Genomic DNA, 134,498 nt, shown 5'->3' on the forward strand with positions numbered 1-134,498 from the left:
ACTGATCTGGCTCCAGACTGTGGAAAAAGAGCATGTTCCAAGCTACAAGGAGCATGCTGAAGCTGCAAAAACCCAAAGACCTGCTGTGCTAGTTACATCTGCAGCCTAATTGGAAAAGCCTGAGAAAAGAAGCACACTTGAACACCTATTTCAACGTTTCGGCAATTATTTTGCTATGTGGATGCTCGTAAAGTTTAAAAGGTTTCATTTTCCACTGGTCAACTCGCCAGCCGTGTGGGGGTTTTTATTTATGTCTTTTCAGAGCCAAAATTACCTCCCAACCCCCACACTGGCTCTCTCTCTCTCTCACACACACACACACACACACACACACACACACACACACACACACACACACACACACACAGGACTGTCTGCATTATGTCAGAGTAAAGGTGATAAGAGACATAACACACACCTACCAGGAGTGTCTGCATGTTGTCTGGAGCACTGAAAGATGGAGGAGAGAGATCTCTTCCCTCCACACAGTACATGCAGAAGGCCGCCCACACACACAGGAAGCTTCACGATTACCACTATTTAAACAACATGGCTGCTAACGTGTGCCTGCAGAGGTCCAGACACCTCCCATCGTCACAACTTTATGCAACTCTGATCACTAAAGCAGATAAAGCAACAGTGTCAATGTCAGTTCATTTAACTATTTAGGAGGTCACACTGCATATGATGCACAACATAAACAGAACAGACAAAACAGCTCTATGGTGCTACTAAAGGTCAAAAGCTGAAGATAATCAATATCTTTACTCTAAGAATGGATCAAATCACAATATTCAATGTGAGAGATGCCACTCACAGAAACAAACCCATCAGTTCCCTTATGGAGCATTTTCAGTGTCTTTCAGCGAGTTATTTTTTGTTTTCAGAACATAACTTTTTGGGGGATTTTGGATGATTAAAAGCTGAAAGAAACCTCTGATGAAGCCCACTGTACCTGCACAGCACCACATGGCAGCCATGGCAACGAGCTGGTGAACATAGTGGAGCGTTTAGCCAGATACTTCTCTCAGGAGGAGGTGCAGACCAAAAACAGAGCTAAAAGTGGCAGCAGTTAACATTTACAGAGATAATACAGTTTGTCGCTGTTGTCTGTACAGATTGTTGCACTGACTCAATGAGTGCAGGTTTAAAGATCATCAACTAATGTTTCTACGAAGACATTTTTTCAAAATGGGGGAGAAAATACAGAACAGCTGTGTGTAAGCTGACAGGATTTCTCTCACCGACTTCATCACAGTGTTTTGAGATATTCTGTCTAGAAAGGTTGAGTGTGTAGGATTTAGGGGGATATGTTTTCAATAATGTATAATCACTTTAAACCAAGACTTGTGCTTTCATTAGCTTAGAATGAGCCCTTTATACCTACACAGGGAGCTAATCCTCTTCCAACATGTTTCTACAGTAAACCAGAATAGACAAACAGGACCTTTTTTGTTTTCACATTAAAGTAGCTTGAATTTGGTGGCATGAATTCACAGGTTGGAAAGCAAAGAAGACGGAAGAGGAAGACCTTTTTGTGTTGTGAGAAGTTTGAGAACCCAAAACATATGGAAGATCAGACATACTGTATTATTCAGCACAACAAAAATCAAGGGAGTCCTTGTGGGCCACCGTAGCTCCTCCGACACGCTCGGAGGGGGAGGGATTAGCTTAAGGGCATTCAGATCGGCAGCCTCACCACCAGACTGGGGATGGGCATGAATAACACATTATTGATATCAATGCCACCATCATTTCGCTAATCAGTCCGATTCTTTATCAGTTCCTCCAATGATTCGCAATTGATTTTCTGTGTGAGTCGGCCCACACAGGTTTCTAACAGTATGGCAACTGTTTATCTCTTGAGTCTGAACACAGTCTGTCTGGCATCATCTACAACGGATGAAAGGAGAGAATATTGGTACAGCATTCACTTCATTTAGATTTTCTCAGTCATAAAAGCCTCTGCGTGGCTCTAATGTTATTATAACACAAGATATTTCCCCACAGACGTGCTGCTCAGTTGGGAAGCTGCTGATGTTTCCTCTGCTAGCCTGTTCACCCACCATGCACACCTCACACATGGCCCTATCCACACTGTCCACATCCTCACTCGAAATCATCATCTTACAGACACGATAATCACCACTGGTGTCATCTGTCTTCATAAAATGAAATCACACTTTGGACGGCCAATTGTTAGCATCAATAAAAGGAACTGATAACCTTGGGAGCACACGGTTGAGGTGTATCGGACAATTCGGAGCCGGTTCTCAACTGGAATCGTTCTTGATTCCCATCCCTATGCTATTGGCCACTAAATCCTAGTGTAGGTTGGAATCCTGAAGGACCAAAGGATCAAACTCCCGTGCCAGCAAACATCCATCCTACTGAAGTGTTGTCAGCGTTGCAACCAGCTCCAAGGATGTTTTTGCGTAGGTAAGCATGACCTCTGACCTCTCCCTGACCTCTAATTCCTGAGTACTGGGGAAAAGGAAAAAGCATATCATTACAGGAAGAAATAGAGATTAAAGATTTCCTCTCCTCTTCTCCACAGAGGGTAACTCAATCACGGTTTTCCACAATTCAAACCTGTGACTCCGCAATCTTTTTGATATCTTAGTGCAAGTGTTTGATCTATGGAGTCCGTCAAAGTTTGAGTGAACTTTTCATTTTACTAAGAATATTCACACATGCACAGCAGCATGAAGCTGAACTGTCGAACTGGAAACAGTGAGCGCCCTGAGGGCGAGGGAAGTGACCGAGCAGCGGTTGAAATTCCATATCTCTCCCAGAGACCTTATCCAAGTTTATCTATCATCCCCCTTGTCAACACAACACTACTTGTTAATGGGCCCAAGCTAATACAGCAGTTAGCCCTGTGTAACCTACACGCCTATCCCCCAGAGGAGCCACGAGGAAAACTCACACCACAAACAAGCAGAGCAGCACGAGGCCGCTGAGACGTTCTCGCCCAGATAAAAGCCCCTCATTGAGAAAAACACAAGTAACAATGCATTATAGTCACACTGGAGCAGAGCCCAGAGTCTTCCGCTGTGAATATCACCTTTAATATTACCCTCTCTGTGATGGAGAAACTCTATAAATAACAGAGTCTCAGTTGGCTTCACTGTTGGGTTTCTACCAGAAGGGGAGACTTATGTGTGGCTGCTCTGGTCCTGATCTTTTGCCTGACAAATATTCCACTGAGAAGTGGCTACAGCAATGTGCAGCAACACGCTGGCATACGTTCACCTCCACAGAAAGAGTGAAAGCTAAAGCATAATGTTATATGAAGGAAGTTGTAGATGGAGTATGCTCAGAAAGGAAACGCAGCATAAATACTTCATTATTCTGCTTTTGATAACAGGGTACCAAGGAAATTTAAAAGTCTAAACTGCTGTTATCAGCCGGCAGCCATGCCTACTTCTACCTGAAAAGGCTTCCTGTAATTATCTTTCTATCGGGCTGTGGAAAATCCGTTCCTTCACTTTACTGGCAAAAACAACACAGGCCATGTGAGATTTAGACCATTTCATATCCGGATGTTATTTTGTAAGAGAGTCACAAAAAAAGAAACTTTGCTACTTCAACTGACATCATGGTCTTCCTCTAGGAATCTGGAGCGAAGAGCAGTCTAATCCAAGTCAGGCCAAGATTACACAAAGTCCCTGTGACACTGTGCTGACTTCATTTAGGAGGAATGGTGCAGAATGAGGTTTACTCCAATAGTGGAGACTTTGACAGCAGTATATTCTCATCATGAACAGGACAACACGCCAGGCGGGCTTTCACTCTAAGCCGTATTCCTGAATAGTGACATCAGCTCCAGCTATTGCATTGAAGTTACTGATTCCTTTGAAATATCCATTTTAAGGACTATGTGTCACTGATCAGCTCAGGTGAATGAGAGACCAGATGATTGGTACGAAGTTTCCTTCACCTTGCTTCCTCCAGGTGTTTGATGCAGTTACATCCATCTGAAATGAAGAGAGTATCACACCTTTTCATGGCTCAATGCCCACAGACATCAACCCAGTCAGTCAACCCCTCCATTAAATGGACCAGAGGAGAATTCTTCAGTGTCTCCACTGACCAATCTTTAGTTGTGTAAGAGCACCTTTTCATATATACACACTTCCTTCAGGTCAGACTTTGTTGTCCTGTAATTTGTCCTGCACTTCGGTTCATGACTAAATGCTTGGTTAACTAATGACATTTCCATCAGCTTTAGCTGTACTTCAGTGCTAAGTAACAAATGTCACACAATAACACAAACTAATCGATCAAGGCAGTAGACCATCGACTCCTCTAAGGTAAAATCCCTGTTTTAGTGAATGTAGTCTGGTGTGTGTGCTGTTTGTGGTTAAACCAAAAGGATCTTCCAGGTCTCTCTCTGTAGGGATCCTTTCCATGATGCTATCACACACTTAGAATAACACTCTGAGCCTGTCAGTGGATCAAACAAGCTCTTTTAGTGGCTTGTTTGGTGGCTGCTGGCTGAGGTGATCTACTGGACCACTTCCAGTCATTTAGACACCAGAATATGGACAAATATTACCCACGTTTAAAAATACTACCTGCAATGTAATGAATGAAAATGCTCCCTCAGCTGAACTGTCTCCAATGAGCACCAGGGTTCAAACACTCTGTCTGACATGCTGTCTGAAATGAGCGTTCAGTCAAAAGGAATGGACGTCCTCTCTTGTGAGCTGGGTTTCAGACTAAATGTGTGATGCTGCCTTGTGTTGGTCCTTTGGATCCATACAATCCATCTAAATGTTGAAGGTTACCTGTACCTTGGCCTTGAACTCGTCCTGCTGGTGTTCACTCATTAATCTACTGGTTATTTCTGCGTACAGCCTGGTAACATGCTAAAATGTCAGATTTCCATAACCGAGGTGAGCGCCAGCTCAGTACGGCCTTAAACACAAGAGACCTTTCTTCCATAAACCCCTCACAGTCAATCAGTCAGTGCGTCTCAGTTTCCAGGACTTGACAATATTTTCACATTCCTCTCTGGTGAATCATTGTATTCCCCTCCAGGTCTCAGACGGTTTATCTGCAGTCTTGCTGCAACAATTTCCTTTATTTACAAACTGCAAATCAAACTTATTGCCTGTTATCAGCTTCTCTTAGGCTGAAAATTCCCAGATCAGCAGAATAAATGGAAGTCAAATCTGCAGAATTTCATACCACAACATCCGTTTTTCTGTTATTTACAACTTTATTCGGACATTTTATACAAGATCATATCATTATAAAGATTCACAGTTTCACAGAAAGTTAAAATTTAAAAATACAAAAAGAGGAAAAATACTGTAACATTTAACAATCCAAAGGTCTCTTACAAAACGCTCTGAAGCTCAGTCACTTTTGTTCCACAAGTTGCAAAATCGATGCATGTGAGCAACCACGTGTTTGTTTGTCACGTCATCTGTTTGTACAGCCTCAGCACCCAAAGCATATGGGTTCACTCCCTGTGTGTGTGTGTGTGTGTGTGTGTGTGTGTGAGAGTGTGTGAGAGTGTGTGTGAGTGTGTGTGTGTGTGTGTGTGTGTGTGTGTGTGTGAGTGTGTGTGAGTGTGTGTGAGTGTGTGTGTGTGTGTGGGGGAGTGAGTCACCAATGCTCGGTGGAAGAAGAGACTGTTGCCTCACTCTGCCTGAACAGGCCGGATGAGTTTTTCCGAGAAGATCCCAGAGTGGTTTTGTAGATCCCTGTGCTGGTGCCAGCTCTCCTCCCTGATCCCCTTCACCAGGCCTTCCTGCTGCGCGAGAGACACACACACACACACACACAAAAATCTTGAGTTGAATTCACAAAGTGTCCCCTGTCACCAGGTCCTGAATGAGTTGAGCTGATTTCATGAACTAACTTATGTGTCCGCAGGTCACTGACAGGTGATTGGTCCGTGTCAGGGAATGTGAAATAAAGGAGGGACTAGACTGAATTAGATTAGAAAATATTCAATAAGTCAAATTAAACTCAAGTTAAATGTAAAAATTTAAATTAAAATAAAAAAGTAAGCAATTCAAATACATTTTATTAAATTGACATAATTTAGATTAAATTCAAAATTGTAATTAAATTTAAAAAAATGAAATATTCAATCAAAAAAATAAATAAAATTATATTAAACCTTTAAATAACATTAAATTAGAAAATAATAAATAACACTAATTAAGAATAAAATCATATTAAAGTGTCATAGATGAAACAGAGTTCATTACTTTTGTGACATATATTCAAAAGCATTTCATTTGGTGACTGTGCACTCATAGATCTGTCAAAAGAAAAGCACCTGCAGAGCACATTTGAGGTTTGAGGACTAATTCTCACAGACAGCAGAGATATTCCCCGTTCAGCAGCGCTGAAGTGCTACCAGACTGTTCAGACCTGCTGATTGGATCCTTATTAAACTCACCGACAGTCAAAATGTGCTTTTACAAACTCATGGTATCATGTTTCCTAAACAGGAGGAGGCCTGCAGGACACCACAGGACTGACTGAGAGCAGCTCTGACTGACCCAAAGCCTTTGGATGCTCTGTGAAAGCAGCCCCCTAATGCTAGCAGAGAGTTTTTAATTTAGACATTTGAAACATTTCCTGCTGTCAGACTCCATTTTGTCTGAAGTGGAAATATGTCAGTGTGCCGTTTGTTTGGCCAGAAAAATTAGAACTCCTCACTCAACGAGGAAAAGAGCACGGACATGTGATGAAAAGATCATCAGCAGCAGGACGCACACATGGAAAACTCAAATCCACCCCACACTGTGGTCTAAAGAACACATCCAGGTTCAGACAGCAAAGACTTGAGAGGACATGCGTCACGTTGGATCTCTGAGGGGCCACAGGAAGTGAGCTCACACACTCACCTCCTGAGGGTCGGCGAGGACCAGGATCAGGTCTCCCTGGTCGAACTGGAGCAGGCCTTCTTCAGACGCTGCATGGCTCTCTAACGCCACCCCCTGGTGTAAAACACAGGTCACAACTATGAGGGGATATATATACATATATATATATATATATATATATATATATATATATATATATATATATATATATATATATATTTTTTGTTTGTGCTGCTCACAGATCTGAAAAATGACACTTAAATGTCCAACAGTAGTTTTTAAAAATGCAACCATAAAGGACATTTTATTCACCTCCTAGGTGTTGGAGTGAGAGTGGAAATCTCAGACAGATATTTTATAAGCTCGACATACTAAACTATGACTGAACCTTTAAATTTACTTGAAAAACTCAGATGGCACTATGGGTGGGAGAGCATAAATACAGCTTCTTCACTAAAGCAGAGGTGAAATGAGTGATCAGTAGCAGTACATCAAAAGACTAGCGTACTTGTATTTATCATGAGTTATAGTTTGTTTGCTTTTGTGTTTTATTGTTCGAATGGTCGATAAACTGCTTTTAACAGCATATGAGTAAACTGAAATCACACACACACACAGTATGTAGGTATGTGAACTAGTTTTAGTCAGTCTGTTAAAGTGAGACTAGCTAACTTCTAAAATACACGTCTGACAAATGAAAAGTTAAACATTAGCAGTAAAAACACATTTTACACTAACAAACAAACTAATTTCCAGCCTCACTGAGTCAATCTTGTCATCTGAAAGAGTAAACGAACCAACATCCTCCTTTAATCCCAGCTGTGTACCTTGTACAGGAAGCCTGGTGGGTTGGATGAAGTGGACTCAGCTCCTGAGTCGCCGTCTTGTGTCTCCTCCTGCTCCTCCTCTGCGTGTGAGTGGGGGGGTCCGTCTACGGAGCGGCGGAAGGAGCGGCGAGGGGCCGGAACGGGTGCAGGCTTGTTCTCTGCCTCCTCTGACGGTGGATCACTCACCTTCTCCTGCTCTGGACTCTGTGGGGCATCACTGTCTGCAGAGTCAGAGGGATTGGACACTTCCTGACCCGCAGCCTCTGACTTTGCTACTCCCACCCCGGAGTCGTCCGAATGGCTTGCAGCAAGTTCTGCCTCTTCCTCCGCCTCCGCTGCCTCCTCCACCTCCTCCACCTCCTCCACCTCCTCCACACTCCCTGAGCTCCTGTCGCTGCTCTCATTGCCGCACACCGACTGCCTCTTGGGTGTGTTGGTGCCGCTGGAGCTGAGGTCAGAGTCTGACGAGTTGACGTCTTTGGATGAGACGCTGCTTTCTTCTGGTAGGCTGGTGTCCTCAGAGATACTCTGAGTCTGTAGGGCGGGGGGAGAGGGAGTGCCGTTTTTTTCATTTTCGGCAGGAGAATGGATGGAGACGTGGTCGGCGGGGAAAGCTGTATTGCAGGGGATGGGATTGGAGATGACCAGGGACTTTCTCTTCTTGGACTTGGCTGATGTGCTATTTGAGGACGAAGTACATTTGTTATTTTTGAACTTGGATTCAGCGTTTTGTACAGTCTGCCTTTATTAGGACTCCAGCTTTTGGCAATGCTGAGCGCCTCATGTTTTTCTGATGCATGTGCCTTGTGTTTTGCAGGATGCCATGAATGCCTGAAGAAGACTGTAAACTAGAGACTGAGAGCAGAAACTCATGAGGAAAAGGTTCACAGAGCTGATAAATCAGGAGAGAAGTCGCCTCATTTTCTCATTGACTTCTATCCAATCAGACTTCTGTTTGGAGCCAGAAGCTATGTCCACTTCTTTTCTTCTATATTATATTCTTTTTTCTTTTATACAGTTTGAGGAATTTACCTCAGAATCAGTGCGGCAAGTTACCAAGCTAACAACATCACTAATCAGGTGACAGGTCGTCATAACTACACTAACAAAAGTATGTCACTATGAACATAAGGTGCGTATATAGCTAGCTAATCGCTTGTGTGTGTAGGTGTGTGTTATTTGTAAACCAGGTAAGACCTCCTTGTTGGGAGCACTAACCACAGATGAGGAAGCACAGTGCCTCACCTGTTCAGACCCTTGATGATGAAAGCTTTTCCCGAGTGTTGAGTCTCCAGCTTCTTCATCACATTGTACAGCTCACGGTTCAGCTGTAACACAAACACCATGCCTTTAAATAACGCCTCACAGTAATGATGCAGGGAGTGAGTAAATAAAGAGATCTGTGTCATATCTTACCACGCTCATTTCCTTGTAGAAGACGTCTCTCAGGTTGGATATGTTTTGGAACACCGTCACATAACAGCCTATCCGGCTACAGAGACAGAGACGACTCACAGTTTGTCTTTCACTTCATCCACATCACCATCTTCTTCAGTTCAGCTGATATGTTACAGTCCACACTCTGCCTGGACTAAATCTGTCTGAGCCAAAGGTTTGTTTTTCTCCCCAAAGTGCTAACGCTAATAATTTGCAACCTTTTGCTCAGATTAATGACACACAGACGACTAACCTGCTGATTCACACACAGATATTCTATTTGTACTTATCGTGATCCAAAAGTCCACAGTGAAGGACGGCCAGCCATACCTCTGATGGAGAACAGGCAGCTCTTCCCTCAGCTCGTTATTTATTTCTTCAAAGACATTCTGGGCTTTGTTGAACTCCTCCTCAGCCTGTTCAAGAGGATTTGAAAGCAGATCTTTAAGAACTTACAGTCCAAACCGGCTCTTACTGTACGTGCTGTAACACTCATTCTACCTTTGATATTTTGGCTTCATCCTTTTTCTTGGCGCTCTGCAGCGCTTCCAGGTGGTGTCGCGCTGAGTCGTAGTCCACCAGCTTGCGACCGCGTTTTGCCACTCGTTCCTGAAACACAGAGCAGAGTTCACCAGTGAGCGGATGGACGATCCCTGGTGATATCTAAGAGACCCGAAAGCCATTCGAGTGCAGCTCAGCAGGAAGTGATCCAAGTGGAGAAGCATCAGGTTACCTTGACCTCAGGGAACTGGCTCGTATAGTTCTCCATGGTGCGAACAATCTGGTCACTTAGTTTCTCCTCGTAATCGTTCCACAACAAGTCTTCACTCTAAGAGAAACAGTTGTAACACATCAATGCAGCTGCCAAGATACTAGACGAGAAGGATACGAGCACTGTTGCACAATATGAAAAGCTTGACTCACTTAAACGAACAATGTGGAGCAACTTCATTAAAGCTAGTGTTGTTAGCAGTCCTTTATCATTAAATAGTAAGAAAGAAAATCTTTGGGGAAATATCAGAAATGCTCCTTTTTGTCTCAGTCGGCTGGAGGGGAGTGTCCCAATCTGTTTCCAGCAGGGGAACAAGACACAGTAAACAAACTTGCTCTGTAGTCAACATCTGATGTGACGCAGTGTGCTGGTAGTGGTGCTGAAAGGTTAAAGGACCACTCCAGCATCTATCCAGACCCCAAGGGACATCTGCAGGTATGTTCATTTGGCCTGCAGACTGACGTTAGCAGAACACTTTTTAACTGTTTGTTTAGTTTCTTGTTAGGGTTAGGGTCATCTAGCTGAGGTGCAGGATGAGATGTGGTCATGTTTGTCAGCTAGGTAACGAGGGGACTTTAGCAGGAGTCTGGGTCTTGTGTTGTGCAGCAGACTGTTGTCTGGTTCAGCTGTAATAGAACATGGGCATGGTAACGTGGGCATGATAACGTGGACATGGTAACGTGGGCATGATAACGTGGGCATGATAACGTGGGCATGATAACGTGGGCATGATAACATGGGCATGATAACATGGGCATGATTTGCCAGGCAGAAGTGTGTTTAGCTTGTTGTGGAGTTTTGCCCCCAAACAGTAAAACAACACAGATGCTGACAGCTTGACACTGGTTTAAAGTTATAATCTCAAAGATTTTCATTTAAATAAATGTAAATTTGAGTAAAAGTCACGATGCATCGTCGAATGATTTAACACGATGGTGACTGAGCCTATGAACCACTGACGAAAGCTTTGCATTTGTAGAACTATGAATTCCATCTGTGGCAAAATTACCAGGAAAAATTACAAGCCACAAACAGTGAGACGTTTTCCGTCACCCAGTGGTTGGTCTGGCAGGTCTCTGCACGCATTGTGAGCAAACGGTTACGATGGCCCAACAAACAAAAGAAGACTGATGAGTACAGATGATGAAATCTAAGAAACAAATCTGATGTTCAGATGAAGGCAAACAGTGAAGACCATCGCTGAGGTCACTCTTTGGATCTCTGGATCAGTGAGCTCCACAAACACATCTACAAACACCACTTATCGCCGTAGGAGCCGTCAAACAGAACAAAACAGAGCTCTTTGAGACTCTTCCTTTAACTTCAGCTGCACATACTGTATATGCCTGTTGGTGAAATTAAACATTTATTTTCCTGCTTAAATGGAAGTGATTTTATCCACTGATCTGGTTTCCAGACTGCAGTCTGAGCAAACGTTCATATAAACACATCATTGACATACATCCGTAATGACAGCGAGGTCCTCCACTCCATTCCAGTCCGGTTCGTAGATGTCTCGCAGCGTCTGGGACAGCCGCTTGGACGTCTCGTGCACGGCTGTGGAAAGGAGAAAGGAAAAAACAAATCTTAGAATGTAATCATGACTCCATGAGGATCGACTTATCATCCAGCATCAGCAGGGCAGCACATTGTGCCGACATTGTTTTTAGGGTTTGTGGCACTGCTGCTACACCCACACCAAGAAGGTCAGAACAACAGTGGTTTCCTGACCGGAGCTCACAGTGCAGCAGCAATAGCTGACAACACAAGAACCCAACGGCTTCACACACATGAATCATACATGCGATGCTGCGTTTGCTCTTTTCACTGCAGGCTTTTATTTATTCTTGTACAACATGGCAACGCAGACTGAATTGCAAAAGTCCACACAGAATCCAAGAATAGAAAAAATTCACTTCCCTAAAACTCTCCGGAGCAAAGAGAGTAATTCTGTTAACACTGTTGTGTTCCTACACATGCTTCAAAACCTACCTTTCACTGCTGTGTAGTAGGCTTTGACGTCCTTAAACAGCCTGTTCCCATCGCTCTGTGTGCAGAAGTACAAGGTAGAGGTTACATTCAGTGGCACCGTATCTCTGTGGCCGATCTGAGCCTCTTATGCTTCATCATTATGAAGGCAGCGTTTCTGTTGGACTGCCTTCTTTTGCAGAATAACTTTTTCTGCAAGTCCAAACTGCATGTAATCCACAAAACCTGACCGTCTGAACGCAAGGTCGGGTTTAAAGTAAGCAGCAATCACAACACTTGATGTGGTGATGGTGAAGTGAAAGCGTCCACTTCCTTCCTGTTTGCTCCTCATCAGTTTCCCTCCAATATGTACTGTTGTTTTTGTGTTTAACACCGAATGAGCTTTGAGCAGCTTAGAAATTAACCTTTAACTTTTGTTCGACAGCAGTTTGTGGCCACGAGTGAGTGTAGAGAAGAGGCATGTAGTGAGTGTACTGATCCAGAAACGTCTTCCCAATAAAAAGAATATCTATTTGTTCTTTGCTAACATTTTTGTGTTAGTTTTACACAGAGTAAAGGGGGGGGGGGGTTACTGCTTTTAGATTAGATTATCTGCTTTTAAATCTTTTCAAAGACTTAATCTTGGTCCTAATACATATTATGAGTTCATTAGCATGTGAGTAACCCCCAAAAACTGATACCTCATTTCTTCCAGTATCATGTTCAATGCTTGCATATGGAGATCTGGAGGAGACGAAACAAGCTGTACTTTTGCAGAATGGATAAGAAAATGAGAGGGAGCTGCATCTAGTTTCAAGTATTTCCTGTTTTCAAGGCCGAGCTGATTGTCTGAACTTGTGGGTTGGCATCGCAACTCTGTTCTGTTTTGTTTTTAGAGCAGCAGATTTATGGTGGAGCCGTTTTAACGTCCATGCCCTTTAAAGGACTACCATGTAGAGACGTTCTCAGGACCAACAGGTTATATGTCCATCTACCTGTTGTTTGTTGAGGCTCTGGAAACATTGCTCAAACTGCTCGTCCTTGGTCTCCACGGTTTTTCCCAGTTTTTGAAGGACCTGTAACGACAGTCAGAGTTTCAGCATTAGATTAGATGAAGGTTCTGGTATTAATGAGTAGTGGAGGTAGATCAGTTAAAGGGGAACTCCGTCAATTTTCAATCAATCAAAGTGTGTTTCCAAGTGTATGGGAGTACTGCTGCAGGTGTGGAAAAGTTGTAGAACACATTTAGTGTCCAGAGGGAGCTGATGAATGAAAGTGTGTCCTAATGTGGAGGACAGATGACAGGTTATAAATCATGTGTATTATTTATGTCTGTTAACGGTGTTTACTTGTGTTTAATGTTTTATCTTCAGACTATCCACAGGCCATAATCTTTGTAGCTGCAACCTCCTTGCTAGCTCAGGCTTTGTGCAGCGCATTGTCCATCCATCTGGAGGGAAATGTGCTGTATATCTAAGTTTATCTTGCTCGCTGTTGTTGTAAATGTCAGCCAATAAGAAAGAAGAAACTGAGGTGCAGAAACGCCAAACAAGATTTCAGGTCGTTTCTGCGCTGCGACGTCTCGTTACTTATTGGTCGACATAGACTCCATTAAAGCTCATGTTGGGATGCATGAGCCCAGCTGACTTAGTAGTCTAGCACAATTCATTACAATGGACTAACTCTCCATCTCCACGTACAGCAGCACACACTCCAGAGCCTCCCCCTAAAGACAGACATGTCACGGTGTCCTTCACACTCCACTGCTGGATGAAAGCCTCAAATGACCTTTAACTTCAGATCTGTAACAAAGTCTCTCATTATCATGACTATCCTACCGCTTCCATGATAAAAATAAAAATAAATCCCAGAATAGGTTTAGAGTACATGCACATTTGTGTAACTGCTGTTTTGAGACGGAGCAGCGAAATCAAACAAGTCAACCACAAACGAGCGAGAGAGGCTCAGTGAGTGAGAGGAAGTGCAGTCAGGAAGTGGCAGCTTTTGTGTCTGCACACAGCTGTAGAGCACCGAACAACGCTGGTGCTCAGCCTGGGAAAGTCCAACCTACTGTTTTATTAATGCACGCAGGGGCAATCATTCAAATGGAGACAGTCACAACGTGCAGGAGACAGGGCAGGGAGCATGTGCTTTATAGCCCTGTACACCGAACGCTCCCCCTTCTCTTGTGGTCAGCACCACAGCTTCTTACACCGTCATGATGAGCTCCAGCACACAGGCCTGCTTCTACCCTCTAACCTGGGAGCGTCTCTCTGAGTCACAGCTTGGCACAGAGCTAGGTAACGGGACTGTGGGCTGGGAGAGCAGCAGCAGAAATAAGCAATTATTCTTACACACTGTCTCGTTTGACGGTTTCTACTGAGGAGAACAAAAGCAGCACCAAAGCAGCCCTCTGAGGGAGCTGCTGGTCCCTGTTTGGGAGCCTTGTTGTGAATCTCAGCAGTTACTTGAGGCTGCACCCCCTCAGATGAGCCTCATATCAGTTTTACACAGAACCCCCCATAGAGTCATTCTAAAGAAAAGTCTAAAAAAAGAAGCTTCAATAAGTCTGTCTGTGGCTCACCAAGCTGCTAACAGTGCGCACCTCTGAGGTTACATCGGCCCACAGTTACTTCAGTCACTTGGTTTCCCTGGCTCACCTTCTCCTGAGCTCGATTCAGAGATTTCTGGACCCGTTTGGCGAGGAATCCGGCTCCGGCCTGGAGGTTTGGGCCCATCTTATTCTCTGCCATTGTCACTGTGTCTCTCGGTGTGTCCTCTCTGAGCGCAGTCCGCCTCCTGTCTGCTTCCTCTTCACCGAATTACTGCTTCACCGCGGCTCAGCTGCCTCCTCTATTCAAGGCGGCGGAGGTGGAGCAAGACACACACACACACACACACCCACACCCACACACACACACACACACACACACACACACACACACACACACACAAACACACACCCACACCCACACACACACACATACACACACAGGCGCGGCCTTAAACCCAGAAGTCCTTCACATCACCATCAGTCTGCTCTTGTTCAAACTTGTCAGGAGACTTTCTGCGTCCTGAGCTGTTGCGCAAACGTGGCGCACACTGCAGCCAAAGTGCGCTCCGCTCGGCCTGAGGGTGGAAAGCACCCAGACACACTCACCTGGAAACGATGGGCACAGATTGCGTTTCTATGATGATGCATACCTGATTCAGCACCGTGACGTCAACAGGTGAGCCGCCTTGTGTCATGTTGCCTCCTCAGCTGGTCGGTGATCAGTGTGCTGAGGCGGCCCCTGCTGACACGTCTGAGCAGCATGAGTGGACAGGCCACTCCTTATTCTGATGTAAAAAAAAAAAAAAAAAGATTCATTGATGGATTACTGAATGGGCCTACAGGGTCCAGGCCTCCAGGGGCCACAAAACTAACCACACAGACAAAAGAGCACAATTATGACAAAGATGCAAAACAGCCATAAAGACACAAAACAACTACAAAGACAGTAGAAATGGACTACAAACAGTGTAGCCGTGGTCTGGGTGCCCCACGGAGGCCTGGGCCTTATGTTCCTGTCCTAAAGGCCAGTAAACACAGGTGTGTGTGTGTGTGTGTGTGAACTTAGATTATTTGAATAACAAAGAGAATCCAGAGGTAAAGAGTAGTTCATGTTTCTTCCTCCCCTCATCTGCCTGATATATATACACTACTCACAAAAAGTTAGGGATATTCGGCTTTCAGGTGAAATTTCAGGATGAACCACCACCAGTACATTTCCTGCTTCAGTTAGAATTGGTATTTAAACAGTCCTCCTCATCCTGCTGTTCACATTCTGACATCATGAGACCAAGACGACACCTAACAGTTGATCAGCAGCACCTCAACACTGGAGGCTTCAAACAGGAAGTCCTCAGACGGAGGTGTTCACTGAGCTTAGAGGGTCACAGAGTGTCATCAGGAGGTTGGAACAGTGATACAGAGACTGGAAGAGTCACAGAAAGGAGAGGAGTGGACGTCCTTTGGCCACGTCCCAATTTTACGTTTACCCTCATTTACCCTCCACTGTTGTTAGATTTTCTTTCAATAAATTGTTTAAGATGAAGAAACTACCATTGCATGCTTCTACTTAAATGTCCTACTTTCATGATATAATATCACTGTAGCATTCACTTTTTACATTTTCCATGAATTTCACCTGAAAGTTGAATATCCCTAACTTTTTGTGAACCCTGTATATATATTGGACAGACATATTTCTGATACATATGTCAGCTCACCTGTTAGCCCACTATATACTATATGTACTATACCACCACACACTGTGCAGCATATCCACGTCATTGGTTCTCTCCTATCATTACTGGGGGGGCTGTTGCCATCATTCTCACTTGTTACTCCAGTTATTCCTCCCACAGTCGCTGCCTGTGGCCGGGATGCTATTTGTGTCTCCAGTTCGCTTCTGTCCTGGACTGCTCCCTGGACTCCATAGAGGAGGTGTGTGAGAGGAGGACACTAACAAAACTCAAGTCCATCATGGACAACCCCTCTCACCCTCTGCATGAGACTGTGGGGGCCCTCAGCAGCTCCCTCAGCAGCAGGCTGAGGCCCCCACCCTGCAAGAAGGAACGCTACCGCAGGTCATTTCTCCCATCAGCCAACACCAGCATCACTGGCTGATGTTAATATACTGTTTTTCCATCCATATCATTCCACTCCTTTCATACTCCTGTCCATACATAGTGTAAATATTTATTTATCATCACAACATATTTATTTACTATTGCTTATTTTTCTACTGTTGCTTCTTCACTCTTTCTGTTCTATTGTTGCTGCTGTAACATGGGAATCACTAAAGAAGTCTAAGTCTCAGTTTATTCATTATCATCCTTTGTTAATTTAACATGATGTCACTATGTCACAGAGGACTACTGGTCAGGGTGCTGCTGGGTGAGCTTGGGGGAGGACAGGGGAGGCAGACCACCTGTCCCTGTGTCCTGCAGGTGGCGCTACATGACTGACTGTGTGCTCATGGACCAACTCCGGGACCAGTGAAGGCACCGCAGGGACTACAGGGACTACAGGGACTACAGGACCGATTACACCTTTAAACCCTCCTGGTATCAATAATAAACTTTATCCGTGCTCGTCTTCGCTTCACCTCTGTCTTACTTTGGGATTAGCTGTCCTCCAGAAGCGCCTGTAGGCCCCCTTATTTCTGTTCCCCACGCCCCAGCTGCTACGAAGTCTTTATTTCTTTATTTCTTGTACCTGTGGTGAAATAGTTTGATTTGATGGGGATATTTAGCGGAAATAACAGTTTTGTGCCCGTCGGCATGTAAACAGGCAGCCCTGTGACGTGCTCTCTGTGGGTGGGTTCGTTTTGAAGCACTGCATTGACCGTGAGGGCGGAGTTCTTCCTGTTGTCAGTGGTGAGCGAGGCAATATCCGGTGAAGGCGGTGTCTCATATCGGGTGCACCCAAAGTAGAGCGAGCAGAGCTGGTGAAGACGTTTGGCGGGTCGGTAGACTATCCGCTGACTGCAGAGGGAGCGACCCCGCGGGACAGCTGCTTTCTACGGCTTCCCCTTAGAGAACGGACCGAGGGACCCAGAGACGTCCGCACACATCTGTTAACAGACAGTCGGCGCCGTCTAATTAGTGGGTTTCTCCTCACTTCGTAGCCAGCCGTCTGTCGAGGCTTGCCCTGCGCAGGCAGACGGAAATACCTCAAAATGCCCCCCATCGAAAACGACACCGGGAAGAATGAGCTGAAATCTCGCATACAGCTGCTCATCGACTCCAACCAAGTGCTTGTGTTCAGCAAAAGCTACTGTCCGTTCTGCGTCAAGGTAAGGGGTTTACCTCCGGCTCGGCGGGAGGACTCTCCTCCGCCGGCCGGAAAACTTCCATCTTCTCCCGCGAACTACACCGGCTCCGTCTAATTGCTGGCGCGACCATGACCGCAGACGGCGGCTTCGGTTCGTTAGAGGCTCAAAATACAAAGTTTAGCCACCACAAGTGAGCAGAGGGTCACCAGACATCACCCGAGGCTTGGTGGAGATAAGACCGTCTGCTGTTATCAAGTGCAGTCACAGTCGTGTTAGCCGCCGGTGTTGTTCCATAAGTTAGACCGCCTCTAGTTGATGGCTAATGAAGAGCTAACCAGACCCCGGGCTGCTCTGGTGTCTGTGCCTGTGCTCTCATCTGGTGTTCTAGTGGCTAAATAAACAGGATTACAGGTTTTAATGAACCTCTAGATGATGGATGTGGACTGTTTCAGCTGTTTTGTAGTTTAAAGTGAACCAGTGTTCCTGTGGTTTAGACCTAGACTTTTCCTTATTCATTCAAATTCAATAACACAATAGAAAAAAAAGAATAAAGAAAACAACAGTATACAATAAGCAATGGTAAATAAATATATGTTGTAATGATAAATGAATATTTACACTATGGACAGTGTAACTGAGGTACTTTTCCTGTGTGTGTTTGCAGGTGAAAGACTTGTTCAAAGAGCTGAAAGTGGACTGTAATGTGGTGGAGTTGGATCTCATCGGTAAGGAGGCTTTACACCACGAGGACACTTAAGAAAACCCCTGCAGCCTGGTACATTGGTGCCACTTTACTTCAGCCCAACATTAAGCAGTGCGTGCACATTATCTAAAAAGATCAGATCAGATCAGACGTAAGCCGTGAGAGGAGGCTGCTGGATAACCACAGAGTAAATGGCCATGTTGTGAAACACAGCCGTGATGGTATAAGACATGTCTTCATGGGAGAAGTTGTAGTTGTTGACAAATACTAGATTATGTAGTCATGTACAGATGTCCTCACATCTGCTGCCTGGTCGGTATAAACGTATACAGCAGTGATATAGCGTGCTGCCCCAGAGGGTGCTGTGGTCTCCCTCTGCAGCAGCACTGAACCTGCTGAGTCACTGGCTGAAGATATCTTGGCCTCGTGCCATATCTCAGTCCCAGTAAACCCATCCTCTCTGCTCTGTTTCACCCAGTCTCAGCTGTATGATAAAGATGGTATGAAAGGACGTTGATGTTTAATTAACGGCTGATGAGCTTAATCACCGTCAAGAATATCAGGATAGAAAACTGTGCTCCAGCTAAGGACGGTGCTCCTCTTACATGTTGGGCCCCTCACTTCACTTCAGACTGGCGAGCCGCTGAAGCGAAGAGAAACCCAGACCGCACATGACGTGAAGGTTTAAGTTCACAACAGTCAGATGCTGTGAGGTAAAGAGCTGTCTTTTCCGCCGAGGCAGAAAGGAGAAGTAAATGCTAATGTAGTGCAGGGTTGGGTAGTCACAGATAACATTCAACCAGGACTAGGTATTCAGATTACAAAAACAAGTCCGCCCAGATGCCATTTGATTACTGATGCATTGTCAAGGATTACAGTTTTGATGTTGACCATCCTGTGGGCACCACCATCCTTCCTGACACAGCTGATGAAACTTTACGCTCAGGTCATTACAACAGGTGCTAATCTAGACTGTTGCTCGGCTGGTGTCTGCTTAAGTCACATGACAGGACGCCCCATGCAAACATCCACCCGACGTCCGCTCTAAATCGATGAGAATATCAAACTGCAGGTAACCGTAGCAACAGTGTTGCTTTGTGTTAGCGGTGAGCTGTGACTGGGGAAACGGACTGAGCCGAGGGTTAAACTGACAGCAGACAAAGCTTTGAAAAACGGGCCACTATTTGAGCACAGCCGCTGTCTGAACCACGAGTTACAGAGTAAGAGGCTAGATAAAGATACCAGGCACACGCATAACAACGGTAATATTCAGAGGTGGTGCAGATATTACCATGTGAGAGACATGTATTCCATGTAAACAACATGACTCCTTGTGTCCAGAGGATGGAACCAACTACCAGGAGATGCTGCTGGAGATGACGGGACAGAAAACCGTTCCTAACGTCTTCATCAACAAGACGCATCTCGGCGGATGTGACAAGACCATGCAGGTGAGGACGGCGTGTGTGTTTCTGTCCGACCGTTGTGACGGGATCTTGTTCTGCAGCACCATCATCAGAAAGTGTGTACAAACATGCCTGTTTGGCTCAAGTGACATTTGATGCTCAACCCACTTGTTTTCTATTTGCATAAAAAGCTCTTGAAGCGTGCAGCGTGTTCTTCCCTCAGTAGGCCTTTGTCACAGCAGACAGAACAGGGAAGGAAGGGCTGTAATCAAAGACGTGCAGGTGTACCGAGGTCATGCCAGTCAGCCATGTTTTGTTTCTGAATTCAGCCGTAAAGGCTGTGAACTCTTTTCCATGACGGCAAGTTTACAACCTGGAACGTGGGACTTCACATAACCTGAACCTGTAAGAAGAACCATTAAGGTCCAGGTTCAGGTGTCTTTCCACTGGGTTTACAACTAGAAGGATTCACATGTACGCCTGTTAAGAGGCGTCAGTGAGACAAATATTGTGGTTTTGATGTAAAGCGTGCTGAGTTCAGTTTAGCTGTGGGAAAGACGAAAATGGAAAGTTAACTGGAATTTCTTTTCCATTTTCACATGGTCCCTTGTAAAGAAAGAAACCAGGACAGAAAATGTGTCATTCGCCGCTTTTCCACCAAATAAGCTCTGGTTCTTGATCCGGTTCAGGATTCTCGGTTCAATCTAACAGACCGGCTCGAGTTATCACCAGTTTTGAGCAGAGCCGTTGTAATCTAGGATGTGTCGTTAATGGAGCGCGCCGCACAGCAGTCGTACACAGTAGTAGAGAGATGGCAGATCGCATTAATCACCTGCACGCTTTTGTTCTGTTATTACAGTCATTCGTATTAATAAAACAGGTGTGAGCCAACTGTTCATGATGAGGAGGCTTCACCTCCACAGTTACTGTCATGGTTCATACTTCAGGGCAAGGAAAACTTTTTTACTTCAAGCTAAAAACCAACTTATTTCTGGCCGAAATGCTTGAAGGGTTCAGAACTGGAATGGAACCTGTTCCATACTGGTGTAAAATATGTAGCTTTTAGTGGTGGTGTCCCACTACTAAGTAGGAAAAATAGGAATCTACTGCAAATAATTTTGAAAAGTCTACCGTTACCTCAAAGCCACTGAGAAATGTAAACTTAGAGTTTGAACATACTGGGTTATGAGTCGTGTCTTCACTTTAGAGGATTATAGAATAACAGGAAGCTCGATAGTGTGAACCAGGAGGGCAAACTTAAATCATCCACTCAACCTTGACAAAGGCAAGGCAAGACAAAGGCAGCAAAACAGCAGGTATATGTTGATTTTTCACCACCGTCAGAGCAAGTCATGGACTCGTATTGACATGGTCAACACCTGTTAATAATAACAGCTGCTGCAGCTGAGAAAACATTTCAGTCTATGTTTGACATAGGTCATGAATATTGTCACCACCTGACAGAGAAGTGCTGTATTGATGACTCTTGACTCTTCTGTCAGGCTCATAAGGACGGCAGCCTGCAGCAGCTCCTGAGCGGAGAAAACGAAGCTTACGACTACGACCTGATTGTCATCGGAGGAGGGTCTGGAGGCCTGGCCTGCTCAAAGGTGACAGAATGAACTGCAGTGCACTCACAGTGTAGCCTGTCAAGGTTTTATTGTAATAGATGTCGTGCTGTTGACTGAGAATGAGAGTGAAACTAAAGCTGATGTTGTCATGCTGTAATCGGTAACCGCACATCATGGGTTATTGTGATGTTGCAGTAACATTGGCTCTGTTGACAACAGGAGGCTGCTATATTGGGGAAGAAGACCATGGTACTGGACTATGTTGTGCCGACGCCAAAGGGAACCACCTGGGGTAAGATGCTTCCACTTCAGGAGACATATGATGCAATATTTATTTGAATGTAACCTGGATGGTTACTGACCATTTCCACGTGATCAGGTCTCGGCGGGACCTGTGTGAACGTGGGCTGTATCCCCAAGAAGCTGATGCACCAGACAGCCATGTTGGGCACGGCCATGCAGGACGCTCGCAAGTTCGGCTGGGAGTTTGACGAGACAGGTGAGGGCTCAGAGCACCGGCCCCGGAGGTCGCGGAGGGGGGACATCGCACCGGCTTGCCGTGGTAAATCGGGGGCAAGCCTCGTCAATAGTCACTTGTCGTCACTAGTAGACTCCGCTGACGGGTGTCTGTCTGTCTGTCTGTCTGTCTGTCTGTCTGTCTGCACACAGTCAAACACAACTGGGAGACGATGAAGACGGCGGTGAACAACTACATCGGCTCGTTGAACTGGGGCTACAGGGTGGCACTGAGAGACAAGAGCGTCAACTACGTCAACGCCTACGCAGAGTTCATCGAGCCTCACAAAGTCAAGGTAAGTGACGGCGCTTGATATGAAGGAACCACCTGTGTGATCGGACACGCTCGGTTGGCTATTTTGGTTTCTGGTGTAGGAGACTTGACAGACAGCATTTCTTAATACTGCACTGTGCAGCTTTTTATTTTGACATAGAATGAAGTCTGTCCTCCTCACGCGATCAAGCAGCCACCCCAGATCTCGCCACTAATCTTGATAAGCTGTCTGAAATGGTGTCCAGCCTGTTGTGGCAGCCTGTTTTTTCATTTTTGTTTTGTTTGTCTTGAGCAGGCTTAGCTAATCATTTAGCCTTCCTTGTTGGCTGCATGTCAGCATTGTAGTTGTTGGCTTTCCTTGCTGTGATAACATCACTAGCTGCACGCAAACGGAAGAGGTTTGATAACATCCTGTACATCACTGCCTAAAACACTCTGCAAGATGAGTCTGTCACAACTGAGTGTCGTGGGTCTTTAGCAACACCTCACCGCTCATGTTTGTTTTCTCTGACAGGCAACAAACAAACGCGGGAAGGAGACATTTTACACAGCGGCTAAGTTTGTCTTAGCTACAGGCGAGAGGCCGCGCTACCTGGGCATCCCCGGGGACAAGGAGTACTGCATCACCAGGTGAGAGCTCAGTGCCATTTACACAATGGCTCCAACGCCACGCCCCATCCAGAGCTCTTTCTTAGAGCAGAGGGAGGTTCAGCAGCTGCCTGTGTGATCTCTGTAAACACAAACACAGCCTTTAATGATCTGGACACTTGTATCCTCTGCAGGTGGTCTTTCCCTCAGGGCATCCATTAGTCTCCCAGCTGTCTAATTGTTATGCAAGATTATCTTTAGGCGTTTGTGGTGATTATGCTGCTGTTTTGGAAACCCACAAGTGGTCTCAGGCTGCTCACATAGTCCCACAACGCCTCACGTCTCACAACCACAGCTCTGGGACGGTGGTGTGGACAGTATTTTGTGTCCTTTGGTGTTTCGTCTATCTGGGTGTGTTTGTTGTTTGCAGGATATGAGTGTGGAGAGAGGAGAGCCGCTGTGGCAGGAGGGTGTTCAGATTTAGTTTTCAAACAGCAGCAGCAGCAGCATGTGTTATACTTTGCAAATGCACCTGAAATAAACAGTCGTAGTATTATTTTTAAACTCCAAGCAGACGGACATCTGCTCTTTTTGACCTCCTGTGTCTGTCTGTGTTTGTCACCAGTGATGACCTCTTCTCATTGCCTTACTGCCCGGGAAAGACCCTGGTGATCGGGGCGTCGTACGTGGCTCTGGAGTGTGGTGGTTTCCTGGCCGGCCTGGGTCTCGACGTCACCGTCATGGTCCGGTCCATCCTGCTGAGGGGCTTCGATCAGGAAATGGCAAACCGTGCTGGAGAGCACATGGAGGAGCACGGTGTCAAGTTCCTCCGCAAGTATGTCCCCCTGAAGGTGAGTGTGAAGACTGGATTTATTGTGGCGTTTTCTCTCTCAGCCAGACATTTGACAGAAACCCAAAGTTTGCTCTTGTCCTCTGACCTTCCTGCGTCTGTGTGTGTCAGGTAGAGGAGCTGGAAGCAGGCACTCCTGGCAAGCTGAAGGTGACCGCCAAGTCCACAGAGAGCGACGAGATCATCGAGGGAGAGTACAACACTGTATGTCCTGATCGACCATTTACTGTTGTTATCGGCCGCGTCAGGGGGTCCCAAAGTGTTTGATATTACACAAATGAAACAGACACTGGCCAACCAACAGTCATTTACAAAAATATTAAAGCTCAACTCTTTATTTTGAAATTATGGTTAATTTATAATGTAAAAAAAAGAACCAACCCCTATTCAGAAGTGTGTCCCCAATAACGTCTGAATTGAATCTCATGTCAAATTTTATTTCAAAATGTCCCATCTCATGATCACACATTTTATTTAATGATCTATTTTTTCAGTTCCATGTCCTTTTCCCAGATAGCGTTGTGACCACGCTCTCAGCCTTCAGCCTGAGAAGAGATTATTCTGAAATAAAAACAGACTTTTTAAGTTAAAATTCCTAATATGAAACAAAGATGAACTCTCAGAAAACTTATTTTAATTAATTATTATGAAGACAACATTTAGAAGAATTAGTGAAATTTAATGAGTTCTCAAAGTATTGTTCATTTATTGACTTTATTAACGGGTAATTCTGTAAAATATATGCTTCTATTCATTTATTGACTCTTTGGGTGTCCATAGATTTGTTGGTTCGGTGTCACCTGGCCGAGTGTAGACGCATCTACAATATCAGTACATTTCAGATTCACATGTAATTCAATCTTTTGAGATGTTTACATGAAAAACATAATCATCAGGTTTTGGTGCCTTCGTGTTGTTGTGCCGTTAAGCCGCCACACAGGGTTGATACCAAACACTGTAAAAGTAGAAATAATCAGTTTAGATTAGCTAAGACATTTATGTGTTGCAGTCTGCAGTTGTTTTGTCTGTAGATAAAATGCCTGCAGCTTCCCTGCAGGAATAATGAGCTGATCGAAACTAAACGATTCTCTGTTCGTCAGGTGTTGATAGCAGTGGGCCGAGACGCGTGCACAGACAAGATTGGCCTGGACAAGACGGGGGTCAAAGTCAACCCCAAGTAAGTTTATTGTCTCTTGGTGTTTGTTCTCTACAGATGTCCATCCCATGACGTGGGGCGGCCTGTGCCTTTAAGACTTGTGGTACAGTCATGGTGATTCAGCAGATATCGCCGTCCCATGGCTCTCTGCAGGGGAGTGTGTGTGTGTGTGTGCTGGTGGAGGGGGGGGCGTTGTCTTGTTAGCAAGATGAGAAAGATAGAAGCAGCTTTTTGAAGTAGTAAAGTAAATTATGTAAATGTGAGAGCTTTTCACGTTGGTGTTGTTATTTTGCTTGTTGGATTAGACTCGACGTGGGCTGGTGCCTCTCACCAGTACGCTTCCTGTTGTCCCTTTCATTTCCCAGTCATAGTGTCAGAGCTGAAGTTGGATAACTACAGTCAAAGTTAAAACTGGCTAGAAAGTCATGTTTGTTTGGTATCATTTATTTATTCCAGTAGAACACGTTTAAAAAATGGGGCCTTTTCTTGCGACGTGTCCTTGAATTGTATTGTGAATGACTGAATGAATGTTTGAGGCCAGCAGGGATTAAGACGGTATGAGGCCAGCTTAAAAGAGCGCTCTGTGAGTCATGTGCCCCGGTCTTATGACCTTCGTAGTATTCAGATGAAGCAGGCACACAGTCGGGGCCACCGGGTTCGGGGGGCCATCAGCAGGTTTGCTTTGCTCTGCTGCTGTACAGTGTAGAATATAACATGGCTTATATAAATACTAGTGCACTCGTCTGGGTGTCCGTTCTGTTTCCCAACATGACCTTTGACCCACTTCTTTGGATTTCTACCTTGTTGTAAGGCCTGTTGCTTTTGTTTCGTTGGCCACATATCTGATCCAGCAGTATGCTGAACATGGAGTAAAGATGATTAGATGATCAGGATCAGCCTTTCCCCCTCCAGGAGGGCTAAGATGAATGTAATTTTACTGTTCTTCCTCACTGACCTCTGTGTTCCACCCCCCAGGAATGGAAAAATCCCAGTGAACGATGAAGAGCAGACCAACGTTCCTCACATCTACGCCATCGGAGACATTCTGGAGGGCAAGTGGGAGCTGACGCCTGTAGCCATCCAGGCTGGCAAGCTGCTGGCTCGACGCCTCTTTGGAGGCTCAAAAGTCAAGGTACACCTGCTTTTAGAGACACTTCCACCACAAGACGGCAAATTCTCAGATGTAGTCGTTGACATGTTAGACTTTAACATGTTAACAGGAAGGATGACTCTACTGCTTACTGTAAAGTAAAGATCTGATAGCTGTGAGATATATCCCAAAGGAAATAATAACACATTTCTGGGATAATATCTGAGCGAGGTAGACAGAACAGCAGTATAACTGTAGAGCTCACAATATAATTTGTTGGCAGAGTAACATTCTTGTAAGGGAAAAACTCAGCGGTGCCACTGCAGCATCAGACACACTACCACTTTTCAATCCACCTGAGGAACGAACAAACAGCCTTAATGGTGTCTGAGAATGAAAATGAAAACACCTTTGTTCTCTAACATTAGATAGCTAAGCACACAGTAGTCAGCGTTACTAACAACGCTGACTACTGTGATGAGCTGGCAATGATGCACAACAATGGTTGAATAACTCTATTAATGTTAAGTGGCTTAGCTAGTTGTGTCAGTTACTAGCTAACCTTAGTGATCGTCTTGTTGATTTAGTTTAATCCAGCCCAACATCTCTGCTCTTGTGTTTTTGGCTTCAGACATACATTCTGTAACTGAGTATATCTGCTGTAGGCTCCATCTGCACACTGTTTCAGCATGTTCCTGCCTTCTGGAAGCGTTAAGCTCTAAAATACTAAAATAAAGTGTGGCCTCAGTGAGACTACTGAAAGCACGGCAGGCACCCCCCCCACACACCTCGTTACGGTTGCTAACGTGGGATTGGACGGTGGCCGCTCTGCAGGGGCTTAGCGAAGGGTCAGTTGGCTGATTTAGTGATGATGTAGGCATGCCTCAGTAAAATAGTGTGCCTCTGCTGTGCCTTTTTATTTTAACTTTAGTTAGATTGTAGAATTAGTCTTTCTGTTGCATGAGGTGAAAATCCAAATGTAGTTGTACATCAGTAAAACAGGAAAATACAAGCAGGGTGGATACTTTAGTGTTTCTTTCTGCTGAGGTATTCAGTTTATTGGCCATATTGTTATGAAAAGGTGGAAAGAGTGTATTGTGTGACATGAGAATTTACATATTGAATGAACTGTGTGTTTGTGCAGTGTGACTACATCAACGTTCCCACCACTGTGTTCACCCCGCTGGAGTACGGCGCCTGTGGTCTGTCAGAGGAGAGAGCCACCGAGCTGTATGGACAGGACAACATCGAGGTAACACACACAAACACACACACTCTGTCATCTGAATAATTGATTAGCTATCTGGCTCACCAGACTATGAACCCTGTGACCTGCTAGAGTAAAGTGGGTCTTATAAAATGTACTCGATTAGTGAGATTATGTAATGCTGTGATACACGAGGAGAGCTGGCTAACAACATATTTGTAGTTAAAGCGGTCTCATAGTTGTCATGAAGGAGAGAGTACTGTACTTAGGTGGTAGCCCCCAGGGCTCCGACTGCACATTTGCCTTAAAGGGACCTTCTTTTATCTCTACCAGCTTCATGTTTAGCATCAGAGGAAGGTGCAGACATGGTATATTTATGTTGGCGGATGTGTCATTAGAAATCTGCTTTAAAATGCAATGAATGGGAGGAGAGCTGGTGTATGGTTTGTGTGTGACGCTGCGGCTGGTGGCTGTTCACATTGCCTTATCGTGTGTGTGTGTGTGTTTTCAGGTGTTCCACAGTCTGTTCTGGCCTCTGGAGTTCACTGTGCCCGGCAGAGACAACAACAGATGCTACGCCAAGATCATCTGCAACAAGCTGGACAATGTAGGATTATTATTTATATTATATATTAGGATTATTACCTCTCACGTCTGAGCTCGTAGCAGCCAACTCATTCCTGTGACTGTGACATGAACGTCTGTGTTGTTCCTGTACGCTGCAGGAACGAGTCATCGGCTTCCACTATCTGGGCCCAAATGCTGGCGAGGTGACGCAGGGCTTTGGCGCAGCCATAAAATGTGGCGCCACCAAGGAGCAGCTGGACGGCACCATCGGCATCCACCCCACCTGCGCTGAGGTAAGAAGTCAGCCCCCCTTTGTGTGCCAGAAGTGAACACGGTTTAGCTCTGTTAGACCCTCGGGCCCCGAGTGGACTGGTCCGGTCCACCGTCTGCACTTCTGTCAGTGAAGAGGTGACACAGATGGACTGAGTGGGCCTCAGGTCAAACTAACAGTCAGTCACCTCAGGTGGATTAATGAAAAACATGGATGAAGGAGCGACCTGCTCCACTGCAGCGGAAGAACATTTCTCTCTCGTTTGTAAAATCCAAAATGTTATTTGCAGTGACCGTAACTGTAAAAAAGGTGCGGCTCCCATATATGTAGTGAAGCATAAAGCGTTGCCTCTGACAGAGTCCTTTGCTTCCTGTTGAAATATTTCCTGCTCCCTCACTTTCTCCGTGTCTCACACACACATTTGATGAGAAAACAGAAAAAGCCCAGAGGCCACATGCAGCAGCTTTAGGTATTAACATGTCGTAGAAGAACTTTTTAATCATGGTGGTTTGAGCTTAAGCTCAAGGAATATTTAAATTTCCCTGTTTTCTGGAATAAATGCTGTGCATTCATTAGCTTAATGAATGACCTCAGCATCACACATTATGTTAATGTGTTGTGAGGATAATTGCAGCACATTAAGCCGCTCAATTGCTTCCTGTTTGATGTTTCATCTACTTGCTTTTCCATTTTGTGTGGCCTGCACGTCTTCATTTTAAAGGAGTGCCGCATGCTAATTCTTCATTTAAACAAATGGGTTTTAGTCATTTTCTGGACCTGGTTTTAACGTTCACTCACACACCATCTCATTTCGCCCAGGCAGGTTTGTTTTAATACCAGGTGGCCTTGAAGAACGTTAGGTGTGTGTGTTTCCTGTAAAAGCTGCATAACACAACCTGTGTCTGCTCCTCCTTTCAGATCTTTACCACTCTGGAGGTGACCAAGAGCTCCGGCGGAGACATCACCCAGGCTGGCTGCTGAGGTTAAACCCTGCTCGTTTAGCAGGCTGCTCTCACCTTAGCTTCTCCCGCCGACTCCCCTCCACTCAGCCCCCAGTTCACCCGTTTGCTCAGCCTCACCTCCAGACGCTCACTTTACAGGGCGGCCGTTTCTCAGGACAAACCTAACGCGGCAGCCAGCGTCTGAGTGAGTGAGAGCAGCGGTGTGGGCTGGCTGGGAGCTGGGAGGGGGGCTAAGTGTGGGAAGAGGGCAGCCTGCTGAACAGCGGGGTTACTCTGCTGGTATCTCTACCGGGCTCCACCAGCGTGTCCTTCTCAGAGGAGCACCAGCTCACACACACACTCTGCTGCTCAGCGTGTGTGTGTTTGTGTCTGGGCTGTTTGTGACGTCCTGGCCCGTAACCTGAAACATTAAGGTGGGCGAGGATCGATGTCCCTCTGCAGAAGCGCCTGATGGAGACCCAAACCCTTCGTCCAACCCCCAACGTCAAACACTTGTCATTCAGCCCGAGTGTGTGGGCCACAGACAGACAGACTGAAATCGACTTCAATACGACAGATTTAAATTGGCTCTCTGGTCCAGCTCGTGATGGAAACTTATTATTTAATCTTGTGTGTGTGTGTGTGTGTGTGTGTGTGTGTGTGTGCGCACGCACGCGTGTGTGTCTCCTCTGTTGAGCCTTCATCATTCCACACATTCCTCTCAGCAGGTCTCAGAGAAAACTGAGGTGTGTACATGTCACTGTCAGTGATTATCTTTGCTGTGTGGAAGCATCAGGGTTTTCAGCCTTAAAGAGAACTTTCTTTATCTCTACCAAAGTGTTCAGACATATCTGCAGAAAGATGGAGAGCCGGCACATGTACACGGGTCAAACCAGGCCGTGCTGCACCGCGACACTATCACATAGAGCTGAATGGAAAATACAGCCTGAATTGTACTGAATGTTGTGTTTCACAAGTTTATACTCAGTTAATTTAAAGCTTGTTTGTTGCATCTTGCTGTCGCTCTGCATTATGTGTTTGTAAAAACAGGTATATTCGACCTTCTAGAGGACAGTATTCTGGCTGCTGTCAGTGAGTGACAGTGCTCATCTGTATAAATGACCTGTTCGTTGGTGTCCAACCACTGTAGCTTACTTCTTAAGACTTAATAAAGAATGACTTCACCTTCACTTCTGTCAGATTCTTAACTTGGTGGGAACACTTGAAGCCATGAACTCAACACACTTGCAGATTAATCCTACTTTATCACTTTTCCTCAATGAGAACTTGACCCATGAGGTCATTTTCTAGTATTATTTTGTTATTGATTTTAAAAGCAGTCCTAAACTGGACAAGAGGACCAGTGCCACACCACACACCACATGTAAGACCCAACCAACAGTAAATAAATGGGCATCATGAAATAAATGATCTCAAAAGAAAATGTATGAAACGTGTAGAATAACCAATAAATAATGAAAAATTTATACAAAATATTAATTCTTCAGTCTTATTTTCATAATGTAGTTTCAAAAGGGCATTTTCCCAACAACACTACTTTTATGCCACATTTTATTTAACAATGATTTCTGTTTGCTAACCTCTAATTTGTTTCACATGCGACACTTCGGGGGGGTCACAGCGAACAGATGAGGACGTTGGTTATTTTGGGTGCTGCTCAAACGGGTTGGATCAAAATGTGGGCAGCCTATTCACATGGTCCACATCAGAGAGCCGCGGGGGGATAATAGCACCATTTCCTCTGTCTGCCTGTGTTTCTGTGGGACTATTCAGCCTCCACAAGTGCCGGTGTCGATCAATAGCGTCTGGGCTGGCGTGAAGCCTTTGTTGGGTTCACCGGCTCATGTCTGAAAACACTGTCACCTGCGCGGGCTGCCATGACAACTCAGGCTTTGATGGGTTTTATTTGGCTGATACCTGTTTAATTCAGCACGGCCTGTCAGTCACCCGGGCTCATTGATTCGCTGGTGTCTGTTGTTCCAGTGGCGCACAAAAACAGGCCTGTTCAAGTGTTTGTGAGGCGGAGCTGAGGGCTTCAAAGCCCAAAGGCACCTGAGCTCCTGCTCCCTCTACCTACACTCTGTTTACATGCTCACATCCAAAGGAATGAGCAGGAGGGCAGTGATGGAGCACCGGGACCTCCCTGAGCCAGCGGGTCAGGACCACGCTGCTCTGAGGAGTGTATTTCATTTCTGTAAAACTGTGGAGGTCAGCGGTGACCTCTGAGTCCATGTGACTTAAATTAATAAAGCACAAACAACTGAGTGGAGCAGTATTTCTTTTCCCTGCCTGTAAGCAAAGCGAACAAAGGGCATGGAATCTCACATCGGAGCTGACTTTGTGGTTCTTTTGTGCCTCGTTAAATGATGTTAAATGACTGTCCTCGTGTCTCTTCATAGACATGTGGTGTCTCTCTGAACATTCAAATATAACCAAATAATTGAGAGAGTTTGTAGTTGTGTTGGTCAAAATCTGAACCAGGGAGTAGAAACATTTTCAGTTTCTTTGCTTTCACAACCTCCTAACTGTATTTCTGAGAATATCTCGCAACAACCAACCTGCAACAGCTACAAAAATGTCGAATAAGGAAGTGACATTTGAAACGGTTCATTTTTGGAACCAACGCAGGACAAAGCAGAGAAGACTTCAGTCTGCCCTCTTCCTCTGCCGTGTCATTTGAACCTCGCTGCTTCCCTGTATTGTAGCTGATCCCATCTGTAGAAAACTACATTGGCACCAGTAAGTCCCTCACGTGAGGGACCAGGCAGTTTGCTCTGACTCCTGCTGCAGAGAGCAGCTCTGTGGACGCTGTGGTTCAGAATAAAGTCCCCTGGAAACGCTGCCAGAAGGAAACCGAAGCCTTTGCTGACACGTGTAATCACTGAGGAGTCAAAAGTCATCCCTGTCTCACTATGACTTGCTACTTTGAACAGATTCCTTATCACCAGCTGGTATGAGCCACGGGTGAACAAGCCCCACATATATTACAACTGTCTCCTTCGGCTCCTTTGCATTGTGCTTGCTGGAAATGATTAACCTACGTGAGCTGAAGTCACATGGATGCGACCCTGTAAGTCACTATAATGAGAAACTGCCTCAGAGCAATGACTTTGTATTTTGAGACATGAAGTTATTATTCTGAGAAAGTCTCTCATCATGTGGAAAGGGGCTTCCACAGAGGTCAGTTCAGATGTAAGGACCATCTGCCTCACATGGTTATTGATTGATACTGTAATCAATGTGTGTATCTGTGTGTGAGTCATGCAGCCGGCGGTGGTTTTAACTGGAAACCTCTTTGTCATCTCCTGTTAGGATCAGACTGGGAGGACAAACGTAAAACAATCAGCGACGAGCACAGTTCTTGAAGGTCACTGATCAATTCTGGGATTCATTAAGCGTTTAGACCAATAATTACATAAACCTTAGTGAATAATTAGATTAATAATTAGAATGTTTCCTGTGACTTTTCATCCTAAAGCTGACTGGCTGTCTCCATCAAACATCTGTTAGCCTCCACCGGTGGATCCATCCTCGGCTGTGTTTCATTCAACACGAAACCACATTATTCAAAATATATCCACATTTTCTATTCCACTTGTGGCAGATGGAGCAGATCTCCAGATCTGATCTGATGCCCTGATAAACCCCTGTGGTCTGTGAGCGCTGCGTTGTTGCTTGCAGTCGTTGGCCTTTAGAGGGCAGCTCCGTCTCACAAGTGTGTGATCCTGTTCAGGACCCACGGGCGCTGAGAGGACTTTACTCTCCAGGCTGGTCGGTAGTTTCTACCACTACATGACAGTTTGTGCTCCCCCCTCACCGTCCACCCTCAGAGCAGGAGGCACCGGGCCACACGTTTGTTAGGAACCTCTGCTGTGATGAGTTGGTCTGGATTCATAATCACTTTGAGTGACTCAAGAACTCTTTATTGTGTTCATCCACACAGAGACTGCATGTGAATGAGGCTTCGTTATGTCTTTTAGGATCTCTTTCTTTGTCTTTTGCATGGACAAGCTTTGCTGCAGCCTGCTCCCTTTGTACATGATGTTCCCCATAAAGCTATGAGTCCCCCCCCCTCCTGCTGTAGGAAATGTGTTTGTGATGAATCTCCAGGTTTAACAGAGAGAGAGGAGGGACTGCAGCACATGTGGAGTGTCTCTGCAGCTGGGAGTTGGTCCTTGGACTGCTTTCAGATAGTCAGAGCCCCCTGCTCTTACTGCATTATGTCACTGTGTCCTCATTCCACACACACTGTACACAGCTACACACTGCTGGACTGAGGAGACACACACACACACCAACACACTGCTGGACAGAGGAGACACACACACACCAACACACTGCTGGACTGAGGAGACACACACACACCAACACACTGCTGGACTGAGGAGACACACACACACACCAACACACTGCTGGACTGAGGAGACACACACACACACCAACACACTGCTGGACTGAGGAGACACACACACACACCAACACACTGCTGGACTGAGGAGACACACACACACACACCAACACACTGCTGGACTGAGGAGACACACACACCAACACACTGCTGGACTGAGGAGACACACACACACCAACACACTGCTGGACTGAGGAGACACACACACACCAACACACTGCTGGACAGAGGAGACACACACACACCAACACACTGCTGGACAGAGGAGACACACACACACCAACACACTGCTGGACAGAGGAGACACACACACACCAACACACTGCTGGACTGAGGAGACACACACACACACACCAACACACTGCTGGACTGAGGAGACACACACACACACACACACTGCTGGACAGAGGAGACACACACACACACCAACACACATCAGGAACATCATTACATTGAAGTTCAGACACATCAGTGTGTTTCTGGGTGTTGGGGAGAACTTCAGCGTACGTGAGAAAAGTTGTTAAAAGCGTTTAGCGTCTGCAGAGGGAGCAGTGTAAACGACGATGATTCCCATCCTTTCCATTCTGCTGACATTTAGACCTTTTGATCCGATGATGGCACTAGAAGAAAACCTCCGACATCTTTAATTAAGGCCGATCTGTGAGTAGCAGAGCAGAATACTAGACATCACTGACACAGACTGCAGCAGTCATCGATGGACAGAGCAGGATGAGGATGTTACCTTGTTGTTTCTGTAGTAGCACAATGTTCAGCCCTCGAGCACAAACACCGTGGGTCCACAGTCCGTTCCTGACGAGCTCACTGTGGAGGAAGAGGCTGATTATCAACAGCTCTACATTTGTCTTTTTCTCCACAAATCCAAACAAAACCTTTAATGGTTTTCTTGTGTACGCCGACTTGTCCAGGCTAGTAGATCATACTTGACTAAATGTCACACATCTCCTCAACAGACTTGAGGGTGGTTTTACAACTTGTCAAACAAATCTGAATCATTTCAGCAGCTTTCTTTTTGTTTTCTTTTTTTAAGCAAAGTTGTGAACCATGTTGATGAACTCATGCACCACCTGAAGTTTCCCCCCAGTACAAATCCCTCAGACTCGACCAGACACTGTCCCGTTTGGGTTGTATCTCATCACAGGTTGTCATTTGGCCTGCTGGGTCGTCTGCCTCCCTTTAAAACAGCACTAAGCTGGAATGTAGACGTTGCTTCATCTTGCTGCCTTATCAAGGATCATGGGGGGAAACTGCAGGAGTCAGTGTGGTTGTAAATTTAACTTTAGAGCACTCCCTAAAATAAGTGAAAAAAGAAAAACACACTGCACTGACTCAGTTTTTAGGTCTGTTGCTCTTTTTCCTCATTTAAAGCTACAGTCTTCATCAAAAGGCTGTTTTTGTCATAATGATCTGCTTTACTTTAATGACAGATAATTAAACTACTAACTATCTGATAATTAGAGTGATTGTATTCATTCAACTTGTTTGTTATAGAGCTTTCAGGCAATTTCCCAACTACATGACAGTTTATTCTCATGATTTCATTCATTGGTTTGTTTATGTCTGATTGTTTCTCCTGCCCAAATATGAGAATCATGTCACAGCTTGGTCAAATGGAAGAATCTGTTTTGCCCTTGAGGTGAAACGACTACACCAGCCCTCCACTGATAAGCTGCTGGGAGCGTCGTGCCTTTCTGAGAGCCTTTCTTTCATTGTGAGCAGCCTAGGAGATCATTTCTTTTGATTTATCAAGTTATTTGTAGCAGAGCTTTCATGGAATTTCCCAACTAAACTCACATACATCACATCTTGTATTTCTTTGTGTCATTTTCCATCTCTTTGCAGTCATTTTGTATGTATATGTGTATTTATATGTGTGTTTGCATGCATGTATATGAGAATATGATATGTGTGTCAGCAGTTACGTTGTTGTGTTATTAATAAATGATTGTGTGCTGAAATGTCTTCAGTGTGGACTCTCAGAAGATTAGCCAGTGGGCTAATGAACTCATTTTGTGTCTCTCTCAGTCACATTTTGCAGCCTTTGACCAGGTATTGATTCTGCTTGACACCTCTTGTGTGATTGGTCAGCAGCTAGGGAGTGTGTGCTGACTCACGGACGCTTACCCATCATTCCACTCTCAGACGGTAAACACTGACAGGCTTCACACCATCTCGCCATCGGGCCCGGGGTTTGATCAGTCGTGTGGATCCTAACCCACTCTGACTTCTCCCAGGGATCTGATCCATGAAGCCTGGGAGGTTGGACAGGAGGAATGTGGACGAGGTCACAGGTCAAAAGCTGCTCCACAGGAAGTCCTCCTCTGATGGACTAAGACCAGAGATCCTGCTCTGTGAGGGATGGATGGAAGGACGGATGGATGGATGGATGGATGGAAGGACGGATGGACAGATGGATGGATAGATGGATGGATGGATAGATAAATAGATGGACGGACAGAGCTACATGATGCCTGCTGGTTCACCCCTCTGAGTGGGATCAGTCAAATCCCAGTCAGATTAGAAGCTGTGAGGCCACAGTCCTGTTTCTCCTGAGGAGGTCAAACTGCTCTGGATGCCTCCATCACAGAGGAACTGTTAAGAAGAAGAATAACTTCCTTTAAACACCTTTCAGATCTACTGCTGCTACAAAGTGCTTCACAAACAAAACAAAAGAGCAGCCAAATATCACATGAGCCACAGTCGGCACAGAGCTAGAACAAATGAGATGCTAAACGTGAGGAGAAATGAAAGGCAAAGCCAGGATGATACATATCAGATCAAGAATTAAGTAAAAAGGCCACACAGTGAAAGTGTGTTTGGAGAGGGCACTCTCCAAAAAGGGTTTAATGGGTTTTCCAGTCTAAGATCCTCAAGTAGGCTGATCCAAAGGGGCCCTGACAGAAAAAGCTGTGTCACCTGTGGTCTTGAGCCTCGAGCTAACGAGGCCTCATCAGAGGACCTCGGGCTACGGACTGGTGAGTCAGGATTTAAAAGCTCAGCCAGGTAACTCTGTGCCAAGCCATGCAGGGCTTTAAACGTCAAGATTAAGACTTTAAAATCAAATTCAATTTATGTTGGTCTGGTATTCCCTGATGCTTGACATGCTGAGCCACAGCCAAAATACCAAAGGGAAAAAAGGGATCAGGATTTGGTTGAAATATGTTCCATTAGATCCCATAAAGAGATCTTCTCTCCTCTCTCTCTCTCCATCGCCAAGACTGAAAGACTAGACAGTCCTGAATAACCCTGAGCTCCATATTCAATGTCACCAACAACACAGGAATCAAGGACACAGAAGAAATATGAAGCAGATAGCTCAGATACTGGACTGCACCAGGAGGGTGTCACCTTTGGATTTATCACTGGATTTGTTGGGGGAATCAAAACGTCTACGTGTACCATGAGCATAATGAAAATATTAATGATTCTAATGTTCCTGAGGGATTTCTGTTTGGATTCAGCTCTGCTCTGGTGCTCAGTAACGGGTTTATACTGACCTAACCTGGGGAGAGAGAGGGGGGGCAGCAAATAAATGATTTCACACACAAGATAAACACTTAAAGTCATTAATCTGAGACACTGACTGAAGTCCAGTGGAGGAGACAGAGGAGAGAGATGAGTCACTACAGCCCAATCCATCAGTTTTGGATGTTTGCAACACTGAAGGTGTGTAGAGACAGTAATGCCGCCTTCAAAATAAAAGCACGCCATTTCTCTTCACACTGTCTACTGCATTCAGGATCTCTCCACTGTATTCATTCATTCAGTTGTATTTTCTGTCATCTTTATCTCTTGAGCACGAAAACCCTGCAGCTGAAACTTGTGTGTATTGTATAATAAAATACCCACATCACCTCGGTGGGGGCCCCAGGGCAAGAGTGAGCTGTGGATGCTGACACTACAGCTTTCTAGGTCCACCCTCTTTTCAATACACGACCTATATGATGTCAAACCATAGAAATACCATCATGTCATCATGATCATATATATATATAGATATATATATGCATGTGTTTGTTATTTAGATTCGTTTAAGACCTTTTTTAACTCACAAAACCTGCCACACATTTACTTTTTGACCTGAATCCTTTGTTTCTTGGACTCTCCTCTGAACTCATGTTGGGTTCTTTCAAACTAATGTTTTACTATAATCTGTCCCCTGGAGAGGAGTTTTGCTTTGAAAGGTCCTCCCGGAAGTTACGGTGCAGGCTGCAGCCCTGCAGAGCCGTGTTGGTGTTTGGGGAGGGAGGGGTTAACCAGCGAAGCACACGTCTGGAGAGACGCTGCCCGGGTACATAAGCCCCCTCCCCTGCCCGGGCCGGTGGCCTCTGCCCGGACTCACCGACAGCAGCGCGGCCTGTCCCGGTCCCTGTGCGCCGGCTCCCGGTCCTCAGCCCGGCTCGTCCCCTCTGTCGTCTCCCTCCTCGGCGCGGAGACTCGCACGCTGGACCTCCGAGGATGTTGAGGGAGATCCGGAGCAGCCAGGGTCAGAGAGCCGGATCGATGCTCCTGTCGGTCATTAAGTAGCCGCGACAAAAACAGCGTGATCCTCGCATGAACCCCGGCGGGACTGGGCTCGGCTGCACACACTCAGGATGAGGAAGCCCAAAGTGACTCGGATGGTGTTTGCCCTGTGCCTGGGATGCTTCATCATGGTCATCCTCTACTTTAACAGCAGCCTGAAGCCAGGTGAGCAGGAACTCCTCTTCATCAGACCTTTTCCTTTGAATACTCTTTAAACAGCTCATCCAAATGAATGGTAATAAAACCAGTTCAGACTGAAGGTCTGTGGAGTGGCTCTCCACCAAATCACATTCAAATATGCCAAATATTAAAGGTGATTCCGTAAGTTTATCACCCCCCCTCTGCCAATAAGTTTAAGCCTTTACTGCTAAATGTTTCTCATCTATCGGCAGCAAAACACATTTAACACACTGAGCACTTACTGCAGTAGGTACCAGACACCTCCCAGCAAAACTAATGTTTTAAATACTGCACAGAAGCCCCATACAGTCCTATGTATTCTTCAACAGTGAACATTGATTGGATTTAATTCGAACACATGTTGGACTTGGCTCGAAGTCTCGTGTGGTAACAAGTATATCTGGTGTCTGTGCTGACTGCTGGGTGGATGTCAGTAGTTCCCACTGGGCTGCTCCCAGTCTGAATCCAGTTCACTCATGTTCCAGCCACATGTCTTGCTGATGAAGCCCAGTGACGCTGTGCTCTCAGTGTCGTATGGCAGAGATCTGGTGTTAATCAATACAGTTCTCACCATCACATGGGAAGAGTGACTGACTCTTCTCATAGTGACTCCTCACAGTATACTAATGATGTAATCCTGCCCATCACCTTCCCACACCCCCGCCCTGGGCCTGGACTTCCCAGAGAGCCGCAGATCTTGGTCGGGGAACAGTTTCATTACCGGACTGATTAGTGGTTTGTTTCCTCTGCTACGTGGAGGACGGCCGGGAGAAGTTGCAGCTGGCTGGTAGAGGGGTCGGCCCCCGCTGAGGTCTGTTTCCACCTCTTCCGGGTCCCTCTCTGCCACATACAATGGCCTCATTCAGACACGCCCGGCTATATCGTGGCCCAGAGCAGCTTACATAGCCCATACTCTGAGGAGCGTTTGGGTTTTTAAGAGAGAGGTCAGTCAGTTCTGGATGTGTGACTTGGGGCAAGGAGTTATTAGGACTCCATGAAGGACCGGCCTTGTGGAGAGCAGAGGGACTCCTCGCTGTCATACTGATGAGAAGTATCTGTTTGAAATGTGCTGAGCCACCACCAAAGTAAAGTTTGGGCGTATTTAAAGCAGTGAGGTTTTAGAAAACCTGGAATCCTGTGGATGGTTTTGCCATCTTTTCACCAGTCTGACATCCAGTCTGAGTCATGTCCCATGTCGCTGTCTTGATGATGGCCGCAGGTTTAACATCTTTCAGCTCATCGTTTTGGTTTTATGGGTCATTTTTGGTTCATTCTCACAGCTCTCATACTCTCCTTTTCCTCCAAATTGGCTCTGGTTCTTGACGTGGTTCACTTCAGGAGTCTTGGATCCTTGGTCCTGTCTAACAGACCGGCCTGTGTTTCCACTACTTTGGGCTGAGCCGGTGTAATCAAGGATGTGTTGATCTGTCTAACAGCAGAGCTGCCAGCGGCTGAGCTCAGTGGTGTATTTGGAGGCTAAAGAGCCAAACAGTTCCCTCAGGAGGAGGTGGAGACCAAAACTGAGCTAAAAGGAGAGTGACTAGTGGACAGGAGGAGCAGCTTCAGGCCTCCGTCTGCACGGGATCCAAACCAGGGCTGAAACAGTCGCTGGTCAGTCACTCCGGACAGTATCACTCTTTTCCCTTTATCAGTAAAACCGTGTTTGATTACCACGCTTCGAAAAACTCCTGGTGAATAATGCCCAACATCAATCTACGTTGGCAACAGTCTCCCAGGCGCAGCGGGCAGCGTGGGTTTGTTCTGCATCAGTTAAAAGATGGCGAACGGCGGGGACAGTGCTGCAGAGAGGTCTGAGTGTGTTGTGGTCAGACGCCAGTGATTAGATGTCATCACTTGTTTTTTAGCTGCTGCACAGTTACGTCTGCACGTGGTCGCACGGTGCCACCATCCAGTTTGTTGTTTTAATGTGCAAAGTGCTGCTAATTTTATTTGTGGTTTTTATTGTAAAACCTGGTGAAATGATTTCAGTGTGTGCAGACAGCTGTGTATCTGTTCTGTCAGACGTGTGAGGTGCTGAAACACCCACCAGCTGAGCAGACGGGGCTCCACATCATCCCTGGCAGACACCAGACTTTCTTCCTGGAGAAGCTCTGATTTTGCACAAATCAAACTGAACAAGGCGACACATGAGGGGCTTCTTGCTCATTTAGATCAGCAGAAGCGACAGTGGCTACAACCTCCGTCAGTTTCTCTACAAAACTTTAAGCTTAGTCTTCTGCTGCCATTCCCTCGAATGTCAGTGCACCGTGTGCTGTTGCTTACATTTGTTGTATTGCAGTTAAGAAAAAGCTGTGCGCTGAAAGTGAATGTTAAGATGAGATGTAAAAGAGGACACTGAGTTTGCAGCAGAGGCCCCGTCACCTCGGTGGGGCTCAGCTGGAGGATCTGACGCACAAATGCATTGATCAAAGAAAGCCTATGGGCACTACGTCAGTGAAGAGTGACACATGTGGAGCTGATTTCTCTGCATCTGAGAGGTTGCCTCTGGTGTGAAGGTGTCGAGTAGCTTGAATGTACCTGGAATGCATCTCATGTATCAGGCATCAAAGCTGCCCGTCAGCTTTAAATCAATTTAAATTAGTTTCACATATGGAGCCAACGTGTCCTATTTGCATTTAGAACACGTCCACCCTCCCTCTGTTGCTCCATCTGGGGTAAAGGTCATATTGTTTGTCTAAGACTATATAAAGCTGCAGGAGAGCAGCCGCTAAACAAAGGCATGCAGTGCAAAGTCCGAGGTACACGGGAGAATCAAAGTGTCTTCTTTCTGAATTGTACCCTTTTTTTTGCACACAGGACTCTCCAGTCTAAATGAAGGATAATTACACAGATGGGTTTACTGTACATGCTGCACCGTTGGAGGACATGAGATGCCTCCCACACTACTGTTTAAACCAGTCGTGACAGCTGTTTTTTTAACCCTTATCCCAGTTTCTCTCTAAAAGTTCAGAATCTGCTCGCTGGGCCGACATAAGGTCACATGTTTCCAAAACACATCAGTGGGTTTCATACATTATCACTTTGGACCACTCTCAGTGCAGTCTTAGTGTTTACAGATTTGTTTATGAGCCAGTGTACTATGAAAAGTCTCACTGTTTAGGCTCTGGCAGATTTTTGTCTCTACTAAGAGAATTATAGGAATTCTTTTTAATATGTTCAAGAGAAAAGTACTTGTTTAAATGACTGGTAGGTAGTAAAAGTGTTGGAACTGGTCCAGTAGATCACCTCAGCCAGCAGCAATGGCTGCAACGTGATCCTCTGGGACAATCCTGTGTTTGTGTTTCTGTGTGTTGCACTGATATTGTTGGATTTGAATTTACCCTTTAAACATCAAAGCCACACAGTAACACAGACACACTGACTGACTGAGGCAGCAGCTCCTGTGTCCTGTTCTCTAAAATCCCTGTTTTAGTGAATGTAGTCTGGTGTGTGTGCTGTTTGTGGTTAAACCAAAAGGATCTTCCAGGTCTCTCTCTGTAGGGATCCTTTCCATGATGCTGTCACACACTTAGAATAACACTCTGAGCCTGTCAGTGGATCAAACAAGCTCTTTTAGTGGACCTACTGTGATCTACTGGACCAGTTCCAACACTTATAGCACCTACCTGTCATTTAGACACCAGGATATGAACAATGAAAAACGGGCCCAGGTTTTAAAACCCCAGTTGTCCTTTAGGATGGTCCTTTCTTCCAGCGTGTGGTGTCTGCACCACAAGGGCAGCTGTGGTTTCTCTATAAACTTTACAGGGACACAAAGACTGAGGAGGAGGAGGGCAGTGTGGTGCAGCGTGGTCTGGAATGTGGTGTGTTGTGTTTTACAGTCTGGATCTCCTCCTGTGCGCCCCCCTGGAAGTAAAACCCAGGAACACCGATTTATGAGTTGCCAGGAACATTAACAGATACAGATGTGAGCTGATGGTTATCAGGTAGCTCGTTCTACCTGTCTGAATACAAACAGAGCCTGAGACTACGCTTTAGGTCCTGGGGCTTCTGTCGTTATCCCTGAGGTCCACACCGTCCCTGTCTGGGCTTGACTTGAGGCCATGGGAGTCATAAAGATTAACAGCCAGCACACCAGCTTCATTGGAACACCTGCAGCACACTAAACAAATTTGCTGCAGGGCTTCTTTGGGACACAAGATCAGCCTTCGTCCCATTTCTGAGGAAGACTGGAGGATTTTCCCATTTTAAAAATGGAGCAAAGGAACAGACCTAATCCTCTTCATATGATATGCTGCAGTTGTCAGTTTGAATCAGTGCTGTGTCCTTGCCGCTGTCAGATCCTCGACCATCCGGGGTTATCTCATGACAGGTCGGGGTGGCCCTGCTGCTCCAAACAGCTGCACATGACAGAGCGCTGCAGGAGCTGATGAGTCAGCAGCTACTCAGGGGCTTGTTTCTTTGTTTTATTCCATTAAGACCATCTGCTTTCAGAGCTCAAATCCTCAGGTGGTTCTGATTTGCAAAGTGGTCCTTTCTGTACTAAAGTCTACGGGCTGCTGTGGGCTTCCACGATAGTTCACGCCACGTCAGTTGGTTGCTGCACCACCTTCATCCACACTGAAATATCAGCCAAACATCAGAGGGACTGCCGTGAACCTCAGTACAGACAGTCGTGGTCCTCAGAGGATGAATTCAGATTAAACTATCCAGACAAATATCTGCATGTATTTGATGCATTCGTACAGATCGTCATTGTCGGGTGACGTGTGAACATTTTCCAGCCAGCCCCCGTCAGTCCCACAGCGGGTGACTGTTTATAACTGTGCTCTTGTTGTGTTGCTGTTGCTGTAGTTGTCACTACTGCATTGACTTGTGGGATATTTGTACTGCTATGACAGGCCAACGGACCCAAATGAAGCAATTTGCCATCTTTGCAAACATGTAGTGCTGCCAAAAGATTTCACTTTACAGGTTAATTATCTCCTGAGTGGAATTCTTCAGGAGCCAGACTCTTAAATTTGCAAAATGAAATGACGAAAAAACACCCAAAACAAAACGGTGGACGATGGACTCAGATGGCGAATATATTCGTCCAGTTGCCTGATCGTATTCCCAGAGGGTGTATCCTAATAATATTGAAGTTTACTATGTTGACCAGCTTAGTTTATGTCTGCAGAGTCAACAGGTTGACTTCCTTACGTTTGGTGAACCTCTGAAAAAGCTACAAAGCTAAAGACACTTCCATCCGCCTCAGCGGTACTCCGCTGATGTTGCCATGGTAACTGTAGCGTGCTGTTGCTGCATTTGTATCACAGTTTACGTCATCTCGTAGTTTTTAAGGAGATGGTGGCAACAATGTCTCCCACCTGGACAGAAGCGTCATCTGCCCTCAGGCAAACTTCAGTATTAACAATAATCAATAATCAGTTTGTTTTATCTAAAATGAGCTATACAGTGTTCTTTATTCAGTTTATGCAAAAGGTTCAGAATACGTGACATCACCGTCTTGTCAGTGCACAACATTTGATATTCTTCAGGTTTGTGTCGATGACTGTGTGGAGTGGCAGTCGGACCCTTGCAGGATCAGAAGGACTCATCTCTCACATCTGCATACTTTCTTCTAAGACCAACACGACACCACCCACATGCCTCTGCACTAACACCCTTCACACACACACACACACACACACATTCGTGGCCTGGAAGGATCAGGCTTTCCCTTGTACAGTGTGTCTCTCAGTAAAGCTGCTCTTTGGCAGGAGAGGCCGAGGAGGGGGGAGGGGGCCCCAGTTTTCCCAGCGGGACCTAAACACAGAGCTCCGTTTATGGGCTGGACAGGAGGAACACACATCAGCCTTTCTATATTTTACATTTCCTAAGCCTTGGGTTCTATACGAGCCCGGAGGAATGCTGCAGAGCTCTGGGTCCAGACAGGGTTAAACCAACAGGGCTGCTCCCTCCTTTGAAAAGGCCTTCGGTGGGGCCGGTGAATCTCCTCACTGGAGGAATGTGAGCGAACAGCTGAGACGGTGTTTGGTTAGAGTAGCATATGGATCAAGTCCATAGCTCGAGAGGGGTGTGTGTGTGTGTGTGTGTGTGTGTGTGTGTCTTTGTTGCCCTTTTTGGAGAGACTTTTCTGTGAAGTGTTAAAAAAAATGCAGGCCCAGCCTTTATTTTCCAGCCTCTCCACAATGCACAGTATCCCTCCTCTGCTTGTCTGACATCCAGTCAGTTTATTCCCTGATACTTTCATTTGGAGAGTCGGGCGCCACCAGCTGGGGAGGATGGCGGCGCAGTGCATTGTGGTTGTTGTAGGTTTACTACAACACACAGCCGTCAGGGAGCACCAACTCTTTCTGCTCTTTCTGCTGCAGAGTGTCTGCTGCCCAGTCTGATGGAAAGGATGTCTTTCCAGCAGTGAAATACTTCTTGAAACACCTCATGACAAAATGAGGATTGTAAATGTCCTCTCTTGCTGAGTGATCCCACATTAGCAGGGCAGTGATGGCTCACAATGCACTCCTTCAGCCATCTCGGCTTGTCGCTGAAACAGTCTGCCAGGTATTTGTCAGTTCCTAAATTATTTCAGACGTTACCTCTGCTGACTGGTGTTTCATTGAAGAGGGGTGAAAAAGAGACGGCTTTGGGAGTGGTGGTGCTGGAAATGAGTCCCTGAGTCACTGGCAGTTTCCATGAGGAAGTGGTCGTGTGTTTAGAAACGTTGAAGAGTATTCTGCTGCAGTGCACAGATTTAGTCATTACAGTAACGAGGTGTAGTTCGGCATCACGGCTGACGTGACTCCACTAACGCTGGCGACAGTCACGCTCTCTGCAGACAGCCACTTGAGCTGCTGTTGGCCGTCCTACTGCTGCCTCATCACGATGATGAATATTACCATTGTTCAAATGTTTTACTGTTAACTGTTACTGGTACACTGTTAATGCTGTGTTTACATGGACCCTGTTGTTATTCCACTAATAACCAGAGTAATAAAACCTCAGTCAGAAGGGGCTGGTCCACTCCGGCCCGATCAGGTGTCACTTTCAGTCTGGTAGAGCGGGGGGGGGGGGGGGGGGCTGTAAAGGCAGGTTTTTACAGTCTACTGCACCCTGTAACAGGCTCATGTTCAAAGCCTGGTGAAGTTAGTGGTTCCAAATGAAAGTAGACGGCCTGAGGCGTCCATTCGTCCAACACATCATGCTAGCTGGTTGGGAAAGAGGCTAGATTACAAAGTTAACAAAGCGAAATTTTGCCGAGGGGAAAAATCGGCTCCGACCTCAAGATATCTGAATAAGAATAAGATAATAGTAGGACTATTAGCGTCTAATGGATTTAGGTGATGTATTAGTGTAGACATGGGGGCAATATGTCTACTGTAGATGAAGCTGTATAATAACTCCTGGAGTGTTGAGAAATAAGAATTTAATTTAACTGATTAAGGACTTTTATCAGTCATTATGGTCCATTGACTCGAGCTGGTTCAGGGAAATGAAGCATTTGAAGATATTTAGACATCACAATAAGAAAACCTACCAACGGAGGCACGGAGGGCAAAGGGTTAAAAGCTTTTAGCAAACACACGTCTGATCGAACCCTTTACGCAGCGTCCATGTAGAGCTGGAATCACAATGATCCACTGTGAATGATAAACCCAAAGGGCCAAACTGAGAACAGGACATGAACATAAACATGGACGCACCTTCATTTACTGACTTACTCCTCACGGTTTGGTCAGTCACCTCTGCTCATGTGCCCTCACATCCTGTCTGCACCATGAGTGTGTCAGTGGGTTTACAGCTCATAAGCTACTTGGCCGATAACACCACGGTGTGGAAAGAGGCACACACACACACACACACACACACACACACACACACGCACACACACACTCAGCTGAGTCTTGCTGTGGTCTCAGTCTTCTCTCAAAGCATCATTCTCTTGATGTTATTTGGATATTGAACAGACGCCACTAATCAGCATTAAATCCTGATGTTCCTGATGTTACTGCTGTCTCAGCGGCTCGGGAGCACAGTGACTATAAAATCAGCTTTGAGCTGATCCACACTTGCAGCTTTTGAACTGTTTCAGATGCTTACTGCGGTATAAACTAGCCTCTTCTTCTTCTTCTTCTTCTTGTATGCGTTGACGAGGCCCGTCTCAGGTGTGTGTGTGTGTGTGTTTATGTGTGGACTGAACCTCAGGCAGGTGATTGAAGCAGCTGCTGAAGTGGGTCTGATGCCACCTAAGCCCATCTGCTGGGTGACATACGGCGACCTGACCTCAGCTCAGCAACAGAACAGAACAAGAAACGGTATCATGAGAGGAAAATGAGTCATCGTTGTGCTTTAGTTATTGCTTTGTCATCATTCTCAGTATAATAAGCAAACAAGTGGAAGACGGTGGTGAAAGAAAAGAAGCAGCCCTCCACCTTTTGGACTAATAAGTTAAGCTGACCCGTCTCACAGTTTAGGAAATACGGTCTGTTAGGAGGAGATTCTTGGCCGGCTTATTGGCCCCTTCTTTGTGCTGTTTATTAGATTTTATTGATAGTGTTACTCTTCTGATTAGGAGTGTTATTTTTTGTATTATCATTTTTTCCCTTCCCTCTTTTCTCTCACTGGCTACGAATTTGGAAAAATAAATCCAGTCCTTTTGAAGGGTCAGGCCAAAAAAATAAATAAGAATAAAACAAGATAAGGAGAAGATTTTTATTTTTCATTTTTTGGAAGAGTGAATGCTCTGGTCCAACAAAGTTTAGAAGAAGAGTTTCAGGGAAGGGAAATAGGCTTATTCACCTTCTTGTGGAGAGCTAGATAACCACTGTCGTGCCTCCTCAGCCGCTGTCCAGTTAGCTTAGCTTAGCATAAAGTCTGGAAAGTGAAATAAAACACTGAGTTTGTGTTCAAATAAATGTTTGATTAGTGATGAAATGTGCTAATTAGAGCTGGTTGGCATTTTGTTTCCAGTCTCTGAGCTCAGCTTCATATTTAACCAACAGATATAATTTCCTAGAATATAAAACAGTTCTTTTAAATATAGAGTAATACACACGGTCTGTTCTGCCGTGGGACATCAGCAAACAGTCATTTTATCATTACAGTTTTTTCCAGTAGTTGGTTACAAACCAGCGTTGCATGGAAAGCCAGTTCTAAAGTTCTGGCAGATATCAACCTTTCTGAGCGGTCATGTGACATTTTGTTTCAAACTAATGTCAGTAGGTTTAAGTCGGCGTGTCACTGCGTTCGATTACAAAGCTGCAAGGCCACATTTCCTCCAGGAGGCTCCAGATTCAGCGGGTTTGCCCAAATGAAATCCGAGGTTCAGCTGGTGAAACTGTGCACGGTGGCTCTGAGTCATCTGATGCTGCGGTGAAAGCTCATCCCCCGCAAACAAGAGCTCGAGCTTGTGCCCGGCAGTGACTCTCAACAAGCCCAGACCCAGTGCACGTCGTTTGGCTTCTCCTCCTGCGTCTCTGCAGGAGTCTCCCAGAAGTCCCCTTTTTAAACTGCCAAAGCTGTTTTTAATCTGCCGTTACAAGAGCGCTGGAGCAGATAAACCTGTGGAAATAACAAACCAATAATATTCACATTATTGTTTCTTCCCACGCAGCATTTCGTGTTGTTCTCGGTGTCCCTGCAGTTTGTCCCACTACTGCAGCACACGGTATCGCTCTGTGCTGCCAACACACTTAAATAAAGCAGCAGAGCTACTTTCTCTGTCTGGACGCTCATTATCTTCCAGCCATGGTAAAACATTTCCAAATGAACAACTCAAGTCTTCACATATGACCCTGTGGAGTCCGCCATCTTTCAAACCTACAGGCGGTGCTGAATACTCAGACTTACATCTTGTTGTTTGTCTTCTAACTTCCATTTGTTCACCTAAATAACTGCTGCGTTTCCTGTCCGATTGTTGTAACACATCTTCACTTTCATGACGGCTGTCTTGTGTTTCCTCAGCGTCGGAGATGGCCGGTGAGCGAAGCAGCGGGCAGAAGACGAGGAGGAGCCCTCTACAGGCGCTGTACGACGGAGACCAGGTCGGTCCTCTCAAACCCTGTTACAGTCTGTAGTATCACTCCTTATTAAGGCCTGAACTCTCTGCACACATTCAGTATTTATTCACAGGTATTTATTAAGGTTTACTCTTACATATCTGACGCTGCAGTTTGAGCTCCGATCTTAAAAATGCAGACGAGCACTGCTGGTGAAGCTCACGCTGGACGGACGACTTCGATCCTGATTCCTTGTGTGTTTTTTGGCTCTGATGCCTTGTGTGTGGACGGCCCAGACAGCGTTAACCACATGCTGGCTTGGCCAAATGTTTAATGATGAATAAGGGTCTGATTTTAACATTCTCTAATTATTGCCCTGCAGTGTCTAATCTTGGACAGGACACAAGAGCAATTTAGACCTCCTGAGTAACTTTCAGCGAGTGAATTCAAATAACGTTTTACACTTTTAAGGCTGGCATGAGACTGGATTATGGACTGATGTTTTCCACTGCGTGGGATGTCCATGGGTAGTCAGGAGTGATAAGAAATTTGAACTGAAAACATGACAGATTTCCTGTTTGATATAATCCAGGATGTGTGTGCAGCAGGAGGGGAGAAACTTGTTCCAACAGCATCATGTCAGCTTTAAATACGGACACTTTCAGTATTTAGAAATGAAGCAGTCAAAACACTGTTTGAAGGTAAATCTATATTCCTTTTTTTGTACATTTTTAAAACTTTATACCGCACCTCTGCTTCAGCCTGTCAGCTCAAACGAGCCAAAGGCAGAACTACAGAGAGAAACAGCAGCTAGTAGCAATGATGATGCCAACGGAGGCTGAGAAATAAACCGTGCATGAATTGTTGCTGTTGTCTCCATGCTGTTAAGCAAGTTAAGTTAAGCTCACCAAACCTTCCTGATCTTGGATATTATATTAATGATGTCAGCATGCATGACAACCCCAGTCTTTCTTCAGACATCTGCAGTGTGTGTGCCTACAGGCAGAGCTTCACTCACAACAACCTGTGTCAGTACAGGGTTACGTTTGATTTATTTAGTGTAGGTATCAGCTTAATCACGTGATGCATTTTTCTATCATCTGTCACCAAGTTGCACGCAGTAACTCTTTAACACTCTTTAACACTGGAGCGAACAGCTAGTCCTGCTCTCTGTTTCCCTCCTAACATCAAATGTTTATAATACCATATCAGCTTCATCAGCTGTTTCCTGTTATCATGACCCCAGACCTGAGCATACTGATGAAGACTGTGAGAGTAACTAATGGAAGCCTCCTTTTTGTCTTTAAAGGTGTCTTAGTTAGTTTAACGTGTATTATTTTCTCCATTCGCTGTAGTACACCTGCAGCCAGCTGTGTCATTGTTTCCCAGTTTACCTGGAGGCATCACGTGACTTTTCAGATTGGCTTTAATGTGTCAGAATCATTATTATTATTATTATTATAATTATTATGATCATCTAAATGCTGTTACTGAGGAGTTTGTATCTTATCCTTACCAAAAGTGATAGTGATTTATAAGGTATGTGCAAACAGCTGCCTAGATATGATTGTTTTTTGGTATGTGCTCGTTCCAGCTACTGAGTGCATCACTTTAGAAAATGTGTACACGTGGACGACCCTCGTAATCCTACACTCCTACAACTAACCAGGAATAATCACTGCAAATCCCTCATGAGTACTGATGTTGTTCCATGGGTGGGGGGGTGGCAGCAGCAGAGTTGCACACAGCAGAACGCAGCAGCTGTTAATGCAGTCAGTTCAACAAGCTGACGTATTGTTAAAACACTCCAACAGTGTTCTCCAGGTTCATTAAGCTGTTTGATGCAGGCTGAAGTTAACGGTCTAATTCATCATTGAATGTATTTGATGAATGAGGATATTTAGGGTGAATATTTTACAGTTGTTCCAGCCGCCTGACCTCAGTGTGGACGTCACACGGCGCCTCTCCTCCGCCCCGTTTGCTGTTGGGACGTGGTGATGAGTCAGCGGTCGGCTCCAGAGTGGACTGTAACCGTTCAATGATAAATCACAGATGGTTATGATCAGAGTCGGCCTGCGTCTTTTGAAAACCTAGAGATGCTTATGGAATAACGGCCTCCTACCACCAACACAAACACACAATAAGCCCCTGAATGTTTCTGATAAAGTGAATATAGTAACCACCATAAGTTAAATGTGTGTCTAGGATCATTCTAAAAGTCTGATGCATATTTATATATGTGTGTGTGTGTGTGTGTGTGTGTATCCAACAGAACCTGATGTGCTGCACAGAGAGTTTACAGCTAATTGTCTTGTTAAAATATACAACTTTCACTATTCTAAAACCATAGTACAGTACATATATGGAATTACAATGAAATACACACAGCACCACATACCAGTAGATAAAAAAATGAGACGGCTCTGGTTTGCTCTTAGTCAGCACTTTGCTGGGAACGATTTTATACCTGGAAATAATCTGATTTCAGGTGGTAATGTGCTTCACAGCCGACAGTCCTTTATGGAGGAAGCTGATTGTACAAATTTGTCTGCAAAAACATCAGCACGCGGTGTTCAGACGCACGCAGCCTGCTGTCGCATTTGTTTTTAGACTCTCCTGCTCCTCCGTGAGGTTGTGAATGAGGTCTTCTCTGTGATGACTTCTCGTGTTCCCTGTAGGGTCTCCTGTGTGCTCTGGTTTCCTCCTGCAGGAACTACAAATGCAGCTCAACTTAGCTGGAGACATAATGGCCTAGTTTCTGAATGCTGAAGTTCCCTGTGGACCAAATGAATGCCAAAGTGTTCTAATCATTACATGTATTCTAGTGAGAAAGCCCTCCATCGTCCTGTTCAGCGGGTGGTGACGCTGCTGTCTGTGATCAGTTTGCACAGGGGCCTGTTCTTTAGGTAGAGTTAAAATCAGACCAATAAAAGCTCTTCATGTTGAGCTTGCTGTTGTGTTTTTCAAATGTACTTCTTCTATATTCCATTACCCTCTATGTTTTTGAGGTGGAGATATTTCATAACGCCAGCTGGGGAAGCAGAAACTGTCTGCCGGGTCAGATACTGCTGGGTGTAACTTGGATCTTTTTAAGGTTTGGAGAAATGTTCAGTAACTGCATCATTTCTGTAGAGTTGCAGCATCCACGCTGTCTGTGATGAAACAGGAAAATAACAGTTTCCATAGAATTGCATCAGATTTCTTCCAGATCATAGTTGCTTAACCATATAATTAGCGATTATAATTATAACTCAACGGTTGAGTGTGGTGAGCTGACATTACAGTGGCCTCTACAGAGAGCGAGCTGCACAGGAAGAGCTGCAGGAAGTATGAAAGCAGCAGAAAACAGTGTGATTGACCAAAAGCCTCTGAGTTGATGTGAGTCAGTCACAGTCTGAATGGATGTAAACGTGATGGCAGGTTGAATAGAACTCGTATTAACAGTCTAAGTCACTCATTCTCATCTGTCACACAGATTCCTGCAGATATTCAGTGTCCCTGGAGGATAAATCCCTCAGCCATCAGGTCAAAGTGTTCACTTGTTAAGTGATAATGTGTCAATCTATCCAGTGGGTTGATATTTAATATTTCTGAATGGCTGAGCATTATGAGTGAGCAGGTGTGTGTAAGAACAATGAATATGGTGCTCAGCATTGACGACCTTAAATTCAGTTGAATGCTTCTGTTGTCGGACCTGAAGGAAGAGTATCTCTGATACACAGCTCAGCACTGATCTGTGATGTCCACATGGTTATTGGATATTTTTCATGTAAAGTACAGCTGCTGTGATGTTTTATGCTGTGGAAAAGAAAGCTCCGCCATCTTTGCTGAATTACAGCAGTGATATTTATATTTATATTATTATACCGTTCACATTTGAACTGGTGCCTGGAAACGTAGTCAGCGGTACCTTTTCTCAGAACCCTTCCACCCCTCATGAGTTTTCTTTACCTAGAAAGGCGATGGAAGGTTTGGCCACATCCTGAACTAATTTGATTGGTTTGCCACAGCAGCTTCTACTTCCTCTCCTTCTCTAGGGGTCTAAGGAATATGGACAGGGGTAATAGTTTTCTCAGTCTTTAGTACCGCAAAGTCAGATACAGCAGTCAGGGTACTAAAGTATGACCCATTTTCCAGTCAAAAACAATAAAACGGCCCCAAAATCAAGCGGAACAAAGTGTGTGTGTGTGTGGGGGGGGGGTAGTTTGGAGTGATTTTCAGTTTCCAATTTTTCCTCGGGGAATTCAAGACCACAGGTGAACTGGAAGTGAAATCAAACTGTGTGAGAACTCTACTATCAGAGTCACTTTGTAGTGATGTAGCTTACGTTGCTAGTCAGTGTGATCTGCAGTGATATTATTTTAGTAGGCATCGACTAAGATGGTGGACACTGTCAGTCCTATTCTGTATTCACACGACCCCCAAAGAAGGAGAAGCAGCAGCAGACCAATGAAATTAGCTCGGCCTTCTGTGGCCAAGGCAAGAGAACTCTCCCTCCTCTCCCCTCCACAGGTGCCCCCTCAGCTGTTAGACACACCTTTCACACATTAGACGTGTTGCCCTGCCCAGTTTTAACACTTCTTACAAATACTGTCTGCTTTCCCACACCGTTATCACACCAGCAGGTATCGTAGCCAGCGGGTGAGAGCGACGTTCATGTCCCCACCATCACACAAACAGGCGAAGGGGGGCCGATGAAGGTTGTTCAGGCTTACTGTGGGCTCTCCTGACCATGGTGGTACTTCCTTTATCTGTCTAATTACAATAACACATCTTGTATAACCGCTAAATGTTTTGTTTAATTCTAATCCAGAAACCTTTTTAGATCCGTTTGTATCTTCTGATCTACTGATGGATGAAGAGGAGATCTGACATGAGTAGTTCCTCGTGTCTGAGTGCCGATGATGGAAGTAGACATTACCCTTGTTAGGCAATGCAGTAATGAGAGGATTATTTGTCTAATTGGGCTCTGCCAGTGGATGTGCTCAAAGAGCTCTGACCGCTCAAAGGAAAATCAGTGAATAGTACGAGATGAGATAATTGGAGATCAGACCACATGCAGCATTTATTTCCATTGTAGTCATGAGCTTGTCCACCCTGAATTATTATTATTATCATCCCATTTGACTTGTTATTAAAGGGCGAAATGCAGATGAAATAACAGCGATCGCTCCGCTGCAGAGATTTAGATAGAACATCTCATTTTTCAGCCCCGGCTGTGTCATGGAACAAAATCACATTTCATACTGAGGACTCTACGAAGTGACTGCTGTGGTTAAGTTATTACAGTGTTTTTGAAATGAAAGAGGATTTTCCCCATCACACCCCCCCCCATTGGTGCTCTAAATATTGCCTTTATCTCTCGATACATCTGTCCATACCTCCAGATATTCATCCATCTGAATGTTAGAGCTGTACTTTGGCTCAGATGTTAACATCTGCTTCCAGTTAAATCTCCCTGTGAGGAGACGGAAGGTGTACACGCCAGGAAACAAAGCAGCTCCAGCAGACATCATTTACTTTTAATTGCTTGCAATATTTTCTTTGTTCCTTTCCACTTAAATGCTTCCTCAACAGGAGGAAGCTGCTGAGCTGTCAGGTTGAAAATTGGGCAGTGAGGTGGAGTAAAGCCAACAGATGGTTTCTAAACCTGGTGCCATTTGGTGCCGGGCAGAAAACACTTAGCAGTAAAAACCAAAACAAAGAGCTGAAAGACGTTGAAACGCTGTGTGGAGCTGAGGGGACTTGGGACCCCTTTTTACATAATGCAGTCATTTGATTTTTAAAAAAATATTGATTAGTGCAGCTGTAAACATTTCTGTTGTAAGAAAGAGCATCCAACCCTAAAGTGGGCTAAAAAGACAGCCGTGCAACTTGTCCAGAAAAACTGCCACTTTGGTACCTCAAGACATCTTCATAATTTAAATTGTAGGATACAAATCTTTTAAAGCAGTTTTTTTCTAAATACTTTCTTCTCAGTCCTTCCTGGGCTCTCAGAGGACCTGGCACAGATTGTCCTGCCTTTTGGCAGCGTGACTTATGGATTTAGTTACCTTGAGAATTTTGGCTTAACTGCAGCTTTTGTGCCTGTACACTGAAGAAGACTGTGGCATCCTCTTTGGTTGGCATGTTTGTCATGTGGTGCATGTTTTTAAATATCCCAAGAAAATGCTACTAAATCATGCATCAAGTTTAAGGTGGAGAGACAGCGCTGTACACATATAGTGGACAAACTTGTGCTAAGAGAAGGGTCGGTGTTGGTCCGACGTCTTTGGCCGGTCCGGTGTATCCTCGATGTTCAGTGAACACACAGAGCCACACATAGTGTCAGGCAGCCAGTCGAGCTCAGGGCCCCGACCGCTGCAGCGGTGCGCCGGGCTGAGCAAATGAAAGAAGTAAATAAGGCGTTTGTGCCACGAGGAGGCCGAGCTGAACTGGCTGACCCATGATTTTATTAAGGCAGCATGCGCACGGCAGGGGGCGGACCATGATTCAGAGCGCCACAGCAGAAGAATCTGTAAATATACTTTCTCACACTCAGCAGGTCAACATACACAGCGTGCAGAGTATCTGCTTCACTTGGCTAACTTTAATGTCCTACCCTCTGGTTTGTATGTAGCCGCCCAGCCTCTACTTCCTCCTCTTCAATTCTCTCTTCCTTTTCGCTGCAGGCTGAGTCAGCAGTGCAGGCGATCCATCAGAGCCGACGGGAGGTGTTGGAAGAAGCCTGCCGCTCCTACACCCGCAAACGCAGAGTCCTCATCCCCGAGGACCTGAAGCACGTCATCGTGGACGACCAGCACGGCTTGCTGTACTGCTATGTGCCCAAAGTGGCCTGCACCAACTGGAAGCGGGTGCTCATGGTCCTGACGGGCGTCGCCGGGTCCCCCCGAGACCCACTGGCCATCCCCGCCAACGAGGCCCACGTCGCAGGGAACCTCCGCACCCTGTCGGAGTACTCCACCTCCCAGATTAACCAGCGCCTGCGCTCCTACCTGAAGTTCGTCTTCGTACGCGAGCCCTTCGAGCGGCTGGTGTCTGCATACCGCAACAAGTTCACGCGGAGCTACAACACAGCATTCCATAAACGATATGGCACGAAGATCGTGCGGCGGCACAGGCCAGACCCACAGCCGGAGGCTCTGGAGAGAGGAAACGACGTCTCCTTTGAGGAGTTTGTGTATTACCTTGTGGACCCGGCCACCCAGCGCGAGGAGCCCTTCAACGAGCACTGGGAGCGGGTGCACTCGCTGTGCCACCCCTGCCTCATCCACTACGACGTGGTGGGGAAGTATGAGACGCTGGAGCAGGACTCCAGCTACGTGCTCCAGCTGGCCGGGGTGGAAGACCAGGTCAGCTTCCCCGCCTCGTCCAAGAGCACCAGGACTACAGGAGACATGGCGGCCCAGTTCTTCCACAACATCAGCCCCTTCTACCAGAAGAAGCTGTACAACCTCTACCGCATGGACTTCCTGCTCTTCAACTACTCCACACCAGCCTACCTCAAGTTTAGATGAGGCTGGGACGTCACTCATCCACGGACTCCCCTTTAACTCACGGAGCCTGGACTCATTTTAAGGCCTGGCTGTGGACAAATACTGATGAAAATGTTTCCTGATTAGAGCTCCAAAGTAAATGAGCAGAGCAGAACATCAGGCTGAAGAGCGTCTGTGCACACAGAGGGTACGAGTAGGAGAGGACGTTTCATCACAAGTGGACAGTTACTGCCTGAAGACGGCGGATGATGTTTTACTGTAAACGGTGGTCAGTGGACGTCCGTCACTGCCTCTGAGTGTGTGAATCACATTCAACTTCTGGTTGTTGTCTGCTGTTTCAAAAGTGTCATTTGCACGATAAATGTAATCTCTACAAGGTGCAGTAGCATATTTAAAGTATTAAAAGCTTATTTAGACAGTGAATGTCTCCATGTGCCTTTTGATCGTGGGCCTCCCTCCACCTCAGCAGACAAGGACAACTTTTGTAACTGTGACTGTTTTTTGTTTTTGTGCTGTAGGAAGAGATTTTTGTGTAACTATATTGACTTAATTTATTGTGTTGTTTTTTTGACCCTACAAAGTCAGACAAACCAAAATAGTTATATAGTTTCTCTCACAGTTTTCAAATAAATGCATTTCAGCAAGAATTTGTTTATTGGTTTAAAGACTGGAGTCATTCATGTTCTGGTGCTCGACACACACAGATATACAGACGTCCTGCACAACAGTCAGGACTCACCGTACATGTCCTAATTTCAATCATGGCTGCAAAGATGTCACGTAGAAGTGTTTTTTTGTTTTGTTTTTTTACAAATGTGAGTCCAGTCAAGCTTGATGTCACTGTGAAAACATTATCACCATCTTTGGCTGCTATGTTCAGATCAGTAAAGACAAGCATGTTTCTAAAAGTGCATATATGAAACAACTGAACACGGAGATCTGTACTAAACCATGTGTTCACAAAAACAGCACAAAGAAACAGCTGTATCGTCAACACCTGGAACACACACTAACACAGAGACAGTTCGGTACAACAGGTTATAGTCGGTGGCACTGTGCTGCACACAAAATAAAATATCCAGTAGAAACTTGAAAAGACCAAACTCAGAGTTCATTGGAACACGTCGGAGAACTGAAGGCTTATTGGGGCTTAAAGGCACAGAGCTACATAAAATGAACACAGCAAAACCTGACATTCATCCAGACAGTGCAGCATCTGATTTAATATACATTTACACTCAGTTCTATGTAATTATTATTATTATTGCCTTAATACAATCATTTGCCATCTAACATTGAAGCGCTGACGATAGGTGTACAGATGTGCCAACGGTGAACAGCACAGTGGATCTACAGCGTCCCCACCTGTGACCACGTTGGGTGGATGTTTCTACAGAGCTGAGCTGGGCGGTGTTGGTGCTGAGATCTGTGCAACTTCAGGGAACAACTAGTGACCACAGTGAGCTGGCAAATACTGAGATCAACGTGCAAAAACGTCCACACTTTCCTCCACTTATTCTTTCCTGTTTTCACCCAGGTTCTTTCCACTGTTTCCCCTATCGACGCTGAAATGTTTGTGCCTCAGTCCTGAGCACAAAGGGACATTTTGAGCACAGAAAATGGTTTGTTTTTCTTTTCTCTTAGTACATAAGTTGTATTGTGTGTGGAGAATTTATCACTCAAAAATAATTTGATTTGTGCAAACAAAAATCACAAAACAGGGAATTGGAGAGCAGAAGAGTAAATCTTTGTGTACACAGTTGAGCACGGAATAGATTTTTATTTGCTCAAATGTAATTATTGCTAAATAATTTATGTGCTTTCCAGAATATATCTTCATGTCCCACCAGGCGCTCAGTATTGAGGCACAGCTTTAACACTGTACTTCCCTCTTAAATCCAGTGACTCTGCAGTGTGTTTCAGCCTCTCGCATACAGAGAACAGTACATTCAGGTGTCCGTGTCACCCTCCAGTCCCAGGAGAGCTGCCCATCAGAATCAGCCGGAAGCTCAGAGCCAAGAAGCCGGTCCCCAGCAGGTCACCCAGCGCCGTGAGGTAGGGGATGGAGAAGTTGTCCGGGTCCAGTCCCCTTCGCCACAGCCACTGCACCATCAGGCCGGCCAGGCAGAGCAGAATCACCACCTGGACAGTGACAGTAACTGGAGCTCTGGAAGGTTGTCTTGGAAGATTGAGTGAGTCGCATAAGAGTACACAGTACACTGACCTGAAGCAGAGCTGCAGACAGGTAGCACATGATGAAGGTGGGCGTCATGGCAGTATGGCCCCCCTGCAGGAGGTGGATGGTGTACAGGAAGAGGAGGTGACCCGGGACCACCAGGAGGACCAGGACTCTGGCTGATTTGGAGTTCACATCTGGATAAACACAGAATGAGTCGTGTCCAGTTTCACCTCTAAGCTGTTCTGGAGTTTCCTTTAGCTACTGGGTTAGGGGTTATGTCATCATAAATGCTTTCAAATAAACTGCCATCAGCTAGTTGAAGATCCTGTGAACAGAAGAGACGGTGGTGGAGATGATCGGTACTTTTTTTAGAAATACTCAGATCTTTGATTCAAACTAAAGTAGAGATGTCACAGTGTAGAAATACTCTGTCACAAGTGAACGACTTGTGAAGGATTATCAGCTAAATGTGCTTCAAGTATCAAAAGTACTCATTATGCAGAGTGACTTTGGAGCCAATTTTAGATACATTGTGTGCTACTGAGTAGATTGGTATCAGCATACCATATGTTTTTATGTAAAAGGTGTAGTATTCTAGCTGGTGCTGTATGTATGAGTGTCAGATAAATGTAGTGGAGTAAAAAGCACAATGTTTCCCTCTGAACTGTTGTCAAAACTGTACTTAGTTTACGTCTCTGTGCTGGTTTTAAAGGAATAGTTTGACAACTTGGGAAACAGCCTTATTCTCATGGAGTCGTTTCTCTAAAACAGACTGCAGGCCGCAGACCGTGTTGCCAACCACACTAAAGCTAAAGCCTGCTTTATGGGCTTTAACAAGACTGTTGGTCAGCTGGTAATGACTTCTCGACTGATAATCTGTGGTGAAGGGCCACACTTTGGTTTCTTTGTGCCTGACCTGGGGAGCAGAAGGTAGCACAGGGTCCAGGACAGCTCACACTTTTAAAGGGAAGAACTCCAGGGACACCCCAGTAGTGGAGGTGGGTGGACATCCTGCTGGCCTGGATGGCCACCAGATTTCCCCCCACACCTGCACGGAAAGGTTCGGCACCGATCAGTCCTGTCATTAACATTCATCACAACCAGGAGGAAGACAATAAAAAAATACACCTGCATGGCGCTGAACGTTTCACAGTATGTTTTAACGTTAGCTGATGTGAACTTCTCGTCGCTCCGCCTCCTACCTGCTGCTGTTCTCTCATCATCTTAAATCATTACCGGACTACTCAGTAGAAAATGAGAGGAAAGACTCTCAGAGAAATGAGTCACTGTCCAAACAGTAATTCTGCCTGAAACCTACTCGACAGTGATCCCTAACAGGACCTCTTGGGTTTGGAAAAGGCGACCTGGATGTTGTACTGCATTCATTGTAGCACCGCCGCCCCCCCAGGCTGATTTCATTAGCAGCAGAACAAAACCTCTTGGCTCCCTGAGCTTTGGAGCACATGGATCCTTTAGAGCAGACAGGGGCTGTTCTGGCAGCGGTGGATGTAACTAAGTACATTTACATGATTATTTCCATTTCATGCTACTTTATACTTCTACTCTACAACATTTCAGAGGGAAATGTTGTAGTTTTTACTCATTTGACAGCTGTAGGTAACAGAATACAGATCCTTTATTTTAGTAAAAATAGCAACACCAAGAAAAAGAAACTCCATTAGAAGTATAAGTCCTGCACCAAAAGTACATGAGTATTATCAAGTAGGAGTATCAGTTAAAGTTAAGGTGCTCACTGTGCTTAAAAGTGGCTGCTCAGAGTGTTTCCTGAACTTAGAACACATGATGCACTGTTATGTTTAAAAGTTCATCATACGTGTAAAATCTTAGCATAGTGCAGTGAAGAGGACCTGCAGCTGTCAGATAAATGACTAAAACCCAGAAATATTTTTCTCTGAGATGTAGTGGAGTAAATGTAGAAAGTAGCATAAGATGGAAATACAGAAAGTACAGTAGTTAAGTAAATGGACAGTACTTTACAGTACAGTAGATTTTCAATGCTAAACCTCGGAAGGTGAAACACTGTGCTGTTCTGTACCGTCAGTACTTTTGACACTTTCAGTACATTTTGTTCTTATTTCATTCCTCTGTCCACTGTTGAAATCCAGACTTCTATTTGTATTTTCTTCCACTTCTGTATTTCTACTTTTACTTGAGTAAAGGACCTGAGTACTGCTTCCGCTCCTGGTCTCTGGTCAACAGACACGAGGGGCGAGCGCTGAATTGGAATGCAAATGTGCTTCCTGGTCTGGATTGTGATACATACAGGAGTCTTTGGTGGCTCTGAGGCTGGCAGAGATGCTGCACAGACGGGAGCCAGTGGATGCATAGTTGGCATTCTGATCAGGCCTGTGGTTTATGTAAAGACCATTGTTATTCCTCTCTACTTAGTATGCTGCTTTGTGGGCAGCTAGCTTGGATCGGTGAAGATCTGGCCCTACGCGCCTCTCTGAGGTCCCTTTGACAAGGAGGAGACTGCTCAACTCCAGCGGCACTTTAAAACTTCATGACTGATTAACAGCTCACATTTGAGGCTCTTTTAAATGATAATGGGATTAGCTGCTGGGCGCCTGCATGCTCCAACAACTTCCACATGACATCAGTTGGCATGTGGCTTTTTTATTGATAATAATGAAGCTAGTTATGAAGCTTAAATGCCAGTCTTCAAAGATTATGACTGTTGAAACACTATAACCCCAAATCCCAGCTCCGCTTGCTCCCTCAGGAAAACATGTCAGTGGTTATTTCTCTGCTCAGAGCATGTGGAAGAAATGCCACAAACTGGGACACAACACAACCTCATTGTGTGTGCCGTGCTTAGTGGGGTTTAACAGAGTTACTTCTGAGCTGACTGTACCTCTTAAAACAGTCAGTCACTCCAAGCCGGTCTGTCTCTGTAGGCTTTACTGAAGTAAAAATATTAATATCACTGTTCAAATGTACAACTAAGTATTACTGATGTAACGGTACACAAGTGTTATCATTAAAAAATATACTGAAAGTATCAAAAGCAAAAGGACCCTTTCAGGCTTATTCCTCATGACAAGTTATGACTAAAGATGTGAATCTTAGAAGCAACTCAATACCAAATTGTGCCATTTGATGAAATTTTAGTCACTTGAAATTTTCGTGCACCTTAAAAAAGCTGATTTTTGGGTCGACACAAACAGCCCAATATTCAAAAACTACTCCAACAGCTCAAAGTGAGTAAGCTCAGTGAAGGCCATGAGATGCAGCTGAGAGCTCCAGCAGAAGGAGCTCAGCGTGTTGCCTGTTGGCAGAGTTGTTCACCATTGATGACTGGAGTGAAGACTGCCATGCCTTCGAAGTTCGGGTTGCTGACTGTCTTATCCAGAATCAGACCACCAACACTGGGGAGAGGACAACACACAGTAATCATAATAATGACGGAAACTTAAAAATCTAATTCCACAGTAGCATCATACTTTCCCATACATGCATGTGTTATTCCAGTAAAAATGAAAATGTAACAATCCAATTTCATTTTCATTGTCACAGACACAGACAGGCGTTCTGTGACTGTATTAAAATGGAAGAGGAAAAGCTTGTGGTCACATGTAAGTGAAAGATTTAAAGACAGAAAGAAATCAGACATACAGTGGATATAAGAAATGCCAGGTTTGAGTCTGCCTGCCTACCACCTTCCTATAAATAATTTCAGAACTTTTTCCACCTTCAATGTGACCTATAACCTGTACAACTCAAGTGAAAACAAACTGAAATCTTTTAGGGGGGGGGGGGGAGTAAAAATAAAAAACTAAAATAATGTGGTTGCATAAATATGCACACTCTTAAACTAATACTTTGTTGTCACATGTACTACACAGCCAGTACCTGCCAGAAATTCCTGCAGCTCCTTTAATGTTGCTGCAGGCCTCTTGGCAGCCTCCCTGACCACTTTTCTTCTTTCTTTCATTAATTTTGGAGGGACGTCCAGTCCTTATCTAATGCCTTGGAAAGTCTTTTGTACCCGTCTCCTGACTGATACCTTTTAACAATGACATCCCTCTGACTCTTTGGAAGCTCTCTGCGGACCATGGCTTTTACGACTAAGAAAATGTCATCCATCCATCCACTGTCTACACCGCTTATCCGTCAGGGTCGCGGGGGAGCTGGAGCCAATCCCAGCTGACTTCGGCCAAGAGTCGGGGTCACCCTGGACTGGACACCAGCCAATCACAGGGCCAACATATATAGAGACAGACAACCACTCACTCACACCTACGGGCAATTTAGAGTCACCAATTAAACCAATGTGCATGTCTTTGGATTGTGGGAGGAAGCCAGAGTACCCGGAGAGAACCCACGCTAGCATGGGGAGAACATGCAAACTCACACACACAGAAAGAGCCCGGGTTCAAACGAACGATCCAAACCTGGAACCTTCTTGCTGTGAGGCAACAGTGCTGACCACAGCACCACCATGCTGCCCCCCACTAGAACAGCTGAACTGTATTTGGGGTTAATCAGAGGCACTTTAAATGATGGCAGGTGTGTACTGACTCCTGTTTAACATGATTCTGAATGTGACTGGTTCATTCTGAACACAGTCCCCAGTTATAAGAGGGTGTGCACACACACAAGGCTGAGTGCTGTAGTAAACTCAAAAGGTGCTTCAACAAAGTATTAGTTTAAGGGTGTGCATATTTATGCAACCACATTATTTTAGTTTTTTATTTTTACTCCCCCCCTAAAAGATTTCAGTTTGTTTTTCACTTCATTTATCTTGGTCTCATTTTTCTACATCACACAAACCTGGCATTTTAACAGGGCTGTGGAGACTTTTTATATCCACTGGATGTGTTGATATGTGATATGATATGTTATGTGATCAGAGAGGTAAGATGGTGGCAGCCACAGCGCCACAGGTCACCTGCTCACCTGCTGATGCACATGGCCAGGATGACTGGCTGCCAGCCTGACTTTAGGACCTCTCTGATTGGTGGAGAGCGACGGGCAACAATGACCCACACTGGGATGAGGAGCAGGAAGAAGCCACAGGCAGCAGCAGCCAGGTACCAAAAGTCTGGAGGGCAACACAGAATAAACATCTCTGATTACACTCTTCATATGACACAGAAAAGGCCTTCTGAATAGAAATGGCATTCAAAGATTGAGTGGTGGACTCTGCTGCCCTCTGCTGGCACAAATACTCCCCACTCACCACATTCTGGTCCATGTGCAGACTTTTGATCATGGTTAATACCACAGAAGCCGATCTAGACCAGGTGTCCCCCTCTGATCATTAAACTAGTCTCCACACATATCAGAGGTGTGGACACCCACCAACTGGGACTCATGGGGTGTTTGTGATGTGATGTGTGACCTCTGACCTCTGTAACTGTAGAAGAGGCTGCTGATCCCGGCGAGCAGCGACAGGGTGATGAGGTCTCCCAGGCTGGCGGCGATGGGCGTGGCCACATTATCCGGGTTGATGCCCACTTTCCTGGATCCAATAATCACGGCCACCATCACCAGACCTGAAGGCACAAGATGAAGACTTGACAACAGAAGTGAAACGACACATGAAGCTCTGCTGTGTCTCCGTCCCACTCTGACCTAGACACAGCGCGGCGATGAACGCTGTGGTGACGCTGCTGGCACACAGCACTGCAGCCTGGATGATGTCCACTTTGCCCCTGGTGACACCCCCGAGACCCACTGCCGCAACCGCTGCCATGAAGCCCACCACTGTGGCCTGGACCTGGGGAGGCAGGACAGGGCAGAGGGGCATCAGTCTTCACTGTGTCCTACCCTGTCTCTCTGCCTGTCTCAGAGAAAACAGACACCGACTGGACAAAAGATTTAGAGGAAGACAAAGAAGAAGAAGAAGAAGAGAGGGAAATGTGTGGAATATGGAAAAGTGCACACACATTCCACACAAGTCCAGTATTAAATAGATTTTAGAAAAAAAACACTATGAAATGTATAATGTGGACTCATGTGGAGGATCCATCCATCTATTAATCCACTGCTCCTTCAGGGTCGTGGGGGGGCTGGAGCCACTCCCAGCTGTGTTCGGGCGAGCAGCAGGACACACCCTGGACTGGTCACATAGAGACAGACAACCATTCATGCTCACACTCACACTTACAGGTGGATTAGAGTCAAACATTAACCTGCATGTCTTTGGACTGTGGGAGGAAGCCAGAGAACCTGGAGACATCCCACACAAGCACAGGGGGAACATGACAAGTCCACACAGAGAGACCCCAGGGTGCAAACCAAACTGTGAAATGTGACACTTCATATATGAAAAGGCTGCTTTGATTTCACACAACCAGCTTGTTACTGTTTTAGATGCGACAACACACCCACACACGCTGTATAACCGACTGTCCACAGTAAGAAACTGGCTTAATGACTCATCTCAGATCTGATACAAGTGAAAAATGAATGTTATCACAGTGAATCAGACAGTAAAATGCTGCACCTGATCACGTCTCAGGTCCATCTCTTGAGTGCCCTCCTTTTTCCACTTTAAAAATGAATCTATTGACCAGTCTGCCCCCCCGTCCCTGTTACCTGAACCTGTTACATTTTCTATCTGAACATCTGATTTCTCTGAACAGTTTTTTCAGTCTTGGAGGTGAATCTGTCACTTCACTTACACTTCTTTTATTAACCTCACCAGCACTTGGTATGCCTGTACATGGGTACACACACTGCACAGGCACACATCAATCATAGAGCACTCTGCTCACTTCACAATTGAGTTGCAACACTGGGGAACATGGGGAAATATAACTGAGAAATAAGGAATGGTAGTACTTCTGCATTAGCTAGTTTGTATTTATAATGCACCCTGCTGCATGTACAACATGCAGTTACCTGGTAGAAAGAATGTTTTAGCCAACAATGGCAGACAATCAGCACAGTTTTTGATTCTATGCTCCAATATCTCAACACAACCACCATTTGGAAACCATGTCCAGCAGTTATCCTGTCTCTAATTGTCTGAGAGGCATTAGTGAGGTGTTTAAGATGGGAGACATTCTAGCAGAGATAGATGTAGTGTGTTATTAATAGGCCGGAGAGCAGTGTGTCACCTGAATGAGAGCCAGGTTACAGAACACCATCCTCCACTGCTGCCAGGCCTCATCCATCTGCCCCATGTTGGCCTGTGGACGGAAACAGGTTCACATCACCACATTTCTCAATCACATGGCAGTGGGAACAACTTTTAAAGGGTCATTTCTGTATTTTTCTAAAACCTGGGCCATATTTTTACATGTTAAAGAACACAGGAGTTGCTGCTGTACTGCTGCCTTGATGGGTTAGTTTGCTTTTTGGTTCATGTGAGTCCTGTTTTCAGTGAGGTAAAAAAAAGTGTGTTTTTGTGAATGTAGTCTGGTGTGTGTGCAGAGATACAACGGCTGTTTGTGGTTAAACCAAAAGGATCCTACAGGTCTATCTCTGTAGGGATCCTTTTGGATCCAAGTTACACAATCAGCCAACTTGGTGTCCATGTGTGCGGACAGCGTCATACTACAAAAATGATCTGTAAATTATTTGTAAATGTTTAAGATACTCTAATAATCACCATCTCTTTTTGGTGTGTGTGTGTGTGTGTGTATCCACTCACTGCTGTCGACAGTCTGGATGCCAATGTCATCTCCAGATTCCCTTTCAGCCCCACCAGGGCTGGCACCAAGATAAACACCTCTGAGATCTCCTTGAACACCTCCCAGTGCTGAAAGACACCACAGCGGCTTTTGAACGCACCGTCTGCTCCTAACGAGCTCGTCGGACACGGCCAAGAAATGTTTCGTTCACTGGACATTTAGCTTTGTGTTGTAATTTAGTACTTCTTCACTGAACCTTGTTCTGGGGCAGCATGATCAGTCAGTTTCCGGCCACCCGATGAATGTAAAACAAATGCTCTCTCTCTCTTTTAGCTCTGATTTTGGTCTCCACCACCTCCTGATGGAAATATTTGTCTCTTTAGCTGCTAGATGCACCACGTTGTTCACCAGCTGCTCTGGCAGTTTCTAGTGCACTGCAAATGTCAGTTTCATATAGGGAGTATAGTAAGTATGTAGGAAATGATCCCTGAGGCCTTCTTCAAGGCTCTGACAACCAATTTCCTCAATCAGCTTCGAACTCTGGGCAATATGGGTGTACATGAACACAACATTTTCTACCAAAGTTAAAACAGACTCAGTTATCTCATGGGAGATTTTCTGTCTGAGTATTTCTCATTGGTTTGAAGTGGGCTCGTGAAAACTAGTGAAGTCATGCGCTTCGCTCCACCACACAAATACAGCAACGTCTGAATGTGAGCTCCCAGCACTCCCTCACATCTGTCAGTCAAATCTGATCAGAACACACCCCCACTGATGAGGCAGATTACTGCAGCAGATTTTTTTAATAATGTTAAACTCATAAGAAGTAACAATGTCAAACAATGTCAGCCACCTCTGGCATTAGAACAGTCTGAGCAGGGAGCGCTGATTGATTTGATGAGGGCCTGGACATTTCCACGTATCCCCCTGAAACCTGATCTATCTGACCTGTTTACGCTTCAGCTAGTGGGTGGTCGACCTGCCGCATAATTCAGGGCGTCTGTCATGTCGTACTGCTGGTGAGGTATTTTCAAGCAGTCCAGCAGGCTGAGAGCCATTAGGTGGCTCTGTGATGCTGCCGTGTGCCTCGCTGTGTGAATAAAGAGCCAGATATCATCAGACATGTTGTTCTTCTGGGTCACACACACCTAGTCTGGCATGTAGCGTTAGTGCACAAACAACACTCACTGGTATCATCATGTCATCTCACATGCACAGCACTCTTTTTTTCCATACTTGCACTATATCCATGACTATCCCAGCAGCCACCATGCCCAGGCCGGACACCAGGTACGGCAGCAGGATCTGGGCTGCGATGATCCACGAGCTCTCTGACAGGAAGCCGTGGACCGAACGGGTCAGTCTGCACGAGAAGCCCCTCAGCTTCTTCCTCTGGAAACGCAGCTCCAGAGCCAGATGGGTCACCACCATGGCTGGTCCCCGTTAACCCATCCCTGCCTGGACAGTGCGGGTAGGGAAGGAGGGGGCACCACGACGATCAGCCTCAGTAGTGAAATCAGTCAAGCTGATTTCAGAAGAGAGAAACGATCCATTTCTCCCGAAGCAGGAGGGTTTCCCCGTTCGTCCCTAGTTGTCTTCCCCTCAGTCCAGGCTGCTCCAGGAGTCACAGCTGATGGCTGTTTGCTGAAAACTGTTTTCCTTAAAGGAGGTTTGCGACAAAGAGGAATTCAACAAGCCTGTTTTGCCCTTCACCTGTCACTCTGAGGCTGCTAGGGCAGCAACACAAAGTACTTTTGCAAATGGTGGACGAGGGGGAGGAAGCTGTTTTCATCCACTTGAATAGAGCACACACACATTAAGACACACACTCACACACACACACACACACACACACACACACACACACACACACACACAGGTCCACTTGACAGCAGGTCTGTGAGGCCTCTCTGACACTCTGCTGCTGACAGACCTCCACACACACACACACACACACACACACACACACACACACACACACGCACTTTCTCCCCTCACGCCTCACTCTTGAGCAGCCGGGCGGCCGAGGCAGAGCGCTGGAAGCCCGGCCTCTCGCGGGGCCTGAAGAAGGTCCAGGTCCTGTGAGACAAGGACATCCAGAAGGCCAGCAGCTTCTTCTCAGCCCTCCTGTGCTGACGCTCCTTCTCCTCCTTCTCCCTCCACACCTCCTTCTCCTTCTCGTCACTGCTGAGCTGGTGCCCTGTGTGAGCTTGACTAGTCTGGACCCCCTTCCTCATCTTGATCAGGGGAACACCGGGGTGTCCGTCCAGCCTGAGAGCCGTGTGATGGGACACTGATGGACGGAGTGGTACCGGAGGCTTGTCTGGAGAGGCACGGCGCCTGTCGTGTTGCTGCCAGGGCTCGCCTCTGAGTCCAGACGGACAGATGAGTCGTGATGGCGCTCTGTGGCGGGGGGAGGGACAGACGGAGGACAGTGTGTGTGTGTGTGTGTGTGAGGGGGGGGTACGAAGCTGCAGAAGTCTGTGCACCAGCAAGGTGGGCAGACTGTGTCAGGGCTCTGCCGTGCAGCTCTCCGCTTCCTCCGGGCTCTTTTCACACCAGTTGAGAGGATACTGCAGCTATGCTCTCCCTCTCTTTGATAGCTCCTCCTCCTCTTCCTCCTCCTCTTCCTCTCCCTGCTCTTCGACGATGTCCTGACTGTGAGTGGGTGACGCACTCTGAGCAGCAGCAGGTGCTGTACCTGTCACCAACACGTGATGCTGCTGCTGCTGCTGGTGCCTGGGAAGGACACAGTTTATCCTCCTTGAGTGGAGGAAACTCACAGGCTGCCACTGACTGTCCTCACCTGGAGTTTTTCACTCTGACAGGGTTCATCATGTCACCCACACGTCTCTTTTGTCTTTCACATCCCATTTGTGATTCCATATTTCGCCAGTATTTTTCAAGGTCAACAAATCAGCAGCCTCACTAGGTGTAAAATAAAGAAAGAGCTAAAATCTCACTTCTGACTCTTTGTTCTAGTTGTCGTCCGTTGGAGGGACATAACGCTGCACAGAATACTTAGTGAGACCGTGTCCTCACACACTCATAAAGACAGACACACACACACACACACAAGGACAGTGACTCAGCTGAAAAGTGTCCTTGAGACACAGCTCGGGACGGACGCTCTCCTCTCTGCAGCTCCCCCTTCTGACTTCAGGCTGGAGCCTGAATTGTGAAGCAACAGCTGCTAAAGTCTGAGCAGTGACGGGAGGTTTACAGAGTCAGTACATGCAAATGGAGGAGTCAGCTCAGTCAGCGGCAACAGAGGAGCTGTCCTGATTTCATCACATGTTGGAAAAACAGACAGTAAATAAAACAGACGGTATGCACTGGTGAGACAGCCCTAACAGCTTTTTATGATTCCTGGAGCATGCATTGCTTTTCATACAAGGCCTGTATTGTTTTGGTCCCTGTCCAGATACAGAAGTAGCTTCCCAACATCAGCAATGATTCACTGCAGCTCCACTCTGAGCGACTGGTCAGTTAGACCCAACAAAAGAGGAAGTGCTGAACTAATGTGTGCCGCAAAATTCATCAGACATCAGGGAGCCCCAAAGTGATCAATATTGAATAAGAAATAGATAAGAGATAAGATTTCTTTTTCAGTTAATAAATATTGAACACAGAAGCTCAACAGATACAGAGGTTATTCTAAAAGTCAGAGTCTGATAACGAGATGAAACCAGAGGTAAACTACCTATTTATATTCAGTGTGCCTACATCCACAGCACATTAGCATATTCTGTTAATGTGTCTCCTGATTTCTGTATCCGCTGTGTGGCCTTGTTTCCTGGCGTGTGGTTAAAATGTGCTTCACTGAACCTGCAAAGAACCAGGACGTGTTTGTTTGCGCCCAGGGATCAGGGTCACTTCATGGACCCGTTAGGTCAGTGTGACCTCCAAACCACCAGCAGCTCACAGCTCAGTCCTCTCAGCCCAGAGAGACACAGCAAGAGCCACTGAGACGAAGGCATGGACGGACAGATGTGGTCACCATGTTCCTGTTATTATGAGCTCTCTCTTCACGTTAGACTCTCCAACAAGAACACACTGAGATAAATGTAATGAAGTAATTCAGTGGGTGTCCTTCTGCTTTTTGTAGCAGATAACTTCAGACGTGTCCCACTGTAGTCCAGACTACATGTCACCTGTCCTGGTGTCACTGACCTGCACCTGGTCCAGCAGCATGCCGGCCGTCACCATGCCCAGCCCGGCCAGCAGGTACGGAGGCAGCACCTGGAGGCAGATCACCCTGGAGGACTCTGTGGAGGACGTGTGGAGCTTCTCCTCCTCCATCGCATCGGGACAACTAACAGCTTTCTGTGCTCCTTCAGTCCAAAGTAGTCCAAAGTTTGTCTTTCAGAGCGTCAGCCCGCCCTGTCCTGCTCTGTCCACCTCCGTGTCCCTCACCTGCTTCGTATGTCAAACACAAATGCTGATAGCTGTTGTCTGATGACATCCAGGACGCATTCAGTTCAGACTGACTCTCAGGTCAGGGTTTACAGCAAACTGAAGTTTTACCTAATATTCACACTGTAAAACGTGAATGATTGTGCGCTGCCTCTTTTAAGACATTATGCTGTGTGTCCCTCCACAGGCAACAGGTGATAGTCAGTAAAGGAGTCATTCTACCCATGACTGGTTTGTAGTTTGTTACACATTGAAATGATATAAAACAGAAGAGACAAACACTGTCTGTCTGTCTCTTCCCCATCTTTCTCCTCTCTTCCACTGTCACCAGCAGAGACTTTAAGGAAACACATCCAGGGTTGGTCACTGTGCTCCCACCTTTACTCATGACGCTGCTTTAGCCGCGGCCACTAGATGTCGCTGTAGGCGGTGAGCCTGAGAATCAAAGAGTCCACCTGTGGAACAGGAGAGTGATCTGATGCAGCAGAGCTGTGTGGACACGTCTCTTCACTGATAGCATCCCTGGGGACACTGATCATTAATGATCACTGATCATTAGCCACACCTACCTCCACTGTACATACTGTTGTTAAGAGGACTTATACTGTCCTGTTCTTAGAGTCAGTTTCCGTGTTTGCTTGTACGAACTTGGCTAATAAAGTTGATTCTGATTAACCCCACGCACACGCACACGCACGGACATGCGTCAGTGCCATGGAAACGGAATGACGACAGGCCGAGGGTATATAAGAGCCGTCAGTCACTCCAGCGTCTCTCTTTGCACCTGAGCAGTTAACTGAAGCAGTCAGTGGATGACCACCATCACTGGACCCTGAAACATGGCTCTGACTGGACCACCAGTCTGTGGGGGGCACCTACCGGTTAGTGTCAGGTAAGAAAATATATATATATATATATATATATATATATATATATGACCATTAAAAGTTTACTTAAGTAAATAATTCAAATATTAAGTTTAAAGGTGAAGAATTTCGTGCACCCACTCGATGCTAGCTAAGGTTGTACAACTTTTCTCCCTGTAAAGTTGCTATTTAATGTGTGAAAATGGTTAAAATCCCGGGACAGCTGCAGAATGAATTACCTTTAGTGTGGTGACTTGAGAACGCTCCATTTTAGCGCATTTGGCATCGAAAGTTTGCTAAAAGTTCGCAAAGATGGCGACTGGACACATTTTCAAAGGACGCCGAAAAGCATGTTTTTCGTGATCACCATGGAGACGGTGTAATTATAAGGAGCCGACGTCAGAGCGTGCGTGACGTACACACATTCGCGTTGGACTGGATCGTACGTCAACGTCGCCGCCATATTGGACCGGCCTGGTCCAGCAGTTCCTCCCGGGTTAGGTTATAAACCACTGAATATGTAAAAACTGGTTTTATCACAGGGCTGTTTCCTGGATACATGTCTTTGTTCATCTGACTGTAGAAGTAGTGTCTTTAAAATACATCCCGAGCACCGAGTGCTTTTAAATCACACGTCATTTCCGTTTTGGAACTGATGCACATTTAGAGTAGCATCAGCATGTTTTTACACACTGCTGCATTGGTTTGTCATCTCCCTGCTCCATATAAACAGTCCTTTGGATGTCTTATATGTCAACCAGCCAGTGTGGTTTTACTTTTGCCGCAGAAGTCGCTTCCAGAGATAAAACCCCTCTGTCCCATTTGATCAGACTTAGGAAGGTATGAGGTGAGAATTGTCCTCTTTAAACACCAGCTGTCTTGTTCTGTCCCTGTTTTCTTCCCCACTGGTTGCATTGAACTCTAAAAATGGATCTGAGTGGCAGAATCTGACTCCTGCTGAGTGGAATATCTGGTGGCCAGCCATTTATCCCTTCACTGAGCCGTCACGAAGCGTTGTACATGTGTGTGTGTATGTCTACAGGGTGACAACAAGCAATATTAATATTGATGACCTTATTTCCCCTCAGGTGGCTGACGCGCTTCTGCAGGTGATCAACGACCTCTGACGAGGATGAGGCGCCTGAAGTTGAGATTGATGTTGTGGATGAAGAAGGCGAGGTCATCCTCCCACTGTCCTCTGATGACGAGACTGATGACAGCATTAATTTGTCTGGGGGCAAATGAACAAGTAGGTAAGAGAAGGTGGTGGTGCAGACAGGTAGGTGAGCTGGTAGGAAGATTTCCCCTCCAAGCCAGGCTGCAGGAAGGTATCCTGCGACCCCTGATCCAGGCATGGTCCTAGTTTTCTTGCTCTCCCAATGCCTCCAGAATAAAAACCTTGGGGCCAACTCACAATCCACTGGGGGGATGACTTGTCCCCTGGGGTTCAGTTAGGGGACGAAGAAACAGACAATGTAAAACGATAGCCCTGAAATGAATGGAGGTGGATATACATCTGATTAATAACATTAAGGGAACATTGTACTGTATAACTGTATGCTGTTGTGTACACAAACATGATGTACTGTGTGGGCGGCTGTGGCTCACAGGTAGAGTGGGTCCCTCAATCAGAAGGGCGGTGGCTCGATCCCCGGCTCATCCCCAAGTGTCCTTGGGCAAGACCCTGAACCCCAACTTGCCCCTGAAGCAGCTTCAGTGTCCTGAATGAATAATCTCCTCCAACTTAGATTCCTCCTGTAGGAATCATGGGTGAATGAGGATGTGAAATACAGACCATTTACCATGTTTGCATAATTTTAACAACCAGATTTAAGGATATGTTGATTATCATACTTGCCCTACATGTAGTGCAGGGCCCCCCAGGACCAGGACTGGGAAACATGGGTATAGATAACTGTGACAGAGGTATCAGTTAAAGTTTCAGTTAACGTTTCCATGTTATGCTCATTTTCCGGTTCGTGCTTATATATAGGGCTCCTACTAGCATGTAGGTTTTACTGTTCTCACACTGTACATGGCTGTTGCTACCTGCCCCCACCCCCTCCATTCTAGCTCCTGTCTCTTTAAGGCAGGGGTGGGCAATTCATTTTCCCCAGGGGCCACATGAGAAACTGGGACTGTTGTGGAGGGCCGAACCTATAGACTGAACTTAATTCTGCTCAATATTAATTTCAGCGCTTTATAAAAAGCAGTAAATTATATAGTTTTGAGCTGCTACCTGTATGAATATGTGTTACAATAAGGCTGTGAAAATGTGGAGTAGGTCAAATATAGCAGTACTCCAATCATTAAATCACTATTTCCTTTTATTTTTAACACAATATACCTTCAAACCGTCACAAAAAACACAGAAAAGGTATGTTTTGCAGTATGTTAAAGACCAGCAGTTAATTAACTTTATACAAAAAGTAATAGGTGCTTTTGATGTTTTTCAGTTCTTTTGTCTTATTCAGTGAGTCCAGTCTCTCTTGGGCTTTAACAAGTGCCCTGAAGTCTGGTTGAATGTCTGAGGTGGATATATACGAAGGACAGCTGACAGGTGATCATCAGTGAGAGAGGATCTGTATCTGGATTTGTTGAACGTCCTCACTGAGAATGTTTGTTCACATATGTAGGTGGATCCAAAGAGAACTAGAGAGCCTCCTCATGTGAGGAACGTTCTCCTCGTTGAGAGACTGCTCCATCCCTGGATGTGTGAAGCTTGGTACAAAAATTCTTGTTGGTTTTGCGGACCTAAAAAGTCTTGCATTTTAATGCAAGAAATTACAATCCACCTGGAAACTATAAGCCACACAGTGAAATAAGTACTTCTGAGTGGGAACAGCTGAATCTGAATGTGGTCTGGATGGACCTGGCACCCATTATGTGTGCACCTGCATTAGTGCACTGTTGTGCACTAATGTAAACTCCACCTACCAGGACCTGGAGGAATAAACACCAACAGCAGCTGTCAGCATGTTCGTTTGTTTGCAAAATGAGGAGTTCAGAGATCAGCTATTTCTCAGTCAAACATTTAATCCAAATATTGGAGAATCAAAATGGCTTGTACAAGGATCTGTTCTGTTCAGAAAACCACAGTTGGTAAACCATTAGCTGCAGCCAACTTCCCAGAAGAGAGTGAGCTAGCTTAGCGTTACACAATGTCATATACTCAAAATGTGCAACTATCTGATTGGTTCGTCAAAGATGGGGAAGAGCCGTGGTTTAGACTGAGCTCTCCCGGTTTGGTGCACAGGCTGGTCCCAGCCTCTAGGCACACGGATCATCCACTCAGCGGAGACAGCGCCCTAAAGGGGAGGAAAACCCTACACGCCCTCATCTTTGCGTCTTTTCACGTGCTTTGGTTCAACTTCAGGGTGTCTTTCTCACACTATTCCCTTATTCAGTATTTAACCTTGAGTTGTTTCTCTGTGTGATCTGAATGTGAGCCTGTGTCAGCAACTTATTATCTTATTTCTACCCCAGAGCAGATTCCTGAGAGTCTACACCCTGACTGTGTGTGTGTGTGGGTATATGTGTGTGAGTGTGTGAGTTTATCTCCGCATAGCTTTACTGCTTATTGATTAATACATTTACATAATATAAAAAGGCACTTCATAATCATTGTAACTTTTAAATCTGAACACAGCCCAGGGCAAGACAGACACGCCCCTGAAGGTCATGGCAGAGCCAGAGGGCCGTCACACTTACTGTGTGTGTGTGTGACGTTGGTGTTGTGAAGCGTTAGTCTGGATGCAGCACAGCGGTTGAGGTGATCTAATCACTTTAAATAAAACACTTTATGTACCTACCAGTGATTTAGAAACCAGAATATGTACAAATAGGACCAAGGTTGGTGGGGTTGCTTCAGGCCAGTGACTGTAAAGACAAGCAGCTTCAGAGAACAGACTCACCACTATCTGCTATAAATATTCACTGCACACCCCACTCCCATCCCCACTGAAGGTCTCATGTTATATGTCAAGGGCTGAGCTCAAAGGGCGGGAGCCATAGATTTCAGTTTGTTCTCTGAATCTGGTGGTCGTTCCAGTCACTGATGGCCTCTTCAGCAGGCTGTGTTGTTTAGTAAGACTTCCTCCCAGATTACCTGCTGTCGACGGTTTGCAACACTTGTTTTTTGCTCAAGATGTTGAGTTTGGCTTCCTGTGGACTCTCTCTGAAATGTGCTGGCAGAGGAAGGCTCTTGTCTGTCATCTGGTGGCAGTTGTGTTTGTAGCAACTTTACTTCCAGACAGTGAACAAGGTCGATGTGAGAGGCCAGATCACAGGAGGTGTCTGCTGTAAAGGTTTGGTCCTTCTTCGGCACGTCTAGCCTGCAGCAACATTTGCATTGTTGTAGATTTTAAGCACTTGACTGATGCTCTTGTCAAATAGTTGTGGTTTTGTCTAGAAAATCAGTGACCGTAACAGGATAACTGCATGTAAAACTGGGCGATCGGGTCATTTGCTGGTTGGTTTGTCTCTCAGGGTCGGTTTAATGAGACCAACATGGCTGGGGCCTGGCAGCAGAGAGGTTCTGGTGAGCAGAGTGGGACCCAGCCTTCATTCATCAGCAGCTCAGGTAGCGTAGCCGGCACTAAAAACACCACCATCCGTCTACGAGATATTTATGATCCCAAACCTCAACCTCCCAAAGCCCCAGTCCGGATCCGCCCTCCAGGTCCAAGAGCCCCCTCAGTAAAGGAACTCAATCTGAAGCAGAGCTTGTCCAGCGATCCTCCAACTAAGCCAATCATGAGGAGACGAGCTCAGTCTCTTCCTTCGTCTGCAGAGAGGAAGAAGGAACTCAGGAGCCTGCAGGTACGCTTCGTGGACTCGTTGGGCCTCGAGTTAGAGGAAGTGAAGGTCTTCAAGGCTCAAGAGCGCCCCCTGATACCCCAGCATGTCATGTTCAGACTGCTGATGAGCTCTGAACTGTCTTTTGGGAAGTCACTGGAGCTGTCCCTGCCTTATTTCAAACCGTGTTTCCCTGAGGATGTGGCAGCTCAGCCAGACTTCCTGAAGCGTCTCTGCACTCAGAGTGTGTGTCTGGAACGGGTCCTGTGTTCAGAGCAGGGGATCACAGGAACTATACAAGTTCTAAATTTAGCTTACGAGAAAGAGGTCAGAGTGCTCTACTCCTTCACCAACTGGAGAACACACACGGAAACAACAGCGTCCTGGGCATCAAGCGGGTACGGCGGGCAGTACGGCGCTCCAGAAACGGATATCTTCAGATTTCGTCTGCCTGTCCCACCCTTCATCCTGCGGCCAGGGGCTGTTTTAGAATTCGCCGTCTGCTACCATGTAAAAGGATCGAATTATTGGGACAACAACAGCGGGCACAATTACAAACTGTCTTGCCACAGCTACAAGGTGACTGTGCCGAGGGAGTGTGAGGACAGCATGCTGCACTTCACCTGAGCGTACACTTGGGGGAGCTGTGACACACACACACACACACACACACACACACACGATTTACATTTTACTCAAGTACTCTACATATCTACAACTTTTATGTAGTTACAATGTAGGACTGTAATTCTACCCCACTACATTTTAGAGGCAAATATTGTACTTTTTACTCCACTACATGTATCTGATAGCTGGATGTACCTTTCAACTCTACGTTTTACATGCACAACACATAGTTGGGTGACTATAAACAACCCAACAATGTATGCAATTAAAGCAGTAATGGTGACCTCCACCTCAACCAGCCCCAACTTTAAAATGCTGCTTACATGCTACACTTAGCTGCAATGAGTTTTACTTAAGTACTTCAGTGACATTTTTTGAGTGCAGGACTTTTTACTTGTAATGAAGCCAGAAAACATGCACCACCTCTTAGTAAATCTAATACTATTCTGCATTACGAAACAGCCTCTAATACATGATTGTAGTTTGACCATCAACATCTGGTTGGCACCACATCACATGGTAGTTCATCCTTTAAGGGTTATGACATCATTTTAGTATTGCACTTTCACAAAGTGGGGGGACTCAGACAGACAGATTAAAAAAATAAAAAGAAATATCCCTGACTTTTAGTCTCTAGTATTGTTCAAGCTCCAAAAAATTCCCCGTAATGCAGCTCAATAGCACACCACCACTCACACACATATAGATTACACTGCTGGCTTTCTGTTGAAAATTTTAAACCTCAGCATCAGAGATCACTGCGATGACGTCTCCTTGTTACCAGTAAACTGAACTTCACATGTAAAATGGGCAGAGTGCCCCTTTAAAATATTCCAGTGTGGTCCATGGAAGGATTCCTGCTTGGTTTTTATTTAGATGATATTCCTGCCACCTTTTGTACAGACCTACTAAACAATTTACCTCCTTTATCAAGTATGGCGACATGATTTAAAGGTGCCAGAGTGAGTCAGGCAAACTGTTGTTGTTTCTGATTACAGAACTTCAACAAGGTAACAAACTACATATTCTGTCACACAGATGAGAGGACTTAAAGATATTTTGGAAACCCAAGCACCTCTGTATTTTGTGCTGCAGCCAACGGGGCCTGACCCCATTTTTGTGCAGCTCGTTTTGTTTTCTGAGGAGGATTACAGGGAGCTCACAGCGTCAGCTCCTCTGTTGCGCTGTGGCCGACTGCCTCAGATCCCCCACAGCACTGACCTTTCACCAAGAAGTTTCCACCGATCAAGAGGCTGGATTCCAGAGAAGTTTCTGGCAGGCTGCAGCGTTGGGGCTCATAGGAGGGCATTCTTCCATCTGCGTTTGTCAGTGCAGCTAGCTGGCATGCTTTTAACATGATAGCAGCTATGTCAACATCCAAAACATTACTGAGCAGGTCGAGCTTCGAATACGCCACTCATCAGATAAAACTAAAATAAAGTTGCTCATTAAAGGCTAGCCCTATCACCAAAAACAGAAACACAAGCAGAAAGAACCCACCATGGCTCTGAAACTCTTTAATACAACCAAACCAAAGTCATTATTTCCTCTGATACTATGAATCATGTGACTGTATCTCAAAGTATTTGTTAAAAATCGACATGCACATTGGAGACTAACACATTACTATGACTCCACTGAGAACACTGCTGCTGCAGTCAGGGGACACTAGATGGCAGCAGCATTGCTCAAATGTGAGCCCCCACATGTTCCACTTACAATACAGTTCATGCCAAGGCTTATTTTATTTTTGGAAGAAGTATTGAGATCCTGTACTTGAGTAAAAGTAGCCATGTAAGGATGTAAAAATACTCTATTACAAGTAAAAGCCCTCCATTCAACCGAGCTGTCCCTGTCAGAGATGTAGCCTACTGCACAGGTTAATATATTACTGATGCATTAACATGTGGAAATGTTAATAATAGAGGTGGAGCTACTTTACATTCTGTTGGACACTTTGATCTGTAACCCTGCTTCATATTTTATAAGGAGATCATGTGCTCACTATGTCAAATCTGCAAAGTACCACAACTAAAGCACAGAAATGTAGTGGAGTAAAAAAGTACACTATCTACCTCACAAACATTGTAGATAAATCATGGTAAAGTAACCTGAAATGAAAGCACTTTTTTTTCTAGCAATATTGCCCTGCTCTTTGTTTCTGAACCCTCCACTGTATGAGATCCTAAAGAAAGTGTCTGACTCACATCATTAATCCCATCACAACTCATTCTACAAAACTACATCTGCCTTTAGATGCATTTCTAATTATTCTGTTTAGAAAACTAGGATGCAGTATTTTAAGCTCCCAAAGGCCACTCAAAACCCTGCGGCCCCCCACTGTTGTCTCTTGTGTTTCTCACGGTGGACAAAGGCGTGTGCAGAGCAATAAACTGAAAACTGGAGCACCGCCACAACCAACACAGCAGCTTTAGTTTGTCCTCTGCATTTAAAATCAAATCATTGCTTCTCCTAAACCTTCTCCGGCTACACCTTAGACAAAACAAACGTCCCCTCGGCTCTTCGGGGGCTGCCGGGGTTTCATCGCTCCTGCGCGGTGCTCGTTCATTTGTGTGGATGCTCCTCACTGTCTTGGCTGTCATGCCAGTGTGTTGTTGGGACACATGTTCACGCTGCCCGGCAGCGCTGTGCCTTTATGGTCATCTGTGCTTTGTAGACGGTGGTTATGTAAGAAGCACCATATTAGGAGCCAACATGATGCTCAGCGGTGACGTTGGCTCTGGCTGGGACTGAAATGTAAAAGTTGATGCAACATTATTGATGATTAAAACCCTGTTATGGCCTGTGCATAAAAGAACTGTGTCACATGTGTTAGTCTCAAGGGTGTGACTGACTTCCTCATATCGCCATCTATTTGGAGAAGCATCACTTTGCTGACATAAAGCTAATGTGTGATTCAAAATAACAGCTCTATGACGTTTTCTTATAAAGCAGCTGAACGACTGGCAGAATGATTATAGGAATACATGGAAAAAACAATGACGTGGTTTATAATCCAAAGCTTATTTTTGAACCAGAAAGTCATCACGCTTACAGTTGGCTAAAAACTCCAGAACATATGCTCACCCATGGCCGTCACCCATCTGGGGGACACCCGGAAGTCAGGATATCCCCCTCACACCCATGAGAGCATCCCCCGCTCCTCCCACACACCTCCACAGGTCACCGGCCACTATCGGTATGGTTACATTACTCCAGACAGCGAGCGGTCCTGGAATACAGTACAGCTAAAACTGGAGCTGCCACCTGCTCCTCCATGAGCGCCAGGACGAAGGTTCTGACTCACAGAGCATGCAGGTCGATGCCAGAAATAAGCTAAAAACTGCATTGCCAATCTGAACATGCCTGACAGAGATGTTTTCGTAGGTGAAAGGTTTCTGCCTGCTTTAAAGAGGCTTTTCGGTGTCCTCACCTGCACCTGCACTACCTGTCTTCATTTTTACTGTTTGTCTGGGAATAATAAGCTCAGGGATAAGAGCGACGCAGCACGTCACGCACAGTGGCTTGTTTCTCTCATTCTTGTTTGTCTGCCAATGTCAGCTCAAACAGTTATTGGACAAATGCAGTCAGGCAAACTCGTTTTCATGAGGGGATTGAACCTAACTAACCTGCTTAATGCCCTACAAATGATGCCTGTCCTCGTTTGCCACAGAACACAATAAACTCACCTCTGCTGGATCTGATCATGGTGAACTTCTCTACATTTTTATTATCTGCTTTCTAAAGCACAAAATGACGACATCAATGTTGAGGGAAAACAACACTTCCAAACCACACCTGTACACATCTCACATTTCTCTTCCGGCACAATGTTAAAATTGTGATTTGGAAAACACACTGAAGTCACACTCCACAAAAGACAAACACAGTTTGTTACAAATTGAAAACCTGTATTGTGCAGACAATAAATAGTGCTTACAAAGGGATTTTTGTCTTTTACACAGACAAGGTTTCGGTTTACGCTGTTGATATGAAACGCGTCATCAACTGAATCAGTGAGTCTCAGACACAGCTCGGGGATGTGACTACTGATACTGGAGTGGGACTGGGCGACTCGGTCACATGCACATTTCCCCTCTGTGGCTTCAAAAAGGACGTCTTTCAAAAGAGTCTGTTTAGAAAAAAGAGTCTCTGCTTGTTTATGGCGAACACATGACCTGGCTTCTTCCTGCTCCTCTGACAAGGTGAAGTGAGGGTTAAGGTCATGATCCTCTGAGCAGAAGTGGAGCTCGCTGCATGCGTCCCCGTCCACCGGCAGCTCCATTTCTAGAGACATAGCCTCCAAGGTTCACTGGACACAAATACCAGGACTCCCACTGACTGTGGGCCAAGGCGCTGGAAGACTCCGTGCAAGGTCTTCACCGACAGAACCAGAAATCTCTTCACAGAAGAAACCTTGCTAAGGCCGGTGGAACCTGCAGGGGGAGAGGAGGGGACATGAGCATGGGCTAAAATATTCACATACTTGGGTTCCATCAATCATGAAACCTATTATTAACGTAATGGACGGTGCTCTGAAAAGCAGCCAGTGGCTCGTCTTCACAAATGGGATGTTGCGTAAGCACCATCCCGGCTAATTCAGAATTTTTTTTTAGCCACAGACTGCCTCAACATAAGCCAAACGTAAGCTAAATATGGGTGGACATTCATTATTGTGGTGAGGTGGTGCAAAAGGGTGCAACTTTCTCATCTCAAGGGACCTGGTTGCAGCTAAATTTAAGCCCTGCTCTGCTGGGTGTGCACTCATTGACATGAAACTGTTTGATAAAGCACCTTTGAGTCTTTGCACAATGTCACACTGACCCTCTTAGACATCATCCGCTAACACTACAGCAGACAAAAGGAGCAAAAGGAAGATAACAGTGTGTACTCAAACCGACCTTGTCAGATGCTTGCTTGAAGAATGAACTTCCATCTCGTTGCTTTTGAACTCATTCAGCTCCTTCCGTATCGCTGCCTGCGGAACAAAAGCAACATGAAGCGTAAGCCCAGGTGTGTCCCTCCAAACATCAGGTGGTGAAGCTCAGAGGAGCTTATTATGAAACCGGAAAACAGCTGTTGTTTAGGTGCAGATTATAAGAGCTCATCTGGGTTTAATGTCAAAGGAAAGGCAGTGAGGATGACGACGATGTCAAGCTCTGCAAACATTAACCCATTTTCAAATCCACGATCAAAGCATGTGGCAAACGGGAGGTTTAGAAACAGTCAGACGTCAGACGGTTCCTCTTTATTACCACATAGGATGCAAGTTAATACCCGTTTCATCTTCCTCCATCCTGCATGATGGGAAACCAGAGAGGACACTGGCCTTATTTATTTAGAATTTTATCAGTTTCCATTTTGCTCCTCAGTAATATCTAAAAATAATTCCTAATGATAGCATTAAATCAATGCGACCTGGATAAGAGCCATGACTTATATAGATGGATTAAGCAATGAAAATGATTCCTTCATTCAAGCTACAGCTAAAATCATCAGAGGATGAGCGTCCTACAACAGCTCCTGCAGTAGTCAGTGTCCAGAAAACAATCCCACTTCTACTTCATAGGTGTGTGACGTCTCCTCAAGTACAAAAGCATGTTAGACTTCAGTAAATTTATAGACTTTTTAATGATTTCTAAGGCCTTTTCAGAGGAAACCGAACTGAGCACTAACCCCGGAGAGAGGCTGACATGGCTCTGATTCACAGGAGGTGTCAGAATGCGGCCTCAGCATTTAGAAAAGGCCAGCGTTGCTGATCGGTCCTAAGACACCAGGAAGGGTTTCTTAGCTACCTTGTCAGCAGCTGACAGTCTGGTCCACGGCTTGTCAGCTCGCCTGTCGTAGTCCTGAGCTTTGGCCACTTCCACGTAGTCACTGAAACGAATGAGGATCTTTCTGTCCCGCAGCTCGTCCACGGTGGGCCGCTGGTTCAGCTGGAAAACAAACTACTGTCAGCTCACCCGCTCATCAATGGAGCCAATCACCAGAGAGAAACTGCATGTTAGAAATGACAGCAGGTTGGGTATTAAGGCTCTGTTTTGACTGGTCGACCGTCCCTGTGAGGGCTGCTGTGTCGCCAAAATGTGGGATTAAGTGGATGAAATTTGGAGTGTGGGATTTTTACATGTAATTGAACGTCTGTTATGTTCAAGTCCACGACTGTTTCACGACTGTGACCAGAGTTTTTCAATCTGCTGTCTGTGGAGACAATCCCACGTGGCAGCCAGCAATGATTGGTTCGCCAGGGCTGAAGAGTCCAAAATAAACCTTCCAATGCTACAGATGTAAAAAAAAAGTCTGACTGAATAAATAAAACCAGCACACAACAGTGTGTGTGTGTGTGATTACTCTCACTGCCAGAAGGGGGAGGCCAAAGCTCTGCACTACATGTAGAAGGACTCTGCTCAGATCACTGCAGCCTTATCTTCTCTTATTATGTATATTTCTTTTTTTTGACGATTTGTTCTATGTTGTTTTTATATTTTTTGACCCTCCAGTCTAATGTTCGAGGGAAGTTACTGTTGTTAAGAGCCTTTTGTCTATAAATGACTCAGCCCTCTATAAAATAAATAGATGAAAATCAGTGCAGCAGCCTTCACCTTTCTGTTGAGCCGCTGTTTGATCTCCCTCCTCTCCTCCTGCTCTGTCTGGTCATTCCTTTCTGTTGACACAAGACAGACACATATTATAAGTCACAATCATTCTGTCGCACGAAGATCAAATGGTTACCACTTCAATCTGAAATATTCTCTAGGTGCACCTTCACTGCTTATTTCATGGGAATGGACAGCTGATGAAGACTGTGATTAGCAGAGTCAATACGTTTGATCCTCCTCAGGATCAATATTCCTGAGAGAGGAGGTCTGCTGCTGTGACAGGACAGGACTGACTTCTGTGGATCAGTGCTGAGTGAGAGCGTGACTAGAGAGCCAGATTAGAGCACTAATAGGATTCATGTTTATTAGATACGACAGAGAGATCACTAGATGTCGCTTCATTTATTTCTAATCTCCCTTTTTTCATTTCAAATTTTTTAGCAGCTTAAGGCGAGGCTGGCACCTGTCACCGTCTGAGTGTGAGTGTCCCTCTCCGGCTGGACACTGTGCCACTGGACCACCTGATCCATGTGGATTTTTACTGAAGCCTTGAGGCTCGTAGTTTGTGGTCTGGTTCAGAGTTGGAGTCCCGGTTAAAGGGTCCGACACATGCTCCTGTGCAGAGAGCTGTCTGTGGGCCCAGAAACACCGGAGTGGTGTCACAGCCTGCAGCGCTGTGATCGGACACCTTCTCCCTGCAGGTGTACAGTTATTCACCTGAGTTTAACAGTGCCGTCACTCCAACAGGGAGATGCAATCGTTACAGGGATTTAAATGGGAGTTAAACAGTACAGCTGGAGCTGCATTCAGCTAATTGGTTAGCAGGGGTGAGTCTCCATAGACCAAGTGGAAAATGACTAACTGTTAATGGCTGGGGGGTGTATCGTTTGCTGGACAAAAAGTAATGAGTCCATGGTGTCTGAGTGTTCTGCTCTCAAATGTGCAAAATCCAAATGTAGGGCTAATGATTACTATCACTGATCACGTCAGAAAATCACAATTTCCCAAAGCTTCAAGTATCATCTCCAAGTGTGTGAACAGTCCCAAACCAAGCACACAGCAGGAAATCCAATCCAATTGATTAATAATTAGTTATGTCAGCAGTAAGGTGTTGTTAAAAAAAACAACCTAATCATGATTTAAAGGAATAACAATGGTGATTAAAACCATGTGTGAGCCCACACAGTCTCTTCATATTCATATTATCACTGGAGGGATATTAAAGATCCGCCTGAACCAGACAGTCAACATGAACATGAATCAAGTCCCATCTGATAGAAATATTATACTAATTAAAGTCGAAATACTGAGATAATGAAATATTTAACATTCACATTGAAAGAGTGCTTGGACACAGAAAACACAGTGAGTTTTTTTAATGTGAATCTGAGCCCATTTGTCCTCAGATGATCGGACTCCCTCTCAGTCCCACAGACACACAGGAGAGCTGGAGCACTCACGCTTTAAGATGTTCCGGCTCTCCAGCTCCTCCACGGCCGGCCTCTGGCTCAGTCTCCTGCGGAAAAACACCAGGATTACATTCTGGACCATCTTTGCTCTGCCGGGGCTCCTCTCTCCGACCCCCCTGGGCACCGAGTCTTTTCTCTCTCCTCAGCACCACTACCAGCACTCTGGGTGCTTGAGCCGGTGCGCAGAGCGCCAAGATCCGCACATCCAAAAGGCAAACACCGCGTCCCACCTCGAGTCCACGGAGCGGCTTGTTCTGCTGCTAGAACATGTAAGGCTCCACATCGGGGCAGAGAGTCGGGCTGCGCCGTGAGTAACACGCGTCAGGGACACTTCAGCGAGGAAGCAGGGGCTTTCCCTGGAGGAGCAGCCGGGATTTCCTGCTCCGACAGCGGAGGGACGAGGCTCGGCGGTCCCGGCGGAGCGGAGCGGAGGATGCTGAGCCACTGAGAGCACCGAGAGCAGCGCAGCACCGCCTGCCTCCCTTTTACCACATGCACACCACTACTGAGGAGGGGAGGGACCGAGGAGGAGATTCCCTGAGCGCGTGCACGCGCGCACACACGCACGCTCGCGCACAAGATCCTGCAGCAGCAAAGGGAGCGAGCTGCTTCTACTGGGGAGGGTAGATATAGTGCACTAAGAGGAAACTAAACCAGGTGTGGAAAAACATTATAGTTCACTGACATACAAATAAAATGTCAAGTAAAAACATACAAGAACGTGTTTAGTTTGAGTCACTGTGGGCTGATGTGTGGAAGCGTTGAGACAGGGACACCCCCAGGATGAGAGCAGAAACACTCAAACTAACAACTAACAACTAAACTCAAACCAAACATTTCAAATAACTGAACTGAAGCCAGACCAATGTGCAGAATAAGTGGGACTAAAGTGAACAGAAAACACGGTAATGTGATGTAGATACAGGGCAGCAGCATGCATCAGTATGTAGTAGTGACCTGAGGACGGTGTCAGAGGATGATAGGATAGAGATGCTGATGGGTGGAGCTGCAGGACGGGTAGGACCGGGACTGCAACTGGTTATTCCTCTGTCACTTATTCTTCAATGTGTTTAGCCCATAAATGTCAGGAAAAAAACCATCAAAAAGCTCATCACAGTTGATGGATTACCATGACTGATGGATTACACAGATCATTTCGGCACTAACAAGGATTGGACACGAACAGACCCTGTTGCTGATACTTGGATCACTGTGTTAGTTGTATGCGTCCAACCTGTTTGACCAGCTGTGGAGGTTTGGCTCACCCACATTTAGCCTGTTACTTCTCAGTTTTAGGATTCCTCACATGACTCCAGGATAAACCCCCCCCCGCACCCCCGACATTCACTGATACTAAATTTGCCACACAGCTGTTGAGACAGCACTCGACCCCAAGACAAACCTCCTGTAGGAAGAACATACTGAGCTTAGAGAGGTCCTGCTCACTTGAACACGTTTTCTGAGCTGCAAACTGAAGCTCATGACAGAGAGCTGAGAGCTCCGGCGACCATTAAGGAGAATATGAGTGAAACACCTGACAACACGAACCACCACGTCACCTGAACATCCAGACAGAGGACAACACCGGCTTTCTTGGCTAATTTACTACCGGTTTTGTGTCACACACTGGGTAGTACATGCAAACGATGTTTAATGAATCTGTGTGTCGCCTGTACGACAAATCCACAAAACCAGCCTGAAAAAGAGGAAAAATGTGACAGCTGAATATTTGTCAGAGCCTGGTTGAAGTAGTGAAGGGTCAATTCTGCCCTATGGATTAATGAGGACCTGAATCTCACTTTATTGACAAGTTTTATGAAACAAAAAGTGTAATTTCTGTGAAAACAAACCTTTAAAATGTGCAGTAACCATCTAAAAACTAAGCCAAACATCAGGTCACAGCTAGCTGAGAAGCTAGCCTCCTGAAGCTATAAAAAAACCCTACATTACTGCTTTTCCCTAGTTAATTATTAGTAAATACAAAAATATAATTCTGACAAACAGACATCTTGGTAACAGTAAGTTCTAACTAACATAACTTAATGAAACAGTGGCAACTGTAAATTAAATCAGAAATCTGAAAACTTGTTATGCTTCTTCTTTCTCCTACTGCTCCATGTGTTTGTGGACAGAGCTGATCACGAGCTGTCCACTGGGCCGCCCCCACTTGAAGCCCATTCACATGCACTGTTGAGGTGCAAAGTGTGGCTGAGCGCAGAGCCAGAGTACATAAACACCCTGCCCTTAATAAACAGAGGTTAAATAAAGGTACCCAGTCACGACCCACTAGAGAAAAAGGTGCAAGCTCGTATTAAAATTGACTTAATAATTAGTCAGAAAATGAGCAGACCACGACGTACTCACACTCCAGCTGTTGGGAGCTATGAGTCACACCAGCAGCAGGGACAATGGACGGCAGACTGGGAGAGCAGAAAATTAGATCTGATGTTGTTCTGACCAGCACAGGAGCTTCAAGTGCTGACCGAGAAAGGGGCATTTACTGGGAACACTGTGTCTTTTTCGGAGCAGGACAACCCCTCATCCTCCAAATTATTGAGGTGGACAGACAGTTTTTAAGCCTGGGTTCACAGCAGGGCACGCTGGCATCATTTCAAATTGTCAAAAAGATCCCTGAAGTACTTACTGTCCACTGCAACTGCTCCTCCCAAGACTAGTTGGAAAAAACCAGGGACTTTGCCATCTTCGCCACCTGCGCTTCAGAATGGCTTTGGATAGATTTGATAACCTGATCGTGTCATTTTAGCTCACAGAACACGGGAGCTGCCGGTCTACTGCCGCCTCAGCTACTGACTTAATATCTCGAGTCATTAGTCTGAGCTACTAAGTCACTTTCAGTGCATTTAAGCCCGACTATGACAAAGACAAAACAATGGAAAACCTTCTATGAGCGACAACTGTTATCTGTTATTAGTCTGAAACTAATCACAGGGCTGATGGCACCTGGATCTATAATAAGCCTGATGTCCTGTGACAGCTTCAGCTGAGGGCTTATAAAACAGGACCACGAACATGGCGATATTGGAAGCTGAGGGGAGTCGATGTGCTAAATGGAGCAGAGCTATAGTAGGATGTGTGGTCTGCGGGGGGAAACATTTCAGGTCAAAGGCATTTGCCTCAGTTCACTGAGTGAGTTCAATCTGCTGCAGCTACACAGCAGCCCCAAACCCCAACAAATATGCATCCAATGTATTTCACATTCCAAAATTTAAGTGCTGTGGATTCAACGTAAAAACAAAATTCAAGTACCATAAAAGGCAGTGAGTCATCCTGTGTATGTTTGGCCAAACAGTCCTATTGGGCCTTTAGTCACAGGCTCCTGCAGCGATTTGCGCTTCACAAGTGTTCGCCCACTCTGCTCGGTCAGAGGTAAAAGTTCCTCGTTTGTTGGAGAACTCACCAGCATGTCAAAGCAATGAGCTGCCTGTAAGAGCAGGGGCTGATGGGAATGTCAGCCCATGAAAAGTGGAGGAGAATGGGATGAGTCAGGCGCCACGGGCCGGGCGGCGGCCTGCTACTGCCCACTGAGGTGTGTCCTAATCCTTCGCTCCTTCCCCTCAGTCAGAGAGCCTGGGGACTGGAGTGCCACGGTCGGATATAGAGTCACAGTGAGCCCAGGACGGCCTGGGGAACGAGGGGTGCAGGCGGGGCAGTTGGGGGGGGTAGTTGCCAGGAATAATTAAAGGACCCCTCTTTAACTGTAGCCTACCAGAAGCTCTGCATTTATGTAACGTTGTTGTGTTTCAGTGTTTGACCTGGATGTCTCCCACTGCGGGGTCACATGGTTAAGACTGTGGCTGTGAGGACAACACTGCTTGGATAAACATTTCTATATATATTTGAGTATATAGTTCTGAAGAAAACTCAGTAAATCATTCTGAACACTCCCTCTGTTCAAAGGCTCGCTGTGCTATTGATGAGAGATGAATGGGGCGCATTCAAAGACTCAGACATGAAACCAAGAATCGATTCTTTGTCCGGCCAGTTGTTTGTCTCCGAGGCTCTGACCTTTGGCGGGGTCCACAGATCAAGTGGGGGATCGTGTCTGGCTCTTTAACAGCCGACAGGGAGCACAGTGTGGAGGAGGCAACTTCAAACAGCCTCTACTGTCGCTTCCTTCTGGTGGCTCTGTGAGCGAAAGCACCTGTCCAGTATTAGTTTTCAATGGCAGTGTTGGAGGTTTGTTAGAGTGGGGTTGTATGAGGTACTTATTCATAGTGCTCTGCAAGGTAAAATTATTGTTTTTGTCAATGGAGTCTGGTGTGTTTGAAGAGAACAAAGAGAGAGAACGGCAGTCTGACAGCAATATAAAGCAGTGAAAATTATTCTAAATATAACATGTTGAAACTCTTTTGGTGGGCCTTTTTATTTAGGTGGGTAAAAGACATCACTCTGCTGCCCCCGTCCACAGGACTCCTGCCTGGTTCTCCAAAGTAGGTACCTCATACTACCCCGCTTCAAAAAATCCAAAGTAGACCCTTTAAGATGAATTTGACCCATAAAAAATAAAACAAGACAAAGAGTCTATAGCCATGCTGCTAGCATGGCTTAATATCTGACTTGGAATCCTTCCAAAGTACATTAACTGTTCTGAAACAAGCGAACCAACTCTAATTTACTAAAACAATGGACATCCGTTAGTCAACCCGGCAGATGTAACCTATTTAAAAATCCATTTCTGATTCTGTTTGCATAATCTCACAGTCAGTGGGGAAGCCAGAATCAATGCTGGGGATGGACAATGGACACATGCACACCCTACTGTATCTGTCTATTCATAGCCTGAGAAATGTAGCAGTGGGTGACAAGCAAACAAAATTAGCCGCATATATCTCGGGTCACGTCTCTGATCACGGGGGGTGATCTAACCCTAATTTGAAATGGGGTTAGAAAGGAGAGGAAAACAACCAGTGAGTGGGTGCAGAGGCTTTGAGACTTTTGATGTTTCAATTAGAGGGTGCTCACAGCTACATCCCTGGAAAAGAGCCATTGTATAACGTTAATTACTGCATGTGGGACAGGGATGGTTTGTAGTGGTGACAACGTGTAATTTGAGAATTTCACTTGATGCCATATATGTGCAGACGTGTCATCCGGTGCTTACGTCTCCCCAACTGCTTCACAACATGTGCCAACTGCATCCTGTAATTGGGTTGATGCCCGGCTGTGATGCTGCTCACTATAAAGGCACAAATAGAAACTGAAGAGGCACATCCTGAGAGCGATGTTCCTCAAGTGAAGCCACAGAGGCACAAACTACACACTGGCCTCATTATTTGAACCCTCCGCTGACTACAGACATGTTCTCACCTACAGCAATCAGTCAGAGGGTTTAAAACACACTTACATTCAGCAGCACTGAACACTAAGCTTTGATAGCTGCAAAATCCTCTTTGCACACACACACACACACATAAATGATGATAACATAAATAGCTTTTGACTCCCTCACAAACACAGTGACTCAGGCAGCAGATTCTCTGCAGGGGAAGCTAAGAAGGCAGGAAATAGTAGCAGCAGTTCAGACACGTTGATATTGACACCTACAGGCAAAGACACAAAGAGCCTCTGACAGTTCTCTAACAGTTAATTGTTGGGTAAGTCTCGGGGCGAATACTCGACTCTGATTGGCTGCTGGAGGACAATGGACACCTACTAAGTAGTTCCAGTCAAACTGTCAGTTCACCGTCTAAATGAATGTGCTGGTCACAGCAGTAACTATAGAGTAACCATAGCAACGGCAGCGTTGTCAAACCCTCTCTTTACAATTTACTGAACACGTTAACGAGCTAACTCATTTCCACGAGTGCCTGTCCTCCTTCAGGTCCTCGTCCTATGAACACCACATTCACCTGTTGGTGAAACACATTGATCATGGATGTATGAGGAGGTCTGGATACAGTGCTGGAGGCTCCATTCATTCCTATGAAAGCTGCTCAGTGGCTCATGAAGCCCAAAAAGTTGGACTTTTACCCAGATCCACTGAGCATGGCCAACTAGTGCCTGGGGCCTTCCGAGCCGGTTGTCCCTCCATTAACTTGAATGCTGATAAAGATTATTTAATCATAGGGCTCGTCTAGACTTTCCAAACTTCATTCATTCATCGGACCGAATGGATTCAGTTCTGATAGTGAAACAAGTCATTTCATGGGGGTTGTGACGCTCAATAAAATGTATCATCTCTTTCACAATGTGAGTCTGTGGAAAAAAGTCGTTTTGGGCCAAATAGCATCACGTGATGAAGCGTCATTGTTGTGACTACACGGTTTGGCCACTATGTCACATCGGCCTCATAGCCTGGTGCACTACCTGGGAGCTTGACATTGATTTGTGGGCAGGGACACATACTGTCAGATTGTCTTTGCTGTTTTCAGGTGCGTTATTGACTGTGAATCTTGCTGGCATTACGTTAGCCCTCTGGTTAACAGCTGAGCCAAAGGTATCAATGAGGGAGCGTTTCCCTTAAAACAACATAATGGGATGGTAGTGATTGTTCTCCCTAGGAGTCAACTTATGACAAGTTACGACTTGTGAAAAATTTGATTGCAAAATGCATGAAAATACAAATTATGGTCGTGGTTTTTTTTTTCTTTGGCAAATGACCTTGGTGTAAGTGGGACAATGCCCTTCGAGCAGTCCATAATTAAGGCATTCGTCCCAGCTCCTGATAAGGGACACCCTGTTGCATTCATTCCGTATACGTGGCTAATGTTAGCATGTAGTTGTATAACTCTATGACCTTCTGCCTGTGCTGCTGCTGCTACACCATTCTCTAGGTCTTATCATTATCTTTTGTAATTTACCTCTTGTGGACACTATTCAGCAAGAGTTACATAGACTGGCATTAAAGTAAAGATTATTCGTTTTGTTAAATAGATATTTTTATGGTATAAAGACATTTTTTACTTTAATATTACATAACAAATGATTCAGTTTTAACAAAAAGCACCTTTCTTCCTATAACGTGTCTCCCCAAAGTGACCCGGAGGACAGAGGACACTGCACTCTTCAGCACAAAATATGCTCCAGTTAACAGAACACTTACGTTCTGCAGGTCAAACACACATCAAAGTGCTTCATACACAAGTGTAGCTACAGAACAACTTTCCCTTAGATGCTGAGCTGACTTCTCTTGTCCATAGGTGGCGCAGTTTGGACTGTTGGTCTGAAACTGCTACATCAATCACTCTGTGTTTCCTCTTTAATTAATCAGTTCAGTGTTATGCCCCAAGTAGGCCAAGTCCTTGTTGTACCAGACTGTGCTCTTCACTGCTGGGAACGCTGAGCACTCAAACATTTCTGGATTTTGTGGAAGTGAAGTGATCGTTTTAGCCTAGCTGAGTTTTCTCGCCTCAGGGGGAAAAAAACGGGGAGGGAAACCCGAGCAGAGGATGCATTAATATTTCATCTCGGGTGAAAGGGATTATGAAACTGAAAATATTCTCTGCAGTCACACAAGGAAGAGCAGCCTGCTGCTGTTTGACAGCCTCGGTTCCCTATTGCTATTGTGTTGAATACAGTTCATAGAAATGGAGTTCTCAAAGTGAAAGAAAAGGGGATCAAAGATCAGCGACGTGTAAGGAAACGGTCAGTGAAATGATCGATACTGCCCCCGCCCCCTTTAGTCCTGACACTTGTATTTCTGGCCTTCGTGGAGCGCTCACTGTCTGAAAAGGGAAAATCTCTCTCCACTAAATCTAATTGTTCAAACTTCAGAGTGGCAGAACAGCAGCACTGAGCTGGACGTAAAAATGTTAATACTGCTGTCTTGCAGTCAGCTGCTGTGTGGCCGGTGCAACACTCAGTTATTTATAGCGTTCCTGGACAGCAGCTGCTCTGTCCTGCGCTCAGCGGTGGTGTCAGCAGAAACTGGTCTATGTGCCACAAGTTTCCAATTATTGGCTCCTCCTTGGCTCAGCGGACTGTGAGCAGGCTCCTGCCTTCGTCCCCATCACTGCTGTGTCTTCCTCCCTCTGCCTCTCTTGCCGCTTCTGTCCTGTCTGCAGTTACTCCCCACACACGCTGACAGGAGTTCTCTCCACACAGACATGTCACCGAGGCAGCCCCGGCAGCAGATATGATCCTGTTAGCTGAGTTACACCTTAACGAGCACGGCCAAGGAGGTTTCTCGCTGAGCACAGTTAGCTGACAGCTAATTCAAATTGCAGAAGGCTGTAGTAGAAATGTAAATAAAACAGAATGACATGAGTCTAATTCATGGAGTCACTGACAGCTCATGTTGGTAGTGTCCTGCTGAATGTCTAAACTGAACCTGAAGGTCAGACAGGCTAATCTGGTTAAACCCCCTTCACAGGTGGAACCACCAACGCTGCAGGTTCACTTACTTCTGTCAAAGGACAGTTTGTAAACTATGGTACCTCTGCACGCACAGTATATGTCTGCCAGTAGTTTCTAAGGGGGGGGTGTGCTGGCAGTGATGTGGCTGTTGATGCATCTGATTAGTGATACAGTCCTTATCTGCATATGGGAAAGGACTTAACAGTACTGGTTTTCTATTGTGTTAATAATCTCCCTTTGTTTGTATCATTGCTACACACCACAGCCTAAAATAAGTTGGGACACATATCCGTGTCTCCACAGGGAGCTGCTGAAAGTCTGATTAACTGACTGACATATAACAAATCAGTGTCAGTGTGGAGCAGCCCACCGCTCAACTCTGCTGCAGAACTGTGACCCGTGAATTTATGGCGTTGGCCAGTAGCAAGCCAACTAGACGGCGCTGACTGCTGAGGGGACAGAGAACTGGAGTCCAAAATTAATCAAATGGTTGTACAAGGCTTTTTATTTTCACATCTCCTGTTACAGGAAAGTTTAATATTAATGAACTGATCTGTCATGAAAAAATGACAAATGTGTCCAAAATGTTTCAGAAATCCTACTTTGGTCAGATTGTAACTTTTAGGTAAAAGAAAGTCTTCGCCGAGCTGTATGACTTAACCACTAATAAAGACCACCTTCAATATAGCTGCTATATAACTGTTGCCAGCTCCAGGTCCTTCGCCTCCCCCCGGCCTCTCCTGCAGGGTCGCCCACAGGCCGTCACATGACAGCAGAAGGTAACAAAAATAGAAGCTGCACGTTTTGACTGGAAATTCAGAAAACACTGATGCTTCTGGGAATTTTACGTTTCTAAGTCATCAGATACATGATCACGACCCCCCCCACCTCCTCACAGCTTCAGGCGGGCTGCAGCACAATCTCAGCAGTGTTACAAGGTCTTCACGGTGTCATTTTTATATAACGATGTCCTCAGCTCAGGGTTGCTGCTGAGGATTCCTGCGGCCAAGCATGTACCAGAGTACAGATCATTGCAGTAAACTGTAGCTAGCTCTCAGAAAGAGCCCTGCGGGGGAGCGGGGACGGTTCACTCAGAGGGGAACGGGGGAGAGAAAATGCAATCTCTACATCAGCAGGGACCGTGGCGGAGGGAAGCCAAGCTGGGCTGTGACGTAGATCGGCCATCGATCACGGCTGCTGCTGCAGTGTTTCGCCAATGAGAGCTAAATTTAGAGGCAGAGGGTTCCCTTCTGTTGTCCAGGGCCGGCACACTGCTCTGCATTCTGCTGCAGAGAGCAGAGCTCAACTAAATCAATGCAACATGCCGTGTGCTCCTCAATACGTGTTGCATCGGAGCACACATGAACAGAACACGACACAATGACGTTCTGTGGGGACTACATCTACCGTTGGGGGCTATAAAGTCTCTTATTCTTATTTTCAATATTCATTTACAGAGAGCTGTACAGTGAAACTCCACCGCGGTGCTACTATCTACTGCTTCTTGGTTTTTCTTTACTATTCTTTACTTCTTTACATGTCCTGAGTAAAAAGACACTGACCTGTGTTCAGTTTTGTCACTTTGGTGTCATTTGACTCCCTGCAACAAAACTTTGTCAAATATCAAAACCTATCCTTGCATGTGATCACATTTGATCAGTGTTTGTGTTCAATTCAGTCGTTTTATTGTCATATCTACAGATAATACTCCTGCCAGAGGGCAGAAGAGTGAAGATAGAGAGTACCAGTCAAGTGTTAAACAAGCCAGAATATGTTTTATACTTTAGATTCTTCTAAGTATCCACCTTTTGCTTCGCTGACATGATCACCGTCATGAGATGTGTCCATACTTCTGACTGGTGCAGTACTGTAAGAACACAGTGTTTGTATCCTAGTTAAATCATTGCATTGCAACAATGGAGAAATTTACACTTGAGTCTCTGACGAAGAACTTCTGAAAATTACAACAATACTTTAAATTGTTGTTACGTTGTCATGTTTTTCCTTTACTGTCTATTTATACTGTCTCAAAAAAGGTTAAAGGCAAGAAAAGAGCTGAATCCAAGTTACTAACTGATGGAGGCAGCAGCAGAGCAGCAGCTCCTGTGTCCTGTTCTCTAAAATCCCTGTTTTAGTGAATGTAGTCTGGTGTGTGTGCTGTTTGTGGTTAAACCAAAAGGATCTTCCAGGTCTCTCTCTGTAGGGATCCTTTCCATGATGCTGTCACACACTTAGAATAACACTCTGAGCCTGTCAGTGGATCAAACAAGCTCTTTTAGTGGACCTACTGTGATCAGGTGCAGTTGTCCCAAAGGATCACGTTACAGCCATTGCTGCTGGCTGAGGTGATCTACTGGACCAGCTCCAACACTTTTGCCAGTCAGACACCATGATGTGGACACAGAGGACCCAGGATAGAAATGCTGAAGTGCTCCTTTAACACCTGTGGAATAATTCCATGTCAGACTAGTTTTTAGAGACTGAATAGCCTCCACACTCGATAAACCGTTCACTGTCACTTCCACTCTGCCGCAGCCGTGATGGCAGCAGTGTCTGACAACAAAAACACATATCAGCTGCCAGATTGGTCTACAGGAGCTCCAGTAAAAATGTGTTCACATTATAACCTACACATATCCTGATAATGTTCCACTGGCTGAACAAAACCCACATTTTTCTACAAACAAAAATGTATTCCACCAGAGTAATCTGAATTGCTTTAATCTTATTAGTGGCTTTAAAAATTCGACCTGTTCACCGAAACGTGCCGACATTGTTTGCTTCATTGCCAGCCTCTGCACAGCGAGCCTCTGCATCACGCTGCCTGGCATGTTTACTGCTGCTCTGCACAGGAGTCAAGGTGAAAATCGCTGATTATTCTCTGTCCGCGATGACGGCTGTTCTGTTCCTGATGTTGTACAAACAGATGCGCTGCCCAAGGCCCTTCACAGCACTCAGACACTGCCACGAGAGCTTCAGGCAGTACACGGCGTGCTAGCCACCTCCACAATGCCGCTCTGTTCCATTCAGCACGACTCATTCAATGCGACAGATTCAGTATGATTCACTCAGTGTGTACACAATCGGTGGCACAGGATGGATGTTTAGAGAGCACAGTTTAGAGAGGGTCCCTTCAGCCTTTGTTGTTGCTGTGGAGCTGCCAGGAGGGGCTCATGCTCACGTCCTGTGGCAGACCATGTGGTCAGCAGGACACAGACGCTGGCAGACGAGCACATGGTGCCGTCACCCCAAACAATGGCATGCCTCAGCTGTCCACGGCTCTGACTCGAGTCGACGACTCTGGTTGACCAGCCGGCCCAGCACCTGAGAGAGCGGAGCCAGGCTGCTAACACGGCGTCTGGACCACGGCCACAGCAGCCTCTGCCAAAGCTCCTCCTGTCAGACACCTGCTGTCCTCTATTCGGGAACTGGAGTCCCTTCATCCGTGTGCCCGAAACATTTCACACCAAGGCTGCATCTAACAGTTAGTTTTGTTACTAATTACTCAAAATAGTCCAAACTAAAAGAAACACCTTCTGGAACATACTGCTGTGCCCTTCTGTTGTGTAACTTCACTTTATAACGTCTGATTCAAGTGGTTTTACATGAAAACGGTCCTGCTGCTCTGGGGGGCTGCTCTGCTAACTCCATCATGGGTGTGTGTGAAGCTGAGCCAAAATGAACAACGTGTGTGTGTGGTGACAAAGAAACATGTTGTCCCACAATGCAACAGTGAAGTGTTTTCAGCGGTGGTACAGAGGAAGAAGATGTATAGCGAAGATATATCAGACTTTAGCCGCACACATGCACTGCTTAGGGTCACTGTTGGTTTTGGTCGTGGTATTTATTAGAAGAACATATTGAGGTAATTCTGAATGAAAATGTGAAAACACAGTAAGTGCTGCACCATCCTAATGTGAAGCTGAAAGCAGCTAATAGGAACACAAGTAGCTGATCCTTCAAATACTGCATGTGAATGGATATTTATTTCATTATATCTTTATCTATTTGAGAGATAACTTATTTTGATTTTCTTTCAAGTTTGTAGCTGGTTAAAGCGCAGTTGAAAAACGTCTTACTTTGAGAAAAGATGAGCCCCAGTTTGTTCAATAAACCACTGTTGAATTAAAAAAAACAGCATTATGTATATATGTAGTGAAGCGTGATAATTGTGTGTACCCCCCCAGCTCAATACTGAAGTGCACTCAGACACAGACTGAACTACAGCAGTAATGTTCCACCCTGATCACCACAGATCCCTGACCTCTGTCCTGGACCAGGACCTGGTCCACAACCAGCATCCTGCTGTCACGCTTCCCCTTATCACACACGATTGATCACTTCCCTTTTTTTATTACGTAAGAGTGACCCAGAATCCAGTTTACATAAGCAGTTTGAGCTGTTTGTGATGTAGCTTTGCCTCACTGTTGGGCAGACCACAGGCCACCGTGCTCCCAGCATCCTCTCTGGCATGTACAGGAGTTCAGTCATTAAGCTCCCGATGCCTCTTGCTATTCTGCAACCACCCGCTGGAATGTGTCCGTGTGCACATGGAGAAGCTCACATGGAGCGAGGCGTGAGCTTTGGTTTATAATAACGTCACATACATTAGACTCCCGCACGGCTACTCTGGCTATCCAGACCGACACGCAGACGTGAAATGCCTCGGTGAGTGTGTAGGAACCAGGCACACGGGGAAGCATGACGCCACGCTCAGAGAAGCTCATGAGCAGTGTGTTATGAATGTCACCCCGCCTTAGTCATCTCTCACAGTGAAGGTAGAAAGAGTATAAGGCTCAGCCGTAAATGAATTAAGCCTCATCAAACACTGGCTGGCCTGTTTTCCAATCAGTGTGGTCGCACAGGAACGGAGGCCGGCTCTCTCTCCCACCCACCTCACAGTCTTCATCTCTCTAATTAGCTGCTTTGACCTGTGATGGTTCTTGGGTGTGTGATGAAACCACAGCCTGGACACACAGGCGTCCAGCCCCCCCAGAGCTCATCGACGCCAACGGTGACCTTCACGCTGCCAAAATGATGCAACTAGTGTTAAGCTGTGGAATAACTATCTTTTAACAGTAACAGTAACACAGTTCATTTTGCTATAGTGCCCAAATATTTATCAGAACTATCGAAAAAAACAGATCCCATTTAGTTTCCCCAAAATAGACTCCCACCTTCTCACTCGGACCAATTCTAAACAAGAAAGAAGAAAACTGACGAATGAAGATGGATGATGTTTCACAGCCTGGGCAACTGGAACAATCATACTTTTATAGCGTTTAATGTAATCGATAAATTATTATTTGTATGTTTTATTAAAGTGATAAATCAAACTTACAATTAAATAATACACTAAAATTCTAAGTAAAAATAATAATGTTATTTTCACATTCTGTCTTTAAATGTTTTGATAACTGAAGAATCATTTAACAATAAATCATTACAACTTCAGAGCTGTCTATCTCTAAGATGCTGACTTACTACACTAGTATATGTCAGTACAGTTTTGAGGTATTGATACTTTACTTGAGTGCATTTCATTCAACCTTATACTTTGACTCCACTGCATCTCAGAGGGAGTATTATTACGATTTTACTTCTGTAGTTTAGGATTTTGACTCTTTCTATATTGTGGTTTAAAGGATCTGAGTATTTCCTTCTCCACTTCTTACATAACAATTAACGTGTTATTGTTTAGTGTATTTTTTTACGCACAGACATCACAGACGATCTCAGTTCATCTCGAGAGCGAAATCAGTGTGTGCGAACATGAACAACGCGACGAAGGAAACCATCTGTGATATTGCGTCACTTTCTGGAGCTGCTCCATGGATGAGACAAGTCGAGTCTGATTCCACAGTGACAACTCTGCCAGCTCTACAGCACCCACTGTGGCACAACCCGAGGAAAAAATACAATCACACAGGTGTCTTCTACAGAGCCTCCTGGTCTCTGTCAGTGGGGGCACTCCGTTCACAGACAGCCTCTACTGTACCACATTTTGTGGCTTCTCGGTCAACTCGTGGGAAGCGAACACTTTAGGATGACCCGAATGCTCCTGATAAGAGTCCTGGTTAAAAAACAAGCCTTCTTATAGACGGTCTTAGCAGCCGTCACATGTAAACAGACAGATATCAGATATCATACCAGGAAATGTCACAACATGCTGTAATGCATGAGGAATGTGACACGAGCAACATTAACGTGTTAAAATGAGGAGTTACATCAGCTGAACTCATCTGTTGAAAGGGCGATGAACATAAATACACACAGATAAACACACATCACAGCTATAACACACTGTTGCCCATAAAGTTGGAATAATTGTTCAATACCCCCAATTTAGTTAAAGCCTGAATACACAGTTTGCAAAGGTTTCCCTGCGATATGTTTGGAAGAGTTTGATCAATAAAGTTGAGAAGATATAAACTTTATTGATCAAGAATAAATCACATTGTCACAATCATTTCATGAGAAGAGGTAAAAAACATTTGATTCCAACTTTATGGGCAACAGAGTGTGTAAATAAAACATCTGAATAGCAGACTTCCTCAGTGTGTTTATCATGTTCCCATGATGTAAACTGACATGTAATTCAGTCTGAAGGCCGTCCAGCTACTTTCAGCGGACAGTTGTTTACTTTAACGGTGAGCTGAAAATGCTAATTAGAAGTCTGCCGTATGTCTGTCGCTCGCTGGGAAGAAAAGCTTCTGTTTCTACTAGAATCGGCAGCCGATGGCAGGTCAACCTCAAATGAAAGCACTGGCAGCGTTTGGCACACGTTGAGGTGTGAACATTTCGCTAACAGGCTATTATCACATCGGCCTGCTTGACAAAGTTATGAAAAACAACTAAATGTGTTAATAGTCCACAGAGGGGAAAGCGCACACAGCTACAGGAGCAGCTTTAACTCTCTGAGAGTCCATAAAGTCGCTCAGTCGTTCACTGACAAGACAGCTGAGGCTTCACTGTGCTGCCCGAGCCATCAGCCGGCGGCCACACTGCCCCAGGATGAAGTTATATGTCCAAACCATACATCTGGTGTTGTGACTGCATTCTCAGAGAGGAGTGAACCCTCGTCCTCCCACTCTGAGCGTTGCATAAGCTCACCAGCACACCCAGCCACGGTGTGATTCACTAAAAACAGAACCTGATTTGGCTGTTAATCCTATTAATGTTACCATAACAACAGCCTATGGCCTTTTACATAACACGACAAATACGATTATGTTCTGTGTTGCATTCCTCCCCTGCCTTACGGAAAATCCTGTTCCGCACTCCAAAAACCAGACCGCTTGACCCAGAAAAGCTGCATCCAAGGAAAGGAAAGGGAAAAATGATTTTAAAAATCCTTTGTTGTCGCCAAACTGAATCATGATAGCGTTTTCTGCTCTTTACCACTCATCACTCAGTGACACGCGACTGTGTTTTAGACAGCATGCATCAAAATCTTAGTTAGAGAGAGAAACATGTCATGCATGGAGTCTGAAGATGACATGATGCTCTGTGAGAGGCAGAGGCAGAGTAAGAACGATAAGAACACAACGAACTGATATGACATGGCCTCACTATGACTGCTTACTGCAGCGTTCTGTCCTGGGAGTAACAGGTATGTTTAGCAGCAACAATATAATGTAGTTCATCTCAGCAGCACCACGAAAGCCTGAATCATCACCCCTTCAAGTCCCAAACACAACCAGGGGTGTTCTAATACCATTCTTCTTTCCTGATACTGTTTCAGCTGATATGAGCGTCGATCTGACACCAACAGAAATAAATATATACAAATCATTATCATCATTTAGGTTGGCTCAGGTTAATGACATAGAACCTTCTTTTATTATCTACAGTGACAGTCATTCATAACTAAACAAGAACAAAAGAATAAACAACAATCTCCAATCAATGCTTCTAATTTTTTTCAAATGTTTTACCCTTTTTTTTACCTCATCACATCTCTCTCTCTCTGTGTTATCTCAGCCTGTGTGCTGAACTGTCGGCCTGCAGGAGACAGTATTCACGTATCGTACTAGGGCACGACGCCAGCGATCATCACTGAGCTGTCATCCTGTGATGAACCAGTTCTTCTTCAGCAGCGTTAAAACAGGTTACAACAAGTTGACCTTTTTCTGGGCTAATAAATGGCGTGATATTGGACTCTCTGATACCCACTCCAGGCTTTCAGGCAGGACCGGAGCCGTTTCCGATAATGGTATCAGTGATGGAACAACTCTTACTACAACTGATAAAACTGAGCTTGGGTTAAAGGTTCTCTGGGAATGTTTCTAGTAAACAAATAACGCTAACATTTACATTTAGCGTTTCTCAGCAAAATGCATTGTGTGTGCATCACTGAGGGCTACAACATGCGTTGAACACATTTACTTCGTCGTGAAACATTTGAAAAAGCTGAAGTTTGAAACTTCCAGTTTTTAAATCCATGTTTACTAGCTTACAGTCTTTTTTCTGCCAATGTTGATACATTGCAGCATGTCTCTTGGCGTGTTACTGCCACCCGTTGACCAGTGGAATAATGTGGCACCAACCCACAAGCACACACGTGTGTGTCTTTGTGTGTGTGTGTGCATAAGATATACAAAACGGGGACCTACGCAGAAAAACTGTTCAATAGCACAACTAGAGGTCAAAAACTCCACAGGTTTCCTTTAATCACAGGGCTGTTGACGTAAACACGTTTTTCGGTGAAGAAGCAGCGATGAACCAGCTGCACTCTGGACCTGTCCAGCACCAAAGGGCTGACAGACAATGCTAGAGACGAGCTGGCGAACAAAGTGGAGCATTTAGCGGCTAAAAAGGCAGATATGAAGACTTTAACTGGGACTTTCACTAGAAAGACTCAAGGTGGAAATACTGCTTTGTGTATTAAGTCACCTGCTGACACGTCTGCAGGTTGTTGGGCTGCCCCACAGGGGTTACAAATTCATTAAAACAGGTTTAACGTTAGGCTTAATATTACAACGTTGGCTCAATTACTTTTGTACCAGACGCTGGTCCAACGTCCCCTCCTGCTGTCAGTCAGCAGCAGGCCTGGGAGAACTGAACTGTGACCAGGACACACACTCTTCATGTGTCTGCCTGCTCTTCTAATATCACAGGGGATGGACAGACGCAGGTAAAACATGACAGCCACAGTAATCAAGTGTGGGCCAGAGGCCATGAATGTGTCTCTTCTGATTGCAGCTGAGGTGTGTCTCAGACCAAACAGCTTAACATGCCCAATTGGAAAACACTGATTCTGCCAAAAGTCCTCAGTGAGCCAGTTTGGTGCAGAGACCAAGACCAAAGCCACCAGCCACGTCGACAAACCACTGTAACCACAAATGGTGGTTGTCTGTCAGACAATAGTTTAACCTCACACTCCCCCCCGAGTGTCTGTGCTGCTAAACTCTGAACAAAGCAGTCAGTAAACTGAGTTTAGGTGGCTTTAGCCTGCACTGCTGTTCCAACCGAGTACTGAAAACATCTTACAGCTTCGGACAGTTTAGAAACACCGGAGTGCTCCTTTAGAGACGGAGCATTTGGTAGAACGGTGCAGAGGAACACAGACATGCAGCCCAAGTGTAGACTACAGTGATGACGAGTGATGAAGCAGACATACACGGGGCACGGGAGGGTGGGGGGCTGATGGGAGGGGGGCTGATGGCGGTCTGATGTGGGTCCACACAGAGCCACTCACTTGGCCAGCTTCATCTCTATCTGCTGGCGGATTTCCTGCCGCTCCTGGTCGCTGCGGACGGGGAAGATGTTGCGGTCCTCCAGCTCCTGCTTGCTGGGTCGGTTCCGAAGCTTCACCGCCAGCAGCTCCTTCCTCATCCTGCGCGGGAGGGTCCCTGTTGTGGTCGGGCACAAAATCAGGTCAATGATGATGACAGGGCGGTTTTTGAGCTGCCAAACATACTTTACCTGCTAAACCCAGCGAACTGATGCTAATCACCACACAGTGTGCTTTTGTGCTTTCTCATATGACCTAAAATCTCATGATCAAATACAAATCTGTGTCTTATTTCGACATAGTAAAGTGTGCAGTTAGTGTTACACATGCAGTAACTTCTTCAATGTTACTAATGAATCAGAGTAAAAATGTCCCCCAGTCAGTGTATGTGGATCGACTGGGACCTTACAGATCCTGGATCAGACTGAGGTCTGGACTCATTTTTAGGCCATTCTTGTGCAGATTTATTTACTGCAACGCTTCAGCCAAACTGCAGTTTTTCAGCTTCACTCCTGGTACCCTGGACCAGACTGCTACAGAGAAGCACCCCCTAGCTTGATGGTCAGAAAGCCACATTACAGACTCAGTAGACCACAGACACTCTCTTCCAGTTAGTTGTTCAGTGGCTTTCTGAGTACCAGTCTCCAACAAAGCTACAACATGTGAAGTGCCTCCCGTCTCAGCCGTGGACTCCTGCAGCTCATTTACAGGGTTTCCATTTTCCCCATAAACAGGGTTAATTCTGGATGAATTCAGGAACTGCACCCTCCGTCCCAAACCAACAGACAAAATGTGATTTATCAGAGACGATGTGACATAATTGAAACGGACGGTTTCATTAGGATTTTAAATAAAATCAGCATGGCGGTGGGCTTGCGTGCACAATCATGACGTCCACATGGCACCAATCATAATCATAGTTTTCTCTGTGGCCACCAGATCACGATTGTGTCAAATCACCCTCATGCTGGTGGTGTGCGTGTCTGTCACGTCCATCGTGACTCCACAGTCTACTCTTTTAATCTTTTTCACCCAGAGTCTGTGCACCGATGACCCACATGTCCGAGAATTAGGCCACCAGAGCAGATGTTGACGGGCTGCTGAAACTTAACACCAGGAAGTCTGCTTTTCGTCGTGGCTGTAAGTCTCCCTGCAATGCTCTCGCTGTAAACAAATACCAGCAGAGATTACGCGGCTGCATTATCCACCGACGGCGTGCCCAGATTTTGTTGGATTTGGACATGAAGAGGCAGATAATAGCAGGCGAATGCTGCTCCACATGTCTCCTGTCAGCAGACCTACCAGAGATCACAGACTCGTTCCAGCTGTCCTGGTCGCTCAAGTATTCGTCCAGACGCCAGTTCTCTTTGTTCTCGTCAGACTCCTTCTTGCTCTCCGACTCCCCAGGCGGCTCTCTCTCTGTGCTGGATGTGCGGGACAGACGGCCGTCCAGCCGCCGCTTCAGAGACGAGCGCGCCTCCTTCGCCTGGAAACTGAGATCACACATCCGACAATCAGTCGTTGATTGATTGATTGATAATCAGTCGTGATTTGTTATTTTGTGTTTTCAAAAAAAACAACCATGTGTGCACCCCTCCCCTATCATAAATCCTATATCACAAATCTCCAAAATAGGACCTATATAAGGGCACTTCGTATGTCATGTCCAGGTATTGGAGGAGTCTCACCTGTCCTGCCTGTGTTTGGTGGCCAGGGCCCGGTGCAGCTCCTCAATGATGCAGCTGGGGGGCAGCTGTGGATGGAGCACCCCGAGGTGGGGGGACCCGGTTGGAGTGGAGATCCTGCCTCTCAACAGGGAGCCATGAGGGTCTTTGGGAAGAGTGAAGTTCCTGGGTAGGGTGGCCGGGGACTTCTTGGCCGGCACAGCAGGAGCACCTGGGGGGGTGGGGGTGGAGGTCATCAAAGTGAGACAGTGCTGCAGACCAGTGGGGCTTCATGTCAGAGCTCACCTGCTGGACTCACCGTCGAGGCTGCCCAGTCTGGTGAGCAGTTTGACCGGCACGTTGGGTGGAGGAGAGGTGCTGACTCGTCTCTGAGGCTGGGCCGCTGTCACTTCCTGTTTCCCTTCGAAGGCCTCCACCTTCCCCGTCAACTGCTCGTCGCTGGGGTCGCTGACCGTGGTGCTCTCATCTTCTCCATCTTCACTCTGACTGGGATCTCCCACCGCCTTTGAATCCTCAGTCACATCTTGTACTGAAATGAAACATCAGCAACAGAAGCAGTGGGTGGACTGATTAGGAAGTCTCTGTCTCCACCTGGTGGACAATCAGAGACTGAACAACCAGGAAAGATTCTCATTTTAATCCAACGCAGTCACCCATTAGCTACCATCTTAAACCTTTGACTGAGTGCATGTACACATTTTGTTGCTTGATTTTTTTGCAATTGTTCTTTGGGTAGAAATATTTCAAAATACACATCAAATTCTGTTTGGTGTGTGTACATTCAATGGATAAAGTACAAAACTGAATAAATTAAATGGTAAAAATGACAAAAGTTACATTACATATAGCCCTCATGACCTGCCACCACCACACACAGAGAAGAAGGGCTTTCAGTTTACCGACTAGGCTGCATCTCACTTACTATCCCCACACAGTAAATGGGAGTAAGAGAGTAAAAAGAAACTACTGAGCTCATTCCTTTCATCCAACAGCTGTTTAAATATCCCTTTTTTTCTTCTGTCTGCAAAAACCATGATGAAGTTCTCTCTCTCAGGGAGCTTCGCCTGTTCTCTCCTGTTTACTCTGCATGTGGATCACTAAAGCTCATTATACAGGGTGCACTGATTCTCACCAACACTGGGCTGACCAGCAGCGTGGTGGTTTGGGACAGTTTGAATGTTCCCCACATGTCTGCCTGGGTTTCCTCCCACAGTCCAAACACATGCACTTCAAGTTAACTGGTGTGAATGACAGTTTTCATGGTTGTCATGCCCAGCTGATACAGGGTGTTTCAGGTCAGTGTTGATATCAACATGAGATATGCCGACCAATTTGTTCAGACACATGTGACCATACATACAGCACTGGCAGTGGGATCTTCCAGAAATGTGTCGGTGCTCTCTGGTGTATAAAGTCTGCAACAGTCACAATGCTTCTAAAGGACCTCACACCTAGTTTGGCATTTCTCTGCTCCAATTTCTTGTTACCTATCAGCTGACATATACACAGACACGATATATATCTGCAATAAGCTGACATCAGCCGATGATGGCCTAGTGCATTTATTGGTCCAGCTCCAGTACGTGGTGACCCTCTGATACACTAGCGACCCCACCTGTTGCCTCACATGAGCTGAGATCATCACCAGCCCACACGACCCTGCACAGGTTGATATGGGTGATATGTGTGGGTTCGTGTTTGCTGACAAATCTGAGAAATCTTCTCTCTTTTAGCTCTGTTTTTGGTCTCCACCTCGCCTTGAGGGAAATATGTGTCTGTTTAGCTGCTAAATGCTCCACTATGTTCACCAGCTGCTGTCTGTCTGCTGTTTGGAGCTGAGCAGGTTGTGCACAGTGGGTTTTTATGGCTGAAAACAAGGCTGATGAGAGCTGCCAGAACGAACCTAAACAGTAAATTTGTGGGCCATAAAACCAAAGCAATGAGCTGAAAGATGCTAAAGTGGCCCGTAGAGCGGAGGGACCTGACACTTTGAGAGATACTGCATAGAGTAATCGGATCCACTGATTATATCAGCGTATTTATTAGAGCAGCTACAACAGGTCTCGTCTCCTTTGTCCTGTCAGCCTGACAAACTTGAAGAGGTGCTGTGCATTAGAGTGAGTTATCTCTCACATGTCCGTACTGCACTCTACCTGTTGAGGCTTCTAAATCGCTGCCCAGCTCCTCACTGGTGCTGGCCAACGGTGCCACGGGCTCCTCGTCTCTGCCCTCGCCATCGGAGTGAGTCGGTGTGTCGGGATCTTCACCGTTACTGCCGCAAGCAAGATCTGACTCTGCAAACAGGGCACAGTGGAGGAGGACGGGAATGAGTCTGCAGGGCAGTGGGGCATCATCTGGCTGAACCAGTGAACTGAGATCAGCCTGGAGTTATACGTGTGTGTGTGTGTGTGTCTGTCTGTCTGTGTCTGTCTGTGTGTGTGTGTGTGTGTGTGTGTGTGTCTGTGTCTGTCTGTGTGTGTGTGTGTGTGTCTGTGTGTGTGTGTCATTCTGCACCTGTCTCCGTCTCCCCTGGGTTCCTCCTGACGAGGTCATCTCTCTTCTGTCGTACAGCTGCCTTCTTCTCCACCGCTAAACAACACAAACATTTATCAAACTGCTCCACTGATTTCATGCAACATGACAACATGTGCAGCAGCGTGGGTCTATGTGCAAACACAGCCTCCATCTTCATAACCAGCCGCCGCTGCTGCTCATGGAGGCACGAGAACGACATCACACTCACTTGCTGAGGGCTTCAGCTTCTCGTTTTTCTTCTTCCTCCACTTCCAGGGCTTGAAGATGCGTCCCAGGCTGGCCAGCTTGCTGTTGCGGCGGACGGGAGGCGTACGAACCCCTGAGACCAGGCAACCTGAATGCAGCGCCCTCTGTTGGTCCATCACATCTACAACACAAAACAAACAGCCATAAAATAGGCTGCAAGCAACAAAATCCCCCCTGAGCACAGCCGCTAGTGACATCAACGAGTGCTCCAACACGCTGACGACTGAAGGAAGTTCTTCAATCACATCTAACAGCGCTGGCTGGATACCACTAACAGCCCATCGTCATGTGAGACGACCAAATGTGGGTCACTGCCTGTAAATGCCTTATTGATTCCAGTCTAATTTCAGAGGAGCAGCGAGCGGTGGGGAGAAGACAGAGAATTGCATTGTTTGTGTGTGACTCACATGGTTTCAGGGCAGCCAGACCTTCCCGGCCCCAAACACACACACAATAGGAGGCTTTTAAAAGACACACAGAGAATAAAAACTAAGATCAGATTCGGCACAACTGCCTTTTCTAAAGTCAGCAAAGACATTCACATTCCCCACTGATTTTACGCTATTTTAGACTCCAACCGCGGTGAAGTACACAGGAATCTATGGCACAAGCAGACACCATTCAGAACTGTCCAAATCTCCCAGCGTCCTGCTGCGTCTCCACACCCCCGTGGTTTATTTCTGTTGTCCTCTGCTGTCCTGTATTTGTCATTTTCTTTGGATACCGACACAGATTCACTGCAAAGTCCTATTCATGGGAGCGAGGTGTCTCATAGTTTACTCCACTAATCCCTTCAGCTCCACACTGATAAAACTGACACATCATTTTAAAAAGATGCTAAACATGCTAAACACAACATCCTGGACAGTCTCTGGTTCCAGCTGGTTTACTCATCTCTCTCTTTCAGAACACTGTACATGAATCATCTTTTGGGTTTGAGAGAAATTTGAAGCAGCCAAAAACGAAACGTTATCACTTTAACTGTCTCACAAGACAAAGAAACGAACAGAAACTTAATTTGAGAACCTTGAACCAGTGAATGTTTGAAACTGCTTGGATTCGTGTTGATCGACTCATTGATTTCTCTACTGATTGTGGGCAGAAGCTTCAGCCTCTCAAAGACAGTCAATCAGTGGCTTTTCCTCTTAGCTGCTACTCTGAACGCTTAACCTGTAGAGGAGGCATCGCGACGATTGACTGAGCTGACTTCTGCATCGAGTGGCAGAGAAAGACAGAGAGAGAGAGATGGGAGAGAGAGGTTCCTTGGAGAAAGGACAGAAATAGGCTCTCCCACACAGTCTGGCTCCAACAACAAGCTGACACCTCAGGGAGCCTACAGCTGAGCCGTGGGCTGTGCAGGGATCGCCTCCATGAACGCTTTCATTTTCCGTCAGCAGCGTCTAAATCCACAACATCTGCTCATTTACATCCCCTCAGAAACAAACCACTTATTACCAGCCCCAGTCGCACGACGAGACGACCGAAGGGCTCCACAGGTGACGATGGAGCTGGCAGGGATTTGATGGTAACACAGACACGAGCCATCATGCCAGAGTCCAGTATTATTTCATCTGCCAGTTCATTTCCAGATTCATCGATTCATTGCTTAGTCGTGCAAATAGTGAAAAATGCTGATCAAATTCACCTACAGCTTAAGTGAAAAAAGATGTTAGGTCTACTTCCTCTTTACATAAGAGGGAGACAAGCAGCCACTCCTCACAGCACAGAAGATAAGACCTGATCATTTTGGCTGCTTGAAAAACTACATTTCACAGAGACTCTGCTCCAGCTGACTCCTCACCACATCCACTAACCGCCACCGAGCAGACCTGTGACTGATGCACGCAGATAACATGCACACACACACACACACACTCGCCCAACGACACCAGGCCAATCATAACGCTGCAGCAGTATCGGCGCCTTGGCGTCCTCCGACACTCCCCGACCACCAACAATGAGAAGCAGGTCAGCCGCCCAAGTCATGTGTGTGCCTGCCTTGGATGCGGTGAGGAATTCAGGTCAAGCCTGTAGTTGCTCTGTAGCTGCACACCCAGGGTCAGGCTCCCGTTGCCATGGTTACCACGCTGGATGCTGCAGAAAAGGCCCTCGGAGGCAGAGAATCACCACGGCATGAGGAATAGGGAGTTGCTGGGTGGATGGGAAGGCTGTTGCCACACAGAGAGACGGAGAGCTGCAGCCAATCACGGCCAAGCATGTAACTATGCATAATGTAAGTCAGCGAGCTGCAAGTTATGCTGAAATATTTATTCACGTGGTTCTAGTCTGAGTGAGCATTAACATGTTTTTCTTGCAAATGCAGGCAAAAGACTTCCAGACACGGACACAAATATGAATTTCCAAAGTCAGACAGTGTGTAGCGTAAAGCAGAGGTCACCTGGAGCTGCCTCAGCATCCTCATCACTCACAGTTGCTGTTGTCATGAGGTCATTGCTCCGAGAGTTTGGGACTAACATGAAAACAAGTTTCTATGACGAGGAAAAAGGTCCGATTTTAAGGAACTGATATAGTGTCCAAGATAAAAGTCCCCAAAGCAACATCATAGGTTTCCCACAGTGACACTAGGACTTCACTCCAAACTCACATAGTGGTGATATGACGGGTGGAAACAGCTCCACTGAGCTCCATATGGTCGTAAAGTCGAGCACTACGAGTCCCAACAGGCGCATTACATCAGCACATGATGTTTAGGCTGAACAGGCGGGATGACTACAGATCAACATTAGACAACAGCACTCACATATCTCAGCTGATCCTCGGCTCCCCACACCTCCTCCGGCGCTCCGCATTCACATCATGATCCCCGACCGGGCTCTCCGTACCAGGGGGGCCGGCGACTGCGCAGCCGCGGTGTGTGTGTGTGTAGGAAATAAACCGAGACAGCGGAAACTAAGTGTGAGCGACCGGGACACATCTGCGGCTGGCTGTGCCATGTGGACCCCGCCCCTCACACACACACACACACACACACACACACACACACACACACAGTAGGTCACTACTACAGCTGGTTTTCTGTCACATGTCTGTATAAACCTCAGATGAGATACTTTATTGTCCCTGAATCAACTTGTTACAACCAAACAGAGCAGTGGTCCAGCAAAAGACATGTCAAATATAGCACATGCCTTGTAAAATATATAAATATAAAGATACTGCTACACAGAAATGATAAAAGCAGGAATGAATGATTGATAATACAAAGGACCAGCAGTGCCTCCTCACTTCTGTGACTCTATGTCCATGTGTTACAGGGTTTGTCCATCAGAGACAGAGAAAATGATCAGCTGATGACGACCCAGTCGCTGGAATCTGGTGTGCTGACGGACGGACGGTTCTGCTTCTGTAGCTGACATGACAGAAAACATCCCAGGTGATAAAAGCAGAAACACAAACTTCACGAATGCTCCTGCAGTGACACTGATTTCAGGGTTTTAGTAAGTGAAATGATGGTTTTTGTTTCTTAACTATAAAAGGCAAAGTGCTTTGCTCTAAACTCCGTCCATCCAGACTAATTATTAATTATTCAGACAACATCACTTGCTGTATAAACAACCTTTGTGGTTTCAGATCGATTTTCTCGAGGGCCTCTCGAACACTAACGGCAGGAAGGGCTGAGCTACATCACAGATGATCAAAGTCAGTGGCTGGATTTCTCCTCAGGGACGCACACGCAGTAAGTAAAGGATATAAACAATGGTGTAGTCTACTCCGAGAGCATGAATCTCATTAAATATTTACAGGCCGGGGACGAGGCCATGCACACGTTTAATAAAATACTGACACGTGAAATTTGACAGCTGGAAGATGAAGAAATCTGAAGCACTTTTCCATAATAAAGGCAGGCAGAGCCAAACAGGTGTTAGCTTCCACGTAAACTAAAAGGACCATTTTCTTAGCAAACCCTTGTTATCATCTACATTAAATCCATTCAGCTGCTGGAAGAGGAGCTGAGTGCCATTTTTTGCTGGTTTCACTTTCACAAAAGTAGCTGAGTCACACAAATCAAATCATGTGACAAGGATGCTGCAAACATCTGGAGTCTGGGAAGTGGGAGGCTTTCCTGTTGTCAGACATTGCGTTATTTTGGGATCAAGTCATGAACAATCGATGGTAACTATGACTGAGTAGTTGAGAGCAGTACACACTGGACTCTCAAATGAATGTTGAAAAGTAAATGTACGGTGTACAGGCAGCGTGTAGGGGATGATTTTGGCCACATTTATGGCAGCTCTCTGCAGCTCTATTTGGATCATTTGAAATCAAACAGGAGAACAATGACAGAATTCTGCACTGAAAAGACAGTGACTTTGGAAATTAGACAATTCATTTGTTTAACTTCATTTGACTGCATCTTTACACATAACGAGGACTGTGGCATTTGTGCCCACAGGGCGTGGGGGTGGAGGAGGGGGGGTGCTCAGGTACTGTGCAGTCACTGGGGAGAAGAAGGAAAGTGGAGAAACGTGCTCTACATCAGCAGTATAACAGCTCAAAGCTGCAGTTATAGAATCTGTGGAATCTGTGGAACAATCTGCACCGAAGCACTTAATGAGTGATCAGAAACCGTCACACCGTCGGTGATGGCGGAGGGAGCCTCAGACGACAGTCACTCATAGCCTGACATAATGTTATTAAATGTTAGACATATTATAACTTCTGCAGTGCTGGTCTAATTTGCAGTCGTATGCATTAAATATAAGAAAGACGAGATACTGAAAACGTCCATGCAGCTAATGTAAAGTCAGCCAGGAAGCAAAATCTCAAATCTGAAAAAGCAGCTGGCCCACACAGTGCTTAACAATTGTTTTTTTATTTTTGAAAGAAGGATCAAATAAGAGCAAAGTGACATTTAAAAGGATGTGAATAAGGAGCATCAGCAGAAACCTCATCAATCAGACCACAAAACGGCTTCCTCTCTTCTGCTGCCTCGTCACAGAGACCCTGTGATGTCAGGTTCACTCTCCATGTTGGTGGGATGTTGTGCTGCTTTGACTGTCCTGGGAGTAAAGATGAACCTGACAGAGCTGAATAATGGTGGCACACGACTTCAATCGTCCAAAAAGCTGGGAGTGTCTAAGCGTTCATCAACGTAGTATCTGAACGTCACATCATTAGAAATATAAAATGTTTGATTCACCTCCAGATTTTGAGTCCTTAAATAAAATTTGAACGTGACAGGACCCCACGAACAGTCTGTAGTCTGACTCTGCTCTGTGATGGTGTTTCTCTGTGCGTTGTGGTTCATCCACAATCATTCTTCCTCTGTTTAGGAGCCCGTCGGTCAGCCACAACAGGTACGACATCAAATACAGCAGGAATGAATGAATGAATGGCTGCAGTGTTGTTTCAATAAATATTCTGAGCAGCAAAAATAATTTTGATATGTGGTGCAAGAAAACAACGGTCCAATGGGTAACTGGTTAGATTTAATGCACAATAAGCCCAGGAGGCAGTAAGGGACTGCGTTTTCATGACGAGCTCCTAAACAGCCTTTGTTTTTGTGACGGTGCTGCCAGTCTAAAAACATAAATTTACGTTCATAAAACCCTGCTGCTGCTGCTGCTGCTCCACTCCAGCACCGCTCCCCTCCTCATCTGCTGAATCATTCATCAGGCACAGCCACCACGAGCTGCTGCAGCGTCACAGTGACAGATCGGGCCTGTAGCAGCGAGGAAGACACAGCCTCGACCACGTAGAGCGTGCGCTGCAAACAAAACAGTCTTTGGAATTCCTTCCTCGCTTATTGGCAATCCTCAGGATCAATAAGCCTTTTTTTGTATTCTGGATAAACGAATGTCAAAAGCGCATTAAAAGAGGTGATATCCTCACATTGTTTTGTCTGACTGACGCTAAAACCCAAAGATATTCAGTTGACAGCCTCACATCTGAACGCTACATGTGGTGTTTTCACTGAAAATAATAATTGTTAGCTAAATGCTTTCCAACAAGTCCTCCAAAGTACACAACAAAATGTTTCACTTCTCATTCACTGAACTGCATGAGGCCATTTATCAGCAGCACTTCCCAAACCTGTTCCATCACCATATGATTAAGGCCACCAGACCACACATAGCCAGAGAACTTCAGTTTAACTCTAGGTTTAGGGTAAAAATAAGGCTAAGAGCCCACAGTCGTGCCTCCGTCATGGTCTGTGACATGCATAGAAACAAATGCACCCTGTAACGACATCACTTTGTCATCGCTTTGCTCCCATTAAGAATAATGAATTTGTGAGCACAACATCTGAGCAGCCCCCAACAAGAACGATGTATTCTGGTAACTTTGCCTAGACTCACCTGTGGTGGCACGTCTTTGAGGCTGCACTTAGCTAAATGTTAACATGCTCTACAGCGCAGGTGTAATGCTGATATAAAGTTTGCTATGTGCATCGACTTAGTTTAGGGTGTCAGATTGCTAACATTTGCTAATTAGCACTAAATATAAAGAACAAAACATGACATAAAACAAAGCTGATGTGGCTCATGTGTGCACCCCAACATGCTGCATCCCTTTGTTCCTGACCACGAACAGGAATGACTCACACAACATTTCACAAATTGTGTTCTGTCGATTGACTAATCGCTTTATTGACTAATCATTCCAGCAGCATTTACATCAGGTGAGGCTGGTTAGAGGGAAACTGGAGGATAGACAATCTCTTGAGAAGAGATACAATGCCCACGTCTGGGCACATTTCCAGCTCCCTCTGAACAGCCACTCTTGAGTCACATCAGGACAGCAGTTCGCTGCTGATTAGTAGCTGTGATTTGTACTTTTCAGGGTTTCCAATCCAGCAGCCTGCCCAAGCAGACAGATTTTTGCAGCTGCTGCCACCGCCCCTCCTCCTCCTCCTCCTCTTCTTCCTTCTTTTACACTGCTGAGAGATTCAAGTCTGTCAGAGTGACCAGTGGCTCCATTCGTGTGCTGAGCTTACTCTAAGTATCTGCTTTAATTACATCTGCCACAGAGAGCAGAGTATCTCTTTTGCACTGGCTGTCTCTATTCCCCATCTCTGAGGGATGTAGATTCTGTAAAAACAAACCTCAGCTAGGAGGAACTAGAGCTTCTACTCGTGCCTCTTCAGGGCATCCAAGTGGTCATATCGCAGCTCTTTTCCATTTGTGTGGCCCTTCCTGCCCCCTTTCTCGGGGATGAGGATGTCAAAAGGATCAGCTGGATGCTCTGCTGTGTTCTCATGTGCAACATATTGCTTTTACTCAGCTCTGAAAGGAATTAGGTCAGCACATGAAACATTCATAAAAGATACATTATGTGTAAATGGCTGACAGCTTAACTCAAGTAGCTCCCCCCGACACGCCGGCCCCAGTCGTCGGGTAGATCTCTGCCTCAGCTACACACACTGGCGTCTGTCTTCCTCTCTCCAAATAAAGCATATTAGGGCATGTGCACGTACACCCTCAGGAGGGCGTACAGTTACTACAAATATGTGATGGCAATTGCAGCAAATTAAACCCCATAAGGACACAAGTCAGAGGGGTGCACATGGCGCTGTAGCATCATCATGTAGGAAGATGAAGCACAGAAGCAAATCTCTGCTGGGGAGGAGAACAGAAAGCTGGCTGTGGATAACAAGGCGAGCAACAAACACAAGCCACAGTTCATCTCTTTGGCCTCAGCATCAGTCTCACTGTCATTTCGCCTGTAAGACACCAGAGCAGCAATTTTTCATTCCTACTGTATGTGTGACATTCTTGTTGTTCACAGATCCCAGATTGTTTGGTCGTAGGGGGAGGGGAGACGGTGTGTGTGTGTGTGTGTGTGTGTGTGTGTGTGTGTGTGTGTGTGTGTGTGTGCGTGCAGCGGGGGAGGGGGTGGTGCAGTTCACCATCTCTGTTTGTGCTGCTGTTCAATCAAGTCTGTGCACAGAGACAAAGATTATCTATTTATATTCATTTTTTTCCTCTGCTCTCTGAAAGGGAAACCCGCCTTTAAACACAATTAGCACATTATTACATGTTATTCCTCTGATGTTAATTACATCCTGTGATATCAGACAATTCACTCAGATGGCCACATCACTGCAAAGCTGCAAACATTGTACGGTGTGGACTCTGGATTTCTATTTCAAACTCAAAATGATTCCCTATATTTTTGTTCCCTAGTGCTTCTTTTTTTAATGATGACACATTACATACAGTGTGCTGGACTTCTACTTCCAGTTCTGATATTAATATCATATAAAATACAAGAGGTCTTCTCTGATGTGATGTTGCATCCAGCTACAATGTCAGACTCACGACTAAATTCACAGAGTTTGGTTTGGGATTCAGTCTGTGGGGTTCTGTGGGAGACACTGGACTCATGACCCTAGTGTTTCTAAAAACCTACGGCCCTGCATCTACAGCATGAGAGTCCCCTACAACGTGGTGAATACGTCCTTTAACTACATGGGCGGATGGTGATGATTGTCCTGTTCCCCGGGGGCCCTGTAATCACTGGGACCAGGGGACGTCCCCGCATGGGTGCATAATGGCATGAGGAATGACTTGGCACAAAAAAACGAGGCCCTTTTCAGTTGGCCACTGTACCACTGAGTCCTGGTCGGCTAATAAAAAAGAATCAATGCTGCACCAAAGTCTCAAGGGTAAAACTCACTGATGGAACAGCACATTAGCGCCTCAGCAAAGTCACATTTTCAGTTCTAGTTGTAGATTAGCGTCACATCGCCTCTGCAATGCTCTGCAGTAATCATCACCACGCTGCCCATACTAAATCCTTCATCACTGCCTTCAGATGTTCCACTTTTCAAACAGACGTGAGATCCAAAAAAAACTCTGAGGAGTTGCATCAGCTCCAAAAATATCCACAGAGGGGCATGACGTCAAGCAAAGTTTGGTTTTCTGAGTTTTCAGTTTTAACCCCCTCTGATTGAATTTCAAAAGATTTCTTTTCACGCTGCCTGCAGCGTTCATCCCCGTCTCTCAGTCTCAGGTTAGATTTGGCATAAAGAGCTGATTATTCATTTAAAGCTCGTCTCACCGTCCATTCCCACTCTATGTGCAGCACGACCTTGGACAAACCATTTGTCCCTATTCTTTGTGAGAGGTCAGGTGACTGCGGCGCTGGTCTCCTTGCGACAGCGATGGCTTACCTCATTTATGCAACATCCATCCATCTGCCAAGAAGAGCCCTCTTGTGGCAGTTTCACCTACAGATTCACTTTGAGCTGCTCTTGACCCCACTTAGCCACATTTTGGGAGCTCTCCCACTACGCAGGCATTAAAGATGCCTTTCAAATACTCTCCAGTCTCATCTCTGCTTTTTTATTTTCCAGAAGGACACCTCACATCTAACATTTATGTTGATCTTATAAAACCACGTGAAAACGGGATCTAACACAATACATCATAAGCCTCTCATGTGCTGTTGATGATTTTAGTGAAATATGTTCCTAAACGGACTTCACTTCACACACCTCAAACATGTTTTCCAGTATTTTCAACTCCTTCCCACTGAGGGAAGTTTATAGGACGCAACTCCACTGACAACAACAATGTCACCATAAATTCCTTATTAGTACCAAGTTAGATCCTACGTTTATTTCATTCCTTGGTCTTCATAAGTGACTGAGGATAAAATTATATTTTACCAGTAAACACTTTTGTTTTAAGTGAAATGTCTCTGCAACTGTCGGTTGGATTTGCTATGAAATTCCGTACAACCATTCTGGTCCACTCTAGGATGAATTATAATGACTTTATTGTGGTTCATGACCGAACACCTGCAGAACTAATGACAGCCCAAAGGCCTCAGCTGGACTTTGTCTTATGTGCTAATTAGCAAGTGTTAGCATGCTAACACCCTTAACTAAGGTGGTGAACTACATCCAGAAATAAAAAGTCAACACTGTCTTTTGGTTTGAGCCCCAGCCTCCTGGTGACAGTCCTGCGTTTGGTCCATTCCTCCACCACGACCTCCTCCCTGACGTTGCCGCCCTTTTCACTACGTCACCTGACTTCCAAAAGGCTGAAAGTCTTGAAGGCAAACTTCTCCCAGGTGCAGCTGGTAAGAATGAAGACTCTTTCTCTTGTTTATGCAGAGGTTACACCACTGTTGCCTTCTGATCAAGTGACGTTACATTTATCCTAAAAGCAGTCCTATTTGGTTTTATACAAACCACAGGCCTGGGGGTCCAGAGGTTGTGGACCCTTCATAGTAGTTTGGGGTTCTCCCCAGTTAAAATCTCCACACTGTCATGCCAATGCTGCCATAGTGTATTCATAGACACTGAGGTAGGGCTGTGATGTATGGATTTGTTCTAACCACAGTGAAAAAGCAATGCATCCCTGTGGTTTGGCAGTTTACCGTTTATCACCAATATTTACTGCTTTAAAAGCAAAAGGTCAAGAAGGGTAAATGAATAAGACCGCCTCAAATAAATAATTGTTAATATTCAAACAGCAAATGATATGCTTTAGGCAATATTACAGCTCCAAAAATGATTAAGCTTTTTATCATTAGGTGCATATGTGTTCCCAATCCCAAAGACCTCAGGGTCTAGTTCAATGAGCCTGAAGACAGAGCTCTTGATTTACCAATCGATCTACACTCCAACCCTCACCTGTGGTCATGAGCTTTGGTCCGGGGCCGAGTTCAGGGATACAGGCGGCTGAAATGAGTCTCCTCAGCAGGGTGTCTGGGCTCAGCCTTAGAGAACGGGCGAGGAGCTCAGACATCCAGAGGGAGCCGCTGCTCCTTCATGTTGAAAGAAGCCAGCTGAAGTGGTGCGGGCTTCTGGTCAGGATGCCCCCCGATCGCCTCCTTTTGGGGGTCTTCCTGGCACGTACAACTGGGAGGTAACCCCAGGGCAGACGCACAACTCGCTGGAGGGATTACATATTTTATTGGGTCTGGGAACGCCTCGGGATCCCCCAGGAGGAGCTGGAGAGAGCTGCTCAGAAGAAGGATGCTTGTAGTGACCTGCTTAGCCTGCTGCCCCTAAAACCGAACCCCAGGCCGGCGACAGACAATGGGTGGATGGATGGATGAATATAATAATCATAATAACATATTATTATGATTATATGATTAGAATGCGGTGATGACAGCATTGAGCTCAACCCCACGGTGGACATCACATGTATTGTGGTAATGTCGTTAACATCACAGCCCTACTGGGAAGGTGCAAAATTTCAGTATTAGTAATGCTAAAATACATTTTCAGGAAGCTCCCGGTCCACGTTGCGGATTTACTGAACTTTGGAACTCGGCACACAGCCAAATGCTTTACAGCTGACATTTCCTCAGAGACAACTGTGGACAGTGGCATTGCCTTATTGTTTTTTTTTGTAACCAGCTCTGTACACCTTTCACCCCATCTCATCTCTTACTGCACTTGCTGTGAAAGGACTCGTGGCTGTGAGGAGATTCAACACATGCTGAGCAGAACATGCATGTAGGCGAGAGCTGCAGGTGCCAGGTCTGCTATTCTCAATCACAGCTTTGAGTATGGAATGAGACACACTGGCTCACGTATGGGCTTCCTGATTAATAAAACATGAGGCCCCGTGATTCAAATAAAAGGAATCCTAATCTCCTCATCGGCCCGCAGAGCCCCCCACCCCACCCGCCTCCTCTGACTGAATGTCTAAACTGAGGCCTATCAGTAGCTAAGAGATGTGGGTGGGGTGGTGGTTGTGGTGGGGGTGGAGGACAGCGGAGGAGTCTTTCATGTTAGAGCAGTGTGCCAGATTAGTACAACAGCACCCGCTCAAATAGGGAGATGAGGGAGCGGGAGAGGAGGCTCCTGCAGGCCGGAGGCAGCACCAGGGACCGGCAGACTGGCACCGCAACCATTTCTGCTCATGTGCATCAAAAAGATACCCACGGTTTGATGTTGTGCTCAAGATCTGGCCTGAGCTTGTGATAAAATCACACTCACAAAGTTAATTGTTGAGATCTGGAACATGTAGCCATCGCTACAACAAGTGTGACTGAGCCAAAAGAACATGGGCAGTCAGACGACAGCACAGGTTGTAAACTGGAGTTAAACTGGAAGTGAGTGCACCCGAAATGCTGCTTACTAAATCCTGCTCCGCTGGACTACTTTTCAGTGATGTTGCTGCATTCCAAGTGTGATGAACCAAAACTAGCCTTTAAGCCTGTATAAATTGATTTGGCCACTTGGGGGAAACACAATAAGCTGTAAACACATCACTTGGCCAACTTGTTAGCAAATATTTGCTTATTTACACTTGTAGCACAAATGGACATCCATTCATTCATTCACTGTCTTTTTATCTCCATTTTGGTCTCCACCAACGACTGAGAAAAATATGTGGGTCTGCAGGTTGTGTACAGTGGTTTATCACAGCCTTTGCTGTGGCTGGAAACAATGCTAGTAAGAGCTGTGAGACTGAATTAAAACAGGAGCGTTTGGGGCCATAAAACCAAAACAACAAGCTGAAAGATGCCAAAATGCTCCGTAGAGCCGGAGCGAGCCACACAGTCGGCTGAGAAGGTATAGCTAGAATGGTTATTATGTTATGTAGTTAGTGCTCGATGAAACATCGTAGGTTCATTGACTAAAGTAGATTCACCCATTTGGCTTCATTTTCCAAAATGGCACTTGCCTTATCTGCCAGCCACCTCAAAGTTGGAAGAACTGGAGTCGTTCTGCCAAGTTCTGTTTGGAAGCGCTTTAAGTGTCACACTGCGCCGGTTTCCTCCTGATGAAAGTAATAACGAATATTCGGTTGGCCGGCTGCCGCATTTGCCAAAATGGGACTGCAGCATGAGTTCCACCTTAGGCTATAATACTTTGGCTGCACTTACTGTTCTGCACCGTCTCCACCAGTGCTAGTGATGTAACCTGGATGTGCTGAACAAGGTGGCTGCTCATCACCGGCTCCAAATGAAACCTTCCACACAAGTCCACGTAACGAGGCTTGAATCCACAGCACAGTGTTTTGCTCTCAGTCTGCCGCGTGTGGCTGGTGGTTTTGTAGCCACGTGATGCACAGAAAATACTTTTTCTTCCTCCATCCGTATCAAAGCATCACAATGGAGGAAGAGCTCGTTTGTATGTTAAGCCCAGTCTATTGTGCAGCTGAGTCACTGTGACTTGGCCCAGCAGGGTGCCATGATAACGCCACTAAATCAGATCTCACGCTGCCTCTTTTCTCCCCTTTAATGGAGACGGTTTCTTCAAGTGCCAGGATCAAAGCCGCAGTGGGGGCGCCAGGGCTAGGACAGGGTTAGCACCGAGCAGAGGGGATATAGGGGGTGGGGGTGGGGGAGGGGGAGGGGGAGGGCAGGCAGGTTTTCACTGCTGCATTACCCGACCCCGTGTGCCTGATGCTGCACAGGAAACGTCAGCTTTGGAGGAAATTTGCTGCGGTGCTTTGGGGGAGATCTGGGTGAATGTGATGCGAAGTTAAAAGTGGTAATGAACCGTATATATCACAGGACAGTGTTGTGTCGGGCTGGCACACGCACCAAGGCTGTTACGTAACCATAACAACCACGACAACGTGACAAGCACTGGATTGGAAACCAAGGGCATGAAGACGACAACATCCACCGCTGGCAAGAGAACTTGTAGATCCCTCCTGCAGCGCTGCTGTGGTCCTCGTACCTAAAGATAGCTGTCCCCGTGGAACAGCCTGTAACATCACACTCGTGAACATGAAAATGTAGTGCAGCACGTGTGCCCTCCTATGAAGCCAAGACTCCTGTCTCATATATTATACTGCAACCCCCACACGCCCCGGACCACGATTCAGTCACTGAGCCTCTTATTTGAACAGATACAACAGCTGTACAGTGTCAACTTCTCCGTTCAACTCGTCACTTTCTCTGCTGGCGCTCTGTCTTGAGACCAGTTGAATCCACAGCACGTGGGCGGCGACGGCTGGCAAACAGCATCGCCGAGGGCCCGCACGTTAAAATGAGTGACTTCTCATATTTCGCATTGATCCACTGCTCAACACAGTTCAACACAGGATGTCTCTCAGTACATCTTCTGCTTGGTAGCTGTTGAGCAACAGCGAGACTCCCCGTGGAAACGTGAGTCCCATCTCACGAATAAACACGATTCACAGTCAGAGTGGCATTTCGCTTTGAATGGCCGGCTGCTGTACATCACCGAGTGCAGCGAGGAAGCCAGTGAGCGGAGCAGACAAACACCATGTCGGCTCACAGTTGGAGAGCCAAGTGCTGCCATTTGGATCACCATGGAAACAGCCAAATACACAAGCAGCACTCTCATCAGCTTCAGCTCAGCACACTGCGGCCCATGTGTGATGGCCAGTTTTGCCTTCTATCTATCTGCATCATGAAGAATGCATGGAGGACATCCAGCCTTGTGCTGGTTTTCACCGCTCTAATGCCATCATCAGGGGTCAGGGGTCTCAGGCACGGGCTGACGATGTGGAGAGATAAAGAGGGCGACGAGGAAATAAACCTGTGTCAGAGAGCAAAAGCGTCTGCAAAGGACCAAAACCAGGGAACCAGTGCATGATGATATTAGAGAGCCAATACTGAAATACATCTAACTGGTGTGACACCAGTTGGACCACGTCTCCATAGGCTGCGTGAGACAAACGTCCCTGGTTCCCTGTGTCACTGAAGGATGCCATCATTACACAGCAATATGACATGTAGGGCCTGCAGCAGAGACTGTGTGTGAGGGAGAGTAAGTGACGCACGTTTCCAACACAACCTACGTTTGTTGCATACAAATTCTCCGGGATCACCGGGACCGGCTGCAGGCGAGCCCCGATGCGTCTCTGGTCCACCCAGGAGCACGCACCGGTGAGCCAGGTGCCACACGGCCAACATACGTCTAGGCCCCCCCTACCCCCCACCCCGCGCCCCTTACCTGCTCGGTGCGCTTCACCCAGGCGGACCTCGGTGATGCTGCTCGGGTCACTCTGAGATCTCCCCCGCGGCGGCACGCAGTCCTCGTCCAGCCCGTCCGACGATGCCATGGTGGGCACAGAGGCTGAAAGGCGCGAGCACCGTCGGCCAAGGTCACCAAGGCATCAAGTGGAGGAGCAGATTTGATGTGGTTGGACTGCTGCAGCCGCAGCTCCTGGTCCCCGATCAGCAGCAGTGCTGGGGAAATCCATTACGCGCGCAGCATCATGCTGCCTTCAAGGGCTGCTCGTAAACCCCCAAATTCAATCTCTAATGTCCACTGGACTGTTTCTCTTGGTTAAAAACACGGTCTGAGGAGCTTCGGCTCGTTGAGGTCTGACTAACACAAACCTCCCTCTGAATGATTTTACCTTCAGCTGAACGATTCCCGTTCAAACATGGGCCAGCCAGCACACGACGCGTTTCTGTAATAGTGAAGATGTTTTTTGAATAATATCTTATCATTGATTCAAACTGGTGTAAGCATATTATCTGCACAGTTTAATTCATATTTTAATATCATCTCACGTGCTCGTCTTCCTTTCCCTGTTCATCATTGTCAATTGAGACAAACCGTTCAGAGCTGCCCTTCTTCACTCCCCCCTCCTTCCCACATCTGACTGAAGTAAAAAAGTCCAGAAGTCCAGATTAAAAACTGTCCCCCACCAACCCACAGGCTGTTGGATGAATACAGCATCAGGCCGAATCTTATCTTCTCCACAGGAGACCACCTGCTGACAGAGGGGGTCCAGTCCGGGGCCCTCTGTGGCCCCATGCAGACACATAACTCTTCCTTCCTCTTGGCTTTTTGCTCTCTTCCTTTTGGTCTCTGTTTCCACACACACAGAGAAGATATGGATGGATTTGTGAGGAGAACAAGCCAGAATCAAACACTAACATCAGAGTTGCTCTGTCCACAGTAACCTGGGCCCTAAGTCTGTGCTTTGGTGCTTCTCATGTGCGGTTATTTTTTAAATGCGATATTTCCTGCAGCCCCTGAAGGCAGCGCTGGATCGTGTCTGCTCGGGGATTGGTGCAAAATGGGGACTTTCTTAAGGACATTTCCCCCCCGGTGGGTATGTGTTGAACACAGCCTGCAGGCCCATCATCAGAGATGACAGGACTTGGTTACAGGTGGAGATGGGTGAGAAGTCACTTTGGTAGTCATCTTTCTCTTTTCAGGGCAATAAAGTCTAGCACCAACAGACTAAAGAACAGTTTCTACCCTAGAGCTGTCATTGCTCTGAATAATAACAACACAGCCAAACCCTGAACAATACAATCAACACTAAAAAAAAGATAATAATAATAATAATAATAATACAACCAAAGAATGTGAAAACAGGAATGTTCGTTTACTGTGTCTTGTGCTCTGTTTCTAAAAATAATTCCGTTCTTTTCACCTATATTTATACTTCCATCCAGGCGACCTGTGACCTTGTTATTGCTCTACTATCTGCAGTGCCTTCGTTTGTACCAGTATGATGTCAGAAGTCAGAGTATTTCACTGTCTTTAATGATGCAGAGTTTGGTGTGGAAACAGCCCGTGGGCTTTCTGAGCACCAGCAGCACTGCGTAGAAATGTTGATGATGCTTTGTCTCCATGTCGGCTCTCATTGGAGGACACCCCTGGTCTCGCTGGTGTGTTGAGGTCTCTCTCCCTCTGAAACACTATTGGACAGTATGACTATTAGACTATGGCTAGGCCCTGCTGGGATAACTGGCTGGGGGCCGTGATGGGTTCAGGTTAGGGAAAGCACTAATTGATGGGGAAACAGACTTTGACAGAAAACTTTAGATGGGCATGAAACTGTCCCAGTAAAAACAGTTCAAAAGACAAGTCGTTGTGTTCTTTGATTGAAAAAAGAAAGAAAAACTCCTAAGCATTTAAAGTATTGAACAAAGTGCATTGCAAATGTTCCATGAAGAGGTAAATGCATTCACTGTGTTCATTAGGCCTCCAGGGCACACACACCGTGTTGTGGTTGGAAACACTGATGGACACCCGGTGCCACGTACAGGCCTGCAATACAGCTGTTGGCCCGCTGTTGGCCCACAGGGGGGCAGGCTCTGCCAGGCTCTGTGACCACACTGTGGTATGACCATGAGGGAAGCATGGAGGAGTAAACATTGGTCTAAAATCTTAAGATAATCAACAATATTCAGTGACTGGATGGAGTGAGAGGACAGAAGAAACGGCACAAATCTTTTTTTCAGTTTCAATGCTTTGATTAACCTTTATTTAGATGGTGTATGATTTTCACAAGAGAAATATTCATGTACAGTTAGCACAAGAAAAGTGTTGTTACTATCAAGCTAAAACAGAGCCAGCATTGAGTGTACCCTTCATGATGTAGGAATCATATCAGAGGGACCATATTTGATTCAAATCATATCATATCTGAAATGAAGATGTCATAAAAATGAGCGGTGGGTCCAACTTGTCACTTCTCCCCTAAAGATGAAGTGAAGGGAAACAGAAACGTGGTTAGAAACAGTGAAGAGACTCTACGGACGTAAACAGAGAAGCACAAAACCAATTCAGACGCTACTCAGTCTGCAAGTCAACCTGCGAGAGCGCAGGGACGGATCTGTGAGAGCAGAATTAGATTAGAGAGTCGCTGTGAGTTGAGCCTAAAAGAGAAATTGTGTCGTCAGTAATAGTGGTTCTCGTGCTCATAGTGATGAAAGCTGCTGAACGGAGAGCAGAGCGACACCTGTTCAATATGACCCAGTGTTGAGATCACCCCTACTATCGTCACAACTATCCCTGCTGACTACAACCACTTCACAGCATCAGCTCATCAGTGCTCCAGAAAGGGCAAAGGTTACCCGAATCAAGTCCACCTTCCTTTTTCCAGTTGTTAAAGAAAACCTTCTCAAACTTCATTTGGAAAAGCAAACATCCAACACTTAGGCTTTCCTTCTTACATTTGCCATACGACAGAGGAGGACTTCAACTGCTAAATCTTCCATGTTGTTCCTGGGCAGCTCAGTTAGAGCAGGTGTGTTTTACTTTGTTAAGGACCACCCCTGCACGGGTCACTCAGACTGTTGCAGTCCCCATAAACTTGTGTACATACTGAGCCGACAAGAAAAAGCTACCTAAACAGACAAAAACCCCTTCCTGTAAAACACAATGACAATATGGCACAATACTCCGGCATGTCTTGGTGACAGTAACAGTTTGGAGCTTCCCCCTCTATCTACCCCATACATATAAAGGGTTAAGCAGACAGTGCGTCACTCCGGCTACGTTACAGCGCTTCAACCCCAACAGTCCTGACACGTGCAAGAAATGTAACCACCAGAGGGGACCTCTGTTCCATTGTATGCGCTGGATCTGATCAGTCAAATTATTGATAGAATTGGTGCCTCTTACTCCTAAATGATGTATTCTTAAACATTGTAGGGTCCCTGTTTGGACTTTGGAGGCTAGAGACAACTTTTCACTTTTGCTCTCGAAGAGATCATCCATATCACAAAAAACAAACTTGCTAAATTTTGGAAAATCTGGAACATTTTCTGGAATGTAATGACGAATACAAAACGATGGCTGGAACAATGAGCTGCTCTGACGTCTGGGCTATTTTTTCATAGCATGTATGTCTTTTTTGCCGTACTACGTGTGTTCAACTGGTTGGATTGTGTTTGTTTGTCACTCCGTCATTTTGTTGTTGGAGAAAAGACAATAAAGAGATGTTTAACTCACTGCCTATATAGCACAGTAGCTAGCGGCGTGTTAGCTTTCTGTTTCTAATGGGATTTTCTGAACCAGCTTTAGGGTTTTTATTTCCTCTTTTTCTGTTCTTATTGGTAATTTTAACCATGTGGGATTAAAAAAAACGGATGATTTAAACCAGTAATAATGATAATAATAATAGAAAGAAGAAGATTATCATGGGCAGTGAATCCACTCAGAATTACAGGATTTTTAGAATAAACTTGGCAATGATAAGAGTCATCTCGCTAAAATTTAGATCTCACACCCCCAAACCCACTGAGCATTCGGCTAAGCATGAACCCATATGGGGACAGCCACAGACTGAGTGACGCTCAGAGGCTGTTTTGTGCCCTGGTGCACACACTCCCAGAAGACAGCAGCTCTGATACATATTGTACTTTATACTCACAGGTGATTGGTCCAAGAGTGAGGGGCGCCAGTTCAATGGTGTCACTAACGGAGCGACGTGATCGTCTGCAAGACTGTGGGGCAAGACGTGGTATGATGATGAGAGATGTATTGATTACTGATTGATTGTTTGGATTACGGGTGAGTGTTTGACTTACTTGAGCACAGAATCTGCTCCTCCTTTCACACAGGTGTACTTTGCAGTGAAGGAAGGTGGCCATGTTGTCACCCATGGGAGGAGTGACCGAGGCAGAGAAACGAGCATAGCGGGAACCACCGGTCAGAACCATCGTCACGCTGTCAGGGTCAGAAGGACACCTAGCAAAGATGGCCAGACTGTTACACTCCAGCACAGAAATCACTTTTTACATTCCAGTCCACCTAAACTGGGAGAGATACATACCCGGAATGAATGAGGGACAATCGATTGGAGTCATCAGAGTTTGAGGAGTTGGTAATATAGCATTCCTCCAGAACAACAGCGAAGCCTGTATCACCATCTGACACATACACTTCTACATGCAGTGCAGAGCCCAATGGCAGGAGGGTCACCTGCCCAGTCTCGTATCTCTGGAAAAAGTTGGAGTCGCGGTAAAGATACAAGTAGGCTGAGGGACTGGGTCCTGCCCCCGAAAGGCCGCTGCCGTTGCTGTTCAGAGAGAATGACAATTGGAGGTGTGTGTCAACCCTCTCGTGATGTACTTCAGTGTCCAGCGTGTGGTGTTATAGAGACGGATCAAAAGAGATGACTCACAGCTGTGGTCTGATAAAAGCGGTCATGCTGACGTTCATTTCCAAGGGATAGGCACAGGAGAACGGAATAATCTCAGGTACAGGAGAAGATTGATTTCCCAGAGGGTATATATACAAAGTGTTGGAGTAGATGGCATGGGTGCTGTTGGTCTGAAAGGAAAATGATGAATTAATGATCAGTCATCAGAATTACGTCATCTTGAGTCTATATATAAAGCAGCAGGTAACTAAGGAGTTAGATAAACCATCTTACAGGACGCATCTCTTAGTTTCTTCAACAACAGACTGTGATTTGCATTTTACATAGTCTCACATCAATGTAACACCTGGTGAATACCATCATCAGTTTGGTAAGAAATCAGTCTAATATGGATCCCAAACCTCAGATTAATCCGTCCTATTCAGGGTGTGTTAGGGATTCTTCTCCAGCCACGATACTCCTGCAGTGCTCAGACGAACACCAGATATCTCAGCTAAGCTGTTTGCACTCTGGGGTCAGCCTCAGCCCCTCCTAACAAGGTCCCTCAAGCTTCCACGAGATCTCTGGCCCACAAAGGATGATCCAGGCATAACCACAGGAGCTGGCTTCAACCTTCCTCTAATTAGCCGCCTCACTCACTCCCTGCTTGCATTTGCCATCTTCATATCCACAGTCAGGAAAGGCATTCCCATCCACTGCCAAATTATTTGAACTCAGCGTTCATCAATACTCCAGCAACAATGGACTCAAGCTTCCTGCTCCTCCCACATCCTCACCAGAACCGAGCACCTCTTGGATCGCCACACGTGACGCACCTGTGCCTCTACTTGAGCCTGGGCCGCTGCTAGTATCATCTCTGGTCACCCAAGTGGGGGCCTGGTCATACTTCCCCCTTTTGCCTGCTTCCTCTATGTCTGATCTCTCAACTAATGCAGTGACTTCTTTCGTTGCTGTGTTTGCAAGCTTCACAAAATCCCCATGCACTCACATTTAAAAAGTAATCAGAATATCAATTAATAATGAATGTAATGTTAGTTGCTGCCACCATATATAGGACATGGCTCACAGAAAGTCATAGAGATCATGGAGAATACCAGTATAACACAGAACATGTGTGTATAAAAGTAATCATATATATAATTTTCACCTTCATTACATTTCCGCAGCTGGAAGTCCTCCGTCGCACTTGGTACCACACAGTGCCATTAGACATACTGTAGCTGGAGCAGTAAGATCTGTCCATGTGACCAGAGAATGCATCCAAACCAAGTAACAGCATCCTGCCCAAATGAACACCAACTTTGAGGCCATAACGGGAGCAAACAAGCTGAGAAGACTGGAGTGGAGTTTGCTCGTCTAAAGAACTGAGAGCTAAAAAAAAGAAGACAGGTATTAAACAAGAAAACAGCATTTGAATGGCAGAGTCTATTATTAAAAGCTCATTTTCTGAACAGTGAACTCTGTCTAAACAAATGGGTCCACTGCCTGGTCCAAACTGTGCCCAGATGTTGACTAAGAACTTTTCAGCCAACTTTTCATTGTGGAACAATAACACATTTACCCTGACAAACGACACCAGCGTCTTCGCTATGTCCACAGTTGTGGGACCCTAATCCCTGATGTGCACAGTCTGTTAGCGAAGCCTCAGTTCCTGAACACTGAAGGTTATCCAACAAGATTGGTCCAGTGCCCCGTCCAAAATGCGCCCCTCCTGTTGCTGACACAGCCCAGCCACAGCCCAGCTGCCGACAGACCACATGAGCGTCACGCAGGTCCCATTGGTCGTCACACACTGTCCCCCACTGGCCGTCGTGGAAGATCTCGACTCTGCCAGAGCAGCTACTGTTAGAGTTGACCAGCCTCACTACAGAACTCGGGTTTGGGACTGTAAATTCTGTGAAAACATTAGAGATGCCCTGAGCACATCAAAATTCAGAGAACACAGATTTTCAGAGACATTATTTTGCTTTATCGATAAAGTTCTAAAGGTCTAATAAAGCGTTGTCTACATCAGATCTCAAATCTTGCAGACAGGAGAGAAAGAAAAGAAACATTGAATGAATCATTAAGCACTAAATTGTACTCCTCTTTATCTATTTATTCACTCATTAAATTCTGAGAACTGGAGGTCCAGGGGGTCCAATGGCCCCCCGTCACTGGAAGTGTTATGAAGCACTTGTTTTCATATAGATTATAACATTGTACTTTTGCAACACATTTTTGAGCAGCTCGGGAGGCACATACATCAGAAGATTGTAACTTTCTGCCATGATTGGGCCTGGAAGGCAAGGCAAAGCAAATGTACACAATAAAAACAATCATTTTAGTTTTATCTGTGTTTAGTTGTAAAAAATTCTGCCACATCCACTCATCGGTGTGTTTGATACATTTGTTTAGCAAATGTAAGGGACTGTTGTCATGTGGAGACACTGTTACGTAGACTTGTGCGTCATCTGCATAGGTGGGTATGATACAAGACTCAATGATCTGAGCAAGGGGAAGCATATAAAAGAAGAGGTCCGAGAATGGACCCTTGAGGTAGCCCACGTGTTATTTTTGTTTGCTCAGATTTAAAATTACCAATTGACCCAAAGTAGTCGCTATCCTATAAGTAAGATTTGAACCATTTTAACACGGTGCCAGACAGTCCCAGCCACTTTTCTAATGTGTCCAACAGTATTTCATGGTCAACAAAAGCAGCACTGAGATCTAATAAAATTAGAACTGAGATTTTCGCTACTCACATGGACGTCATTTAAAACCTTAACAAGTGCTATGGTGTGGTCTAAAACCAGACTGAAAGAGATTGAGGGAATTGTTTTGCATGAGGAAGGTGTTAAGCTGCAGAAAAACAACATTTTCAATGACCCTCCTAGAAGGTTTCTCGGATTTACTTGAAATTTGTTTGATATAACCCTTCTGACTAATGTGACCCTAAATTGTGAGTAGCAAATACCTTGAAACATGATAAAATAACATATTTACCCTGACAAACGACACCAGCGTCTTCGCTATGTCCACAGTTGTGGGACCCTAATCCCTGATGTGCACAGTCTGTTAGCGAAGCCTCAGTTCCTGAACACTGAAGGTTATCCAACAAGATTGGTCCAGTGCCCCGTCCAAAATGCGCCCCTCCTGGTGCTGACACAGCCCAGCCACAGCCCAGCTGCCGACAGACCACTTCAGCATCATTTAGGTCCCAGACGTCGTCACACACTGTCCCCCACTGGCCGTCGTGGAAGATCTCGACTCTGCCAGAGCAGCTACTGTTAGAGTTGACCAGCCTCACTACAGAACTCGGGGTTGTGGTTTGAGCGTCTGTGAAAACAGAAATCAGGGCTGGTATGTAAAGCACAATTTTGATCCTAATTACATTGAAAATTGGTGTCAGTTCAATTCAGTTCAATGTGTTCTACAGTGACCATGTTCCCTGGTTCTGAGTGGTTGTTTCATTGAGTGTCATTTGTTCCATGCCTGACTAATTATTGCCTATTTAGAGAGTGTGTAGTCTTAGAAGGTGGCAGATCAACAGCGTCCTGGCCCACCACAACTTACTAATGTGGCACCTGTAAAAAAGATTTTTTTTAACACTTGTCATTTTTGTCAGGTATGCATTATTTCCTTAACCAATGGGTGGCAGTAAGAATACGAGAATTATCTGTTTCTGGCACATTATGGCAAGCCTCATGGAGGACCAGTTGAAGTGGTTAGTCTGAGCTGATGGTCTGTGATGACAGTGTGTGCCCGGAGCTGCTGTTCCCAGTGACTGTCCCACCAATCGTCTGTTTGCTCCTGAATCTCTGCTCAGTTCTCAGATCATCCACTGGGCCCGCACACCTCACCTTTCCTGTCACCCTGGAACACGGCAGACCCTGTTTACGGCGAGGCAACACTTCTGGTGGACTGAAATGGAGGAGCAGGTCCGTGAGTATGTTTCTGCCTGTCTTTTTGGATCCCCATTAGCTGCCAGTGTGGTAGCAGCTACTCTTCCTGGGATCCTCACCACCCTGTACCATCTGTGCACATAATATGACCTCTTCTCAGGCTCAGTTTTGCAGTCTCATTGGTGAAATCTCCTGCCTCACGTCAGGATATCACCCCCAAGCCAACGGGCGAACAGAGGGGCTCATCCAGGAGTTGGATGCCTGCCTATATTGTCTGGTCTCCCAGAACCCCACCCCCTGGAGCAAACATCTTATTTGGCTCAAGGCCCCTTGACTTCCTGCCCATGTGTGTTTCCTGCTCCTGGGATTGTCTGCCCCGCCCTGATTGTTTCCACCTGTGCCCCCTCCCTGATGTATATATTGTTTTCCCCTGCATCGAGCAGTCCAGCATCCTTAGTCAGTGCTAGTGAGAGTATCTTGTTGTGAGTGTTTTGAGGTTTGTATCTATGAGAAAAGATTTTTTGACAGGGTCTGTTTTTTGGTGCTTTGTCAGACACTTGTCTTACCTGTGCATCCTGTAAAAGTCTGCAAAACCAGGAGCAACAGCATTCCCTGAGTCGACATTATGGCCCACAACCAGGAGATCAGACACAAACTTCCTCAAGAGGACAAACACAACATCATTGTTATTATTGTTATTAGCAGCAGTAGTAGTGTTGCTGTTGCTGTTGCTGTTAGTATTATTATTACCTCAATATAATCAGGGGATCTAATTGAGATAAAGATCTCCTTTGCAACAGAGCCCTGAGTACAACAGCAGAGATAAGACACAACAATTACAGCCAGTAATACACAAACACATCAGAAACGTTTTACAGTCCTAAAATTTATCCTGCAGGATGAGACTTTTTCAAGTTCTTACTGGAAGGCAGTCTTTCCAAAGTCTATCAAGATACCAAGAATTAAGCACTCCTGGTCTGATGGTCTCCAGGTTTAAATTTGCGAGGAGATGTAATTAACCTGGCTACTGGTTAGCAGTATATACAGCTGTCAGTGAATGATTGTATCACTGTGTTTATGGAGGCAAAAACAGTCTTATAAGTATTTTCCCATTACTTTTTCCAACAATGTCACGAAACAGCAGGCGAAACAGTCTCAAAATGATCCACAGATTCACAAAAATATTTCCATTTAAAAAATCAAAAAAAGTGTGCAAATGAGGATTTATGAGTTGCAAATTAGAAATACAGATTTCTTGATTCAAAACCAGATTTATGGATATGAATCATAATGTCAATACTTTTGAGCCAGTATACATTTGTTTAGCATCACCCAATCACTCACTGTTCATTTTGAACAATCGGGATTCACTATTACCATAGAACTTGCTGGCTGTGTGTGTATATATTGTTCATCGCCGCCGCTGCTGCTGCCTCCATCATCATCATCATCATCAGTTTCTTACCTTCTCCAGGTGTGTGACAAGCAGTTGTCCTTGGAGGCTAATCGCGGTGCTTCGCCGGAACTGGAGAAGTAAAGCCTCTGCAAGCTGCAGGCCTGTGCTGCCAAGTCCATGCAGCTTTTTATAGGATTTGCCGTAGTGCCATCCAATCTGCGTCTGCAGATCAGGTTGGTATGAAGATAATAGCTTGTTCTAAAGTGATAGCCATGGCCATTTATCTACTGATATCCAAGATAACCATTCAATAGGCCAGAACCTGTTGGGTGACCTCAAACTTATTAAACTTTATTGAATGGCATACTTCCTTGTTTGGAAGCATTGTTGTGGAAAAGGCCCAGTTTTGACGAAATGCCGCCCTTCTGAAAAGTACATTCATGTACCCAATCCATACTTGGTGGCACTGCTGAGGTGTTGTGGAGGCCCAGGCTGCTTTGATAGCGAGTCCTCAGGAGTGGCTTCACCTGAGGAATGCCACATTGGTAGCCCATGTCCAGGATCCGTCTGTGTGTGGTGGCTCTCGATGCACTGACTCCAGCCTCAGTCCACCCCCTGTGAAGCTCCCCCAAGTTCTTGAATCGGCTTTGCTTGACTAGTAATACTAGTTAATAGTATTAATAGTATAGTAGTATAGTAGTAGTAATACCTACTGTGGCTTACCCTCCTTGTGGAGAGTGTCTTCTGGACAACTGTCAAGTCAGCAGTTTTCCCCATGATCGTGTAACCTACTGAAGCAGGCTTAGAGGCCTTTTAATGGCTCAGGAACCTTTTGCAGGTGTTTTGAATTCATTAGCTGACTAGAGTGTGACACCGTGAGTCTACAATATTGAACTTTTTCACAATATTCAAATTTTCTGAGCTGCTGAATTTTGGGGTTTTCATTTGCATTATATTTTGTATATTTGTATTTATTTTATTTTCTAACTAAATCTCCCCCCCCCCCTTCTCTTTTCACTGGAATTTCTCACTGTAAATTCGAGTTTCTGATGTAGCTGTTGTGTATATGTGAATTTCCTCTTGCATCTTAATCTTAAAGGCTTGAAATATTTCATCTTGTGTGTAATGACTCTATATAGTATATGGGTTTCACTTTGAATTTTTTTTTAATTGAATTTCAGAAATGAACTAGCTTTTTCACGATTTTCTAATTTTTTGAGATGCACCTGTATATTGTTAGTTTTATTTTCAGTTTTGTCACCACTGAAGGATTGTAAGAGCGAACTGAGCAAATGTAGCATGTTCTCTACAGACCCCATTATGTCATTTTGTTGTTACCAAACAAAGAGGACAGTTTGGAGCATGCACAGTTTTGGTCTTTTATGTTACCTTTCCTCAAAACTGAGCCTTTTCTACAACAATGCTTCCAAACAAGGAGGTATGTCATTTAATACAGTTTGAGGTCACCCAACAAGTTCTGGCCTATTGAATGGCTAATTTTTTGAGGTGCACCTGTATATAAACTACTTTAGGCAGTCTGTTCTCTACTGCTTATATTGCTTTTATTGTAAGTGAAGGTCCTCCCACCACATTACTACATTTGTAGTCTTAAGGTCTTTTCACACCACAGTTTCCTTTACAACTATTTCACATGTCAACAAGTTTTTTCACACAACTGTTGCAAAAGAAAGTTGTCTACCACTGTTGGTCTCCAGAGTAAAGAGCGTGTGGTCGCACCACCACTTTGGTCCATGAAATATGAACTATCCCAGCACATACCGTTCCACTTCCACCTCCTGCCCAGTTTACAATAAACGTACCTGTCTTCAACCTCTATCTGTGTCAGTCTGCATTGTGGGTCCAGCCAGCTCGGTTCTCATAACACGTTTTGCATATTATATTGCCAAGGACGTCTGTACAGACCTTTCTGAGGTTGAAATATTTGGTTATGTGTAAAATGTCTCCACAGATTCTGCATGAATGATATTCAAGGTAAACGTGAAAACGTAACACACTTGTAGGCATGAATCTGCTGCTGGGCAAACTGGAGCACATGCGTTACATATTCTCTCATTAATGTTTAGTTTCACAGTTGACTGTACCTTCAGTATACTGTATACAGTATCATACTGAGCAAAACAAGGTTCAGGTCACTTCAGGTGAGTTTCTAAACCTGCCCAGACATGTAAGGCCTGATCTCCACCGTTCTCCTCATTTCCAAGCGGTGAACTAAAGTTTAGGAACAATGGGACATCATCACTCTGACATTTAAACTATACTCCAGTTATTGTTTTCCTCCACTGTTCAGATGCGTTGTTCTAGACAATGGGTATTGTTTTGAGAATAGGTAACCCAAACCATGGACATAAAACAATAGATCAGTGTATCACCATTCACTCGCCATTCTGTGGTGGGACCACATGGCGACCATCTTACCCGGGTCCCGCTCTAAACTTGCTGGAATCAGAAACTACAGTAACAAAGGCTCCTGTTATCTTTAAATTTTGGAGGAGGATGGACAACACTGAACTAGATCCAATTTTATGGCCTCTATTGGCAGCAAATTACAGTCAGAAACATGAGAGAGAAACACGCCAACTGTAATATTCATTCATGTCAAAGACTGTACAGTACAAAGTATCAATTACTTACCTGATGAAGACATTGTGGAAAGGTAAGGTGACAACAAGTGATTTTACAGCGGCAGTTTGAAACTTTTGTAAAAGATATCTCTTTTTTCCATCACGCTGGAAGACATGAGCCTCCATATATTACACTGTTGTATTATATATCACACATATTGCTGACTTTTCAATGTTTCCAGCTGATTCATTTTGAAACGACAATCATTTGTCAGAGGGATTTTAATATGTAATTGATATGAGGCTGAAGCTGCACAACTCACAGGTCCTAGTAATAATCTAAGTTGGGTCGCGCTGCAACAGGTC

General features: G+C 45.7%; 7 protein-coding genes across 9 annotated transcripts; 3 read left to right on the forward strand and 4 right to left on the reverse strand.

Annotated features, from left to right (window-relative positions):
- Positions 1 to 5,236: 5,236 nt before the first annotated feature.
- On the reverse strand, positions 5,237 to 15,143 carry bin2b (bridging integrator 2b). Of its 2 annotated transcripts, XM_070851800.1 has the most exons (13): positions 15,063 to 15,143; positions 14,519 to 14,711; positions 12,854 to 12,934; positions 11,883 to 11,937; positions 11,353 to 11,447; positions 9,852 to 9,947; positions 9,620 to 9,727; positions 9,449 to 9,534; positions 9,098 to 9,173; positions 8,927 to 9,009; positions 7,682 to 8,360; positions 6,876 to 6,968; positions 5,237 to 5,767 (listed from the first exon to the last, which is right to left on the reverse strand). In XM_070851800.1, exons 2-13 carry the CDS (start codon positions 14,609 to 14,611, stop codon positions 5,654 to 5,656), a joined length of 1,659 nt encoding a protein of 552 aa, XP_070707901.1. In that variant the 5' UTR covers positions 14,612 to 14,711; positions 15,063 to 15,143; the 3' UTR covers positions 5,237 to 5,653. The 2 variants fall into 2 exon arrangements, with proteins under 2 accessions (XP_070707901.1, XP_070707910.1); XM_070851809.1 differs by lacking the exon at positions 15,063 to 15,143 and having other exon boundaries at positions 5,237 to 5,764; positions 14,519 to 14,879.
- Positions 15,144 to 17,334: 2,191 nt separating this feature from the next.
- Positions 17,335 to 30,010, forward strand: txnrd3 (thioredoxin reductase 3). Of its 2 annotated transcripts, none has more exons than XM_070838144.1 (16): positions 17,335 to 17,701; positions 18,345 to 18,405; positions 19,725 to 19,834; positions 21,292 to 21,399; positions 21,580 to 21,652; positions 21,740 to 21,922; positions 22,030 to 22,172; positions 22,665 to 22,780; positions 23,364 to 23,589; positions 23,700 to 23,792; positions 24,689 to 24,765; positions 25,720 to 25,876; positions 26,979 to 27,086; positions 27,553 to 27,648; positions 27,767 to 27,901; positions 28,798 to 30,010. In XM_070838144.1, the coding sequence occupies exons 1-16, from the start codon at positions 17,585 to 17,587 to the stop codon at positions 28,858 to 28,860; spliced, it is 1,866 nt and encodes a 621-aa protein (XP_070694245.1). In that variant the 5' UTR covers positions 17,335 to 17,584; the 3' UTR covers positions 28,861 to 30,010. The 2 variants fall into 2 exon arrangements, with proteins under 2 accessions (XP_070694245.1, XP_070694253.1); XM_070838152.1 differs by having other exon boundaries at positions 21,740 to 21,859.
- A 7,605-nt stretch (positions 30,011 to 37,615) lies between these two features.
- LOC139208891 (carbohydrate sulfotransferase 11) lies at positions 37,616 to 56,046 on the forward strand. Its single transcript, XM_070838664.1, has 3 exons — positions 37,616 to 37,956; positions 47,896 to 47,975; positions 54,602 to 56,046. Exons 1-3 carry the CDS (start codon positions 37,863 to 37,865, stop codon positions 55,445 to 55,447), a joined length of 1,020 nt encoding a protein of 339 aa, XP_070694765.1. The 5' UTR covers positions 37,616 to 37,862; the 3' UTR covers positions 55,448 to 56,046.
- A 1,342-nt stretch (positions 56,047 to 57,388) lies between these two features.
- LOC139209621 (solute carrier family 41 member 1-like) lies at positions 57,389 to 66,640 on the reverse strand. Its single transcript, XM_070839410.1, has 10 exons — positions 66,446 to 66,640; positions 65,230 to 65,337; positions 64,694 to 64,765; positions 63,204 to 63,348; positions 62,978 to 63,124; positions 62,526 to 62,670; positions 60,915 to 60,994; positions 58,522 to 58,653; positions 57,651 to 57,799; positions 57,389 to 57,568 (listed from the first exon to the last, which is right to left on the reverse strand). The coding sequence occupies exons 1-10, from the start codon at positions 66,638 to 66,640 to the stop codon at positions 57,389 to 57,391; spliced, it is 1,353 nt and encodes a 450-aa protein (XP_070695511.1).
- Positions 66,641 to 74,709: 8,069 nt separating this feature from the next.
- Positions 74,710 to 75,952, forward strand: ppp1r3db (protein phosphatase 1, regulatory subunit 3Db). Its single transcript, XM_070849844.1, has 2 exons — positions 74,710 to 74,798; positions 74,980 to 75,952. The coding sequence occupies exon 2, from the start codon at positions 75,001 to 75,003 to the stop codon at positions 75,913 to 75,915; it is 915 nt and encodes a 304-aa protein (XP_070705945.1). The 5' UTR covers positions 74,710 to 74,798; positions 74,980 to 75,000; the 3' UTR covers positions 75,916 to 75,952.
- Positions 75,953 to 79,854: 3,902 nt separating this feature from the next.
- On the reverse strand, positions 79,855 to 121,488 carry phactr3b (phosphatase and actin regulator 3b). Its single transcript, XM_070848291.1, has 13 exons — positions 121,368 to 121,488; positions 106,464 to 106,622; positions 106,235 to 106,309; positions 105,874 to 106,014; positions 104,019 to 104,249; positions 103,724 to 103,931; positions 103,338 to 103,528; positions 102,000 to 102,153; positions 83,975 to 84,030; positions 82,518 to 82,579; positions 81,711 to 81,851; positions 80,817 to 80,893; positions 79,855 to 80,351 (listed from the first exon to the last, which is right to left on the reverse strand). Exons 1-13 carry the CDS (start codon positions 121,474 to 121,476, stop codon positions 80,336 to 80,338), a joined length of 1,620 nt encoding a protein of 539 aa, XP_070704392.1. The 5' UTR covers positions 121,477 to 121,488; the 3' UTR covers positions 79,855 to 80,335.
- Positions 121,489 to 123,636: 2,148 nt separating this feature from the next.
- LOC139209631 (uncharacterized) lies at positions 123,637 to 132,104 on the reverse strand. Its single transcript, XM_070839422.1, has 9 exons — positions 131,997 to 132,104; positions 131,620 to 131,772; positions 127,832 to 128,186; positions 127,571 to 127,641; positions 126,292 to 126,440; positions 125,941 to 126,186; positions 125,696 to 125,855; positions 125,539 to 125,611; positions 123,637 to 123,860 (listed from the first exon to the last, which is right to left on the reverse strand). Exons 1-9 carry the CDS (start codon positions 132,102 to 132,104, stop codon positions 123,850 to 123,852), a joined length of 1,326 nt encoding a protein of 441 aa, XP_070695523.1. The 3' UTR covers positions 123,637 to 123,849.
- Between the last annotated feature and the right edge of the window lie 2,394 nt (positions 132,105 to 134,498).

Source organism: Pempheris klunzingeri, chromosome 2 (assembly GCF_042242105.1).
Source record: "Pempheris klunzingeri isolate RE-2024b chromosome 2, fPemKlu1.hap1, whole genome shotgun sequence".
NCBI lineage: Eukaryota > Metazoa > Chordata > Actinopteri > Acropomatiformes > Pempheridae > Pempheris > Pempheris klunzingeri.

Bases quoted from the DNA above. Each gene is read 5' to 3' on its own strand.
- bin2b (XM_070851800.1), bottom strand. From the start codon at position 14,611: ATGGCAGAGAATAAGATGGGCCCAAACCTCCAGGCCGGAGCCGGATTC. The intron at 9,728-9,851 runs GTAACCTGATGC...TCTGTGTTTCAG, and splicing joins GCCAGTTCCCTGAGGTCAAG to GAACGAGTGGCAAAACGCGG. The intron at 5,768-6,875 runs GTGAGTGTGTGA...TCTCTCGCGCAG, and splicing joins TCCTCGCCGACCCTCAGGAG to CAGGAAGGCCTGGTGAAGGG.
- txnrd3 (XM_070838144.1), top strand. From the start codon at position 17,585: ATGCCCCCCATCGAAAACGACACCGGGAAGAATGAGCTGAAATCTCGC. The intron at 19,835-21,291 runs GTGAGGACGGCG...CTCTTCTGTCAG, and splicing joins GATGTGACAAGACCATGCAG to GCTCATAAGGACGGCAGCCT. The intron at 22,781-23,363 runs GTGAGAGCTCAG...GTTTGTCACCAG, and splicing joins AAGGAGTACTGCATCACCAG to TGATGACCTCTTCTCATTGC.
- LOC139208891 (XM_070838664.1), top strand. From the start codon at position 37,863: ATGAGGAAGCCCAAAGTGACTCGGATGGTGTTTGCCCTGTGCCTGGGA. The intron at 37,957-47,895 runs GTGAGCAGGAAC...GTGTTTCCTCAG, and splicing joins TAACAGCAGCCTGAAGCCAG to CGTCGGAGATGGCCGGTGAG. The intron at 47,976-54,601 runs GTCGGTCCTCTC...TTTTCGCTGCAG, and splicing joins CGCTGTACGACGGAGACCAG to GCTGAGTCAGCAGTGCAGGC.
- LOC139209621 (XM_070839410.1), bottom strand. From the start codon at position 66,640: ATGGTGGTGACCCATCTGGCTCTGGAGCTGCGTTTCCAGAGGAAGAAG. The intron at 62,671-62,977 runs GTCAGAGGTCAC...GTTGCCCTCCAG, and splicing joins CCTCTTCTACAGTTACAGAG to ACTTTTGGTACCTGGCTGCT. The intron at 60,995-62,525 runs GTGAGCAGGTGA...TCCTCTCCCCAG, and splicing joins CTGGCCATGTGCATCAGCAG to TGTTGGTGGTCTGATTCTGG.
- ppp1r3db (XM_070849844.1), top strand. From the start codon at position 75,001: ATGGCTGGGGCCTGGCAGCAGAGAGGTTCTGGTGAGCAGAGTGGGACC.
- phactr3b (XM_070848291.1), bottom strand. From the start codon at position 121,476: ATGGCATCGTCGGACGGGCTGGACGAGGACTGCGTGCCGCCGCGGGGG. The intron at 106,310-106,463 runs GTGAGTGTGATG...TGTGTTGTTTAG, and splicing joins GAAGCTGAAGCCCTCAGCAA to CGGTGGAGAAGAAGGCAGCT. The intron at 103,529-103,723 runs GTGAGACTCCTC...GTGTGATCTCAG, and splicing joins ACCAAACACAGGCAGGACAG to TTTCCAGGCGAAGGAGGCGC.
- LOC139209631 (XM_070839422.1), bottom strand. From the start codon at position 132,104: ATGGGCTACCAATGTGGCATTCCTCAGGTGAAGCCACTCCTGAGGACT. The intron at 125,856-125,940 runs GTATGTATCTCT...CATCTTTGCTAG, and splicing joins TTGTCCCTCATTCATTCCGG to GTGTCCTTCTGACCCTGACA. The intron at 125,612-125,695 runs GTAAGTCAAACA...CTTGCCCCACAG, and splicing joins GGAGCAGATTCTGTGCTCAA to TCTTGCAGACGATCACGTCG.